The sequence below is a fragment of the Poecilia mexicana genome, unplaced genomic scaffold (genome assembly GCF_051168715.1).
Source record: "Poecilia mexicana isolate PSO_F unplaced genomic scaffold, ASM5116871v1 scaffold_9, whole genome shotgun sequence".
In the NCBI taxonomy this organism is placed as follows: Eukaryota; Metazoa; Chordata; class Actinopteri; order Cyprinodontiformes; family Poeciliidae; genus Poecilia; species Poecilia mexicana.
Window position 1 is genome coordinate 24,716,923 of NW_028263378.1, and position 121,896 is coordinate 24,838,818.

At 39.7% G+C, this 121,896-nt stretch overlaps 4 protein-coding genes across 14 annotated transcripts; 3 read left to right on the top strand and 1 right to left on the bottom strand.

The window, feature by feature from the left end:
- Positions 1–21,825: 21,825 nt before the first annotated feature.
- stx2b (syntaxin 2b) lies at positions 21,826–29,435 on the bottom strand. Of its 2 annotated transcripts, XM_015010549.2 has the most exons (12): positions 28,962–29,435; positions 27,842–28,003; positions 27,691–27,765; positions 27,517–27,616; positions 26,498–26,572; positions 26,344–26,417; positions 26,025–26,133; positions 24,245–24,318; positions 23,936–24,073; positions 23,745–23,855; positions 23,517–23,636; positions 21,826–22,460 (listed from the first exon to the last, which is right to left on the bottom strand). In XM_015010549.2, exons 2-11 carry the CDS (start codon positions 27,869–27,871, stop codon positions 23,541–23,543), a joined length of 882 nt encoding a protein of 293 aa, XP_014866035.1. In that variant the 5' UTR covers positions 27,872–28,003; positions 28,962–29,435; the 3' UTR covers positions 21,826–22,460; positions 23,517–23,540. The 2 variants fall into 2 exon arrangements, with proteins under 2 accessions (XP_014866035.1, XP_014866036.1); XM_015010550.2 differs by lacking the exon at positions 28,962–29,435 and having other exon boundaries at positions 21,826–22,457; positions 27,842–28,466.
- A 1,391-nt stretch (positions 29,436–30,826) lies between these two features.
- adgrd1 (adhesion G protein-coupled receptor D1) lies at positions 30,827–67,196 on the top strand. Of its 3 annotated transcripts, none has more exons than XM_015010546.2 (26): positions 30,827–31,693; positions 31,771–31,807; positions 32,133–32,249; positions 33,354–33,452; positions 33,754–33,876; positions 34,290–34,466; positions 36,524–36,781; positions 37,961–38,028; positions 40,324–40,473; positions 40,582–40,632; positions 41,613–41,736; positions 41,892–41,999; positions 43,193–43,268; positions 44,837–44,978; positions 56,226–56,299; positions 56,900–57,023; positions 59,458–59,561; positions 59,688–59,799; positions 60,372–60,525; positions 62,905–62,971; positions 63,180–63,246; positions 63,355–63,446; positions 63,542–63,668; positions 63,741–63,782; positions 64,325–64,417; positions 64,512–67,196. In XM_015010546.2, exons 1-26 carry the CDS (start codon positions 31,640–31,642, stop codon positions 64,605–64,607), a joined length of 2,736 nt encoding a protein of 911 aa, XP_014866032.2. In that variant the 5' UTR covers positions 30,827–31,639; the 3' UTR covers positions 64,608–67,196. The 3 variants fall into 3 exon arrangements, with proteins under 3 accessions (XP_014866032.2, XP_087865161.1, XP_087865162.1); XM_088009035.1 differs by having other exon boundaries at positions 41,616–41,736; XM_088009036.1 differs by lacking the exon at positions 33,354–33,452.
- An 807-nt stretch (positions 67,197–68,003) lies between these two features.
- ulk1a (unc-51 like autophagy activating kinase 1a) lies at positions 68,004–82,876 on the top strand. Of its 2 annotated transcripts, none has more exons than XM_015010554.2 (26): positions 68,004–68,495; positions 68,585–68,677; positions 68,783–68,824; positions 70,389–70,421; positions 70,557–70,593; positions 71,880–72,053; positions 72,141–72,214; positions 72,292–72,393; positions 74,671–74,729; positions 75,909–75,991; positions 76,080–76,130; positions 76,230–76,318; positions 76,682–76,823; positions 76,926–76,986; positions 77,087–77,176; positions 77,293–77,510; positions 78,626–78,726; positions 79,120–79,244; positions 79,415–79,530; positions 79,653–79,751; positions 79,948–80,102; positions 80,196–80,371; positions 80,998–81,116; positions 81,472–81,629; positions 81,743–81,878; positions 81,979–82,876. In XM_015010554.2, exons 1-26 carry the CDS (start codon positions 68,394–68,396, stop codon positions 82,020–82,022), a joined length of 2,679 nt encoding a protein of 892 aa, XP_014866040.2. In that variant the 5' UTR covers positions 68,004–68,393; the 3' UTR covers positions 82,023–82,876. The 2 variants fall into 2 exon arrangements, with proteins under 2 accessions (XP_014866040.2, XP_087865163.1); XM_088009037.1 differs by having other exon boundaries at positions 80,199–80,371.
- Positions 82,877–83,060: 184 nt separating this feature from the next.
- ep400 (E1A binding protein p400) lies at positions 83,061–114,104 on the top strand. 7 transcript variants are annotated; one of them, XM_015010538.2, is made up of 54 exons: positions 83,061–83,225; positions 85,037–86,388; positions 86,818–86,925; positions 87,040–87,124; positions 87,382–87,501; positions 89,158–89,522; positions 89,734–90,033; positions 90,328–90,513; positions 90,618–90,758; positions 90,841–90,913; positions 91,007–91,026; positions 91,132–91,189; positions 91,277–91,366; positions 92,410–92,523; positions 92,625–92,812; positions 92,891–93,068; positions 93,153–93,289; positions 93,409–93,578; positions 95,255–95,429; positions 95,542–95,678; positions 95,874–96,060; positions 96,267–96,436; positions 96,522–96,709; positions 98,017–98,322; positions 100,796–100,969; positions 101,276–101,428; positions 101,570–101,640; positions 102,077–102,366; positions 102,495–102,697; positions 102,862–103,031; positions 103,330–103,526; positions 103,674–103,785; positions 103,912–104,187; positions 104,291–104,365; positions 104,456–104,596; positions 104,675–104,719; positions 105,574–105,727; positions 105,809–106,038; positions 106,148–106,321; positions 106,397–106,444; positions 106,543–106,679; positions 107,090–107,146; positions 107,274–107,352; positions 107,860–108,027; positions 108,114–108,159; positions 108,243–108,349; positions 108,494–108,695; positions 108,771–108,886; positions 110,498–110,689; positions 111,306–111,459; positions 111,617–111,765; positions 111,957–112,121; positions 112,219–112,296; positions 113,028–114,104. In XM_015010538.2, the coding sequence occupies exons 2-54, from the start codon at positions 85,069–85,071 to the stop codon at positions 113,334–113,336; spliced, it is 9,288 nt and encodes a 3,095-aa protein (XP_014866024.2). In that variant the 5' UTR covers positions 83,061–83,225; positions 85,037–85,068; the 3' UTR covers positions 113,337–114,104. The 7 variants fall into 7 exon arrangements, with proteins under 7 accessions (XP_014866024.2, XP_014866029.2, XP_087865165.1 ...); XM_088009040.1 differs by lacking the exon at positions 87,382–87,501 and having other exon boundaries at positions 83,062–83,225; positions 89,734–89,869; positions 89,957–90,033; XM_015010543.2 differs by lacking the exon at positions 87,382–87,501.
- Positions 114,105–121,896: the final 7,792 nt, after the last annotated feature.

A 121,896-nucleotide genomic window follows, 5' to 3' on the forward strand; every position in this document is an offset into this window, starting at 1 on the left:
AAAGATGTCACCCGTAACATGAAAACAACAGTATGCTAAGTGCTGACGAGACATTGGAAGGAGGGCCAGCAGCCTCCTGGGCACAATTACGCACATAAATACTCAGCTCGTTCTGTTTTGCTGCACTGGAATCTAATTAACAGAGATTACTTAAACTGGCCTACACACAGTGGGAGAAAACAGCAGAATTACCACCAGTCTATGTGGGACTACACATCGCCAAGGAATCCCTGAAATAGTCTAAGCCTGCAAAAGCCCCAGAAAACTCATTTACCATCCGTAAAACTTTCAGCAACATGGCTACTGGATCAGAATAACAACACATGGAATTACGGGAGGCAGACAGAAGCAATTCAATACATTTAGTAATCTATACGCGATGCAAGCAACTTGCTGAAGTTCGAAAAAGAAATCGGATTTACAGAAGTCTGAATGCAGCATAGTTATCGGTGAAAGACTTCAGAAACTGCTGATCTGCAAGGGTTTGCACAAACAACCATTTCTACGGTTTATTGTCAGAAAAAGAGAAAGTGAGGAGCAAAACAAAAAAAAAACTGCTTCATGGTGAGAAGGTCTAAAGTGGGATGGGGAGACGGATGTGAGATGATAGGAAGACAATAGAAGCTTGAATAACCACTTTTAACAAACAAAACATCTGGAAGACCATCGCTGAACATACAAGTCATCAAACTTTTAAGGAGACTGATTAAGGATCGTACTTGATGCCACTCCTTTCATTTAATAAGATAAAACTGAGGCTAAACTGAGCCAAGACTCATCAAAATTAGACAGCAACAGACTGGAAAAACACTGCCTGATCCGATGAATATTAAGATGATGAGACAGAAATATGCATGGATCCTCCTCAGCTTTCATCAGTGAGTAAAGATGGAGGTGGTAGCGTAATGTTGTGGAGGATATTTTATTGAGAAACTCTGAAACTGTGAAACACCACAGCCCACCTAGGCAACGATGTTGATGCCTTTATGGCCACAGTGAACCCATCTTCTTACGGCTAATTCAACTGGATAGTACAACGTCACAAAACTAAAATCATCAAATTGGTTTCTTGAAGAAAAGGTAGTTCTAGAGTAAAAATGGTAGCCAAACCAGTATAAGCCAGTTAAAGTGGTCGATAGGTGTGTGGTAACAAGAAGCAGCTTTATCTATAGTTCACCTTTGAGTACAAAACTGACGATCAGAGCTATCCTGTAAGTAAATTGTATTACTTTATATAGGAAATTAAATCTTTTTAAACATTTTCACTCATCAAAATACCAACAAATCTGCTTCTTTGACCTCAATCAGAACCAGGAAGGATTCAAAGAACATAAACCGAAGAAGGCGCAGCTCATTTTAAAATGAACCCAACTACTGAAGGCAAGATTATTTGTGGTTCACCAGTTAAAGGGAGAGCAAAATAAACGCCAGAAAAAAGCTGAAGGCGAATGCCTCCAGTGGAGACTCCGACTGCCCCTAATAGCCCATGATATAGTGAGCGTCAACAAGCCATCATCTCACTTTCACACACAGCACTCACCAGTAACTCTTGATGGAGCTTTTGGTGGTTCAGGGACTCTTGGTGTAGTTGTGGAGCTCTGCTGTTGTCCTCTAGAGGATGAACGTTGTCCACACAGTGAAGGGGCAAAACATCATTTTTCAGCTGAAAAGATCACAAGGATGAAGTCAGTCACTGCTCGTTGGTTCTGTCATCCAAGGAAAAGAACTGTCCTTGTGTAACACATATATACTTGCAAACAATATCTGAATTACTGATTATTATACTTTAATTTTATTCTGGAACCATCAGTTCACATCAGTCGACGGCGTCAAGGTGTAAAAAAAAATGTTTAACGAGATTCAGTTTCAAAACTGCTGGAATCTTTCGCCGTACTGTTCCTACGGCTTAACGTCACTTTAAAATGACGCTAGTTAAAGTGTTAGCATGACCAGAGGTTTCTCCAGAGCCACACTGACTCTGCTGGGCACTGTTGGTTAGTCTGCTTAAAGGTGGCTGCTACACTTTTCCCTTGCTCACAGAAAATATCAATTTGACTGGAAAATTTGAAGTGAAAAAAAAAAAAGAAAATGCAGACAATTATGGCCTAATAGCTGAAGTAGGACTAATTGTCACTTTTAACATTTCTGTGTTCAAAGCTTGTTGTATTTGTGTTATTATAAAAAGTAGAAGATGATGTGTTTGAGTCTCAGCCTGTACTTTTTTTCCCATGCGTGCCCAGGCTCTCTGCAGGTCCCATGTTAGGCTAATTGGTGTCTGCCCTGAGCTATGAGTGTGTGCGTGCACGGTCTTTTGTCCCATATATCTCGATGCTGCCCCGTGATAGACCGTGTAACCTGAGGTTTACAACCCTAAAATTCGAACTTGTGTCCATTTCACAAAGAAGTTTGTTTATGACACAAAGTCAGTACATGACACTTCCACTCAATGAGAATTTCGTGCTGGCCCCAGCCTTTTCAGCAAAGGCAGTGAAGTGATTTGACACCAAGCAACTTGAGGTGTGCAAACAAAATATGATTTTACCTTAATAGACAGCTTCAGTTAAATAAATGAACCAAAAAAAACCTGTTGATACAGTATTTAATTGTAGATTTCAGGTGATAAAAATCAAATAACAGCACTGTCCCACGAGAACATTGTCTGGTAACGCTTTCAGTGAGTGACATCAGGGCAACTAGATTGTGGCCTCTATCTCGATTGTATTAGCTCTCCTCAGTGCTTAGCACAGCTTTGTTTACCCAACAAACACTGCAAAGCGTACTGCTTAAAAATAACACTGAAGAACTCATTCAAGCAGATACTCACAAACCCACTAAAGTGTAAGATGCCAGCAAGGTAAAAATAACATCCTCTCTCTGTGTTCAACCACTTAGCGACTGAGGTTGATAGCACTACCTAAGTCGCTTGTTATTGCCAAGCTAGTGGTGCTGGCTGGAAATAATAATGCCCACTATTAAATTATTCATGGTTCCAGTCAGGTGGAACCAGATGCTGCTTTTGTGTCATAGAAGGAGAACTGTAACTCGACTCAAGTGTAAAGGGCCATCGCTGCGTGGAGACAAGCACTTCATCCAACAAGCATGGATGCTGCTGAGCTACAAGCAAAACAACACGGATGTCATGACATTCCCTTGGCTGCTTCCATGCCATATTTTTCCTGGGATCTTTCAGAGGACAGTGGTTCAGTAGGGTGGGCTGTAGAGGGACAAAGCCCCAGGATGCAGTTTACTGCCCCAGTCTGTTGTACTCTGTCGGTACCCAACATTAACATTTGTGGCCAAGGCCAGAAGATGACCTTTTTTTTTTTTTTTTTTTAAATCCACGCCGTGTTTTAATGCTGAATACTAATGCTGTGCTGCTTTGTGCCCGCCACTCATGGGAACAAGTGATGCTATTTTTAACCGCTTGTCCCCAGCTGCACATCTCCAACCAGGGGCCAGTGGGCAATTAGTGTTTGTTTCTCATGGCAGAGGCAGCGCTAGATTCTCTCTAACCCAGGAAGACATCTGGAAACGGGGTGTTTTTGTCCTGTACCTTACCCCCGCCGCAAGGCAAGGCTCTCAAAGCAACAACTGTGCCGTTGAACAGCTCCACCTTTTATTGCACGCAGGTTGGTGTGTCGTCTGCAGCTATTTATGTGTTGCAATATCATTTTGCATGTTATTTATTTTTGTTGTTCACTGCCATTAATAACATTTTTTAAATCCTAGAAGAACAAATTACAAATTACAATAGTACAAAGTTAGCAATTTCTGAATTTCTGACAGCTTTTTTTCATAAATACGTTTCAAAACAAACAAAAATTATTCCATTCAAACTCACTGCTGGAAATTTTGCCTTCAGAATATATAAAAGGTAAACAAATCTCCAAGATCTAGATGACGGCTTTAAAGAATAATCAGCTAAACAGATACTTGAATATATATATATATATATATATATATATATATATATATATATATAGTGTTGTGACACTTGGAGACAAGTTTTACTTACAAGAGAAATAAAGTAATAAAGTACAATAAAATACATGAAGGAGGAAGAGGCTACGAACTCTTCACCAATAGTTCTGTCCACATTTTATTCTTGAGTCCCTTTTTTATTTCTTCACTATTCCGCCTTTCCCTTTCTCATGTAAACAGATTCCATCTCCGATAGCTTTTAGTAAGAATTGTGAAGATTATTGTTCTCTTCTCTCCGTTTTGACCAAACGTGTTTTAAAGGTTATCTGTGCACGGTCTTAAGAAAAACATAACCCTTTCTATTTCTCAAACATCCTTAATGTTGGAAAGTGGCTCCCCGACACCTGGTGTGGCTAATAAAACATTTAGTAGAAAAAAAAACAAACAAGGATGTCTAAAAATCTGGGAGACAAAACAAAAAAAAAAAGTTTTAGATCATTAGAGTCAGAAAGTGCAGTAAGAAATATTTCTTCCCCTCTGTAATGGGATCCTTCGTGCTTTTGCATGTTCTGCCCCGCATCTCATATCAGATAATGATTAAAGCTTTGAAGGGCCGTCACGTCGGTCAAACATGATGTTATTTGTTGAAACTCCTGCTAAATTGTTGTGCTTAACTGACGGCAAATGATGCAGTGCATTACGCTATATTTGGATGAGCAGCTGTAATGAGTCTGTTTAGGAGTCTGCATGTCATGATAACCTCTTTAATTTATTTTTGTTAGGGCAAAGCTAATCCAATTCCCCTTATTACAGCTTCTTTATGCAATTATCCTGCGCCCTGCTCATTGATGGGCCAGCATGGAGACAATGGACTGGGCAGCAAGCCTACTGACCTAACCTGAAGAGACCTGTAACATAATGTACCTTATCAGCGAGTCAACAAATACGAATCACTGCACAGCAGAAGCCACTATGTTGTAGAGGCCACAGGACAAAACACATATTTTGTTTTTGCTGTGAAATATTACGTTTCTGGTCTAATAGAATGAAATTTACTTCCACGTAAAAAAAATAAATAAATAAAGAACGGGGAACTCTGCAGCCACTTTACATCCCATTATTTATTCCCAGTATTTGCAGAGGTGTGCAACGACTTCAACTGACTGGCACGGTGTGTCTGTTGCAATGCCTGCCAATAACATTTCATCAAAAGGCAGGCAGTTAACCTCCAATGAGGTGGACAGTACACAAAGCAGAACGTAATTGATTTAAGGACATGAAAACTGAAAGTGGTGTCCAACAAACACGCTACACGTTAGAAGAGTCCTCCTCTGTCGTGTTTGCGAGCGGTGTGAACGGAACAATGCAGAGCCTGCTGACGTGCATGTGAGAGGACGGTAATTCAGCAAGTTAGCAAGATGTTAATTTAAAATCAGTCTGAAGCTGTGTGAAGCACAGCGTGGATACGGGGGCAGACACAATAACCTAAACCTTTAGCATAAGCACAAAGGCAGGCACAGACTCCAAGATTAAACCCATGGAGATAAGCTGTTTTATCACAAAACAAATCCTGACAAATAATCGTCAGTGCCTGTGGATTTTGGCAAGATCCACATAATCATCCCCCGGCCCCCACCTTCATGTGTGATTGGCCCACCTATCTGAGCAAATTCAAACATAGCGTCAAATCGCAAGAACAAACACAGAAACAAACCTGTTGACTCAAAAAGCACTCGACCTTTTCCGCACGCTGTCTTGCAGAGGCATTCGTGCTTCCTAAACCTTTTTCTAATTTTGTCACATTACAGCCACAAATGGCAAAGCATGTCATTGGAATTTTACGTGACAAAAAACAAAGTAGCACAAGGCTGTGAAATAGAAGAAAATCTTTTACTCTCACAAATAAATATCTAAGATGGTCTCCCTGACTCAGGACTAAATAAAACAGCCTTCAGCTAGATTCGACCTACAAGTCTTCTTGGTTAGATCTCCAATAGATTTGCACATCTAAAGTTTGAAATGTTTGCCAATCTTTGCCAAAAAATACCTCAGACAAACAAACACTGAACATCAGTTATCAAATCTACAGTCCATCAATTGAATTTAGGTCTGGACTTTGACTGGGTCATTCTACACATAATGATGCTTTGGCCTAAACGTTTCTGTCGTAGCTCCACCTGTATGCTTGCAGTCATCGACCTGACAGAAGATGAGTATCTGCTCTGGTCTTTTGCAGCCCCTCACACTTTTTCGTCCTGGATGAGCCTGTATTTATCTTGCAACTCTCTTCCAATCAACTCTACCGCCCTTCCCTATCCTTACTGAAGAATAGCATTTCCATAGCATGATGCTGCCATCACCATTTCACACTACACTGGGTATAGTGTAGTTGGAGTGGTGTGTAGGGGGCATTTTCCACACAAACACAGCGTTTTACATGAATAGCTTGGGTTTAATTTTGTTTTCATTTGCCCAGAGAACCTTCTTCTACATGTTTGCTGTGTGGCCTACATTGCTCCGAACAAACTGCATTTTGGACTTTATATGATTTTGCTCCCTTCCTTCTTCTTGCGTCTCTTTCATAAAGACAAGATTTATGGGGTGAATGACTAATAACAGTGGTATTAAAACATTCTTCCACCTTAGCTATAGATATCTGTAAATCTTCCAGAGTTATAAGATTATTTCTCTAATGAACATTCCTCTTGCTGAGGTATTGATAGGTTTTCAGTTGTTTGATAATCTTTCAGACGGTTCATTGTATAAACCCTTTGAAATGTTTAAAGCTTTAGCTGCTGTTTTAAAATCTGTTCTTGCTTTAAACTTCTCCACAACCGAATCCTTGACCTGTATCGTTGCCCTGCACGCTGTCACATAAAACACATTGATGTTTGCTTTTGTGATGCGACAAAATAAGAAAAAACTGCCCGGTATGAATACTTCTGCAAAGCACTGCAGTTAATTTCCATGATTATCTGTAATAGTCTGCTGATTTTTTTCAATACACATCCTCACTATTCTATCATATCGTTGGCATATGTGACTCGCTTAAGTTGTATCTCACTGTGGAACCAGAAAATGGCTCATTCCCACCTGCAGCAATCGATTGTTCACATACACATGCTGTTCATTTCTATAGTTCTGATTTTAATCGTATGCATGAACGATTGCTTTAAACATGCATAAAGTCGTCTGCAGCTGACGCCGATGGGAAAAACGACACGGCAGTGTTTTCCTCATCAGACTTATGAAGGAACTGCGGCTGAAGCGTCTGTTGGATTTGATAGACGGAGGAGAAAAGGGGGGATAAAAAAACTGATTTTGTCCTGTAACTTAAAAGGGGTGACATAAAACGCTCTGAAGCGTCTGTTCCAGGAACTCAGACTAGAGCACAGCCAAAAATCTTAAGTGAAACTGGAAAAAGTAGCTTTTCAAGCAGCTCACAAATCTTATATTAAAAGATTCTTTTATACAGGGAAACATCTCTTCCTCGTAGAAAAGACTGAAACGTAACTCACTCTCCTCCCTGTGTGAAAAACAAACAGGAGGAACATAGAGGCAGCTACATTCGGTCCTTTCGTCGTATGCATGCAGCTCTAATCACACTGGTACCAGACCATGCTGATCTGGATCACACCAACCTGGCACTTAATAAACGTGGGATCTTCTCTGGAACAGAGTCACAGCCAAGAGTGAGGGACAGCGGATAAGACCACCAGCTGTGACAATGACAGCTTACAGGCAACTTCAGCCTGTATTAATTAATTAATTTGTATTATTTAATTTAATTGTATTAATATTCAGAAGCAAATTTACATTTACTTCATATGACGCCATCTCTACAAACAAAGTCCAAATCCTGCCTGGTATTTCACAGTCAATCCATTTCTTTCACTGTAACATGAAGAGGTCCAGCTTGTAGTTCACGTCCCTGGTCATTGTCTCCATCCTGTGAACTTATGCTTTTACGTTCGTCCATGTGTTTAAAGTTGAGATTTCCTGTGAATTTGTTTTTTCTTGAGTACTTTTGAGCTTACCTCCAATACAAATATTGAACGTGCATTTATGTCTTTTTTCCCCAGTCCAACAAATTGTATTTTAAGTTCCAGAAGCAACAGACCAGTAAAGGATCAAAGAAAATCTTTTCAATTTGAAGTGAGAGCCTTCATCTAAATCACAACTAATTTATAGTTCTAGCTCAGCTAAATCAGGAAGAGTTTAGTTTCATTTAGTGCCTCACAGCAAGAAAAAAAAAAAAAAAAAAAAAAAGGAGCACGGGGTATGTAAATATCTGGTTTCGACTGCGTAAACGGTGAAACGTCTCAGTCGAAAGCCGTGTTTCAACCTTAAGTGATGTCAGCAATAGTCACAATTACAAAAAGGCAAGAACAAGTACTCAATAAAATGTGAGTAGACAAGATAAAACCTCGAGGCTTTGAAGCCAAAGAATGTGTATATAAAACTCTGATTAAATAAAACAAAAACACACACACACACACACACCCTGCAGACACATTAAGGGCAAATGCTTAAATTGCCGTGGACAGAACAGACCAGCATTCGGAGCCGGTGATGTGGATGCTGACAATGATAATGCACTTTCACTCCGCGGTCACAGTCTCCTGAAGTCATCTTTACAGAGATTTCCAGTGAAGACGATGTTATGTAACAGCCACTGTGGACCCTGCTGTTCATATCACTAATGCCTCACACTGTGGCAGGGTCACGTGCTCTATCCAGGCCACATCCAGGCGCCAGCAGCAGCACTGTTCCAGCTGTTACTACAGCCCAGCCTCAGTCACTCAGGACCATGCTGAGCCATGCCTTACCCACTCTGCTAACCCTCCACTTAGCGGCCATGTTTGTCTCTGCGGGTGTCCTCGACGCCGGCACCGGAGGGAGCGCTGATTGTGTTCTGATCGTCGGTGAACGCTGTGTCTTGTATTCTGATTTTGTTGCTGTAAAAGAGTGTCCGCGTTTATTTTTTCGTCGCAGACATGACCGCAGACACTGATAACGGTTCTCCATAAGGTTCCTCTCCATTAAAAGCGGGTCGTCCCTTTCCACCGTTGCCACATGCTTGTTTAGGGGAAAGGATTGCTGTGAAGCAATGACTTTATGCAACTAGCTGAGCCATCCTAGATAGACCACTTTTACTGATTGTCATTTGCTATTATGAGCAACGACGTTTCAATTGTAAGCTTATTTTGTTATGCATATGCTATTTGCTGCAATATGTTCTTTAGCAACAGCAGCAAGATGAAAGGAGAAACTTTGTCCAAAAAGCTCGACTACTTAAGAACACTGTCATGCTTTGCTGTCATTTCTGAGCAAAGCACAGAAGTAATATCCAGCTAAGATGCATTAATGTATTTAAAGCTGGAACATGCTGAAGATTTCCTGGACATAAATGACTTGTATGATTATGAGTGCAGAGTCCATCCAAGTACCCAACTATTGTCTATACCAGCTAATCTTTGCTGCTTCCCAGAGTGGGGCCAGGCTCTACCTGGTGTGGAATATATATTATAAAGACATTTACTGAAAAAGCACTACACTAAGAGCAGTAAATAAGCCAAAACTGTACAAAAATGTGTGTATTCTGCATTTAAGATAAAAACACCTTTGTCTGTAAGTATGTTCTACCTAAAATTCCTCAAGTGGGATAGGTTTAACTTCGCCTGGTTCAATAATTATTGATTCGATTTTGGTTTTAAATATCCAAAATGCTGTCAAACTGGCCTTTGACAGTATTCAACACACCATGACTTTTTGTGACTGGTTGTGCTCATGTGAATACCGTTTCCTCCCAACCCGTTTCTGGTGAGAGTCAGTGCATCGCCGACTACAAGTCCGCGGTGGTGAAAATGTACCTTTTGCAGATGCGCCTGATGGACGTCAGGTTTGAGTCTGCCTTGAGATACACACAGGTCTCTAAGGCATGAAATACACCAGAGTTTGTTGGTGGTATTAACTGGGTAGTGAAAGGTTAAGTGGCTAAAGATTTTTCTTTGCCTACATACCCCAGAATGCCGTGTGGCTCTGGATCGGAGTTCAGTGAAATTATCAAAATTCTCGGATGTATTTTTGAAATTGATCAGCTGGTAGATATCATATTGTTTTACTGACCAGCTCTACCATTAAGCACCTTGTGCGATCTAATTATCTAATTATTAGTCGGCTAATCCAGAAATAATCAGCAGATAAGCACTACACTGTATTGATGTTAGGTCGAACAGAAAAGATGGAGCTTTTCACAAGTATTGCTTTAGCTGCAGATGCATCCTTTGCTACAAAAGATCAAGTGCTCACAAAAGGAATGCAACGTTTAGGCAATAAAACATTATATTTTCAAAAAATAATTGAATTATTTGTTTTTGCATTTTTAAAATAATCTAACAATAACAATCGTTAGCTGCAGCCCTAATATATATCTGTCCTACGCGCTGAGTACAAAACAGACTGTATAGCAGTGATTACAACATCATCAATATCAGACAAATTGGATGACAGATTTGGGACAGGCTGCTGGTCAGCAGCGTGTGGTAGCCCCTCAGGTCAGGAAATAAGGAGCAGCTCAGCATGGAACCGAGTCATACAGCTGTTGTATCCTTCCCTCCTGAAAGTCCACCCAAAGCTCTCGAGATTTAATGGTTAAGTAAGCTTGCAACAAAGTTTTATAAATGCTTGACACACTCCCTAGGTGTCAGCCCATCTTGGGGGGACCAGAAGCCTTTCATGTTTGTCCCCAAATGCCAGGTTTTCTTACCGCTCCACAACTTAACCTCATGCATCCCATCAAATTCCATCAAGCTCTGGTAATACAGTTTATCATGTCTATCTGAGATCATCTGTGACTAGCAAACCTCCGACAAATGCCTGACACACTCCACTAGCTGCTCCAATAGCGACGGCACCACCTAACGCCTTCTGCTGAATGACAAAGATTTAAACGTTTATGGATTTACTCACTTATCGCTGGTTTCTGGGTTCATGTTCAGCCACTCGTTTTGTGTCAAAAGTTCTGACTTTGTTCATGTTGAGTTGTTTACGTAGATGTTAAACTATGAAACAAGAGTTTATCATAAATTTATGGCATAATTTTCCTGACGTGCACAGGCTTAAAAATTATGTAATCTAGGAAAACCAAAGGACGGAGTCATAACTTAAAAAATATGTTCAACAGAACTTTCTCTCTAGTTAAATCCCCCGCCCTCAACTCACTGAAGAGACAAGAAATTTGAGCTTGAACGATGACTGCCTGTCTCTTGTGCATAGTGAAGACAAAAGCCACTTGCTAGCACCTCAGGGGTAATGGTTGAAATGATGAATGGCCATGCCTGCTTGTCAAGGTGGGCAGGATGAGCTACAGTATGAATGGGAGGCGAGCGTCGGAGCCCTCTTTCACATCAGGAGGTGTGAGACGGGACCGACAATCCCAATTGTGGTCGCCTTTTAAGTAATTGACCTTGGAATTAAAAAAAAGAAAGAAACTGCTGTTTGTATGTGTAAACGTGCAGAGGCAAACAGGAAATGTTTTTTTTTTTTCCACAAAAAAAAAAAAAAAGAACAGTCCGGCGTCGATCAGCTACTTCCACTCCTTGTTGTGTTCATTCTCATGGCTGCCATCTATAGGACCTAGTATCACTGCAAAGTGAGCTCCGGAGCAATTGGTAAAACACACATGTACACAGACACATTTATTAATCCTAAATGCCCCCCCTTACAACACATGCTATTAAAAACCAAAACAGAGAGGTGCAAGCACACACACTCATACGGCCACTTTTACACACCAGTAACACAGTATCAGCTGTTGGCACAGTGCGATCTTATGAAGCTCAGTTTTGATGGATAACCTTGCATATTTGGTTAATACTCTCTATTCAAGCAACTTGCTCAGTTTTAGTTGAAAGTTCTCTTTAATAGCCTCGTGTATTAAAACTGGCACACATCTTTAGCATCCACAAGATGTAAAAACACTGACATTTTATTTGAGGATTTAAAAAAAAAATCATCAAAAAATATGGTTCATCAGATAAAGCTAAAAAAAAACAACAGCACTTGCTATTATAACTGAAAGCTTCTTTCCATACGCTGCAGCGTTTTGTTGCAGACTTGGAGCGATTTAAAAAAAAAAAAAAAAATAAGGCAATGAGTTATTGCTTGCAAATAATATCCAGTGTCCTCTGGCTTCTCTGTAGACTGTCAAGCCTGCAATTCCTGCACAGCACAGACCAAAACAGCCTCATTCATCTCCCAAGAAATGCATACCAAAGTAGGCTATGAGTGTAAGCAAGGAAGCAGGGTGCATTTCAATTACCTTTGCCACTAAGAAATGTTCTGAGCATCCCTCTCCCTACACCAGCGCCAGCACCGCCAGGAACATGCAGCAGAGTCAGTGCAACAACCCGAGGCTCAGTGAAACGTACACGGCTTGACAGCAGACAGTAGATGGTACATTACCTTTGCAGAAAGTGGCGATGAAATGCCATGTGTTTCCTAATGTACTGGGAGGGCAGAAAAGCAGCGATGGCTATGGCAGCTATGTTGCATAAAATGGTTCATCAGTGCTCGGCAGAAAGAGGCACAGCCAGGCAAGCACAAGGAGAGAGACCGAGAGAGAAAGAGAGAGAGAGACGGCCAGCGAGCATCGTTCAGCTCACACTACCGAGGCTGTGCAGCAGAGAACACACATCAACACGCCCCCTTGCTTTCTCCCTCTCTATCACTTTCTCTCACACACACGCACGCTTAGTCACACAGTCTCGAGCACGCAGGGGTGCAGAGGCAGTGCAATGCGCAGCAGCGCTGAGCAGCACTCCCTCTCCAGGACGCCTTTGGTTTTTCTTAGATCAGAACTGGTCATTCTCCGTCTGATTCTCGGCAGTCACAAACGGTCCAATCAATGAACGCTCCCAGGAACATTCTTCAACGCGCTGCCCCGTCAGCCGCTGCCGATGAGCCGTCAGGATTTAAGCTCGCAAGGTCACATAAGTTCCTCAGGCATCTTCCCCCTGACCCCCCCCCCCAACCCCAGTATGTGCTCCTGATTTTGTTGCAGCACCTTCCCTTCTAGGATTTTAATTTTTTTTTTTTGCAAACTGACACCGGGACAGTGCCTTGCCTCGTCACGGGTCATTATGCCACCGAGACCTCCCTGGAGGCTGAGCCTGTGAAACCCTCACTCACTGCACAGTGGTCCAGACCAATCAGCTATCACAAACAGCAGTAACATCATTACCATCCAATCTCAGATCAGGAAAGTGCAGAAGGGTATTAAAGGGGATTATTTTGACCATCCTGGTGTGTTTTTTTTTTTCTCCCCAACTGCTTAAATATGGAGGAGAGTGGAACATCATGTACAGTGTGGCTGCCCTCTGTGGCTGATGACGGCATTGCATATTTCTCTCAGAAAAGCACAGAGGAAGAGAGCAGGGCCCAAAAAACAAACACACTTTGCTGATTGTGGACGCTTAGCAACCACAGCTGCCCCTTTACGACTCTCCCTTCCCCTCCAGCGGGACAATCTGTACAGTCCCAGTCGAGAGCATGTATTGTGCAGCACCTGTTAAAAGCTCACGAACATACTACACTGGGCGCACAGCTGATGTCAAAGCCTCCCACGCATGTCTTCTAACTGCGGTGTAAACATTTATCAAAAAAAGGTGCTGAGCTCCGAAAATTACCAGAAAGGACACCTGATGTTTCAGCCACAATGACTGCTTTCAGCAACATCTTGGGATATTCAGACCTCTTCTATCGTGTCGTATGACTACATGGGGTTTTCTCACATTTTTTTTAATAATAAATAAACAGAGTTATCTTCAAGAATTAGTTTGCTTTTCACCGTGGAAGACAGTAGTGACGGCATTTAGCGTCACAGCTAGCTATGCTGCTGCTGCTGCTGGACTTGTGTTAGTTCAATGGATTCTTTAAATAGTACTGCAGTGGATGCCTGACTACCTTCGAATGTTAAAAAGGGATCTAAACCTGTGCAGACAGCTGTCAACGGATGTCAGAGGGCAGCGCAGCAGCAGCTCTGGGCCTGCCTCAGCCAAACTGACTTAGACACGTCTGGAGGTGTAAACAACTGCTTTGACATTCCCTTTAGTGAAAGACTCACGCTAACTAAAAGCCGAGTGTGGAAACAAGGAGGAGCTGGGCTCACGTCTGAAGGTGTTCTGAAAATTAATAATACTGAAGCCAAACATGCATCTAAAAAACTGACTAACTTTGAAAGTAAGAGTAGTTTCTTCATCCTCACTTCAGAGGAGAGTAAAACTGTTGATCTTAACTACACCAGACAGGTAGAACAGAAGTCAGTCAATTAAAAAAGTTTGTTCTTTTTTTTCTTCTTCTTACAGTGACCGCTACCCCTTCTCTTGCTGCACATCTGCACGTAGTTAGATTTTCTGAAGAACGGTGATATGACACACTTAGAAAACTCTACGTGAGATCCTATTAGAAGTGCAGTGTTATTATATTATTATAATAACACAGTATAATAATATAATGTGTTATTATTCAACTGAAGTTGTACATAATATCTAGACAAGAATGGGCCATCAAACATGAGCCCAAAGACAAACTGAGCAAACTGTCTGCTGCAGTGGAGAACTTGGCTGTCTTACCATTACTTGGCAAATGTTCATTCCAAAGGTTTTGTACACATAACTTTGTGAAAGAACTCTTATCTGCTCATGGAAACAGGTGTAAGTTTCTCAGACTATGTAAACAACTGTAACAAATAACCTTTGCATGTTTTACACAGTAAACACGGTTATGGGGCAGAAAAGAATCAAGACTTCACTGTTTCACTTCACATTTTAGAAGTTCAAAATGACAGGGATTTAAAGACGTTAGTATATTTTTTGGGCCTCTTTACTCTCCCTTATGTAGCTTACGCTCCAAACACAGCTGCCTGTCTCGTAGTAGCTAATGCTCTTAGGTGCAAAGACTTTCAAGAAGAACAGCAAAGCACCGAAAGGAATATTTTGATTTGGCTGTAATTTGGTGAACATACAGACAGGTAGACAGATTCAGATTCAGTTACATGCTGTACAATTCAGTTGTAATTTTATTATGCAGTCTAATTCAGCTGATCACAAAATGTTAGCTAAGAAAGCCAAAACAACTGCGGCAGCTCAAACCGGCTCTCTTCCTGAATGTCAGCAGTGGGAAGAAAAATCTCCCATTAAGCAGAAGTCGGCCTCCAGCAGAACCGAGCTCAGCCAAACATCCACTTTTTTTTTTTTTTTTTTTCAGGTAGCAGATAGAAAAAACAGCACTCCGTTTTAATGTCTAAGGGAAGGTAAAAGTAAATCCACAGAAGACACGACAGTAGTATCTGTGTTTTTGGTTTCATCTGGGAGAGAAACACAGCTAAACAGAAGAGCTCAGTTCAGCATTAAATTTCTATTGAGCATGACAAATACGTATGTGTTTGGTGGAACCAAGAGGCCCAACTCGTCACTGCTATCGAGAAACAAACCTGTGTTACTCCTCTCACCATAGTGTAGGATTTCATGTAGTATGACTTTAGGGCACCATGCTGCATCAGTGACATAATGGTCCCACACGCCTCACCCTCTCTGAGAAAGGATCTTCTTGGAGTCCAAGTAAATCCACACGAGACACTTCTATGTACCGAGGATGTCATGTGGAGGTTCTTCAGCAGTCAGCCAGGTACCAAGATTTTCCCAATCTTATACGAGGTTGTGAAGAAAGTCTCCTCCCCACATTAAAGATTTCAAATAATGATTCGGTTTCATTCATTTATTGAGGGAAAAAAATCTTTCCTATACAACCTGAACCTGTCTGGAAACGTCATGATGTAACAATTAAATATTCTTGGTTCAATTTCTCTGGTCACACTCAGGATGGATTACTACCTCACCAATTTAAATAGAAATCCCTTAATTATACCATGTGTGACAACATGAAGTAGGTTAGAAGAGCTCACAAACCAACACCTCATGCCTTCATCGAAGGAGTCAAGAGCCGATGAGAAGTAAATAATCTATCAGTCTGGAAAGGATCACAAAGTTATTTCTTTTGTTATCAGAACTTCAGCAAACCAGTTTGAGCCATTATCCTCCAGCTGGGAAAATATGGAAGAGTGGCCAGCCTAACAAAATTACTCCAATGTGCATGAATAACTGACGCACAAAATCTGAAAAGGTAGGAACTTAAAGTTTACTAAGAAAGAGCCTGTACTAATGACTCTCGGTGCAGACTCTGAAATATGATTGTGTTACTTATTTTATAGTAATTGTGTAATTATTTAACGTAGTCCGCCTTTGTGGGAATATTCTTAGCAGCAAACACAAATAGTCTTGGATCCTACAACCTATTATATAATTCTTTTGTCTAAAACTATCAGAGTTATTAAACGTTTCCTAAATTTTTAGAAATGCGGACATGCATTTCACACAACTGTTACTCACGTGACAAATCTGCCCACAGGCAAAGATCTCTCTTTAATAATACATTTCTTTTAATGCACATTACATAATAACATGTTGGGTAATCTTTTTAGTGACAAGGAAAAACACGGGAAAAATGCAATGCAGCTGATGTTTGGTAAGTTATTCAAACGTTAGCAGGAAACCAGATGTGCTGAGAAGTCTGATCTGGGCAAGATTGTCGAAAATGAAGAGCGGTCGCTGAATCCTGATTACGGCTTTGAGCATCAACTGTTGCTGATCCGGGCTGTGCGCAGACCCCGGTTCAGTCAAAGCCTCTCCTCTGAAAGCTTACCAAACGGCACACTGACAAACAGCACACTATATGCCCACCTTATCTGTGCTTCTCATCCGACTGCTCCTCTTTGCTGTGGCTAACCTCTGTTTCTGGCTTTCCACCACTTCCCTGTGAGGTCTCAGGAGTTTCTCCGCCGCGCAAGTCTTCTCACAGCCCATTGTCCCCTGGTACATGACAGCAGATAAGCCACCTATCAGTCACATTATACGTCTCAATGATACTTCCTGTTTGTGAAGAGCAGTAACCCACCATGACAGAACGGTTTGCATGCTTCCCCCAACGCTGGTCATGGTTAGCAGTGCCGGATGATGTCATAACTCCGGCATGCTCAGATTATAAATATCTGTATTCTGCAGAGTTACATAATAATGGATGTTGGATTACTGTAGGCACAAAAAGACACAAAAGATAGCACAGCTGCCACGGGATATGTAAGGATGTCTGCAAGTGCATCCTAAATAATCCGCAATAGAAACAGAGATGCGAAGTATAATGCATGAAATAAAATTCTTATGATCATCGGTTGAAGGGTTTCAGATTTTATTTTAAAGCCTTCTGTGCTGCATGCCAACAAGAGAATAGCGTATTATAGCAAAAAGTTAGAAAAATATAGAAATATACTGCATTTATACATTTTTATTTTGTTTTATGCATGCTTAAATTTATTGTCTAAAAGACTGGGTTCTTTATCGGACCGGATCCTAAAATTAAACCCTCCGCTGTCATTCTGATCCATATTGGATGCAGGGTGTAATCTGACTGAGAACTAATGACACCGTACAGAGCACAGCGGTCAAGTAGTCATCAGTGCAATTCAGTTTCCACTGTGTCTGTGGAAAACGCGGTCTGTGGAAACCGCGTGTTAAATACCCAGGGCAGAATAGATTATTAGCCGGTGAATTTTTATTTTCTCTCAGCTTTGATTTCAGTTGGACTGCAACATTTGAGCCGTGAAAAATATATAGGTTATGACCTGGTTGCGTCAGTTTGCACACCCTTATGTCTGTTTTATGCCACCTTTGATTCAGTTTCAACGTTTTATGTTAGGAAGACACCTAACAAATTATAATTGACTTACTCAATTAACCTGAGATAAACTCCAGCTGTCCTAGCAAAACATTTGCTCAGTTACTTCTTTTAGTAAGAGCCACAATTAGAAGAGATGAAAAGGATCTTATTGCACAAATGTGTCAATTGGGACAAGTGAACAAAAATATTCTGGTATAATCTCCATGGCAAAGTGGAAACATCAAACAATCCATCATCCAAACCTACTAATCCATGCAGGGAAGCGGGGCAGGAGGCGTGGTGCAGTCTGAACGGGTCGCCAGTCCTTGCAACACAAAGAGACTCAAACATACAAGCACTTAACCTGAGAACCCAGAAACAACGTATCCATAAAGGGAACATGTAAACTCCAACTAAAAAGACCTCAGGTCAAAATTTGAACCTGAGTCTTATAGCAGTAAGATTTTGGAAATATTTACCAATCCGGAGGACTCAAGATGCATTACGCTTCATATATTGTAATATGTGTGTGCTCTTTTTTGTGTACTTAGCTGCATCTCTGTATAATAATGTTCTCGTGTATGTTCATTAGATGTTTTCTTACTTCTGCAGGTGCCAAGAGATTTAAACTAGGGCTGAAACGATTCCTCGAATGATTCGAGTACCTCGATTACTAAAATTCCTCGAGGAAAATTTACCTGCCTCGAAGCTTCGTTAATTTATGTTTTATTAGTTAGCGCACCGTGTTCCGGCCGGGACTTCATTTGCGTTGCGCGGAGCTCTCACTTCCGCCTCTGAGTTGTTGACAAAAGCTAAGTCTCAGCGGCATAAAGTCCAATCTTCAAGATTGGCCCGTGGGGATTTTATTGATTGATGATAATGCCCGACTTTTTATCGTTTTTGGGGAACCAATAAGCATCCTTAAAATGACTGGGGGGAATGCCTGGAGTACGGCAGCATTTCTCCTCCAGGGCTGCTGGTTGAAAGCGAACGGCGGGAAGAGCGCTGAGGTGAGCGGATAGCCTGAACAGGGCGGGCGGCTGAGTAGCTGATGCTTACCGTGTAAATGTAGCTTTACCGACGAACCGCACAATAAATTTCATATCCCGGTCTGAAGAAACGGGTGGCGGAGCGCATCGCACATGGCTGGTAGATGAGTTTCTGAGTGTGACCAGTGAAGGTGTCGTAAATATCCCGTATTGCTTCCCCCCGTGTTCGTCCCCCGGTCTAACGGTTCGTCAGTCCGCTGGTCTATTTCCTCCGCTCCACCCCATGTTCGTTCATTCGCCCTCTCCTCCCACTCCAGGCGGCATTTCCCGTATTTTCAAACCCAAAGCGTGACAGGTTAGGTGGCAAGGTGAGTTTAATTAATCTATTAAACTCACTGAAGATGAATACATAAACTAAAAGCTGGATTGTAGACATTTTTTATAAGCATATTTGTGAGCCTGCCTCTTTGTTATTAAATTCAATATAATTTCAGATTTTTCTATAACTTTTCTTCTGGTTAACTTAGAAAGTGAGCTATTATTGTTACAGGTTAGTTTTCTAAACTACAAAAAAGCAACTGTTAGGGATGCTCAAATATGAAAAATTGGACTGATATTGACATCTGATAGTAACACCGGTATTATGCCAGATTTACCAATATTTCATTGTAGAATTTTTTTTTATCCGATTACTCGATTAATCGTAAGAATAATCGATAGATTACTCGATTACTAAAATATTCGTTTACAACAGCCCTAATTTAAACCCTTTAAATTTCTATTTATCTGCATTATTAATCCTATCTGCTTTAATAAAAATGTGATTTACACTGGGACATTAGTTTTTCTTGTGTTTTCGTTAGAGATGTGCCGATCAAGTTTTTTCCTGCTGATACCGATACCGATCACCCATGAGGGCCGATCACCGATACCGATCACCGATACCGATCACATAATTATTATTTATTTATTTTTTATCATAAACCCTACCGGTTACATTATGTAGAAAAAGGAACCATGAATTCACCTTAATTTAGACAAAAACTTGTTTTTAATAACTTTTTCCAAGAAGAAAACTAAACAAAACAGGCATTCTGCAAATTGTACGGCTATTGATAATACTATCTTTAACAGACTGATAACATATGAAGGCTCTGAAGAGGCTAAATAATACAATATCTGATCCTCCGTATGTCTTTTTTACTGCAGTGAGCCTCGATGTAGCCAAACTCCGTCAAGTATGGCATTGTTTTTATGTTGTATTAGCTTCGTTGTGTTGATGCATTTTGACCTGCTTTAATTTTCCGCCGCAACACGCAAACTTCCCCATTCACTCAGTGCGTTATAGTTACACATCGCTTAGGATTTGTTGCTGCGCGTTTGCGCAGAGTGAAGGAAAAAGGAGGCCAGCTGCACAGGCAGGCTGCGAAATGAGAAGCAGGTGATCGGTATCGGCAACAAGAGCCAATGATCGCCGATCACCGATCATGCACTTTTTCACGGAAATCGGCCCGATTATGATCGGTGACCGATCGATCGGCACACCTCTAGTTTTCGTGTGTTTGGGAAACTTCATTGAAAGTAAACTAATGGCAAAGAAAATTAAAGTTTCCCTGTTTTAATTCCAAGGTTGTAAGAATCTTATATAAAATGTCAAAATGATGTAAAGATATGCCAAATTGTTGAAAAACACACAACATATCCCACTTTGTCATTACTTTTTAAACAAATATAAACACAAAATGCACGTACTTTCCGAAACGCTGACATATCATATAAACAATGTATGAAATACTGGAACCTGAAGTCTCTTTTTAACATCGGCCTCAGAAGTCAAACTGCAAGCTACAATATTTTTCAGACTATTTACTGCATTTACAGTGTTGATGCTATACCACAGTGAACTTAATTACAACAGTGATTATTTGGAAAATGTTAAATTGAGACACTTCACATTTATGAGTCCAGAGGGCCCCAGAAGTGCTAGTCCTTGTTTGCTCACAGGCACTTTTTCCATAATACTTGGAATTAAACTCCAGGTTCCTAAGGCTCCACCTTCATCATTTCTCATTACAGATTCACCCTTTATTACAGATATAAAAGTGAGACAGCGATAAAACACCTGACTTTTAAAGAAAAAAAACATATTACAAGTAATTTCACTGAAATTCATAATAACCATCCGGTTCCAATCAAGAAAAATAATTGGAGTTCCTGTGCAGTGATACAGCGATATTCAGGCGGAAGTGAACTAAATAAAGAAACTGTTTACGTTTGGCTCCTTATTGAATACACCGTTTTAAACCAAAAACCCTCAGACATTTAGAGGACCAACCACGAGAATCAATTCATTTAATGTTAAACTTAGTTTCACGCAAATACAAGACGCTGGCATAAATGTTTGGCTGTTGAACTGGACCGTTCAAGGTTGCTATCAAGCTATTAGCAGCTCTACGAAGAATTATATTACAGAGACATGCCCAACATACCTTTATCTTTGCTTTTTTTTTTCTATTCCTCCTCTTTATGTTCTCTATCCCTGAAGAATGAGTTCTTTTCTTGCGGCATTGTTTTGTTTACTTATCTTCCACCTGTGCTTTGAGGCTTGGATGCGCTCATATTAACGGCGAAGCATGACGAGTGGCGCAAAAAGTGGGTATGCGCTGCATGCAATGCATAAGGGTGCAGCATTAGAGGGGGCGCCAAAACGGGAACTATTTTTTCTAGTCGGCATTTTCTGTATTTAACAGCTGTTTGTGCATGTATGAAATGATCAATAACAGAGGAATGGCACTGATTAGGGGCTCTCCGCACTCCCCTCCCACACACTTAGGATCGTTTTTTTTCCTTTTAAATTTGAATCGTCGTATATTGTGCACTTGACAACAGTGAGGTAAAGATGGAGATGTAGGGAAAAAAAGTTATCAGTGGTACAATAAAACAGAAAGCGGAAGAGGGAGGGGGATAAAGATGGAGGGACGAAGAAAAGCTTTTCAAAATGATTGAAAGACACTGACATTTTACACACACACACATATATATATATAATTTTAAGCTGTGCAGTTTTAATCCATATGTTTACTTTAAATCAAATTCAATCAGCATAACAATGAAAAAGAAAAAAAGTAATTCCGCACAAACCTTTTATTCTTAGTATTTTAATCAAATGATTCAATTATTTAGTTTCAGTACAAAATACAAAACAACTCAAATGGGTGCTCCTGAAATAATTTTCCAAGAGTATTGCATTAATGCATCACTTTTTTCACAATTATTTCAGTCATTACACACCATATAAGGTCATATAAAAGTTATGTATTTTTCTATTTAAAAAGTACACCCAAGTCATAATGGCTTCATACTCTATTAAAATGAATGAACATACAGCAGTAAGACATAAAAAGATGGAAAACAAAACAAGTTCACATTAAAACATTAGACATGAAGATTACAACGTTTGAGTCTTTTAAAATTAAATGAGACATTTTCCGCTCACAAAGGGCAGAGAGGCTAGAAGAGGTATTTTGAGTGCAGTTAAACAGAAATCTGAATCTTGTGAAAACTGCACTACATTATACTTACTTCTCTGTGCTAAGGAAATTAATCTTGTAATAGTAATAAATGGAAGATGGTAATCATATGGTGGAAGTAGTCAAAGCATTTTTCCTGACATCTTGTGAACCAAGAAGTACATTAGTCTTAAAACTCCAACCTTTCTGAGTAACAGTAAAAGTAAAAGTAGGATCCTCCAAACAAGGCGAGGTAGAGAAATGCCTGCTGAAATCAGGACAAATGGGGAAATTAGTCACTGTTGCAGAAAAGTAGCACTAGAAAGTAGTACTTAGAAATGCATTAAACTTTTCAAGGAGAGATGAACAGAGAACTTGGTTGTTTAACTTTGTGACTGGCCAGTCTGAAACTCCAAAATCATAAACGCATTTAATCTAAGAATTACTGGCTGCATTAATAACAACACTCCTCAATGTGGAAGCTGTAACTAAAAGAAGACTCAACTTTAGCTATTTTGGTAATAGTGGTGTGTTTAAAAATTGAGTGAGGCAGCAAATTAAAAGCTGTACTTTCTATGTAGGCATAGCACTTGTTCATTTACTTACCAAAATGAAAGAGCTACACTTTGGACAGTGCTGCTCATTTTGCCCCTGTGCTGTTCTGTACCTCTGCAGTTGTTTGACTTTATCAAGTTCAATAGGAGGCACTTGCCACAGGACATCAGTTCACACTTGTCTTTGAACATTTTGTTCAGTTAGCAAAGCAGTGAGCTGACAAGGAGCCAGCTTCACCAGATACCAGGACCATTGATCATATTACAGCAAATATGCTACTTTATTCCTTTGAGTTTACAATACTGGAAATGTTGAAAGCCTTGTAGGAATATTAGAGTTAAGGTGAGGTTGCGCAATCTCTATTGAATACAGACAGAGACTCCAGTTTACTGTTTGTTATGTTAATCATGTTAATCACAAATCTTAGATGGTGAAGACTTAAAATCTCATCTCCAACTGATTTCTGTCTTTGTCTTTCAGAAAAGATGAGAAGGAGCCTGGGAACCTAAAGTATGCAATTTGTAATCTTACAGGGCTGGAAGGCTAGAAAAGTTATTTTGACTGAAGTTAAAGAGAAATGTGAATAAGTAAAATTGAAAATGAACTAAAAACAAAAATCCTACTTCTGAAATCTGATGCAAATCTTTAATTGCTGCATCTTTACTTTTAGCAATATACTACATGTCTTTATTTTTTTTTTAAATGAATGGCTAAATTAATTTTCCGCTCTAAAAAAAACTTAAGTTTGTAGTTGTGGTGTGGCTGTTACCTCATGCAATGATGACAGCAGGCCTCACTGAGGGCGTTTGGTTAGTCCGACAGACAGGCCGACAATTAGTGCGATGACAGCAAAAAGGATCAACAGGGCAAAGGCGAGGATCATGTATTTCTGCCAAGTAAAGTGGTAATGAAAACTTTAAATATTTTGTAATTGGACATAACTTCTTTGAACTTGCATATTTTATGTTTCTGTGTTAGACATAAAAAGAACACTTACCCTACGCGATTTCTTCTGGTATCTCACTGCCTTTTTAGTCTCTTCTTTTGCACGATAAATATACTCAGCTGCATTAGAGACATTATTCTCAATGTTGTTCACCATATCCCCCTGTTAAAAGTTTGCATTAGCCCTAAAATGACAATATTTGACAGGCATTGTGACACAGAAGCGTCCAGCTGAGCTAATACCTGAGTTTCTACCAGCATTGCCATGTCCATGAACATCGCATGAAGCTCTCTGATGCTGGACTCCAGACGCATTATGTCCTGGTGACGGGATTCTATCTCATTTAAGGCTTGACGAGTGATTTGGGAATCAGAAATGATCTGTAGGGAAAACAAAAATATTATGGACTTTCTGAAACACAGCTAAAGGAATTTCCTACCTGTATAAGAAAATGCAGCTGATGTAGACCAACTGACCTCAACAAGGCCAAGTCAGAGGAACAGACTTTAAATCAATCAGAATAAGACGCATGTATGAAGTAACAGACGTACATCGGATGTGAAGATTGATGGATTTCCGCTCTCCAGCATATCCTCCAGTTCTTCATTGGTGGTCACTCTTCCAGCTACAAATGATATAATTGAAGTCTTCTTCAGAAATCACTAATCTCAACTTTCACCAAAATTTTTTTAACAAGGATTTCAGTGATTTCTCATTGCTGACATGATATATTAATGCGAACCCCATGTTGCTGTTTATTTTTTCACTTGAAACTGCAACTACAAATTGCTCTATGATTGCTTTTAGATATTTATAACAACTTCCCCTGTGGTTAATTTTTGCTTCCTTAGTCTATTAATCATTACTATGCATTAGTCTGATTTTAAGTAAGCTGTGATGGACTGTTTTTCACAATGACTGCTGGGGATAAGCACGTGTGGCTGAAGTACATCCCTTGGATAACAGATGTTTATTTAGAGGTACAAGAACACACAAACACACAAGTAAGAGACTGCTGTGTTTTTGTTTTTGATCAACTCCATGGCAACATCTCTAAAATCTAGCTGGATGTAATCTGTGCTGGTAGCCAACATCCTTCTGTCCAGACCATAAATGTCTGCTGTGAAACCTATGTCCTGCAGCTGCAGTGCATCTCTGAAGCAGTAATGAAAGTTGTGGTGACAATGGTCATAAGTGGGTCAGAACAAACAATTATTTACCATGGAGACTAAACAAAGGTCAACAGAGAGACATTGCTGCTTCAGGAATTACAGTGGTTTCTTAAACAAGTGCTGCTTCTGGCTGAATGTCAGGCATTGCTCCACTCCCAAGTGCTATCTGATTACACTAACATCTAAAGAAACACACCACTTTGCTGATATCCTGTGGACAACAGAAACAAAATTTTATTCCATTTACTTGCTACTGGTGTTTTCTAATTAGATTTTATTTGGCACTTGTAATTCTGACGGAACAGAAAGGTTTAATTTCTTTAAAAAAGTCTTGGGTACAAAAAGGACCTTGACATTGCTCACAAAGAAGCTCCAGCTGAAACACTACAGACAGAAAGGTTTGCCTCGTGTTGTGAAACACTCTCCCTAGAGAGCGAGATCGCTGTGCAGGGGCTTATTGTGTCACACCTCTTGCAATGCCTATTCCTCAGGGACACAAACCGAACAAAAAACACAGAGCAAAGAGCCCGACCTGTCATCCAGTACAAACTCTATCCATTCTGGGTGATTTAAATAAACTGTGTAACTCTATGTGAGCAGAGATTGAAGATTGTGTGTGTGTGTTATGTTGCGCAGGTTACTCGGAGTCCTCTGCCCATTTCCCTGGCAACCTAAACACAGGAGACGTCTCCAGTATCAGTATCTTCTGTCTGCGGTGTGGAGTCATGGAGCCTATCATTAAAGCCACAGGGACTGAGGAAACAGCTCTATTATATACTTTTCCTTATTGTTATGCTGTAAATATGGACATCAAACTATAGATTTGTTATCTCTAACAAGGAAATTCAAATATTCAGTATGAAATTCTGGGAGCTGTTTCATGACTTTAAATGTTTGCATGTTATATAGCTCATAGTGTATAAATTATACTGTATAGGAATATATACTATATAAGTCTTCTTAAATATTTTGTTTCTGCTTACGTTTAAAAAAATCAGTTCAAACCTTCAACCTGTATTCACTTAGTTTTCATAAAAACAACACATCTAAAGTTTCCATGCAGTTGCAACAGGAAATGAAGCTGATGCCTTGTTCTGTACTTCATATGTCAATGAAGGATGCACATTCAGGGAATGCACATCTAATACAAGTCCCTTACTTATCTCCAGTTGTCTCTGGATCCTTCCTTTGCTTCGTTCCCGAAAGGACACTTGAGTCTCATTGTACTGAGTCATGACTTCCACAAACTTCCTTGACAGCACAGAGTGCTGATGAGAAGATAAAATATAAAGGCAGACAGTGAGGATTCCCCAAAAGTGGTTCACATTGAGATTTTTAGAATTTAAATTGTTGATTATGCTTTCAGTAATGCTCCGCAAAAAGCTAAATTATGGTATGCCACAGCTCAATGGGTGTGAATGAAGCTACACAGGATTTGTAATTGTTTTTTTCACATATCCATCGACTGGTTGTCTGACCTGTGTTTTCTGGATCCTGAAGTCGACAGAAGCTCTGTTAACGACGTCGTCTTTCGGCATACTTTGTTCCATGACTAGCACAGGGACGATGACAGCATTAACTGACTTCACACGACACATAACAGAAAAGTGCAACAATCACAGCTAAACTCACATTTTAATTTAGTTCGCACCACATCGGCATTTCCTTTGATATCGTTGGTCAGTCCATCTAGCTGACTCTTTGTTCCTTCATATGCAGAAAGGAAATACATCAGGTTATACTTATTGGCAAGAAAAGAAGGTGTCCTACTGAGTAATTGTCTTTATGTACAAATTTAATCTCCTTTCATTTTATCCTGCCATAATAAGATAACATAGCAAGGGTCAAAATGCACAACTTCTAGGTTTTTCCCCAGTTATGAATAAACAAAAGCCGATGATGGGAAGACATTTTAATCTGTCATGGATTTGTCTTGCTGTTCTCCCGTTTATGCAAAAGGAAGACTCTCATGTCTTTTTCATGGTTCCTATCATCTGTTTAAAATCAAAAATTTCCAATTTTTTTTTCAGACAGAAATTTCCAGAAAGTAAATACGGAGGTTTACTGTGGATTTATAACTATTTCCACAGGATGATGGACAAATCAGTGAGTGGCTGAATAAGAACAGATAATAAACGGACTAACGGAGAGTAACACCGCTTATCACTTGATTTAGTTGTTTATTTTGTTTAATAATAAACCATACTTTCCATATGCCTCCATACATAACAGTGTGCTCAGACTTTGAGTGGTCTGTAACAGGATGGGTGAGACCTCAACCTATAATGGCCTCAGATGTTTGGGGCTGTTTTTTGTTCACAGATTTCCGTTCCACAAGCTTTTCATTTCTATCCAGAAGCAAAGTAAATCTACTGACCAAAAACTCCAATTGAGCCCAAATAGTTTTGATTACTTCAGTCTTAAGAACCATCCAAAATACAAATGTCTACTGAACATATGAAGAAACAAACACAGCATTTTTAAATACCTGTGTGTATACACACACAGGCACCTTTGCAAAAACAGCCGATTAAATTGTATCTGTAAAAAAAAAAATATATATATATATATATATATATATATATATATATATATATAGATATATATATATTTATTTATTTGTTTATTTATTTATTTATTTTTTTACTTACTGTGATCTGGATTGGGCGCAGACAGGATGGTGCTGTGCAGCTTCTTCACCTCCTCCACTTGGTAGGAGATTTTATCAATGAGTCCTCTAACTTCCTCCACCTTAATTAGTCAAATAACAGACAAATAACTCATTGTTGTGTTAAATTAACCCCAATCTTAATATGCATACCTACCCTTCTGAAATAACTCTCCATGAAGCCATCACCGCAGTCCTCAGTGACGGCAACCTCCTCTACTTGACTTTTATTCTGTGAAGATTTAAAAACAAGAATGCATTTTTGTACAACTTGTAGTGTCGGCTCAGGCTGAGGTAGTAGCACTTACAGCAGCCAGTTCAGCCAGACGATCCTTCATTACACTCTCCTAGTCCGATCCTTGCATCTCCTGCTCAGGTAATTTCAGCGAAACACACCAAGATCCTTCTTAAAAACCTCCATGTGTGGTCTTACAGCAGGCCCACCATTCTGAGGACAGAAGCTCCGGTGACTGTCGGAAAAGTTCAACTGATAAGATCTCCTCTCCTTTGACAAGACAACCCTCGCAGAGGTGTTGAAGTTGGTATTTAAAGTGGATTAAAGCGGCACCTTTGCAAAAACAGCCGATTAAAATGTATCTGTAATTTTTTAATTCTTCTTATTATTTTTTTGTTTTTGTTTTTGTAGAGTATATTTCCCTCACGACGACGCTTGAAATCCGCCACAGATCTACAATACCGCCCCACCGAGAATACGCTTCCTTTCCCAGCTCGGTTTCACGTACATAGAAACAACACCCCCACCTGCGCACAACACACACCGCTCTGTCTACAGAACAAATAAAAGTCTCCCCTCAAAAACTGCTAAATAGACAAACACGACCATTTTGTTTTGGAGGTCATCAAATACTGGGTAATAAAGTTCTTACAAATTTTATAAATAAAATTCTTACGAATTTTGTTCAAGCAAGCAAGTTTACTAATGTAATTTTCTAGCGGTTAAATTATATTTTAGTAACAAATTATGCTTAAACGATGTGGTGCCGTTTGTAAAATTACACAATAAAAAATTAACAACTCTAAGCTGATAAATATATATATATATATATATATATATATATATATATATATATATATATATATATATATATTTTTTTTAAGGTTATATTTTCACCATGTTATTCATACATTTAGCAGAACTTCGACTAAATATTTAATTCACAAGCTAACGGTTTAGTTTACAACCTAAATATTTAGCCCGAAAGTAAATATTTTGCCAATTAAGCGTTTAATTTTCAAACTAAATGTGCTTGATAACTAAATATTTAGGATGCTAGCCAAATATTATTTGGACCTAAATGTTTAGCTCGAAACTAAATATAGATACAAGCTAAATATTTAGCTAATATGCAAATTAGCTTGCAGATAAGCGGAAGTGGGATATCAAAATAAATGCTGAGTTTTTCTCACCTCTGGATGAACCCTGCTGCTGGTGAAGCTAAATTGCTTGGGTCTTTGCTTAAGTAATGTGTTGTTGTTGGTTTTTTATATTTATATATATAATCGATGTTTTTCTTATTGACACGTCCGACGCGATAGTTGAAAACACAGGACTTGCCGATTTCTATAGCAACAGTATCTGAATCAACTTCCGCCAATGGAATCCAGCCAGAACATTTCCGGTTCATGTTCGATTCACCGTTTAGATGTTGGATAACGTCAACATAAACGCGTTGCAACGATTAACGCAGTGAGAACAGTAAGAACTGTCAGCATAGTCTTCCATCCATCCTGGGCTGGTGCCTTTCTCCAGTAGTTTTGTGGTTGAAAATGTCTCTGTCTTGAACCAGAAATTTAAGATTTAAGTTTCACGCAGCTTTTAATAAGTATCAGCTGTGATAAAACAAGTCTGAACCGGAAGTGATCCGCGCCATCTTAGTAGGTAAGCGCATGTGCTATTCATTGCAGACCTACGGTCGAGACCAACAAAAAGATAATATGTGGACATTCTTGACCATTATGCAAGGATAAGATACACGAACAAAATCGCTGCTGTCAGGAACGACCCATTAGACGCAGAAGGAAAATATTTCATACAAGCTGCCTCCGGTCTCTTTCTGAACTTGAAGAGTGAGTGCACCATGTGACATCACACTAATGACTAATATTGAAAGACTATTTTAAGCTTATAGATTTTAAATGTAGAATAAGGAAGACGGCAATGAATGAATGTCAAACACACGCTATGCATGTATTATTGAGCTACTGATTATGCAGTTGTTTGTATTTCCATTAAATAAAATGTAAATGATAAATCTGGCTTCATTTAATTTACCTACCATTTAAATAACGTAAATAAATTTAAAGGGTTTTTTTAGGCTTTTCTAATTGTAATTAATCAATCATCAAAATATTTCTAAAAATGTATGCAAATTGTTGCAGCAGTGTCAGTGGTTAAATTTTAGCAGTGCACAAAGAGGAAAATCTAATAGGTCTGATAGGCCTAACAATGTGAATCCAACCGTTTTTTCCTAAAGCTCAGCTGCAAGGACACCAGTCGAGTTACATGAGAAGGTTTTGTTAATAAATAATAAATGTGCAAGACTGGATTGAATTAAACGGCCAGAGTATTATTTACCTGACCACAAGGTGGCACTGTTTACCTTGATTTGGTCTCAAGATTGCATAGGGAAACGGAGCAGGTGTCGATTGTGAATATAAAAAAAAAAAACTTATAAGTTTCAAAAATCTAAAGTAATAGTCAAATATAGGTATTTATTTTATACATAAAAGTCATGGTGTCATATTTTGTTGTTTGTTTTTCTTTTTCCTTTTAGTCCTTTTTAATTGTATTTTTTATATGTTCATTTATTGGTGCTGTTTCTTTCCGTCATTTCATACTTTTAACATTTTGATAATTTTCTACCCCGCTTTTTCTTGCTTCTACTTGCAAGAGTTTGCTTCTACAAGCAGCTGGAGGCTGCTCAGAGGTTTTATGGTGGGTCCTAATGGGCTCCGTCAGTGAGACACTGTCGATTCATATCTCCACTTATTTACCATTTCGTCCCATCCTCTTGCTGTTTCGTACCTATCGAACCATCTCGTACTTATGCACTGAAACCATTGCTTATGAGTCGGGTTTTTTTTTGCTGCAGCACTTCGTCGAGGTAAACGACACCAATAATCTCTCACAGACATTATTAGAATATAACAAAAATACGGTTAAGTAATACTTGACAACTGAGCATTTTCACGATTATATAAAATTTTATATAAAACAATCAGAAATACCGAACTATACAGACAAATAAAACCACTTATGGTTTGGCAGATTAGGAGGAAATTAAGTTATTTGCGGGTAGTAAACGGCAGCAGTATTGAAGATGTGGCAACACGTGGCTACAAAATGACAGTGAAAATATGCAAATTCACTCGGATTTGAAACGTCAGATGTACTTTGCGAAATTTATGGATGGATAAATATTTTGTTAAGCGTTAATTTCGACAGCTTTGCCCTTTTTATGTAGAGGCTGCGAAAATATTACATAATTTGTTGTACTCGCACAGGAAATAAATCCAATATGTTTTTTTTTTGTTGTTTTTTTTTGTTTTTTTTACGCACTCGTGTGTCTAAAATTTGGACCTACACTCTTTCATTTGCCACGCAATCTTCAATTACGCACAAATCCCTCCATTTGCGCACAACTTGAACGCCCCTCCTCGTAGGGTCCAACAATGACATCACATTTGCAATTCCCACGTAGAGTCCAGCCAGCCAGTGCGCTCCAGCTGTGCTCCACTACACCTCGCTGTTTCCAGATGCAAGGCGCAGAAACTTAAAGAAGCAGCTGAATGTGTGGATGACGAATTGTGACTTTCTGCGTGGGACTTTTGGCTTCAGAACTTGCTATTATGACACAATAATTTGTGAAGTGGGGTTCTTTTTTCCCCCTCAAGTTATCTAATCTGGGCCCCTTTTTAAAAAAAAAAAACATTACTGTTAGAACTTTTATTGTAGCATCTATCGGATTGGACACATGGACTATTTTATCCTCATCCTGGGACAATGACTAACTGCTCTTGGAGTTATCTTTGTGAAGGGAATTAGGCTGTTTCAGAAAGATAACATTGTACAGTTCTCAAGAGCAATGGAATTTTGTTTGCATATTCGACTTCTTACTGCTTTTGTCTTATGCTTTAAGGTAAGATAACAACTTCAAGCTTTCAGCTCATTTTCTGCATGTCAGACTTTATTAAACATCAGATTCATCTTTTGCAGGTCTGTGCTCAGGTGGCGCCAAATGAGAATCATGCAGGTAGTGGCAAGTTTTCCATACGGACATTGTGCTGCGCTTTTGTTTGCTATCAGATCAACATATCAAATGACCACATCCTGGTTGGAATATATACAATAACTTGAGGAAACAATGTGCTCCAGTGTCTGTTTCTATGGAGGGATGTTATTTGTTTATGGCTTGTTAATCAGAATGGTCTGCCACATAAACAGCTTTTGCAGCTGTTTTGATTCATCATCATCAATCTCTTTATCCCACCGACGTCTGAAACTGGACGCTGGCGTAATAATAAACTCTGAGCAGTGTCCTTTAGGGACGCTTGTTTACCTGTGATCTTCTTGTCCAGGCCTGCAGGTGTTGGCCACGGCTTCACATTATTGGCCTCTTGATGTGGTGGACGGGATACATGAGCTGCTGGACCAGATTGGAAGCAGTCCGCGTTATGTCAGCGGCAGCAAAATAAGTACGAGCATACATGGCCGCCGTGTTTGCATCCGGGTCCTTCCTAGAAAGCCCTTTTTTGTTCACTGTTCGCACTCCTGCCACGGTTATCCTGCCTGTTCAATCACATTCAGTGTCTTGCAGAAAGTATTCACGCCCCTTAAACTTTGCCACATTCTGTCACTTTGCAATCAGAAGTTTCGTTCCCTGAGATTTGATGTGATAGGCCGCCAAAAAGTTGCGTATGATTATTGTTTTTAGTTACTTTATAGAAATAAAACTGTGAACATTTGTATTCAGTCCGTAGCACCCTGCGGTTATTGCGATAGGTCTTTCGGGGTGTGTCTGTATGAACTTTACACACCTGTTATCTGAAATGTTTGCCTTTTTTTTTCTTGCGCAAAATTGCTCAAGGTCAGTCAAGTCGATGGATCATCTTAAAGAGAAAATTTGAACTTTTATTACAGACTACTCATTGGATTTAGATCAGACCTTTGACTTAACCACTCGAATAAGAAAAGTATACTTTTATCTGAAATATTGTATTGTATATCTAAGACTATGTGTAGATTTGTACGGATAGCTACTTAGACTCAAATTTTCTGCAACCTCTAAAAGATTTACTTCTAGTATCATCCTTATGTAGTCATATTTAATAAAGCTGGGCAGTATTGAGAAGTTAATTTATTTTAATAACTCCATTCACTAAGTGAAACACATTATATTGATTAGCTACACAGTAAATGATGCTTTCAGTTAAGCACGGTGATTTTCTCCTTGCACCTAATGAAAACACAATATTTAAGTTTAGAGTATTGCTTCAGACCAATAAAAACATTGAGGTCTACAGTTGTCATGTGACCAAATTTGAGAAGCCTAAAGGGTGTGAATACGTTTCCAAGCCACTCCATGACTTTAGTTGTACTGAGTTGTACTGAGTGAAACGCCATAAATGTTTAAGAGGGATCGGGTATGGATGCGAGCATGTTGTGTGGCATCACTCTGTGTTTACCTTCACCAGCATCACTCTGTTTCATACCTGTGCAGCACGTCCCTCCCGTTGTTCTCCTGTCACTGTTCTCCGGGTGGAAATTACGGTTTTTGTCTTCTTGTCTTTTTTGTCCAGCTGTCAGAATCCACAACCACACTGTGCTCCCTTCTTCCCATAACTCTTCCTATGTGTATACCAATGACTCTGCCTACACTAACATTTCCGCAATAGTAGGTGAGAATCCATCACTTTCCGCTCACACAGTCATTTGTGCATCACACACTGCAGCAAATCATTGCACACCTTTTGGTTCTTTGCTTGTTTGTCCTTGCAGCACAAGAGCGTAGCTTAACTGTATGATATAAATCCTGTAGCTTTGTCAATTGGTGTTGGTAGGAAGTCACTCATATTGGTTTAAAATTAAAAGTACACAGAAAAACATAGAAAACCATAATATGTACATCAAACTCTTTACTTATCTCACAATTTTAAATCATGAAGCAAATGTGTTTCTGTAATTTATGTTTTGCTACAGACATTGTTGAAGGAGTACACAATAAGGGTATCTTTCTGGACTGTGATAACAGCGGCCTCTTTCTTTACTTTGGAAACTACCAGAACTCCTGCGTCAGTGATCTGAACCTCTGTGCTCTGGATGGTAGGTGCAGCGCATTTCATACGTTATGCTTTCAGTTCTGTCTGGAGGAATGGGCCAAAATTCTAGCAAACCTTAGTGAGAAGCGTATGAGAGGATGCCCAAAACATTTTCAAGTAAGACAATTTTACCGTGACGATGGAAAAGCATGATTAAAAACATTGTCTCTAATAGTTTTAGCAAATAATAACAATTTTGGTAATCCAAAAAGAACCAAAACTGAATAAGTTTTGTCTTCTTGTTAGAAAGTGTGTGTGTGTGTGTGTGTATATATATATATATATATATATATGTATATACATACACATACATATATAAAAAAGTGTGTCTTTTTGAGCTGAATATAGCTCTCTGTGTTATACACCATTGTAGGTTTTTGGAAAAATCTTTAATCTATTAAAACAATCTTTTTCTAGGTGTGACCTTCTCCTTTTTTTGGAAAAACCAAAAGCCAGATTCCAACTTTGCTGTGGCGTCTGGTGCAAAAGTCATCTCCAACAGCTTCACAGTCTTTGCAGACTCTCACAAGGGATGCGTGGAGCTTTACACGCAAGACGACAAACACAGATGGAGAGCAGAGATTCCCATTTCAGGTACAGCAAAAACAAATTTATAACATAATACTACTTGAGAAAACGATTCGTACACATCCATGTGAATTGTGTTCAATTTGATCAAATCTTTCACTACACAGATTTATTGTTCTCCTGGTTTTAACTGACACCATATGCTCTCACTGTTGACTTGGCAAGTCTGTTTGCCGTAGCAAAACAAAAGTGCATCTTATTCAATATGCAGCCATTTCATGTGTAAAGTGAAATAATGCCTGCCTCATGTGTGAAAATGCAAAATAACTTGACATGTTAGCAAAAATTTTAATTTGGCATAGTTCAACCAGATTATTTTGCCAATATAGTAGTCAAGATTGACTAAATCCTAACAACATAAGTTTGATTAGAATTCATCTGAAAGTGTTGGGTCAGTCATACTCATTGAAAGCTCCAAGGCTTTATGGAAATGATTTTTATGGGTTATATTAAGAGTAAACATACAGCATAAACTTGGTGTTAGTTAATATTGCCGTAAGACTTTTGCCTGAGATCATTTTTGAGTTGGAGCAGAAACATAGCTGAGCTTTTTACCTCCCTTACGTCAAAACCTTTATCCAGGCAACTAGAATTAACTCTGATTTTATGGCTGTGAGGAACTCCTGGCATTTTCCATCCGTGCTAACTCGATGGTAATAGGAGGGTTAGACCTGCGAAGTGTTGTCAATCAACAGAACATCTTAGCTGCGGTAACCAGGGAGAAAGGTTTACGTGCGATCTTGTTAGGACAGATTTAAAAACTGTAATTCTATCGCAGTAACATTTTGTGCCTTAACCATAAATGTTTTTGCTCTGGCTGCTCAACGTTTCGTGAAGTGGCAAACTCAATCTGGGCTTGAATTCGCTGTTCCAGAAGATCAAAAGCTGCCTGATTCTCACAGAGTGTCATGCCAGATCTGTAGCACAGAATGTCCTAATCTGTCAGCTGTCCCTCTTCCACTTCACAAGTGTGAGGAAAACATTAAAATGGTGATTTAATGAACCCCCGGGCGGCATGTGAGCAACTTTCTTAATTAAAATTGAAAATGGAGCGGTATACTCGGAGGGAATTCTGAATGAGTTGAGAAGTGGTGGAGGTCTTGGCACATATGGTTTATATTGTAAGCAAAAAAGAAATGCATTGTGGTCTCCAGGCAGATGTGTTTTCACACAGTGAATGTATTGTCCTGTGGGACCTTCTTGTTGTTCATTTACTTCCTTGCACTTTGTAATAGCAAATGTTTTGGGAAACACTAAGACACATATGTTGATGAACTGCGTAAACGATTTCAATCGCAGATGTTTCATCGACAAGAAAAACATGTTGACTGAGCTCAGTAAGGAGTGTGTACTAATATTTTCGCCTAAGCATTTTGCCAAAAAAAAAAAAAATCCAGTCTATTATGAAAATGTTCAGTTTTTAATGTTCAGCTTTAGCTCTGTGCCTATTAAAATGGACGCCACACAGAGAAAAGGACTGCTGATAACTTTTTGAAAGTAACCACAGTAATGGTTTTTGATGAAATCAAGTTTTGTAAAGATGGATGGAGAACCTGCGACCAGCAGCTGACATCACATAGACCAGCCTTTTTGTAATAAGTATCACCTGAGTAAATCTTGGTTTTTAAGCAACAGCATCTTTATAAAATGACTTTGTAAGATAAAAGGACAAAAGCGCTTTTTCAGATCGTTGTGTTATGATATACATTTTTGAAGGGTGAAGTTGTTTCATGCATTATATTTTAACCTAAGGGCAAAAATTTACAAAAATCAAGTTTGAGAAATGATTAGAACGGTTCCCAAAACTCTGGAAAGTCTGAGGTTTTTCCACTTCTAAATCTAATTTAGAAGTGGAAATCTTTTCTGATACTTTGAATCTGAATTAATCAGTCGCACATTGCTGTAAGACTTCCTTTAAACCCCTCACTTCAGAAATTAGCTGTTCTGTGTTGAAAATTAGATCAACATTTTCCCAAAAAAGTATTTTTATCTATGAGAGCATTCACTGAATGCTGTTTAATTGTAATCTTTCAGTAAATATATATATTTGTTTCCCTTTTCAGGCCCATATTGGACACACGTTCTGTTCACCTGGACCAAGAAGGACGGTCTAAAGGTTTTCATCAATGGGACTCTGTGTGGCAGTGATCCCTCCGGCTCTACCTCAGAGAGCTCTGCAGACTTCGGTTCTGATGTTTTCCTCAAAACCGAGAACAACAGGGCACATCGTCATTATGTAACGCGGGCTTTCGATGAATTTGCCATCTGGAAAAGGGCCCTTTCTCCCCATCAGATCAAACTCTATTACAGAGCAGCTGTAGGTAGGACAACGTGCTCTCTTGGAAAGTATTTCCTGTCTTTCTAGCACATGCAGTCTTTGTCTATTAAATTGTTTCCTCCCTTTTGACTCTGAGCAAACAGGGGTTAACGTTAAATTACCTTCTGTCTTTGTGCCGAATCTCGTCAGTGACGGAAAACAACAACAATATAAACTGTGCACAAACACACGCCCCTCGGCTCGCACACAATTTTAAGTCCGCAGCTGAAATAGTTCTGCCTTTTAAGTATCTAACCAAGTGTAGAGGCATGTTGAGTCGCAGAAGGCAGATCGTTTTAATTTAATGTGACAAGCTACAACATGCAAGGAGCTAACCTCCACACTCCTGAATGTTTCTGTTCTGTTTACCTCCTCCGGTCAGCCGAGGGCCATAAATGGAGATGGAGGCGATTTTTAAAAATAACAACTTTCTATCGAGTGTTAATCCAAATTAGAAAATCCTAGCGCCGCCTTAGAAATTCTCAGCGCAATACGATATGCGCGTTAAGCTGAATCTAATTCATTTGTGTTTCACATTAATTCCTCAGGGTGATTGGTAGCTGCATATGCGAAGTGTTACTGCCGTGCTGTGATGCACGAAGCATTTCAAAAATGCTCTGAGCTTTCTCCTCTTCTCTGATAATATTTCCATAAGTGATATAATTCACAGGTCATTTCTGGACACCGAATAGCCTGGCTGCTCTTGCTAACAATATCTATCTTTAGCTCTTAGTGACTCGCCTACTTTTTCTTTCAATCAAAGAAGAGCAGAAATGATTCAGACTCACATCCCTAAAGCGCACCCAAACATGGTCATCTTATAGTAGCTTGTAAGAGCTGGCTTCATTAAACAAGTGTAAAGACTTTTAAAGAAATTATCTAAATCCTGTGCAGTCTGTGTAGTGGCAACATGTGTGTTTTGATCATTCATGTCTAATAGAGGTTGCAAATCTCTGGATCTGGCGTTTGTTCTTTTATGACTGCCGAGTGGAATCAAAATGTAAGCTTTATGCTGACAAAATCCAGAACTACAGCCAGATCTGGCTATGCTCCCAAAGCACCAAAAAGAACAAAATATCAAAAGAAAAAAGGAACAAATACAAAAAAAGACAACCAGATATGCAGGTCAACAGTCTGGTGAGTATTCTGTACTTCAAAAGAGGCTTTTTCTTTTTCTTTTTAGGTCAGGATGAGGTTTCTGCTACAACGCATGGAAATGCTTTGGATGTCTCTACTACTGCAGCAACAAGTGTAAGTGTCTTGGAAGTGTTTCTACCCCTTTCCCAATTCTTACCCCAATTAATACCAACACATTGCCACACTGAAAAATTCTACATTTAATTCAAGTGGGGAAAAAGGCCATGTTAATAATTATTAGTGCTCACAAAACCACAGTGACAGAGTTATTGGTACTCCTGCTGTCAGTACTTTACCTTATTTTTCCAGTGCGATGACGCTTAGTCGTTTAACAACATTTGACTCTTCCTCTTTGAACAGTCTTTACATCATCCAGATTCCTGGTGCTGCGCTTTTCCTTAATTGAACCCAGGTTTTCTATATGTCAGGGCAGTGGGAGGTCCAGAAGGTAGATTTTGTGCTTGGTGAACCATTTCTGTACTGATTTGGCCCATGTATTTTGGAGCATTGTTCTATTAATAGTACCTATGACCATTTTTTCACGTTTACTAGTTGAATCCAGCAGTTCTTTATTTAAAACATCCTTGAAAGCAGTTTAGGGTGGTTTGTGATCTAATCAGGTTTTCATGGCATTTGGAGGGGAAAGTCCTCCACTATTCTTGAGCAAGTTGCCGTCTTGCACATATTCATGTTACTTGGTTTGGTTATTGCCGGAAAGCTCAGTGTACATTTTATCTGAACAAAGCACGCTGCGAGTTGAGGTCCCAGTGGAGTTTGTGTTTGTGATCGTAGTACAGATAAGGCTTTTCCTGCAATCACTCCCAAGCAGCCGGTTGGCTTGTAGATGAACCTTTGGTGACCCCCCAAGATGACACACTTTGTTGCAGGTCTCTAAAGCTTTGGAGGGTTATTTACCCCCATTGTCATCCTGCTTACTGTGCATGGTGGCAAGGTAAATACGTGTCCAGCCTTGAAGCTTAGGGGCCTGTGTGTTAAGGTGTGTTTAAACTCCATGGAAACAGAAAATGATCCGTTGCTAATTAAACATACAATCCAAGATAGTCAGGAAATTTGTGTTTGGTTGAGTCATTTGTTTTAACAAGGCTTTTTACAGATAAAATTCGATCCGATAAAAAAGCCAGTTCATTTGCCTTCAAAAGGAGCCGCAGTTGTAAGAAAGATGCGTTTGTGAGTTGAGCACCAACGATAAGATTGGTTCAGCCCTACCAATGCTGAACAGCCTATTCTGCTACAAACGAAGATTGACTGATTGACTGATTTCACTAACTTGACAAACAGGGGGCATCAGTAGGAGAACAACAAGCTGGCACCTCCTCCTCATGCTTACCACCATTTGGTCAGACACTGCTGTGGGACACTGCCCATTCTTTAGCTGGCATTTGTTGCAAGTCAGTCAGACAAAACGCTTCTGCTGATCACTTTGACACAAATAGAACGGGAAAGCTTCTCTGGGTTGACATCTTGAATAACAAAGTTTGCCTCTGGTTGCATGATCTAAGCTTTGGCCGAGAGGATTTGACACATTTTTCATTTTAGAATTTATTTTATGTTTCCACACATCTGTACCAAATGCCAGTAAACTCGCCTGACAACTTTTTTATGTTGTTTATTTCTGCTGTTGGCCAAGTATTTAGATCAATTGCAAGTACAAATCATAGAGGCATTATTAAATGTCTTTTTAGGTATCTTTTTTTCAATGTTTAATATCACTGTCCTTTTCAGGGCCAGCAGCAATTATAAAATTTGACAAATTATGACCTCTAATCAAACCAAAGCGGCTCTGAATGACCTCCAGCTGGTGGAAAATATTTATTTTGGTCCAACAACCACATTGCCTTGCATTAGACTATGAGCAGATTGTGAAAAATCACTCTTTAGTCATCGGTTGTCATCATCAGTTTGAAACAACCAAAAATTGCAGAAATACAGTAAAGCCTTAATACAGCTTAACATCAACATTTTCTGAGTTTTAAAAGGAAATGCAGCAGCTACAGAGAAAAAGGTATGGGTGTGGGGGGGTCACCAAAATACACACAAGAGTGGGAAATGGGGGTCTTTTGCTTCAAAATGCACAAACAATTCATTACTCACCGAGGCACTGTTTTCGTTTTGTCAACAGATAAAAAGAAAGATATTGAGAACACATGTGAAGAGTCCTGTTTATGACAGGTTTGGGGGTAGAAAGCGTACTCAGAAACTCAAAACAGGGCAAAAATGGCTGCGTCTCGTCACATGAGAGTAGCTTCTTCTAACGCACTGTATAGAGAAACGGCGATACATTTACTCAGAGTATTCCCCTGAAATCAATCACTTCACGTTCTGTGTATGTTGGAACTCCGTGTTCATTCATAAACTTCCCTCCAAATGATTTTTGCGCCGTCTCCCCAGAGAGCTTTTGAAACGAGCCCTCCTGTGATCAGCGGTCACCAGGAGGTGGTCCAGAGCTCCCAGGGGCCGAGCACCAAGCCCGTGCTGGACTTCCTCAGCGCGCTGCCCAACAGGACAATTCCTCACTACGCTGCCGACAACCTCACACAGGTCCTGGGACACAGCACGGAAGAAAAAACTTATCACTACGCTTTCAAAACAAGATCACACAGTGGCCACCCATGTGCAGATGACGATGTCCTCTCTCTTCTCTTCCAGGCTTTTCTCAAAAGTGTGGAAGAAGTTCTGACTTCTCCAGGATTGCCAGAGGTAAGTAAGGCCACTCCGTTGTTGTGTAAGGTCCAAACACGACAAAATGTAGCAGAAGCAATCTGACCGCTGCTTGGAGCTGAGACACGAAAGCGGGCCATTGACTCAGAGTTTTTAATGCTGCATATTTTTGGCATGAGAGGCACTCGAAACTCTTGACAGTAAAAGACATTAAGACTGCTTTCGCTTAAACAGAGTGCCTTAAAGGAGGTTATTTCACAGAAACAAAAACAAAGGTGTTACTAACACATTTAAAGGACATACGATGGTTCCTTTGATCAACAATTATCCTGGTCAAATCTCACTGCTCTGATATTCGAGAAATTCAAGTGAGAATCTGTGGAAAGATATTAGCAAACCACATCGGCTGTGCTAAAGTTACTTAGATTAGTCTCTACACTCAGAAAAGAGAATAATTGGTCCAATTTAAATAAATCGCTTCAGTTTGTGACAAGTAATTCAATTAAGTCCATCCAGACTAGTTTATCATGTTTATTAAACTTTCAAGTTGACCCAATTTAATAAATAAACTTAATTGAACTAATTGTAATCACTTGAAGCAATTTATTGAAGTTGGAGCTATATTCCCTTTTTTTTCTTAATGTAAATATGCAAAGCTGACATATATACTAAAAACTTGCAGCAGGTGGGAACCCAGTTTTTATTTGTTGGAAATTTTCAGAATCATGTACCATTTTCCTTTAACTTCATATTTATCAAATGCTATCACTTTCTGATAAAGTTACTTAGATTAGTCTCTACACTCAGAAAAGAGAATACCGATTGCCTCTTAAATTAATTATTTGCATGTTAGACTCAAACAAGATTGCCTTCCTGTACAGCTGACATGTCTGTAATGCGAACTACAAAATACAAATTCAACCTAATTTATAGAAGAAACGCACATAAATCTGATAAACTGAAGCAACACATTGAAAGGCAGCAAAATGTGACCTTTTCCTGTGATAATCATTGGTCAGCAGGCCGACCCGGTGGTCAGCAGCTTGATTGAGACAGTGGACATCGTGATGGGACACATGGTGACCAAGCTGGAGTTCAGCTCTGGCTCTCCCTTTTCCCTGGGCGGAACGTCTTTGGTTGCAGGTCAGAAAGATGTCGGCTCTCCCTCTGCTGTATGGACCAACTTTCACTCCCCAAACCTCTTCACAAATCACATTGGTTTTATTTGTTTGCTCCTGGGTTTATTATTCTTTTCTCTTTTTTTTTTCTAAACTCTGATCCTTGCATCTCCCCCACAGATTACTCCCTGATGAAGCTGCCACAGAACTTCAATCTGCCACATTACCGCTTTCCCACACAGGGGAAGAATTACATCTCAGTGCCTGGGGAGGCATTTGCAATACACAGTAAGTGTAAATAATTCAACATGCTCATGTTTTAATGTCATTTTTATTTTTTTCAATTGGCAGGGTAGACTCTACCATTTGAAACGGACCACTAAACATCAAATGTGCAATCCAGAAATATCAATCTAGGAAGTTCTTGTTACAATAAGCTGAGATGTAAGACTACTAGCTGCATGCGGTCTAAGACGGGATCGGGGTGAAAGCTTTTGTTAGGATTCATAATGCCCTGCAGAAACCCACCTATGATTTTACTGTAGGTAGTTACCCTTTCATTTAAAACAGAACAAATAAAAGTTGTTCCTCTTATTTTTTTTCCACTTCACTTCGTCATTAAAAAAAGAACGGGCCCTGCAGTGGACTGAGGGAGAGGAGTAATTACACTGGGCATTAAAGCGTTGTTTGTTCGACTTTGCATTCAGGTCATATTCCCCCGGCTCCATCTGTGTTCCTCCATGCCGTGTTCTGGCACGCAAACACAAAAAATAAACAGCTTAAATAATTCATTTACAAACTTGTATTGAAGAGGAATGAGCGTTATGGCCTGACACACGAGAGCCGGGGCCAAATTAAGTCATAGGCCTGAATACCTGGCAGCGTAAAATGCTCAAAGGGCAACTTTTATATCCTAATAGAGCACGGAGAATGCAATGCATTGGAGTTGTCCAGACGGTGTTTTCTTTGTTCATTCTTTGCTTTTGGAGAACCGAACAAGGAAACCGACCAAGACGTGGTCCTCTGTGAAACTTGCTGGGAGGCATTCGGTTGGAATAATATTCCTATGAACTTTTCACGCACATTTGCTTGACACACTCGAGCCCTTGTTGTCATTCTCAGCGGGCTTCAACCTTTGAACAGAGGAACAGGGTCATTAGGAATTTCCTCCGATTTCACTTTTTATGAAGTCGCATGGAGGTGGGAACGAGCTGAAGGAAAGGTCAGGGGAGGGGCACCGGACCTCCTGGTCTGCCACTGAAGTTGTGAAAATATTTCATAAGTATTCACCGAAACCATGTGGCGTTCTCCCTTTCACCCTTGTGAGACTATACTCCTCTCCCATTAGCCGGCTGGTGCCGGCGTGCGGTGGCATTGTGCCGTTAATTAACTTCCCTTCTTTGTGAGCATTTTAGCGTTCCTGTCGTACATTCCCGTTCCTCCTCTCACTCCGCCTCCGTGTGTCCACTTCTTGTCTTCAGCTCAGACCACCATTGTTGGCCTCTTCTACCACAACATGCACAAGTACTACAAAGAAATCAGCCCGGTCAAGACGAGGTAAGAGGAAGGGGTGACCTTTTGTGCTCCAGTTTGCGGGAATTGTTTTTTTTAAGTTCAAGCCGTTTGAAAGAAAACTGAACCAAGCCCCTCTCTTTGTGCTAACCGTGTGGGAAATCGTGTCCAAGGGCCTCAAACTTCCTGAACCTCAGAGCAGCTGAAGCCTGGAGCCAGGAGCTTATCTGTGCTTTCTGCCTATCTCTCATCTCACCACTCAGCTTCCACTGACTGATACACCCTGCTATTAACACGCCATATCGGAACCCACCACCCACGCACCCACCACCCACTCACTCACCCACCCACTCACTCAGTCATTGTCACATCACTGGATCGTCTCGAGACATGTACTGTTGCAGTTATAACCCACATGGTGAACATAAACACAGCAATCTGGCGACTTTAGTCTTCAGCAAAACCAACGTGACAGTGACTTGCAGAAGTATTTATAAGCCACTAACGTTTTGAGATTTTGGGGGCAGATTTACTGTTGTCAGTTTGATCGTTTTAATTGTGAAGCGGAAAAAAGCACACGCGATTACCTTTTTTTTTTTTTTTTTTTTTTTTAAACAAACCTCTTTGCAAAATCTTGTACCCAACTAACTTAAGAAAAGGGTTGGAGTCTTGCACGCACATCACCATGAACATACCACCTCCGTGGCAGCATTACGGTATCAGGATGTTTTTTCTTCAGCAGTACCGTTGGTCAGAGTTGTTTGGGAAAATGAACGGTGCTAAAATACAGGACAAAGGTGGAAGAAGTTGAGGTTATAGGAGACTTTGCAGAGACTCACCTTCCAGCAGGAGAGCGACCCGGAGCGTACAGCCGGAGCTGTGCCTGAATGGCTAAGATTGGTGCACATGAAAAATTACCGAGTGGCCAAAGTATAAGTCAAAGTATAGACCCAAACTGTGGTAATACTTAAAAATGTATGCTCTCCATTCAGGTCAACTGAGTTTGATCTATTTTGGCAGGAAGATTGGGCAAAACCTTCAGTCTCTAGCTACGCAAGCTGCTGTGCAAAAATACTGATAGAGCTAATGGAGTTTATACAGTTTTCGGATTTTTAATAGTAAAATTTTTTAAAATCATGTATATATTTTTCATAACACTTAACTAGTTATAGCCACCCCCCCAAAAAAAATCTCAATAAAATACAAATGATTTATAGCTGTAAAAAAATGTAAAAAAAAAAAAAAGTCTAAAGGGTCTGAACACTCACCAGATAGCAGCAAATTTCCAGATGTTTGTGACCTCTGGGACTTTTATGTGGATGAAAATATTCCCTTCTATCTTGATGCTTGTATGATCATAATGTCACATATCAGATGATGCTGGAAAAACTGGAGGCTGTCAGTTTAATTCATTAAAAAGACCGATGGCCAAAATCCCATCTCAATGCTACTGCTCTGTTTCTCCGGCCTTGTGTGTGACACTCATGTGTCAGTAAGCAACTTTTAGTATGCTAGTTTAAAATGGAAAATGCTCTTCAGTGTTGAGCTATCAATCTTGAAATGTATCCTTATTTCTACTGGATTGTTTTTTTTTTTTTGTTCTTCTTCTCCAGGATTACCGAAGCAGCTGACTACAAGGATCACAAGATCCACATAGCAAGCTCCCTGATTTCTCTGAAAGTGGAGCCTTTACCGCCACTGTTGGTCAACCATTCTGGAGCGCCGCTCATCAAAATTGTCCTCACCCACGTTCTGGTAAGAATAACCCAGTTAAGTTCCCAGACTCTTCTTGTTCGACTCCCACTCAGTCACACTTTCTCCAAACGAGCAATGCTGTCGGTCAAGAGACACACCTTATCAGACGCTTCATAGTTTGCTTATTGCAACAGCAGTTGGATGCTCTCACATGAAATCTATCAGCTCTATTTCTGGCGCTCTCTTATGTAAGAAGATGAGTGTCCACAACTGGATGAGGCTCATGGAAGCAGGACCCTATTTTGGTTTTTCTCAGCCTGCTTGAATTTATTTATTTTTTTCCCCCTCGCAGCGCATGTGGCGTCCAGAAAGCAAACTGATTATAGATATTTTCAATTGCAAGCTTGGGGCGCTTTGAAGCAACAATGCCTCTCTTTTATGAATAACATATTTTTTTCAGGTCCTTTGCAAAGGAAGTCATGCCAGTTTAGCATAGCAAATGTTATTGAAACACATGATTTCTATATTTAAAAAAAAAAAAGTGTGTTGTATTAACTTTGTTTCCCGTGGTGGCATGCTGTTTTTTTTTTTTTTGGTTTTAGAAATTTTCAGGCCATGCTTTTTGCCCTAATGATGTGCACTCATAAGCGTAGGCCAGTCAAACGATGATACTGATAAAGAAGTTATCAAACCCAGCTGGGCAAAGCCCTCACCGTTGTGATGTTGTAACTCATTTAAAAGTCCCACAAGAATTACTCAGTTTCTATTGAAGTACATTACCAATACCCTCCTTCCTCTCTCATAAAAGCGGGAAAGAAGCTCATGCTGTGTCATAAAACCGTACTAATGTTGCTTTGTTTGCCTTCCCCCTTGCCCCCCTCTTGGTGAAATAAATATTGATGCTGTAATTATTTGGCCTGGCTCCTGTTCCAGTGATTCCTCTGTTTGTTTTAGCAGACACCACAGGGGTGTGAGCGACGCTCACCAGTTCAGCTGTCATTCCAGTTAAGGCGTTTCCATTTTCGTTGGACTACCTCTGTTGTGGATATAAATCTGCTTTGTTGAATTTCTCTCGCGCTGATTGAAACGTTCGGTGCCAGCTCATTCCGGCCTGATCTTATAGCTGAGATCACTCGTCCAAGTGGAGACGTTCTAGAGGTTCTGTCGTGATTACGCGTGCAACCCTTGTGGCCAGGATTATGTCCAAAAAAATGAGCTAGTATGCTATAACTGGTTTGCTGCTCATAGCTGTGGTCAGACTTGGTCAAAGAGAGACTATTTTTGGAGCTTTTATGTTTTCTGGCTGCTACAGGATGCTTATCACCTTCCTCGCTTGGAGGCTGGGAGGAATCTTAGACAGTACAGTCACACCAGTTTCCAAGGAAGGTTTGAATGTTTGACTCATCCAGCAAAAAATTTAAATACATAATTTTTCAGTCTGTTCTTTTGATCTTTTTACAGACACGGTCATTACGGCTTTGTCTACTTGGATCTTTTTTTCAGGTTTTCTGGGCAGAAAACGTCAAAGAAACCGACAACACTGAGTGATTTTTATAGCCGTTTACATGAAGACCTGCAACAGTGATAATAGATACTCTTATAGGAATATTGGGAAAATCTAAGAAACTAATTTGGAACATCTTCTGCTGTGAAGTATTTAAAATACTTATACTTTACTATTATGACCGATATACTTACATCAAATCAATCGATTACCCTAAAGGATTTGGTATGTTTTCCTGATAGGAGCAGTTTTAAAAAAATACCTTGTTTCTGCTGCAGCTTTGAAAGAGATAGTGGGAACAGTGCGGTACTTCAGCTCCTCTCACCATTTTTTGCAGGATCGCCTTGTCTGCCATATCACATGAGATGTAAACAGACTTTACACCACAGTCCCACTTCAGCTGCTTTTCTCACATGGAAAAGTTTCAAATCACCAAAAAAAGCACACACAAAAATAACAAAGATGATTAGAGTCAATTAATAACATAACATCATTCATTATCTCTGGATTCTAATATCTGGTTTTGCCGCTGCTGGTAGCAATATCTGCCATCAGCCATTTGTGTAAACTGGCAATGAGTCAATGACCTTTTTGTTTTAAAGATTTTTTTTTTGTCACGTTATGGGGGTGTTGAGCATGTGGCCATGCCACAGATTCCTGATTGGGTTCAGTTTGAACTTTGGCTAGACCATTCCAAAACATTCAATTGGCTGTTTTTAACCACTTGTTGATGGACATGCTAGTGTGCTTCAGATCGCCGTCAGTCCAAGTGTAGGCCTAAGATCACAAACTGGTGACCGGACTTCGTCCTTCAGAATATGCTGGCAGAGAGCAGAATCCATTGTTCTCCTTATTATGGGAAGTCGTCTGGATCCCGAAGCAACAAACCATCCCCAGATCACCATACTACCCACTCCGTGTTTGAGTGTTGCTCTTTTTTTTCTGAAATGTTTCACAAAATGTCCTCTTTTTTTATTAGTCAGTCTAAAAATTATTTTCTCAAAGGTCTTTGAGATTTTTGATTTTTTTTTTTTTTTTTTTTTGTCAAATTGAAGCCTGGTTGGCTTTTGTGTTCATTTTGATCAGCAGTGGTCTTCGCCTTGAAATTCCCCAATGGATGCCGTTTTTTTGTCCAAGTTTATTTTTGTAATCCATGAATCATAGACATTAGTTTTAACTGAGATAAGTGATATTTGCCCTGCTTTAGATGTTCTGTGTTTCTTTTTGTGATCTCCTGGATGAGTCACCGGTGCAGTGTTTGAGTAATCTTGTTTGGTTAGCCACTCTTGGTTAGGTTCATCACCTTTTCGTGTTTTGTGGATAATGAGTGTCTGCGTCGTTTTGTTACTGTCCCCATAGGGAACATTTTCTGCCACCAGATGAAAAACATACACAAATGCAGACGCAGATATGGCTCTCATTAATGCTTTGCTGGAGTCCCAAAAGCCTCAGAAATGGTGTTGCAACCCATTCCAGACTTATAGATGGCAGTGACTTTGTTTTTCATGTTTTTGAATTTATTTAGATTGATGCGTGATGTTTTCCTTTTGGAGATCTTTAGACACGTACTGCTTCTGTGACTGCAGTTCATGATTTAACGGGTGTTGATTGTCAGAAACAAACAAATAGGACAAAACAAGAACGGTAGAAATTTGTAGGAGAACAAACACTTTTCACAGCACTGTAAATTGTACACTCACTGCACCCAATCGTCCTCTGTATCCAGAAATGTACACTGGAGCTGTGTGACACAGTGGACTGCCATTTATCTCTGAACTCTGTGCAAAAATACATCCGACTTCTTAGAGCATGAGCTCATCTTGTATAAATAGTTGTACAGTGGACACATGCTCTTTGGTTGGATCACCCTACAATTCAGTTTTCTTTAAGTAAACACAATCGGTCTTCATCAAATGAAGGATGAAGTTGCAAAACCTGTCAGCAGAGATGATACTGGGCTGCATCGGTATCCACGGCCCTCGCTGACCTGTAAAGGTTTTCCTCAGACATATGTTGGAATTTAAAAGAGAGAGTTTCTGTCATCAAGATGATAGCTTCTCCTGGGAGCCTGGAGGGGTTTTTTTTTCCATTAGGACAACTCCATATTTCAACTGTAAGACTTATAAGAGCATAACTTCAAAGATCGATGTGCTGCAGTCCAGATCTAAAAACTGTATGCCGACCATGAAACTGAAAGGTTAAACAGTGACAGAATTGCCCGGCAGAAACGTTACCTTGCAAAGAGGATGCATGTGTCCAGATCTACACCAGTAAGATCCTGTTTTTAAACTAAAATATAAAAATAAAATGTGCATTTAGGAGTAAAAGCAATGTAATATGATAAAAATGTATTTCTCACAAGTATAATTGTGTTTCTGCCCCACTCTGGATAATGTGCCTCCAAACACTTGAATATAACACATAAAATATGCTTTTCTACTGAAGATTGAGTCTTTATGGTCTGCAATATCTAGCTTAACTTCAAATTTGTCCTGCCATGACACAGTTTCCCCGGCTAAGTTTTGTATTTTAGCCAACGTGCTTCTGCGGAGGAGTACTCAGCAAGTCTATTTAAACATTGTGGCAGTCTGAAGCAGAAATGTGCAAACTCCCTTATTAGTCTTTCCATGCTGCCATAGCTACAGGTCTTGTGTGCCGTCTGCAGTATAAACAGTCCAGATCTCTCTGTCTTTTATCTGACACTTGCTTTGATAGAAGGAAAAAAAAAAAAAAAACCCAGAAACTAGATTGATGGGATCGGCAACCTGTAAATAACTTTGCGTCATGGCAGGTGCTCTGTCAAGCTAAGGTCAAAGCCATGTGGTTGACGTTGGATCGACCCCGCTCACTTTGATTAATGCCCTTTTGATTCAAGGAGCAGCTCAGCGGAGCAAATCGGCAGCCGACTCGGTCGGAATTAAGTTACCGTTGCCTCTAATATGGCGCGGAGCAGATTCGACACACTGACAAGGCGTTAGCAAGGCCGCTGGATTCCCACGTGCTTCTCTCACTGCATTAATCTGTGGAGTTGATTGGAGTCTGTCACCATCGCTGATTTATTCCTGCCGTCTGTGGTTGTGGTTCCGTTTGGGAAACCTTGAGCAGGGAACAGAATTAAGGATTGTGAGGCATTGGCGTCTGCGGGTAAACATTAATAGACTCGTACAGAGACACACAGCGCTGTTTGGCCCTCTTCCTCCATCCTTCTATCGCTGGTGTTGCGTAAACTAGCTGAAAGGCTTATCATACCACAGGGTACGGTGAAATGAAAGATGATTCGATCAACATATTTTGATAAGGGTAGTTACATTTTTGCTTTGTATCCTAACGGTTGCCTCACTGTGTCTTCAGTCAGCTCAGCCAGCACAATTCTGAACTTGAATCAAAAGATGCTTCAGCTAAGAGATGTGCACACTTATGCAACAGGGTTATTGCACCATTTTTTTTCTCCCTTCAAACTGATTTTTTTGATTGTTTTTCAGCTAATCTGTTCAGGATGTACAAAAACCTGGTGCAATAAAACATGTTTCAACAACACACAAAAAGAACTTTGTGTGCTGATGTCGCTCGCTTACCTGGAACTTCATGCTTAACTAATGATGACATTCAGAATATGACAAGGCTATAGCTCTTCCGTTTGCTCTGTCACTCGCTTTTAATCTATAATAAAAAGCTTTGTGAAAGAGATTTGGCAGGAGGTAACCATAAATGTAGCTTCAGAACAGGAAAATGCACGCTCTGTGCTCGTAAAAATGTCTGCTTCCTTGAAATCTAGAAGGTAAAACAACTGTTTGGTCACTAAAATAAGCGCAGAAAGATCGCTCAGCCTATCTGATACCCATGGCTAATTTTTGTACTCAAGCTGCTGGTATCAGCTCTCTCAGTCAAAATAATGCTCGCGCCTTTCTTTGTCAGTCTTTTTATAGCTTCCAGAACACGCCTAAACTTAAACCTTGTGGGCAAAATACTCTCCTCCGCCTCCCTCTCCCTCAGCCACCCACGCCCATCCATACACCAACACCCACAGAGAAACACAAGCCGTGTGAGCCAACACACTGATCAATCGCAGATGGAGCTCTGGTCATTGCCATTCCTCACTTGCCAGAAGTATTTAAAGACTTTCATTATAGTCCCTTTCTCAACACCCCCGGTATATATCATAACTCAAATGTCACAAATGCTGTCTCTGAAAAAATCTACAGCCTAAGACATTAGGTTTTCCGAGTGAGACGTAATTTACTACTATTATGATAATATTTGAAACGCGTCTTTGTCGAGCTCTGGTAAGTTTGTGGATGCAACATTTAATTTTCTTAAAAGGTCGGAGGAAAACGTCTCACGCTGTCATGATCCGTGTTTTCCGTGTATTTATATTAAGGGGTTTCTGTCCTGAGTCTCTGTTGTTCCGTCTTCCCCGTTGATTGCTTCCCAGGTGTGTCTCATTCCTTGATTACCCTCCCTGTGTATTTAGTCCCACCTGTTGTCTTTGTCTCTTGTCGGATCCTCGTCGTACATCATATCTCGTCTGCTCCTCGTCCGTTGTAGTTTTCAGTTCAGTGTCTCAGTAGAGCTGTTAGTCCTGAGTTTCTGATTATTTTGTCATCACAGTAGAACTGCTTAAGTCCTGCGTTGGCTCTGTTGCTCAGTCTATTGCTACCAGTGTTGGCTTTATTTTCCGCTCACTGTGCTGCCTACATGTTTTGACTATTCGAGCTGCTTCCTTCATTAAATTCATCATCATTATCATCTTCATCTGGGTCCCCACGTTCTATCTCACCACCACCAACCACGCCTCCTGACGCATGCAAAATAATATGGCTCTCCACACAGGACAGAATTACCCTGGGGACATCATTACCGCAAAAAAAAAAAAAAAAGATGCAATTTGTAATTTCCGCCCCAAACAAGTTTTCTTTTGCTTTCTCTCATGTCCAGTCAAAGAGACCTCAAGTATCTGTTTAATGGCTCTAAAGGTAGTCTGATCCATTTGTTCAAAGCTGCTTTAAAATTCAAAATAGGTACTTATGTAGTGGAGTCATCTATGAAATTCATTGTGGGAAGTAGGCTACTTCTGAACTTCTGTTTTTTTCCAGAATGACGTTCATCAGGGAAGTAGGTTATTTGTGGGGACAAACAGGATGAAGAATGAGGGACCATCATTAAAGATCGTCTCTGCTCTTATTGGACAACTTTAATACCAATTTGAGGAATTTATTAGCATCATTTCTTTGTTTAATGTCGCCACATTCAATATGCAAGCCAGTATGCAAATGTACGGCACATACGGAGCTTTTAAGCTGGAGATAATAAGGTATTTACCTTATTTACCCCACTTAAAGAAGTTAATTCCCTGTTACTGAACTTGATGCTGAAGGTCTTAAACTCCCAAAATTTTATTCCTGGGAAGGAGTCCAAAGTAAAAAAAAAAAAAAAGAAAGAAACATGTGGGAATTAAACACACAAACTGATGCATCCAGACCACCACTTATAACTTTTGTTTTATTTTTTTAGCTGTCTCTACAGCAATAGCTGTTTTCTTTTGTCTGAACACCCACCACCCACCCTGTATGAATTACTCCTGGACTTGTTTAATTGTCCCCAGTTTCCCTCGCACCGTGTGCGACTCGACACGTCTTCTTGTTTTCAGTGTCCACCACAGAGAGCGAGCAGAGCCCACAGCTGCATGTCTTTTCACACGTCCCCTGATGCCATGATCTCATTCGAGCGGCCGCAGTGTTTTTCTGGATGGATTCGGGTTGTTGCTCCGCTCTGCCGTGTGCGGACCGGCTTAAGGGCCACCGCTGCCGAAAGCTCTGTGCTCAGTCAGCCACGGAGCCGGGTGATGTTGGGGCGTAAGACGGCTCAGTGAGCGCCTTGTGTTTGAACTTGACACTTTTCTGTCCTCTCCAGATGTACTGCTATACGGTCTTTACTTGCCTTACTCAATTTAAGAACTGCAAAAACACAAAATCCTACCAGTGTCTTGGGTCTAATTTTTACGGCAAATATCTTCGTACACTTGAAATAAGACAAAATTAAGTTACAAGTAACTTTTGAGCATGAAATATGAGCTTGTTTTAAGTCAATATTGATTATAAAAACTACTTGTTCCACTGTCACATTATTTCATTTAGATCTAGTACTTTTTTCATAAATATTAAGGTACTATTCACTTAAGCAAGCTCTTACATCTTGCTGAAAAGTTATTCGTAAGTTAATTTTGTCTTTTGTCTTGTCAAGTGCACTAAGATATTTCCACTAGAAGACTATAAGTACTTTGAAAGATTTTCTATTTTGGCAGTGTACAGACTTTCTGTTATGAAACCCTGAGTGAATTAAAGTCTTCTCATTCGTGGGAATGTGTATGTCGAATGTTGCCTGAATTCAAATCTATACCAAACGGAATGAGCGGAAATTACAAATTGGCTCACTTTGCCCTGAAGTAGAGTTTGAAGTAAAAGGAAACAGTTTCTCCTTTTCACTTCACCCATCATGCTGTTGTATGTTTATTCAAGTTTTTTTTTTTTTTCCTCTTTTTAAACTTAGCAAAACCCAAGTCTTATTTCAGACCTCTCTGGTGTTAGATTATGTCTGTCTCCTCCTGTGGCTTGTTATAGTTGTGCCAGCGCTGCGTGGAAACAGAGAGAAAACTTTGTCATCAAACCAACAGATGTCCTTTTGAAGCAAAGAGCAGGATGGAAACTTGTGTTATTGTGTTCTTAATAGAGATATTGTTTACATTTATTGCTCAATAATGAATACCAGCAACTATGTTACGCTAAATCTGGGGCACTTTGCATGTGGTACAATGTATTTTGACTCCTTAACTTGAGTTCTGTTTAGCATTTGTCACATTTTAGTGCAAAAATGATCAAAATAAAAACAACCAAATTATGGAAACTATGTCTAGATAAGTTTTATAACGTTGTGGAAATGGCAGATAGAATTTATATCTATTTAGGTTCGGGATAAACTGTTTCAGAGTTGGAGATCTGCTCTGTCGCTCCAGAACCTCCGGACTCGGTGGGTCAGAAGACAGATTTCTGAGCTGAGCTGCTGGATGACGTGTTTTCTTTACTGATTTGCTTGTTGAATAATGGGACACATACCTGCAGTGGATGTCAAAGCAAAAAGCTTTGACAGGAGCAGATGTTTAACCAGGCGCCGTCAGTGCCTGTTGCTCCACCCGACTCAAAGAGATGACAGTGGCTCCGGCGGAGTTGCGTCATGGTTTACTGTATTTGGACCGCAGAGCAGCTGTTTCAGCTGGCAGCTGACGCTCGATTGTCTTTGCAGTCATTTGTTCCCCATTTAGGTCTTCGCCCGCTGGACTGAATTCGTAGCTGGTATTTTGATTGGTGACATAGTTTTAAGATTAAAGTCTCATCAAAGTGAAGCATTGTAGAAGGTTATCCCCCAAACTTTTAACTTTTTCAGGGTGGCGGGGTTTGCTTGCTTTTCTTTTAACATATCTACTTGTTGCCTGTAACTGTGACGTCTCTCAAAATAAACTGGATTTTATGGTAGCAAGAATAATTTGGAGTGCAGGAAATATAGTTGCTGTAGGACTTTTAAAGGGAATCTTGTTCTTCTGACTGCTTGGCATCTTTTCAACCACAAACTTGAGTAAACATTTTTGTGATTAACTAACATAACATAATGCATATTTGTGATAAAAGATTACATCAGTACTTTCTAGAATCACCACTCACTTCACTTACACTTAAAATCCTCTCCTCTCCGACATAATTGGAGCTTGGTAACATTATTATTATTATTATTTTCAAATCTTTTGCTGGATTTACATGTTGGCTTTGACTAGGCCATTCCAACATGGGACTACGCTCTGATCTGAACTCTGTTTGGGGTCAAAGGTGGTTCAAGTCTCTTAATAGGATTCCATCAGAGGTCACTTTGTTTTCAGCTGCACGCAGCCTCCCAACAGCTTCCCTGTCTCTAATCAAGAAACTATTTCATCTTCATCTGGTTTGTAAAAATCCTCCATCTTTTTTCTTTTCACTTAACAAATGGCATAGTGCTTTGTGTTGACCTACCAGATAAAGTCAAAATGAAATACCTTGAATTATGTGATTATAATGAGACAAAATGTGAAGAAGGGTTATTCATACACCTACGAGGCACAAGGCGCTCACGGGAGGCCTTTCGAGATCACAGTGGCTCTCGGTTAAATTGAAAATGAGATTTTTCCCCTGATTTTCACCCGCTGCTGTGGAAAATACAGGGTCGGTCAGTAAAAAAAAAAGCCCAGCCAGCCACTGAAGCTCAGTTTCACGGCCTGCCAAATACCACACCACAACACAGGAGCGGTGGAGATACTCTGACAATGATTTATCATCCTCTGTCCCTCAGATTGTTCTCCTTTATCAGCCTGTCACTCTGCTGTTGCCGGTTCTCGCTCTCTCTTTATCCTCCCTGTCCCGCTCCTCTTACGAGGCTCCGGTTGATTTCCTGGGCGGGTGTTTGTTGCCCTTCTGTTCTTAATAAAGAGCTGGAGCTCCAGCTACAGTCTCGACCGGTACATCCTGAGGCCGTAGGAGTCGAGCGCGTTATCTTAAATGGAGGCGATTTGAGCCCAGACGCTCAAAAGTGACAATCGGGTCGTTGAACTCCGCCCTGATTTCAACTGGAAAGGAAAGAGCAAGCCGGGTTTACCATGTGCACTTGTTAGAGAGGAAGCGTGTGATGGTCCGTTTGTTGACCGGCATGTCAGATGGTGGGCTTTACGTATTGTGGAGTGGCAATGATCTTTTTTGTATAATCGAAAGAAATGTCTTTGCTTTTGCTGCAAAGAGACATCAAAGGTTTTAGTAAGAGCAAACGCGACACCATGATGAAATACTTAGTCTTCCAGCTGCATTTTGTCTCTCCTTAATGTTTTTTTTTTTGCTTGTTCGTTTCTTTTTTTTTTACATATCGCAAATTCCTTGAAATTAGTCAGCCACTGGTGATTATGGGAAGGGGGTGACGGGGGTCCTGACGGCTCCAGAGCTGCATTAATGAGCTGAATGTCTACTGCGTTCTTCTCAAGTGTGACGACTAAAAGAGTCGCATGCGCAAAACCGACATAATTGGAGTGGCGGTTTGATTACAGAAGGGAGATCAAGGTATTGTGGTGCAGCAAGGCTCAGAGGCCGGGAACCAGGCGACCCAGCTTGTCAGCCACACTCTCAGTGTTTTCCAGTAGGAAACGGTGCAGATGCATGGTCCATCTCATGCAGATTTTTTTGGAAAGCCGGAGCGTTCGGAATAGGGAGACGTGTGCATTTTCGCTGTATGCACTTTTCCAGTCGGTGTAAGTGTTGTTTTCTTTCTCAGATTACAGATTGAGAAGGGTAGTGGTCTGAACCTGAAACCAGGGCCAAGCCCCAATTACCGCATTCCTGCACTGCAGCCATTAGCTCACTGTCCCAGGAGATTCTAAATCTCATAACAAGGAATGACATGGAAAAAGTGATTTAAAATCAAAAAAGATTCTTGAGGAACGGAGGAGAGATTTTTTATTTTTTTTATACACTGCTCAAGTGTTTGAATTTTTACATGGCACCTCTCCTCTTGCTGTAGTTCTACTCGAGCAGAGAAACTCTGCTTCTCATTTGGTTTTTGTATCAAAGGCAACATCCTGGATTATTTTTTGTAGTTTTTTTTAAGTAATTATCTTTAACTCTCCCCTTTGCACACTTGATATTTTGACATTTAAAATCTTTGTTTTTGTTTTTTCTTTGTTTGTTTTTCTGATTTTGAACACATAAAACGGCTCACTCCATTTCACCGTTCTCTTTCAGACAAAAGAACAGCAAGACCAAATGCTAAATCAGAGCAATAAAGTCTTCCTCTACTGCGCCTTTTTGGACTACAGGTGGGTCTGTGTCTGCTGTCCCGATGCTAAATCTCTCTCTTTTAGTCGTAGCACAAACCAGATCTCATCTCTCAAGTCCTTTTCTTTTTGTTTTATGTTGTCTGGTTCAGCCTGCAGGGCTAAAAAACTTATATGGAGAAGAAAAAAAACAAAAAAAAAAACACGCAGGTTTGGAAAAGGTCTATTTCCTTTTTACTTATCCGAACCGAAAATATCCAGTGATAAATGTGCTTCCGTTCCGGTTTTATATTAAGCAACGGTCCTCCGCGGAGACATTGCCTTCCAAAACCTGGATCCAAAAAGCTGTTTGGAGGGCATAACTCATTGTAAAATGAAGTCTGATTGAGTTGGATTCAAAGACTTCTTCCTCTCGCTCCCCTTTGCCCTGAAGCTCATGAAAAATGTGAATTATTAAATTATCCCGACAGAGTCAGCAAACAGAAGTGCGTGTGCCTCCCATGCAGGATTAGATTGAGTGAACGCTGCCAGCAGTGCTCAGATAAACTCGGCCTTGTCTGCTTATTTATCCATCAGTTTTTAATCTTCCTGCAGAATGCATTTGCTATGTAAATAATCCCTGCATTTTGTCTTTTGTCTTAGCACTAATGAGGGAGTGTGGTCCAATGAAGGCTGCGTTCGCTCAGATGGAAACGCGTCGTATTCTGTGTGCATGTGCAACCATCTTACCAATTTCGCCATCCTCATGCAAGTTGTGCACTTGGAGGTATCAATTTTTTTTTATTGACCTTTAAAGTTGTTTTTTTTTTAGCTATCCACACTTACATACTAATAATCAAGTACTTTCTGGCCTGAAAGTGTTGTTTTAATCAAAACATTTTAAACTGGTTTTGATCCGTAGAAGATTATGATGCTTTAGCGTCTCATTGTGCATTTGCAAAAACGTCAAAACTAAATAAGAATAGCAAACCCTCTATTTATTACAAGGAGCAATTTATTCAAATTCTGGTCCAGACGTGTTGACTGCAATTCATCAGCTAACACACGTGAATCAGGTTGAATTCTGGACTTTAACTTTACCTCCACATCAGCCTTTTCCATTTAACCTTCTGCAATTCTGCCTTAGATGTCGTTTGAATCTTATTGTCTTGTTTGTGACCACATTTCAGCCGTCAGATGGTTTCTAAAACCACAGCCACACCAACGAGTTCTGATTTGACTCAATTGCTACAAGACACCCCTGGTCTTGTGGTCGTAACACAAGCCCAACTCATTACCCTTCCAACACCGTGCTTGACATTTGATATTATTATTATTCTTATGGGCGCTGATGTGATGGTTTTGGTTTTTTGCCCAATCAGACATCTGTGCTTTGGTTATGTTTCCCCCTACCCCATAAACACACACACACACGCACACGCACACACACACACACACACACACACACACACACACACACACACTCTGCACCCGTTCTTCTCAAAAGTGGCTCAGATGGAACTTTGCAAACCTCAGTCTCACCGTGTGTTCTTGTGTGGCAGCTGTTACCGTCAAGTCTTACAAATCAATTCATTTTCCTGGAACTGCCAGGCTTTGTAATATGTTAGAACCTTTAGAGCCTGAGACGTAATCCATGCGTTGCAGTTTCTGTCGGAGCATTTGATAGAGAACACCTGCCCGCTGCTCAACCTCCGCATTCCAACAGAAACAGCAAGAATAACAATCATGTAAAAGATTTTTTTCACCTCGAGTCAAATGACTTTAATAACACGCTCATCTGAGCCTCAACTCTTTGTAGAAGCACGCCGCATGTGTTTTGCATGTGTTTTAGTGGCCGACAAGACTGAAACGGCACTGCTTTCCTGCAGTCCGAGAAGATGTTTTGAAGTAAACGCAGTCTTTTATTAAATTTTTCACTCCATACAGTATATCCATGAGCGTACAGATGGCATCATGCATGTGTCTTTCTGCGCAGTTTTGGAAAAACAAACAAACAAAAAAAAAAAAGCAGTTAGGAAGGGAAATGTTTGTTCTTAATCACCAGCTGTCCACTCTTATTCAACAGAACACCACATCCTCTGGATTCCTGAAAAAATAAGTCTGTTTTTAAGAATATAATTGGACTGGCCTTTGTGGTTTACTCACTGGTTTACCACACAGTAATCAGCCCCACAGGGAGACCCCGACTACACTTTATTGTCCACAATAGGCCACAGCGACTTGCGAAACATTAAATTTTTCAACATATTGTCATGTTACAACCGCAGACCACAGTGTATTTTATTGGGATTGTATGTAATTGATTAAGACAATAAAGTGGATAATTGTTAAAAAAAAAAAAAAAAATCTGCAATGTGAATCCGCTTCTTTTTTCTTGTTCTTTAGCATCCACAATAAGCTTTTTTTCTTGTTATTCTTCTTCTTCTTCTTCTTCTTCTTCTTAAAGAGGAAAGTGGATTTCTTATTGCAGCGAAGTGAGCCAGTTTTCTATTTAGGCAGCAGAAGTCTATTTGATGCTATACTTTCTTAGAGTAGGTCTCTAATTAGTGGGATGCTTCTTCCCTCAGCTGCAAGGCATCATCCCACGTTTCCTTTCGCCTGAAGCTTGAGAGTCCTCTGCTCTCATAATAACAAGGCACATGCGTAAACAGTTCATAGAGAATCAAAACCAAACTCTCAAAATAGCCTGAGCACCAAAACAGGATTAGAGCACTTAGCCCAAACTCTGTGTGTGTGTGTGTGTGTGTGTGTGTGTGTGTGTGTATGTGTATGTGTGTGTGTATATATATATCAAATCAATCAAATTTTATTTGTATAGCACATTTCAGCAGCAAGGCATTTCAAAGTGCTTTACATAATTAAAATAAAAACAGCATGTGAGAAAGAGTTTAAAAAAAACATCATTAAAACTCAGAGAAATAAAAAGCTGTCTCCAACCCTTTTGACTTTAGTCAAACGCCGTTTGACAAGGACTTTATATATAGATCATAGAGATTAAACCCATCTTCATGCAGATATCAGTCAGTTTTAGGAGCATTATTTCAAACTTTTTTGACTTCCTTTAAATGTAAGGTGTAGCAAACCTAATTGAAGCCCTTCCAATTAACTTTTATTTTTTGTGTGTGAGTGTAAGGGATGCACTCGTTAAGCTAATTTGCAAGTCTTGTCCGGTGCTGACAGTGATCTGTCTCTCTATACAGCTCACTCCTGGCCACAAGATGGCACTATCAACCATTGGGTATGTTGGCTGTTCAATATCCATCTTCTGCCTGGCCATCACTCTGGTTACATTTGCAGTGCTTTCGTGAGTATTATCAATAGTTACTGTGATCTAATTTTTTTTTTAGCATCTTTGTTTTTTTTGCGCTAATTTATTACATGACTATGAGCGTGTAACATTGACTTTTCTGCATCCGTGTCCATGTTGCAGATCTGTTAGTACCATCCGTAATGAGCGCTACCACATCCACGCCAACCTGTCTTTCGCCATCCTGGTGGCAGAGATCTTACTGCTCATCAGCGCTCGCTTTGAGCCAGGCACGGTCAGTGCATTCTGCAGCACCTCTAACTTTACACATGATGCTCCTGATGCCATATGTAGAGTTATGCAAATACCATTGTTTCTGCAATTTTCCCCCTTCAAAGTTCTATCTTTATATTTTCTAATTTATCAATTTTCAGGTAGTGTTAGGGTCAGCATATTTTGACATGACCGTACGAATGTTTTTTGTTGTTTTTTCTACAGTGTTTGATTTTTGGTGTCATGGTTTTTTTTTTATGTTCTGGAAAATGAAACACAAAAGAATCACGGAAAACAAAAATATGTGTTTTCCACACTCAGCTGTATTTTTCTGCCCTTGTTTAGACTTAAAAAGTTCAAAAAAGAAAAACCTTTTGAGAGTACTTAATGACTTATATATGAGGGATGATGATCAAAATATTAACAGAATCAATAAGTTGTGACGAACAGTGACGTTTTGCTGAGGTCCAGTTAAACTGCTGCTATGCAAAATATCTCGGTGTTACTTGGTAACGCTTTTCCTTTTATTGTCACAAACAGGTAAATCAGAGGAGGGTCTAGCTATTAACTTTCTGATTTTCTTCCACTTCGCAGCTGCCCTGTAAGGTCATGGCCGTCCTGCTTCACTTCTTCTTTCTGAGCGCGTTCGCCTGGATGCTGGTGGAGGGTCTGCATCTCTACAGCATGGTGGTGAAGGTGTTTGGCTCAGAAGGCAGCAAACACTTTTATTACTACGGCATTGGATGGGGTGGGTCTTTTGTTTTCCTTTGTTTGACTGACTTTAGTTCCCACGTCATTATATTTAACAATGTTTTATTTGTATGTAATGAAATAAATTACCATTATTCAGTCTATGATTTAACCTACTTTTAATAAAGATATTAGGTTCTTTAAATGAGCTGTAAATTTGCAATCAGACAGGGACATTTGTGCTATAAAGCTACACTCTTTGATTGGTGATTATGTGTAAATTATCGTTTTGTTTTGTTTTGTTTTGTTTTTATCATATTGGACCTCTTAGTATGACATAATCCTGTTTTATGTTTTCCTACTGGCCAAAGCAGTTTGTCCTTTTTTGTGACTAAATGAAAATTATAATTATGAGACTTGTCTGGCAGCTAGAAGTAAAGCTGTAATGGAAACAAAAGAAATATGTTCATTAAAAAAAAAAAAGGGAACTAAATCTGCTGTTGGCTGCAATTAAAATAAATCTTTTCTACTTTGTGTCTTAATACCTCCCTCATGGCTGGTTCCTTTTTTTGCACAAAAAGAATCCATTATTTTCTAGGAAAATTACCTAATTAAACCGTTGTAGACTCAGCGCTGACGGACACGTAGCAGCCCTACCGGGGTGAGGTTTTGTAGATTTAAGAGTACGTAAAGTGATTAAAGTCTTCCTGTGGAGTCAAAGCTACGAAGAAAGACAAACAGCACAAAGCAAAGTTAGGCATAAAGGCAGCAGGCTTTATGCCAGAGATGTGCAACCTGTGGCTCTTTTAATCTTCAACAATAACTCTTAACATTGGCTAAAAATGATAAAGGTTCAGTTTTCAAATATAGATATAAGGATGACTGCAGTTTTAGTGGTTTTTCAATGCTTAGTTGCATTGAATTTCCACAACAAAATGTACCATTACCACATCTATTTTTTGTTGTCATTACATTGGAAATGTCTACGTTTTTGTCACATAATGTCCCACAATTATCAACATTCTATAGAATAAAAAAAATTACATATCCTGTTTATAACCTCAAAATTTCTTTAGGAGACATATGTAAAAAAAATATATCTAAGTTGTCTCTTATTAAAAAGTCATGGAAAATTAGCAGAGTGGATGTAGGGCAAAAATGTCTCTTTGGATTAAAAACGCTACATATATAATATTGAGGTTTTGTTGTATAATAAGTTAGATAATAAAAAGCCCAGTGATCTACTATTACTTTTAATTATTGGTCATGTTTTGCTGTTGTGCAAAATGTTCTGCCTGCTTCTCTCTATTTGCTCATTTTCGCTGGCAGATACGTCACAAAGTCCTTCCCAAATAGAGGACTGCATCTGGTTGTGCTTAATGCATATCTCAGATTTGGGGTGTGTTTCTAGAAAATGGTATTTTCAAAATAATAGAATGAAGTTACAGTCAAAGATTGTTATCAGAAAGGTTGCTGTGTTGTTAAGCTGTTGAAGAAGGGATGACTTTATGTTCTGCTTCAAAATACAACAGGGGTAAATAATCAGAGGAAAACGTGTTTTCTTTTTCAAAATATCATAAATCTAAATTGCGCTAAAAATACAATTCACAATCTTTTAAACAAAGACAAATTAGTGGGCTTTATGTGAGTTTCATTTGTAAATCAAATGCATTTCTACTCATTTGCATCCCATGTAAAAATGCATAAAGGCCATAAAATATATTTTTTTACTGCTGCATGATCCTTCTCTGCTTATTGTTATTTTGAGTACATTTATTCAGTGGAGAAAAAAATGTTAAATGTTTAACACAGCACTTAGTCTTCTTCTCTAACATTTAAGACAGCTGCAGCATACAGTTAAAGGAGAAGCAAGTACTGTATATACGATCAAATGCTTTATTTGCTTTATATCAAAGTCTCATTTCAGTTACTTATAATACCACACTTATGTATATATTTTTTATAAATTATATATCGCTTATGGTTCTATTTGTATTTGCTAATATTCAACACTTTGGATGGAGCAGCATGTCAACAAATTAGCAAAAAAATAGCTAAACTGTCTTAAAAATGAAAAAGTACAACAAAAAGTGCTTTAGTTGAAACATTTATTTTAAGGATTGATACAGATGGGAATAAAGCACCACATTTGCAACATTTTAAAATTTGCTAGATATTTGCGCAATTAATGTTTTGTTGTTTTCCTTAGACAGTGCTTTAACTTAAACTAACCATTACTACAAATAGACTGCCATAGTGTGTTATATTATACGTTGCAATTTTACAATACTTGCTTTCACAGTTTGATACATATGCTTTAGATAGAAAATGATGGGCGTAAATTTGGCCACCTAAACCTATTAATCCCCCCCATCGTGTTTCAGCTCACGTCAGCCACACCTAATGCTGAATGTGTTGTTGTTTTCTTTTGTCCCAGGTTCTCCACTGCTGATCTGTGTTGTGTCTGCAACATCGGCCCTCAAAAGCTACGGAGAGACTGTCAAGTAAGTACGACCCTCCGCATGTGAGGACTCTAATTTGTTCCATGGCCGCCGTTGCGCAAGAATGACATCACCTGTGAGAGAAAGTGGAAACAACAGCTTTTAATGCTATGTAGAAAGGTCTAGATTAGCAGCATAATGCCTAAATTTGCATTAAAACAGTGCAAGCTTTTTTCATGGAAAGCTTTGTAACTTTCCCTTGTTGTCTCAGCTGCTGGCTGTCGCTGGAGATGGGAGCCATCTGGGCGTTTGTGGCGCCTGCTCTTTTTGTCATTGTGGTGAGAAACTTCTTTAAAAATATGTTGTTGTTTTTTTAGCACAGTTTTGCCTCATTTCCTGTGTATTTTGCATTCTTATTTTTATTTTCTCAAATCTTTGATCCCCAGGTTAACATAGGCATCCTGATATCTGTGACAAGAATCATATCAAGAATCAGTGGGGAGAATTACAAGGTTCACGGAGATGCTAATGCGGTCAAGTGAGTTTGTTTGCACGATCAGAATCTTTCACTTACACAACATATTTATCTTACTTAAAAGCTGTAATCGCGTTTATCTTTCGGTTTGCTTGAAGGCTGACAGCCAAAGCGGTGGCAGTGCTCCTGCCCATACTCGGCATTTCCTGGATCTTTGGAGTTCTTGCCTTCAACACACACACGACTCCGTTTTTATATGTTTTTGCTATATTTAACTCATTACAAGTAAGTTTTCCGCTTTTCAATCTTGTTTTCATAGTAAAGGCATGTTTTATTAATTATCTGCTTTCTTCTTAGGGTTTCTTTGTTTTCCTGTTCCACTGTCTTCTCAACTCTGAGGTATGGGGTAAAACACTTGGCATATATATTATATTAAAACAATTCATAACATTTTAACTCCTTCATATTTTGTCTTATAATAATCACGTGGATTTTCTGTGATAGACAAATACAAAGTAGTCCGTAATTGTAAAAAGACAGCGAAACTTATACACACTTTTCAGTTATTTATACATGACAATGTAAAAAAAAGAGAAAAAAGAATGACATGCATTAATGAAAAAAGCTCATCAGGAATTTTGTTGAACACAACCAGTTATTAGGTTTAAGGGAAATTTTATTTTACTTTTTGACACAGGTGCACATTTAACTAGTAAAACTAAAATAAAATTGGTGAGACGATCTGAAACATTCAGCAGTGGCAGGAAAAGGAAAAACATAAGATATTTGTAGAAGGGAATAGTTTTGACATCTTTATCATAGAAGGTTTTAATTAGTAAGAAGCAGCAATGTCTCTCTTTTACAACATTATTCAGTTTGATTTCTTTTTTCTTCTAGTACTTTTGATTCTTGGACTTCATGGTTTCTGATTCTGTCTGCAGGTAAGAGCTGCATTCAAGCACAAAACCAAGGTTTGGTCTCTCACCAGCAGCTCCATAAGAAACGCCAATGTGAAACCATTCAACTCTGACATTGTAAGTGTCAACATTGATGCATTAATGTGCCAACAAAACTGGACCGTTTTGCTCCTAAAAGCCTAATGTTCCCTTTTCCTGTCTTGCAAAACAGATGAATGGAAACAAGGAGGGTGTAACTCCCACTAAGATGAACACATGGGACAAAAGCACCAACTCGGCCAACCGTTTTGACCTCTCCGCTGTGTGACAGGAGAGCAATGTGTGGCTCACTTGGGTGGAAAGGCAAACACTGGCCAGAGTACTCTTCCACTCTGTCATTACATGCAGTCAATTTGAAGTTGCATAATATGTTCACGCTTGAGGACAAACAGACTTGTTGGACTGTGCTTGATATTCTCCCACACAGAATGTTCTCTGTTGCTCTCAAAGTACAGAAAAGAAAATCTGATTTTTCAGGAGAGGTCCACAGGATTAATGAGAGTAACCCAAATGCTCAAATAAACAGCATGGCGCATGCAGGAAACACAGCAGTAGATAGCGGAGAGTTTGGCAGATGAGCTGAATCTGCAAATTTCTGAAGCAAGACCAGAATGAGCTACTAGGCCAACGTTTGTGACATCGTTGTCTTAGTTTCTGCTAAATGAATAGATTGTAGAAAATCTGCTGCAATATTCCCTAACCCATCTTTCATCTTGCAATGAATGTTTAAATTCACAATAATGGCCTAAATTCTACACTCCTTTCTTACATATACACACACACACACAGACACACACATATATATATAAGTCTAAACAGACTGTGAAGCAGTTTCCCAGACTCTGCATAAATGGGACAATCAAGCCCCCCTTCATTCAATGGTTAACCCTTATTATCTTTGCTAAGTAGCGTAGAAACAAGACAGTCAGTTCAGGTAGAACATGTTTCTGGCTACATTTTGAAGAATAACATTTCATAACATTTTTTTAAAAGTACAGAAGACAAACAATCAGAATCAGCCTTTAGTTATCAGTGTACTGAAATGAGATTTGCTTCAGTATAGCCCATCCAAAGAACCAAAGAAAAGACAAACGGACAACGTAAGGCATGTGCAGACAGGTGCCTGAGGCTGCTGCCCCCGTGGGAGGCGCTGCCCTTCCCTTAGTAGGCACATGATGTACATCATCTAAAGACATTTGTGTCTTTAGATGTGGAGCAATTGTATCAGTTTCTTCGGTTTCTAAAGTGTTAGAACTGATCTCACCAACTGTAAAAGGATTGAGAAACACACAAAAAAAATGAGTCTTTCAGAGCACCTAAGAATCGGAAGAAGTCCAGAAATGAGCATAAACCCTGAAGAAACATCTAAAAGAAAAACTCCTTCTCTCCTTTACATGTATTTTTGGTGCCAGTGTGACGTTTTGCAGCTCTCTTATGCACATCCTCCAGACAAAAATGAATACCCGACACCAAAACACACCGCCGCCGATGTCCGACCTTACATCCGCACAGGCCAAAAAGACTGTGAAATGGTTTCCTGCTACATTTGAACAATAACATTTAATTACATTTTTAAAAACAAAACAAAAAAAACACAGAAGACATATAGAATCAGAATCAGGATTGAGATTCTGGGATGCTGTCTAAATCTCACCAAAGAAGACTGAATGGTGAGATTTAATCAAAACAATCAGAGTACACTTGGGCAACCAGACTGATGCCATTTTTCTTAATCATATAAATCAAATTGACAGTGGAAGAAAACTTTGAAAAGTTTTTTCTCAATTTCACAAAAAATGACCATTTTGATGGGATGAAACTCTACCGCGTGTATTATTGGAATAACGAGAAAATGAGGCATTTACTTTGAGCAAGATGGAACCTAAAAGAACCATATTTATGGATATGATGAGCTATATAATCAGGTGACTAGTTATCTAGATCAAGTATTTCCTTCTCTTAATTGTTTGACTATAATAAAAGTAGATTTCTTTCAATGACAAGACAGGATTAGCATTGATCTTTTCATCAAAATGATTTTGGTTTGTACAGTAAACGGTGTTACGATGACACACGCTGTTATTTGCAGGCAGGAATTAAGCACACTTTATTGTGTTTAGAAACAAACTTTCAGAATGTCCTCAGAACTGTTTGCATAATCGTGGACGAAAGGACCAAGAACACACAGTGTTAGTTTTAAACATAGTGTTATTTTATACTTTTAGAACAACGCAACACCAGCTGTTAATCTATTTTACATCACAAAGAAAAAAGTGCTGACTTTATCTAAGTAATTATGTAGCTGACACAGTATTAATATAGTTTCGGGGACAGCACAAAATAATATTACAGAGGAGTCTATGACAGTGAATCTAAAAGTCTGTAATTATTTATGCTGTGATTCTGAGTATTGTGTTGTGTAGCCTTCGAACTTTGTTACAGCTGCAAAATTACTTTTGTTCACAGTTTTTATTATTATTATTATTATTATTATTATTATTGTTGTTGTTATTGTTATTTTTCTTGAAAAATACTTGCTGGAATATTATTATTATTATTATTGCAAATGCTTTTTAAAGAACAGTGAATACTTTTAATGTGTCCTACAAAATTCTGTGAAATATTTGTTTTTTTAATGTATTTCTGCTACATTTTGCTAGATTTTCATGGTACAAAAAGTATGAATTGTGTTTTACTGCAGAGGGTTGAGATTGATTAGGGTTGGTGTTTTTGTTCCTTGATACTTTGTTAAAAAATTTCCTTTATTGTACACTGTGCCAAAATTTACTTTCTTATTTACTGTAAGTGGATCAGCACTCACTTTTTTAATATCAGAATAAAAATTAATATTTTAGCATTTGTGTGATTTTGGGTAGTTTTTTCCTGTAATGATACTTAATTTGTATATCCAGTTCTATTTTATTTAAAAAAATATTTATGTCAAGAATTTGTCATTTTTCTTGTATTCAGAATTTTTACAATGATTTTCAAAAGTTTAATATTATCCCTTGCGTTTTGCAAAGCTGTAAGTATAAATTTCTTTCTTTTAGGATTATAACTGTTATTTCCAAACACAATAGCTCATAGTTTTGTAGTGAAAGAAAAAGAAGCAAATAGATTTGACACATTGTTACTTTAAAGTGAAGACATTTATAAAACAATAACCCAAAGCCCCTTTCGTCACTGATTGGCTGTGCAAAAGCAGAAAAGTTCCTACAAAATACTGACTCAGGTAAACTGAACACAAAGGCATGACGCACTTTTCAGATTTTCATTTGTTAGAAATGTATGCTTTTAAAAACATAAATCCTTTCCCTCCCAGTTCACATCTTTCTACTACTTTTATCATATAAAATCCAAAATGTCAAAAAGTTGGAGGGGTACTGTACGTATAAAAGTGAATCCGGGGTGACTCAACAACAAATAACCTGACGGTTTCTTATAATCAAATAGTAGAAATTAGTACTTTTCATCTATACATTTTCAAAACGCATATTAAACCTTAAGTAAGGAGCCTGTTCTCATTTGACATACAGGTTAAAGCGCATGTAAACTAAATTACAGCTAAATGTAGCTTCTGTAAATGGTTGAATTTACGAGATGGCCATGAAAGCACCACCAACAAAAACATCTTCGGCTGTTTGCGCATGCTCAACATGAGGCAAGAATAACTTGCGGATGGTTGGAGAGGTGAGAGGCACAACAATGTGTGAGCTCAGTGTTTAAATTCAAACGACCATACAAACAGGCTTCATTAAGACGGCTTTTTATCGAGAGACGGTTTTAAAGAAGCGGCTGGGACTTAGCTGGTGGACCGCTTGCATTTTACCCGCATGCGCTGTTGCTTACTACTTCACGTTGTTACTACTTTTTGTGTTGACAGCGATACTTCGTCATGTTGTCGACAATTCCCACCAATATGAGGCTTATGAAACGTGAAGGCGGCATTTTTCATCCTTGACATGGAGCTCCCCGGTGTTTCGGCGAGTGTCTGCTTCAGTTGCAAAGTCATTCTCTCCCAGCTTCTCTGACATACTGTACTGTACATAGTTTTATGTTTATATCCATGGAGTCTGTTGGGAAGTTTGAGTTCAACAGGAAAGACTTGGTTGGTCACGGTGCCTTTGCTGTTGTGTTCAAAGGCAGACACAAAGAGGTACATTTCCCCATCTGTGGCAAATTCAGATCAGCCTTGAAAGTAGTTATTACTCTCTTTATTAATATTTTGTTTTGTTGTTTTCTAAGAAACGTGACTGGGAAGTTGCTGTAAAGTGCATCAACAAGAAAAACTTTTCCAAATCGCAGGCTTTGCTTGGAAAAGAAATCAAAATCTTAAAGGTAATGTATTTTTCTCTGATGTTATGTATTTATTTATGTATTTATTTTTGTGACTGTCTTCTATAGCACCTTTAACAACAGCAGTGTATTTTTAACCTCTTCCAGGAGCTCAAACATGAGAACATTGTCAGACTACTTGATTATCAGGTAAGGATGGCTTTTCTTATCACTGCTCAGTCTCACATGTATCTCCATGTTAGAGACTTGACTCCCAGATGATGAAACTTGCTGCAACATTTCATGTGAGATGCTAGAGTCAGCCCAGCACCAGACGGGCCTCTAAGCAGAATTTGATTTGGTAACTTTCCTACTATGATCACCCAACACAACTCAACGTCACTTTTTTTTTCCATCTCATCTTTGCGTGAACTTTTAAGCATGGTGTCTGGAAAGAGACAAAAGAAGAAAATAATATTGGTTGACTGTACAACCAAACCTGCATTGCTTAAATCTTACAAGTCACGTGACTCACAGTACCTGGAATTGCATGTTTAGACATGTGTTTTTATAAACAAATTCTGATTGATGTTATTACTAAATAGTGTAGGAAAGCTATGACATAATATTTTTTCTTTTATGTAACACAGGTTTCTTTATTGTACATTCATAAACCTGGCTTTTTTTTGTATTTTGTTGCTCTTGGGGGGGCCCTCTGTTGGTGTGTGGGAGCTCTTTGTAGGTACTTTGTTTGCTTATGCCTTTGGCCAGTTCTGCAAGTCACTTATTTTGTGCAACCACCATGCTGCATTATAATCTTAATCATCTAAGTGACATCTAAAAGTACAAAGCTATCTTATATTGATTGATTGTTCGTCTGTTATGGCTATTACACAGCTAATCTCATGTTTTTTGGGGGTTTTCTTTAACTGGACAGGTTGCACATATTACACAGCACAAACCATGTGTTGGATGTGAGTTCACCCTCTGCGTTCCTCTTATCACCTTACTGACACCTGCCAGACAGTAGGCACGGCTAAGCTGATCTCCTACAATGTCTGACAGATGGCAGGGTACAGCAGGTCAAACAATGGATTAGAAAACACAATCTGAGTGTATCTATGGAGCAGAGACACACTAGCGCACAAGCTTTTTTTATTTCACCATGGTGGCCATAAGGTGTTTTCAACCTTTTTTCAAGTGGTAAACATATGTTAAAGTGGGACTCCAGGCAAAGTAGCTTTAACTGGATTGTGTAACTTGCTTTTCTACTTGTTGCTTTCCCCTCTAGTCATGTTGTACTGACACCCTAAACTTCTCGCACTTTCTGCCTCACTTGATATTGCCTCACTGGTCTGCTGCTGGTGGATTTATTTATTTATTTTTCCTTGTAATGGCAATAAAGAGGGGTGCTGAATCGGGAGATAGTCCTGGATGATTCGAGGGCTCGGTGCTGAACGCTGGGCTTTAGCTGGATCTAGTTTCAGGCTCCCGAGTTCTCCGTTACGGCCGTCGAGAATTTTAAGAAGTTGCTATAATGCAGGCCAAAAAAACCCCAGTGGGGTCCATCTAATACATGAGGTGTCGTCACTTGTTGTTTTACCTGTCAGTGTGCTTTCTAAGACACTGACGGACTGTTGCATAACTTTCCATCTCAGTCCATGAATCAAACATGGATTCTGTCTGTTTGTTCAATCATCTGATCGGGTTTTAGTTGCTCCAGCTGTATTTAATAAAACATTCAGCTGATTATTTGTGTTTTCCATGTCAACAGGAGATGGGTGGATGTATTTATCTCATAATGGAGGTGAGTGGAGATTGAAACGGTGCAGACTGATTTATCTTTATGTTGAAAAGCAAATCAAATATATATATATATTTACATTCACCATGCAAATGTTACCTAGGCTTCTGTTAAGACTTGTCTGTGACTTGATTTCAGTACTGCAATGGAGGCGATCTGGCCGAGTATCTCCAAAGTAAGTACACCCCAACACAGAGCTCAACGCTCAAGCACACATACCTTTTCTCCCCCTTTGTCTTCCTTCATACTACGATGCAAAGCAACAAAAGGAGGATTTTAACTCCATACTCTGAAGGGTTTTACTAATAGGTTGGAGAAGTGTCACATGTTTCTTAGATTTTTGAGAATCTCATTGTTGTAAATATGTTGCAATATTTCTTTTTCTTTTACCTTTTAATTGAATGTTAGGATTTTAATTCAGGGACCCCATTAATGTTTTAGCTTCAGATGATTACAGGGAAAATTTACCAGACTTCTTTTTTTTGTTTTTGTTTTTTTTTTTTTTTTTTTAAAGAAATACCTAGCCTTGATAAATTAAGCCTCTTAACTAGGCATTTCTTGAGTTTTGACTTATTTTTTTTCTGGAGATGCATCGAGAAATTAGTTGTTGACCAGAATTAGACACTTTTTCTTTTTTCCTTGACCTTATTGGATGATTATCCAACAAGATAGAAACTCAAAATTTTTTTGTCACTGGTCATGTTTCATTCAGGCTGAAATGGTGAGGCGTCACCTCTGCTAATATTTAAAGAATTTACTAATGGCATGCCTGAGGACGGCTTGAGTAAAAACCATCTTGAATGCTGTTAGTTAGGGTTCTTAAACAGAAATCAGAATTGGTGGAAGTCTTATTGAGGCCGGTCAAAGCCTTTAAAATAAAAAAGCTGAGCTTTTAAATTGGCCACCAAATTCTTTTTTTTTTGGCATCTCGACTACCTTTTGCTAATTATTTGACAATCAACACAAAATTTGTGGCTGTATACAGAAATCAGGTTGTTATTTCCCTGTTAGTCATAAGGTTGGGACTTTTGAGTTTTTACTTTCTCAACACTGGCCTTTAAACATGATTTGACCATGGAGGAGGTTAGATTTCCCTGCTCAGCGTTAATGTGCATCTATATATACTGATGTGCGACCTTGAACTAATTCTGCTCCCCCTCTTTATTCTGTAAACCTCCTAAGTTCATGCCAAGAAAAGGCACATATAGCTATTTACAGCACAGCACTTCAGGAAAGGTTGAGGGAGCACCCATATGACCTCACCCATCTGCCGCTCACGTATCGCATGAGCCTCAGTGGAACAACATAGATGGGGGATGAGCTCAAGAATAAGCTACCTTAGTTTTTTTATTATAAGTAATTATAGCTCTGCTATAAAATACTGTGAAGTACATAAAATAAATAAAATTCTGCATGTTCCACATTTGAGCCGATCTAGCGTGTTTTCTCTCCTTTTAACAGCCAAAGGAACACTGAGTGAGGATACCATCCGGGTATTCCTGCAGCAGATCGCTAAGGCCATGAAAGTCCTGCAGAGCAAAGGCATCCTCCATAGAGACCTGAAGCCCCAGAATATTTTGCTCTGCCACCCAGAGGGCCGCAAGTCCAGCTCCATAAATACCAGCATTAAGATCGGTAACGGCTTTAGTCCATACTGTCGCGTTGACAATGTCTTTCCAAAAATGGGCTGCAGACTCATGCTGACTCTGCATGTCCTTCCAGCTGATTTTGGATTTGCGCGGCACCTGCAGCTAAACACTATGGCCGCTACACTGTGCGGCTCGCCCATGTACATGGTAAGTTCTCGCTCTGTCTTCCTGTGCCAGCAAGTTGTAATGCCCTTAAGATGTAAGCGGCGTTTGTGTGAAAACAGGCTCCCGAGGTCATCATGTCCCAGAACTATGATGCCAAGGCCGATCTGTGGAGCATAGGCACCATCGTATACCAGTGTCTAACGGGAAAGGCCCCCTTTCATGTGAGTGAAACCTCCAGATGCATAAGCACAAGAGAAATAACAGCTTTTTAAATGTCCTTTCCTTTACTTAATGTGTATGGTGACTAACCCTTGCTCAGGTCCCCGTCATTGTTTTGTTTTAGGTCTTAGAGAGGGCGTACTAACTACTGTCATAACTTGCTGTCTCCCTTTCATAACACAAACAAGATGACCCATAACACAGCCGTGGCAAACAACACGTCTATGGGATGAGTGTTGTAAGATGGAAAATGCTGGTGGAGTAATGAAGTACTGCTTCCAAGTAATGAGCCGTCTTTATGGAGGGGGGCATGCGGAAATGGCCGCGGGCCACTTCTCTAAACCCAGAATAAACAGCGTTTCACAACCCCACCTATTACTTTCTTCTATTCACGTGGCTGCTGTAGTCAAACTGTTATTTACAGACTGACTCAGATGTAACTTTAAACACAGGCACAGGTTTGACCTCAGTTTTGTTTTATTTCTGTAGGCCTGTATCATCCCATTCTTAATGCGTGGCGCTGTAATGGGCTGTTTGCTTTGCTTTAGCACCCAAGCCTATTTTTGTTGCACTTTCTGAGGTCGATAGGGAAGTTTATACCCTATGGCTGCCTCTGAGGTCATTGGGTTGTGTTAAGTCCAAGGGTTAGTCTGCAGCTCGCTGCTGCTTCTGATATTTTTATGGCTCCCTCGGTTGGGAGACCTTCCAATTTGTCATGTCTGTGTTTGGAAGTATCTTTTACACAGTAGTTATTGGAAATGACAATAAATAAACAAAGCTATGTTGGGGATATTGGGTTAGAAATGTTTTATGTTGAATTCTGAATGTGGTACGATGATATATTCATTTAGTACTACACAAATAATAAGCTACTGACCAATATGGGTATTTTCAGTAAGAACTCAAGGTTGTAAACGGTTCTGTCATGTTTAACAATTAACAGATTTACTTTAGCGTAACTGATGGTACAGAATCATTGTAATGCCTAACATATATCCTTAGAAATATACTTTTATTAGAATTATTACAGGTACAGTAGTGGATTATTTATGTAATTCAAACTGTGTTATCTGACTCTAAATCCAACACAAATTAATCTGAGAGGACAATAATAAAAAAAAAATAGTGTGTTGAATTTTATTGCATCATATTCTGTTCTACTGTAATGTATTATTTCTAGGGTTTCTACATACTCTTTAAATGCTTGGATACATGTGGAAAAAAGAAAACTGAGTTTTGTCGTGGAAAAAATTACTTTAGCAAGAGTAGATGAGAAGAAATAAGAAATGTATTAAAACCTTGCAAGGTGAGAACAGAAATACAGAGTGAAAGGAGTCTGTCAAGTCTGCTCTGACCAACAGTGGATCTGGCTTCCTTTTGTTCTGGTCAGAGAAGAGAGACTTGATTAGACAATAGGTATGAATCCCTGATTGTTATGTACCAAGGATTCTGTGGAGCCCAACACCGACGGTCTTGCCATTTGTCTATTGTTAAGGAAAGGGGGTTGTTATTTCACGCTAAAGAAGGCAGATAGGTTCTGGGTTGGGCAAGTTAACACTTAGATAGTCTCCAGGATTAAGGAGCTCTCCCCTGCTGTTGTGACACTGCAGAGCTCTCTTGACTTAACTTGTCTTAGTTTTGCCGTATTCCTGAACGAGTTTACGTTAACCAAATGAAAGCACAGAGCTAAAAGCCCACTGAAGAATCCAGAAAGGCATTTCCTCTGCATGTTTAGGTTCAGGACGAGTTGACCGTTTAGAAACTAGATCTGGTTCAGATCCCGCTAAACAAAGCATTCAAACAGTCTTTTTTTTTTTTTTTTTTATAAATTTTTCAGAAATAAAATGTATTGAACATCACAAATTGTGCTTTAAAGAACCTGCGTTTAGACTCATTTTTTTGTTAGGTAGATCTGAGTTAGTCTAAATGTCCACAAAGCAGTGGAGTGGCCCGTCATCATTCTGCCGAGTTAGGAGCCAACTGGAGCTTTGTACTTTTCCTTGATTTATGAAGCATAGATGATACAATCTAACTGTAAAAATGTTAACAAATTGCCAAGGTACGCGTTTCAAGCTCAAATGTTCATAATGTTGGAAAAACTGAGACAATTTTAAAATGGAAGAAATTCCAATCTCATCAAACTGCATCGAATCCGGACGTCTTATTGAAACACATAGAAGCAGAATGTGCTGCGCTGGAGGTTCCCTGTGATTCCAAACACATATTTTTCAGTGGCAGTTCATTCTTTGTTTTAATTCAAACTTTTCTTGTTTGTTCAGGCCAGTTCGCCACAAGAGCTCCGTCTGTTCTATGAAAGCAACGAAACTCTGCTACCCAGGTGACTGCGTGGCTTCCTGACCTTTCCCCCTACGCAGTCCAACGTTCACGCACGCACGCACACACACACACACACACACACACACACAATGCGTGGAAAACACGATAGGAGCCGACATCGCTGAGAACCCTGGTCATGTCCACACTAGATTTGCTAATATATAACAGACATCTGTGCATATGTGACTGAGGTGTAAATGCATTCAAGTCGGCAGATACATGCTACCACGGTTATATTTAGACGTCAGTAAATAAGTCCTCCACCAGCACTAAAAATAGTCCTGACGTGGAAGAAACCGATACAGACACCTGATAGGATCCATCAGTTATTTTCCATGATCTATTAAATTCCGCAGATGTACAATGATACATCTTGTGTCCTTTTAATCTAGAAATCATTAATTTGACGAACTATTTTCAGGAACTCAAGAACCACAAACATATTTTTTTGACACTGAACCTCTGATTTGAAGAACTCCAACCTGGGAAAGCATCCAGCTGGATTTATGGGCTGTTTGCCTACTTTGTTCACGCTGTTTTTTTTACTGGCTGGTCTATGGCCCACAGCCACGCTTATCTTATGCAATGAAACAGCTGGGTGATAAGACGGGTTGTGTTTTTGTATGAGGAGGCATAGTTTGTTTTCTTCTCTTTCTATATATAACCTGCCCTGAGATGCCAGCTAATGGTCTGTGCAGCTATCTTTTTCCACACAGCTTACATAGCTCGGCGCACACATAAATACACGCACACACGCACACACACTCAGTCTGACAGTGCACACCATGTCGCCAAGAGCTGTGGCACTGAAGACGCTAATTAGATTAAGAATTTCCATATTTGTGCAAGATTTACACACTGAAGCAGCATTTTTCTAAATATTTATATATTTATCACAGTGTAGGCAACATGCACAAATGGAACAGGAGAAAATTGCTCAACGTATCCATATTTATGATTTATACTTAGGAGGGCATTTGAATTAATGAGGAAAGCGGCAAAGGCACACATCAGTTTAGCATGAGAGTTTGAGTGCACATATTCAGAACACACAGTTACAAAAGAAAGGCTTAAATTACTTTAGATGAAGCCTTTGTGATGGCTTGGCTTTACAATTCTTGTTTTGTTATTGGTGTATTGTGAAATGAAATAAGCAAATGTGACTTTCAACTTCTTCTAGCATCCCAAAGGAGACTTCAGCTAACCTAAGACACCTGCTCCTGGGGCTTCTGCAGAGAAACCACAAGGAGCGGATGAGTTTTGGTAAGTCCGTTCCTTTTAATCTCCCAGATTTGTTTTTTTTTTTAAAGTGTGACTTATGCGAACAGCATGTCAATCTTTTCACTTGCAGAAGAGTTTTTCCACCATCCTTTCTTGGAGTCAAGTTCGCCGGCAAAAACATGTGCGTACTGTGCCTTGTGAGTCGTTGCCCCTTGTTGTCGTGCTGGTAAAGCTGCTGTACTTCAGCTCCTAACACAAGCAGGTGTGTGTTTTTCAACAGGTTCGCCTTCTTCTGTAATCTCCTACGCCAACACTGGATCAGGCAGCTCTTCCTGCAGCTCCTCCACATCTCAGCCCGCCTCGCCACAAGTATGTTCTCCAATGAAGAGAGAGTTCTCTGTAAAATAGAGGAATGGGTGTGATTTGTTAGTTTTTCTGTGGAAGTGGAGGAAAAGTTGACATGCCGTATAGAAAATGGCTTTATTTCTAGAGGCTACTAACTACGTTTGTGCTTTCTCTGATTTGTAAACATCCCACTGATGCAGAAAATAATCTTCCCCAAGTAACAACTTCCACACTGAAGATTGTCGGCATGGGTTTAGGAGTGGTGTCTTCACTGACTGGAAAAAAGATCAGATTTTTTTAGGTTTCTGACCTGCCAGCTGTTTATCAAACCTGATAAAGCAAAAATGTTGGCAAATATTTCTGTGTATCTCTAATCATTTGACCCAGCATTCCGACGGAGAGCTGCACCTGCCAACACAGGACACCGCCGGCTTGCAGAGCAAAGCAAAAGCCACTAAAGGCAGTAGAAGCCCACCATCATGTGCTGAAGATTACGTCATGGTGCCAGCTGAGCTGTCCAATGTGACATGTGAGCATTCCTGACAGATATCTTGGTTATTTAATTTCTCGTTTTTACTTTTTTCACCCTCTGCTCGTCTGATTTTTATGTGTTGCTTTTTTTTTTTTTTAGGTGAGTACACAAGTGAGCTGGAAGATGGGTCTCCCACTGAAATTTTCCTAGCAATCAATAAGTGAGTTTATTGTACAGTTATCTGATTTAAGATTAAGTTTATCACTGTCAAAAATTACTACAAAAGCTTTTTTCTAAGCCAGTCTTACCAATCTTTTAAGGAGGTATCCACTGACCAGGAGAGGTTCTGAACCCTTGAGAAGGACACCAGTACATCCTTCTCTTCTGCACTCTCCCAACAAGCCCGTTAGGTAAAAGGAAACTATGAAGATCTAGATTTATATTGTTTTTCTTTTAGTTTGTTTTGTTTCTTAGTTATCTCACCCTAAATCACTCCTAGCCATTCATTTCTTCATGTCACACACAGCAATCCAGCTGCATTAAATGGCTGCAAATGCAGCCCGTCTGTACCGATTCCTGTCCCAACTCAAATTCACAACTACCAGCGCATGGCGCGGAATCTGCAGCCGGTCAATGTAAACCCGCTGCAGTGTGGACGGCGTCGAGCTTCGTGTCCAGGTGTTGTTGCCAACTTCCCAAAACTGGCAAAAGGAGGAGCGCAACCAGAACAGTCTTCCCCACCAGGTAGCAAACAAGATTTTTGCAAACATGGTATATACTAAATAATATTGTTAGCTACATAAAGCCCCAACAGTGACACATGTCAGGTTTATTAGTATAGCACATTTCAGCAACAAGGTGGTTGAAAGTGCTTTGCACTGTTAAAAACACAATACAGTGCAATTTTGTCAAATCCCTTCATCAAAGTCATCGAGCAAATACGCATTGAATATGTTGATCAATGTTCCAGTTACTAGAAATTAAAAGCAACTCTAAACAGGTGACTTTTTTTCAGCCTTGATTTAAAGTTACTCTGTGTTTCAGCAGTTTTGCAGTTTTCTGCAAGTTTGCTCCAGATTTGTGGTGCATAGAAGCTGAATGCTGCTAATTTGCATCCAGCTCCGGTTCTGGGAGCAGACTATATTCAGAAGACCTGAGTGGTCTGGAACGTTGATACAACAACAGCAGATCTTTAATGTGCTTTGGTTCTAAGCCATTCAGTGATTTATAGACTAACAGAAGCATTTGAAATGAACAGAACCACACAGCCATTAGAAATGCGTAGAAACAAAACAGGACACACAGAACTTTTCAGGAAACCTTTGGAAAGCAGAGCAGAAGGAATATAATTATTCCTATCTCTTAATTGTTTTTATATAGAAATTCTGAATAAGAAATATTTCTTTTGTTGTGCTGTTTTTATTGTTTTTTGTTTTTTTTTGGATGAATGTAAAAAATGCAGCAACTGGTTGTCAGATTATTTGTGTAGTTGGAAGCGTAACCACAGCTGGTTAGTTGCAAAGACAATGACGCAATAACTGATTAATTTCCATAATTGAAAAGGAATTTTGTTAGATGTGTTGAGGATCATCTTTATCAGAAATGAAAACTTGGTTCACACATTTTGGGCGGTAACAAATGTGTCTGACACACAGAGACAGATCTAATTTATGACGCTAAGTGGACTTTTAGGTTTATTTAGTGATAAAATCTTCCCTTCTCCATGTGTTCAGTCTGACGCATTCAATTCTCGCAGCACTTGCCTCGCAGCTCGTCATGTCTGAGGTATATGAGGAAAAACACTCGTCATCCGATAAACAGAATGATAATGATGAGTTATGTGATACTCTCTGCTTCAGCTGGGATGACCCCAAAGACCTCTGAGCAGATTTTCCCGCTCGGCACAAGAACTGGACTGCTGACTGGTTCTCCCGATGCAGAGGTCACTCCAAGCCACAAGGTCAGCTGTGATGTGTTTCTAGACATGTACTTATCAGGATTCCCATGCAGTTGTTTTAGATCTCAAATGTCCATTCTAAATGTTGGTTTTTTTGGAGATTATAACACATAAAATGGGGGGTGGGGGAGGGAGGATATGCGGCTGCTTCAATAGAGGCAGTAGTTTTGAATAAAGCAGAAAATTAAGAACTTACAAGTGCATCCCCATTTATGCAACCAAGCCTATGTATCTAACATCCACCTCATGTTTATTAAAAACAAAAAAAAAGTATATCAGTAGGTATCCAGTTGGTTAGTGAAAGTTCTTTGTTTTATATCTAATTCATAGTCTAAAATCTGGCTGGTTTTAAAACTTAGGATGTTTTTTTGTTTGTTTGTTTGTTTTTTCTAACAGCATGTTCAACCCAGAAAGCCAAACCGAACCAGGACAGTGTCAAACCTGCAATGCCTCGATCAATCTCCTGCTTTCCAAAACAACATCAGCACGAAGCCGGCAAATAAAAAGGGTCCCTTTAAAAGGTATCTTTTTTTATTTAAAAAAAAAAAACTTTTAAATGAAAACTTAATAGCATTGTGCCAAATTAAATACCCATTTAATAGTCGATATGTGAATGAAGTCTGTCTTTTATCTGAAAACACGGTGTCTGGTGTGTTGCACTACAATGTGTCTGTCTGCTTCCAACGTTCAGATCCCTCAGCACCGGCAGGCTTACCGACATGCTGCTGAAAGCGGCCTTTGGAGCTAATTTGTTTGAAGAAGGATGCGATCAGGGCTTCAGCTGGGAGAACAGCACTGACACAGCAGGTAAAAAGTACCACCAGTTTATGTACTTATAATCAAATTCACTAAGTTATAGTCTGTTCAATGTCCTGGTTTTCTTCCTAAGGGTTTCTGTCATTCTTCTTTTTTTTTTTTTGCCTCTACAGCTCCACCTACTGGATGTTATAAAGTTTTTCAGTTTTCAGACAGCCCGCCTCCTGCAGTTTTTGCCATGGGTTCTCCACCACAGGGAAACCTGCTCTCATGTAGGGGCTTTTTTTTTTTTTTTTACCTCCCTAATAACTGGAATAACTGTATTTATTTTTGAGTTTTCCTTTGGGGAGTTTGTGAATGAAGCAGGTGTTGTAATGTGTTGGAACTGTCAATATGTATTTCAGATTTCTTGCCAGCCATGTTCATGGCAGTAACACTGTTGAAACTTGCATTTTGCCTGACTTGCAGGCTCTCCCACCTACTTTAACTCCGGTTGGACACTGAACGCCTGCCCTCTCCAGCGGGGAAGCCGACGAAAAAGTGAGACTGAAGCAATGGATGCCATCCCAGAGAGCGGTCTGATTTTCCAACCTCCAGAGCTGCCTGAAGATACACTGATGGAGGTAAAGATGAATAAATTCTGTCTACAAAAATGACAAATTCCATATCTGAGGTTTAGCTATTCGTGGAATTTCATACGCGCTGTCTTTTCTCAGCAGGTTCATACAGACGCTCTGAGTGATTTACGCTTCACTTTGGCTTTTGTCAGCTGTGTTATGGAGTTGGCTTCCTCAAAAGCCCCAGCGCCGGAGGACTTTGGCAGTCCTGATATTTCCTTTTTAGAGCACAGCATTGTGACAGATCAGATCAGCCTTCTGAGCAGAGAGTGGAGGTAAGAAGCATGTCAAATTAATAAATGTGAGTCAATGCCTGAGTTGTGTGAGGCCATTCCCTGCTTGTACAAAGTCAGAATGACGGGTCAGTCATCTTTTAAGTAGGTTATAGGAAACCGTTCAACAGAAATCGTTACGATAGAAAATAGTATTCAGAAGCTTTGGATTTTTAAGTTTTATTGCATAAAACCACATTTATTTGTGGTTTTCTATGACATAAAGCCACACATAAATGGATCATTTCAATCTAGATTTTTATTGATTCCATCTGCAAACAGTAAAGTTTCAAGACCAGATTTGTAGGCAAACATCTTGGTAATATGATGAGTTGCTTAAAACTTGGGGCATGTTCTGCTTAGACTTGGAAATTAGTTTTTCCAAATTGCAACTAAGATGCGTCAGCTTCAGGTGTGACGTCACTGCCGTATCTCAGCCTTGACTTGCACCATTGCAAGTCAAGGCTGAGAAATGCAACATTAGCCGTATAGCTTCACATTTTGTTTCATTAAAACGTGAGATAAGTGTCAGGCTCTGACTTACTTAAAAAATTATGTTCTCTCAGCATGTGCAGGGGTTTTATGCTTGTAAGCCTTCTCTTTACAAAGTATTTCTTGTCTGCTTCCAGCTATGCAGAGCAGTTGGTGTTGTACATGAAAGCTGAAGAGTTTCTGTCCTCTGCACTGCATACTGCAAAGGAAAACATAAAACAAGGCCAACTCCAGACCTCTTTGTCAGTCAAACAAGGTGATATTATTGACATGGAATAGAAATTTTAACTTGAGTGTGATTGATTAAGGCCATCAGGAAGAATCTGAGTGTTTGGGTGGTATTGTCTTATTCAGAAGTGTAGGTAAGGGAAAAGCAAACAGAATTGTCTAAAACAGAATATTTAAGATTTTTGGCAAATTTGGTTTTAAACTTTGTTGGTGTTACACCTGTAGCATGCAACAATCAATTATGCATACATATAGACTGTCTCTGGTTGTATTTTGTATCTTTATATTTTGCACACCAATTGATCAAACACATTTGATTTTATGTTTTTAAACAATGCATAAGATGTCAACATTGAAAAAAACTTTCTTTTTCTATTTTTCAGTGATCAGGAAGCTCAACAACTTGTACAAGAACTGTGTGACCTATTGTCGCTCCCTGAACGATCGGCTTCAGACCTTCTTGCTTGACAAACAGAAGCTCATGGACCGCTTCAATAGCCTCACAGCAGAGAAGCTCATCTATGGCCACACTGTGCATATGGTGAGCTCATCTTATAGTGCCAAAGCTTATATCTCATCAGATTCTATCATTTCTACATCATCAAGGGATGCTTATGTCGGTCCTTAAAATGTGTATGTACTTAAAATATTCAGATTCAATCTGCTGCTTTGGATGAGATGTTCCACCTCGGTGCAGCGTCGGTGCAGCGCTACAATAAAGCTCTTCTGCTGATGGAGGGTCTATCCCGAATCCTCACAGAGCAAAAGGACATTGACAGCATTGAAAAATGTGGGTAGACACCAACAAACCAATATTTATCACATTGCTAAATTAGATTTGAGATGAGTACATTTCATATGTGATCATCATTTGTTTTACATCTTTTCAGGTAAGAAGTGCATTGAGCGACGCCTTTCAGCTTTGCAGACATAATGGTATCCATCTCCCCTCAACGTAAACGGTTCATTCAACACAGAAGGACTTTGATCCCATGTCGGAGAAGCGACCACAAGAGTGTCTAATGTTATCCTACCATCCCATCTAACTGCAGCATCACACCAAATGAGCCAATTTTTCAGCTTTATGTTCTTAAACGTATATTGTGTGAAAGATTTTAGGCCATTTGTTATTTTTATTGTGCTTCTGTTTTTGTAGATCAGATGAGGAATTTCTTCTGTAGAGTGGGCCTTTTTCTGAAATCTTTCTTAACATCCACGTGAGTGGGTGTATATTTTTGGATGAAATGACCAAATATTGCGAGTGTGTAGCAATATTAGGAAAATGTGCCTATATGTATATAGTGGGCAACATGAATGTAACTGAAACTAAAAAGTGCTTTGTTTTATTACTGTCAGTCCGTAAGACTAATTTTTGCATTGTATTCTGAAATGCACTACACGTCTTTTAAAATGAGTTTTGTTGGAACAGAACAAATCTCCTGTTTACTCAGGTAGCAACGCAGTCATTTACGTCGTTTTTGCATGTAAAATTGCTCATGTTTGTGTGCACATTATTTTATGTTTGCTGATGTTGCTTTTTGATGTTTGTTTGGATGAATACAAATTTTGACTGGTTAATTGAAGTAGTTTTTGTCTTTTAAAGGACATAAGATTTTAACAATTTAGTATTTTGTGACGATATTTTAGCAGAGGAGTGGTAGAATTTATCCAATTACCTTTTCTATTTTTAAGAGTGTTTGATAAATTTGCAAAAAATTAGTTGTAACACTGTGTGATGAAAACAAATGTCATTTATTATCTATGATAATAAAGGCCATTTCTTCTTAATCATTTTGCGCTTTATGTATTCTTTTCAATAAACATCTTAATTTCGGTTAAAGTAGCATCTCCTTAATTCCTGACGGATTTAAAAGTGAACCATAACCTCTCAAACTGAAGAAATTGTGATTATTTTGCTACTTACTTTTCGTTGACGTCAGAATGCTATCACATCCGGGTCGCAGAAGGTCGCCGCCGCCGCCATATTGCTGAATGAAATTATCCTAGCTTCAAAACATTATAAAGCGGCTAGCGTGAGCATTTGTGAATATTTCATGGAATAGTTCTCGTTTAAGATTTTGACCTACTGCAAACATGACTTAGACCTCATGAAACTAACACAGAAGGCCCACACGGTGTAAGTAGCAGAGTTTAAATGATTTATGTATTAATTCAACGGCTTCTGGCCTGCTAACGAAAACAAGCTAACCGCTAGCACGCGCTCCGTAGAAACGGTCGTTTAAATGCTGTATGACGGCTTATGTTATTGTAAATATCAAACCATAACAGCTAGTTGTATTTTAATTTAAGTACTTAATTATGTTCTAACTAAAATATTTTTGTGTGCAGTTTTATTTTAGAGTAGACTGTTGTATTTCTTATTTTAGCGCTGCAAGATAGCGATACGCCCCAGAGCAGATAGTGATGTCTGCGTTACGGGTGTATAAAGCAATCAAAAAATATTTGTTGGCTAAAGTTGACCGTTTGCCCAGCTATAAAATAAACTTGCCTGATAATTGTGCATTCTTTTATTTTGTATGTTTATAAAAAATTGTATTGAAGGCGCATATGTTATAACGGTAATTAAACCCAATGTACAAATATAGTCAAATCATTATCGGTAGTATCATATGCGTTAATGTGCATCGTCTTTGTTTGCATGTTTGTTTTTTCGTATTTGAATAATAGGATGCTGTTGTTTTCTACCGTTCTTTCACTGTACAAACGTATCAAGATGGGTTATAACTCAAACATATAATACTAATATTCTTGTTAGACAATTACTTTATAAAGGTTTCCGGAAACCTAAAGAGATACAGTTTATATTTTTATAATTTGTATCACATCTTGATTAATGTCCTTATTTTTGTGTTTATTATTTATGTGTGATTTTTGGCAGCCTCTTCTTGACTGCAACTTGGTCATGAATATTCTCTATAACCCCCTTTAACTAGGACACTTAATTTCTTAAAATGATTATTCCTTCAGCATTAAGAGTTGTGTTTAGCACTTGGAGGTATAATTGAGTCACATGAGTCAATGGTATTAAATACATTAGTAAAATTTTCCAAAGATTTGATTGTTAATTTCAAAGATCATTAAAAGGTTTCTCAAATTATTCCAAGCTCATGTATATCTGTAGCATTTTTATTAATTTATAATTTTGGTATAATTTGTCTCACAGTCCTATCTCTTGCCACAAAAAAAATGACATATTTTCTCTTGTTATAGATGTTGGAGTAATATATATTGCCTGACATTGTGAAGAATACCTTAACAAAGTAAGGCAAAATATTTGAGAAGGAAAAAATAATTGAACAAAGAAAAAAAAAAGAAAACTTTATCATCACTACTCTAGTAGTGATGATAAAATAGATAAAATAGTAGGTACTTTAAATGTGATCTTGTTCATGGGTTAATGTGGCAGACATGTTTAAATCAAAAGGTTAAAGTTTATATATTTACTTATTTTGTTGAAAAGCTATTCATACATTTGATTTTAATAGCACTCGAGAATAGGCTCTTGAGATGACAACACTCTGCATACAGTAATTGAAAATTCAGTGACTGGAACTAATTAAAAAATAATTTCTGGGGGGGATACATTGAGATATTAGAAAAAAATGCATTTGCAGTACTGTATTGATAAAAGTCAAGATGACAATATTGTATTTAACTGACATTTTCCTTACTCTGTAGAGTGTCTGCCACTAAATTAGTCTCAAACGCTAATATTGCTTCCAAGCAAATCATATATTGGACAATTAAATTGTAACTTATTGTGTTTAATTTTGCCAAATTAAGAAGTCAATTTAATTCTAATTGTGTAGTGCAGTGCACTCTGAAACAAGTCAATACTTGGTTGGCAAACCAGAACAAGACGTCTGGGGGTCCTTGTTTTCAGTTCCTTAGGTGAGAATAATTTTTGTTGTTGTCTCTTTTCCATAGATTGTGTTCAGGCATAGCAACAGTGTCACGCAATGCACCATGGAAGTGGATCACAGAATATTCAACGACAGCTCCAAAAATCCAAGTCTGTCTCTGGGTCAGAAGCCGAGGAGCAGCAGCAGCAGCAGCCGTCTATGGCAGCTACACAACAACAAGCTACAGTTAGCCACCCTCAGTCTCCTGTGACCACTTTTTCCTCTGCTGCCAGCCCTTCAGCCCCTCAGTCACCCAATTATCAGCTCATCATGAGTCGGAGCCCAGTCACAGGACAGAACGTGAACATCACATTGCAAAACGTGGGACTGGCTGCTAATCAGCAGATCACTCTAACTCCACTCCCCATCCAGAATCCAGCATCGCCTGGGTTCCAGCACAGTGCATCTCAGTGGAGGTTTGAACATGCTCCATCCTCCTACATTCAAGTCACCTCACCCGTGCCCCAGCCCATTCAGCCCCAAAGTCCTACACAGCATAGCCCCGTCTCTTTACAAGGTGTCACAAGGCCAGGGGCCCCTCCTACGGCATTGGGAGTCCGTGGACAAAGCCCCACACGGTTTGTTGAAGCTAGCATGATAGTGCGACAGATCAGTTTAGGCAGCCAGTCGGGAGGAAGCCACTTTGTTTATCAGGACGGGACGACACTCGCCCAGCTTGCCCCCCCACCCGGCCAGGTCCAACTTGCCTCTACAGGAGCTCCAGGCTCAGTGAGGGAACGGAGGCTCTCTCAGACTCATTCTCAGACCGGTGGCACCATCCACCACCTTGGCTCTCAAAGTCCCGTTGCCGCCGGTACGACACTCCCCACCCTGGGCAGCCCTGGACACATCACCACTTCCAGTCTACCGCCACAGATTAGCAACATCATCCAAGGGAAGCTGGGGCGCCCTATCGTCTTCGAGAAGACTGCACAAGGTGTGGTTACCGGAGTGGGAACCCCAGCTACAGCGACGTTCAGCATACCTTCCTCCATTCCACCCTCTAGTCCTTCCCTCACGAGTCCACCGCCTGGGATCAGCAGCAATCCTCTCACGCCCACCAGTATGACCGCTGCTTCCATTAAGAAGCAGGCTCCCAAGAAGCTAGAGGAGATTGCTCCTGCTACTCCTGAGATTGCCCAGCTGAGAAAGCAGTGCTTGGAGCACCACACCAAGAAGATGGAGAGCCTGAAGGAAGTGTTTAAAGAGTACATGGTTGAACTGTTCTTTCTGCAGCATCTTCAGGGGAATATCATGGACTATCACGCCTTTAAGAAGAAACATTGTCACCCCTTAAATACTTACCTGAGACAGAACGATTTGGATCTTGATGACGAGGACGACGAAGAAGAACAGTCGGAGGTTATTAATGACGAGGTACCGTAATGTGTTGTTTATAATTTTAGATTGCGTTCAACAGAGATTCACCAATCAGGTGGCCAGAGAGCAGAATAAGCCAATTTGTCTTTACCCCCCTCTGTGATCAGCAAGTCAAATATTGAGGGATATGGTTTGTTTTTGTGTTAATCTAAGAAATCCCACCATGTTGGTGTGCAAACCCAGAAGCCAACAGCATCTATGTTCATGCACTTTCTCAGTGAGAAAGTACATGAAAATCACAGGCAACTCTGTGGGATTTTTTTTTAATCACTTTGCAATGGGGTTTCACGAGTTTTTCCCCATTGTAGTTTATTAAAAGTCAGATAAACATCTGGAATATTTCTTATCTTATAAATATTTTACTTTCCTTTGGATTTCAAAGAACAGGTTCCCAAAACACACTTTTTACTGCTTTTCCTTCTTAAGGTGAAGGTTGTTACAGGAAAGGATGGTCAAGCAGTGACACCGGTTGCTATAGCAACACAGCTCCCTCCCAATGTTTCTGCTGCTTTCTCTACCCAGCAGCAGTTTCAGGTGATACAGGAAATATTTATTTTCAAAACTAGTTGCATAGATTTTCTATAACTTTGTTAAAATTCACATACATCAGATATAAACAACCTAATTGCTAAAGATGTTATTTTTCAGGTACATCAAGGGGGAGCTTCAGGCGCCATTTCAAACCCTGGAGACATGGATGCCTATAAGAGGCAACAGGCTATGGTGCAAACAGGTAGGGCAAGAGTTGCAGCCTCCCGTCTTTCTGATGTTGCTTTGTTTCCCCCCACCCCCGTTTGCTTTGTTTTGTTTGTTTTCTTTTCTCCTTCTAATTGCTTCTGCTTTTAGATATTTGGCATCTTCTACTAGCGCTTCTGTGTTGAAGGCTTAAACGGAGGAAGGAGAGGTGACCTGTAAGGTCTTCGGAAGGTCACTGCTCTGTGCCGAGTGCCTTTTTTGCGTTATGAGGGTATTGTGTGTTTTAAATCCCAGATCAGGCTAAGAGGCCCCGGATTGACGTTGGTCGCCATGGGCTGATTTTCCAACATCCTGGTGTAGCTCCTTTAGGATCACCTGGCGTTCCACTTCAGCAGCTAATGCCGACCGCGCAAGGTAGGAATGCCACCACCAGGCCGTTGTGTGTTCTGTTCGATGCTGCTGGACCTAAGCCCTTCCTCAGACTTAAAAAAAAGTGAATCCCAACATTTATCTTCAACAAACCAAACTCCAGGCAGCATCATCAAATTGATCTTCATCCATCTGCTGGATTTCTCAGCAGTCTACAGGAAGTTCAGGCTTAGCTGTACCAGCACCAGCTGTCTCTGTCAGGATAAATGGGGAAGAAGACAGTCCATTTCTGAAGAAGAGTAGCCACTCAGTGGGAAGATGCCATGTCTTAAGATTTTTTTCCCCCCCTTGTTTCTTTGGGTTTCCTTGTTGATCACCTGATCGTAAATCATCTCTTCTTTTCCAAAGTTTGTTCCTGTTTGTCATTTTTGTTTGGACAGACCTTCCCATGCTGATGGATTTCCCTCTAATTTGGAGGTGGATCACAGAAAGTGGCAACCCTGTGGGATTTTTTTTTAACTTTTTTATCACTTTGCAATGGGGTTTCGCAAGTTTTTCCCCATTGTAAGAATCCACCCGACACTTTTTGGTTTCCCATTGCCATGTCGTCACAAACCCGTCTCCCATTGTCCATCTCTGTGCCGGATTCCGAATCATCTTTCATCAGCCTTCAGGAGTGTCTTTATCTCATCTTAGTCTTTTGTTGGTTTCCTTCCTTATTATCCTCATGACATTTTGTTCTGACTTGGCTTCTTTCCCCTCAGCCTAAGTAAGAGGGGAATCATTTCGGAGGAGTTTTGTTCACGGCGCAGGTTTTTGCGATTGTGGTGATGTGGGTGTGTCAGGGCCAGGTGTTGATGGCGTCTAGGCAAGGTGATGTGACGTACAGGGAGGTAAGGCAGGTGCTGCTTTAGTGTGCACAGCTCTGCTCAGGCCTGCTGTCTGCAAACCCCATGTGTGTCCTTTTTGCTCACCTTTGTGCTTTGTCTTTGTGTGAGGCATCCAGATGCCTTGGTTTCTGCACTTACATCGCTTCATGCATGCTAAACATATGCTGTCCTTGTGAGTGTCTGCTCTCCTTATTTTCTTTCCCCTCTCCTTTTGCTGTCTTTATATTTTAGAAGTTCTTTTCATGTTTATTTTGAAGTTTGTTTTGTCTCGAAAAACCTCTTATTGCATGTACAGTTTTATTTCTGTTTTTTAACCACATTCTCTCCGCATTTGAAATGCAGTGTTTTGGTTTTGCATTAATCAAAGTAGTGTTTCATTTGAGAGACATGTAGATTTTCATATTGGTTTCATTCTTCTGTAATCATTTTGCTGTATGAGTTTCATTAGTTCTGCTCTGATCATCAGGCAGTAGTTACTCTACTGTTAATGAATACGTTTAGTTCATTAAGCAGAGGTTTAAAGAGCTCTGAATTCTAAAGTGCACACAGCCGTTTAAAAGGTAAAAGTGTAATTGCACCAGGTGTCACTAGATTCAAATTATTTAACTTTGATTTAAGGGTCTCTCAAACAATTCTAAAGGGAAAACTATTTAAAAACTTTATTTTAGTTTTTTTTTTTCTTACTTTCAGGAAGAAACAAAATGCAAAAAACTAAAATACATTTCCTTTATGGCTTATTTTAAACGTTTTTTCCTTTGTTTTGCTCTCTTTACTACTCTTTTGTTCTATACTTTGGTTGCCATGTATCCAGGCGGTATGCCACCTACTCCTCAAGCAGTCCAGCTCGCAGGACAGAAGCAGAACCAGCAGCAGTACGACCCATCCAAAGGACCGCCCGTCCAGAACGCAGCCAGCCTGCACACCCCTCCTCCTCAGCTACCAAGCAGGCTGCCGCAAGGCACCCTACCAATGGCAAGCATACCCCTGGCTCAGTTAGTGGAGAATTCGACTCATCCTGGTGTGCAAGTCCACGTGCAGGCGGGCGGGCCTGTGCTGGCTGCCATGAACCCCCACACACAGCTTCAGTCCCAGCTGCAGCAGATGCAACCAGGTGTTCATATTCAGCTGCAGGCCCAGCAACAACAATCCCAGACAAATCTGCAACCAGGACAAGCGGTCAGTATGTGTGGAGGATAAAATCTGATGTGGATGATTCCGGATCGATTAACAAACATCAAACCTTGCATGGTTTACATTTGTGTCATAATTTACTTTATTTACTTACATTTTGTTTGACAATAAATTCAGTTGTAATAAGACCAAAGGATTACTTCCAGCAAGTTTTTCTAGATAATATTTGGAAATTTTCATATTCTTATTTCCGTAGACGGTGACACTTGCTCGTCCCGGTACCGATCCGAACCAGCCTGCTCAGAGGATTATGACTAACTCGGTATCAATAACATCCGTGGTTCCCGCTGCCGTGTCTGCTGCCAATTCGAATCCAGCTCCACACACAGCAGGTTCTCTTCGTCCTCTCGGCTCTAACGTCAACCCAGGAACCCCGTCTAAACTGACGGGAACCAACGGAATTTCTTCTGTCAAAATAGGCGGCTTCAGCCAAAACACGACCACTCAGACCCCACAAGAAGGCTCCCAGGATAGGCAGGTTGAGCAGGCCAAACTGGTGAGTTACAGAAAGTTGTAGCGTCATGAAGGCTTTCATATTGTTTGAACCTCTAGTTTCATTACAACCCGTTTTTTATGTCAATTTTTTAAGCAGTCTTAGTGGGAGAATTTTTTATATTTTTAAGAATATTGAGTAAGTAGTTGTAAAGCAGGACGGTGTGTTGGAAAACTTCTATTTCATTTCTTTCTCGAAACAAATTAAACAGCTGTTTAGCAGTCATCCTCCTGTCATTTTTGGACTGGATGAAATAGTTCTGATCCTGACTTTTAATCTGCGCTTTTTGTATGTCAGGAGAGTCAGGTACACCAGCGCATTTCCGAGCTAAGGAAGGAGGGTCAGTGGTCAGCCAGCAGGCTTCCTAAACTTATGGAAGCTTCACGTCCAAAGTCCCACTGGGATTACCTCCTGGAGGAGATGCAGTGGATGGCAGCGGACTTTGCTCAGGAGAGAAGGTGGAAGGAAGCCGCTGCAAAGAAGGTTTGATACAGAGCAAAATGTGAAACTAAGAATTTGCACTATAAATGACAGATTCAACTACAGGAAATTCCTCTTTGAACTTGTCTTTGGTGGCTCTGTTCTAGCTTGTTCGTACATGTGCTCGTTACCATCAAGAACAGAAGAAAAATGAAGAAAGATCACAGAAACAAAGGGAAGTTCATCTTCGCCATATTGCCAGTACGATTGCCCGAGAAGTGGAGTTCTTCTGGTCAAACATTGAGCAGGTTGGTGTTTGTTTACTTATGTATTGCACTTATTTGTGAATACTTTTGATACCAGTCTAAATAAAAGATTTTCCTTTTTAAGGTTGTGGAAATTAAACTGCAGTTTCAAATCAATGAAAAGAGGCTTAAAGCACTTGGCCCACAAAAAGCAACAGGTACAAGCCACTTAGACACGGATAGTAAAATAATTTTATTGTGTACTTTAATATATTCACTGCGTTTCTCCTTTTCTCCTGGTCAATCAACAGCAGAAAAAGTCGATAAAACGGTAGGTGCTGTCCTGACGTTTACATCATTGCAGGTCTTATCTTAGATAAACTTTGTGATATAAGAAAATCTGTATGAATTTATGGTTTCCTTTTCCATTTTGTAGGAGGCGGCCAACACTGGCAGAAAGAGAAAATCGAGTTTTTCATTGGTGGATGAAGAGGGTTAGTTTTCAGTGTTATCTAGAAAATAAAATAAAATAAAAGCAGAACCACCATAAATAATTCACAATTTGTATGGGTTTCTTTTAGCCACTGATGAAGAGAACACCATAGAGGAACAGGAAGTCATGGAAGGAGAAACAGACCACAAAGCAGAATTGATCAACCTTGCAAAAGATGGTACGTGATTATAATGTCTCATTAAACATATTTAGTTGTGCTGTTTGAGTCAATGTATGTTTTTATTTTTCCTAAAATTGCAGTCAATTGTAAAGTTAGACACATGTAGACCCATCGTTGCACACTAAATATTGAGGATAATATTTTTAAGCCTTTTGGCAGAATCGGGATTAACATGTAGAGCATTTATGTTTTATTTTCCCCTATATTAACCTTTTAAGTTGAAAACCAAACTTTGTCTGTTGTTTTTATGTTTCCTAATTACCAGGTTTACAAAATAATTAAAACATTTTCAACAAATTTTTCCAAAATAAATTTTACGTCTATCTAATCCCATTTACTAATGTATTTTTCCTCCTCTTAATGAGTATAAAATACTCTTGATAAAGTGTTATAAATACTAATAATTCTATTTTTGCTTTGTTAAATATGGGTTCACTGAAATCTCATCACTAATCGTCAAATAAACATGACTTTTAAAAAATCCTTATTTAAATGTAAATTAAACATAAGCAAAGTTTTAAATCAGTTTTCAGATTTTAGACTTGCTGCATATTTGCTTTAATAATCCATCAATACCAAATTAATATTAAATAATCAAAGAAAATATTATTTTGTTTTACCAGTGGTATCTATGTGTCTGAGCCACACGGGTGTTTCAGATGTATTTATCAGATTCCTTTCTTTCTCAAGGGGCGTCTCAGAATTTAGATTTCTCCTAGAAACACAACTTCCTCCTTGTTTTTCCCTCCCTCCTGTTTTTGTCTGTTCAGTTTCTTTTTTATTCCAGGCTAACAGTAATATTACTTAATATAATAATATATATTTAACAGTAGGCTATAAGCGATTCTTGTTTGTGCTGTAGTCCAGTTAGGCTGAAGGTAACAGACCTATTAAGCAACATTTTAATGCCTACATGCTAATGATAAAAAGTGAACAACACTTACACTGTATTGTCCACTTTTAATATTTTTCATGCCAAACATATGTTAGCCAGTTGTTGTTGTTTGTTAATTTTATTCTTTCTTCTTTTTTTTTTAAAGCTGAGATGTCTTTGGATGCTTTAAAGAAACAGTATGCCGGTGCCTATGCTGATGACTTTGAGTGGCCTCAGCCTAGTTCTTGCTCCGATGAGGATGATGTGGAGGAGACTGAAGGTGCCTTTTTTGTATTTAAATTGGGGTTTTCAGTCATTTTCTTTCATCCTTACTGCTGGGTGGTGTCCATTTTTACCATTCTGTATCCATTCTTTTTACAGAAATGGAATGTGTTCCAAGCAGTCCACCGGAAGCAGTGGTAATCGACTCTCTGCTGAGCATGGACCAACAACGCAGTGCAGATAAATCTACGTCTAACTCAAACGGGAAGGCTGGTAGAGACATCACTGAAGTGGCAGCTGCTACGGAGCTCCTCCTGCCCAAGGGCAGCCTCAGAATCACTTCATCTGTAAGAAAAAGGAAATTCTTCACTCAAAATAATAAAAAAAAAGTTTCTTAAACTGATGTTACTATTCCATCTCACTAGACCCGCAGTCCAGCGCCTGTTCTGTTGCATGGGTTGTTGAGAGAATATCAGCAGATTGGAGTGGACTGGCTGGTAAACCTTCATAAGAAACGACTCAATGGCATCTTGGCTGATGAGACGGGCCTTGGCAAGACTGTCCAGACGGTGGCATACTTGGCACACCTAGCTGGTCAAGAGGGTATGTGGCACTTCAAAGTTCAGTTTGAATTTGCTGTAGTTCTTCTTTGTTATTTTGCATTTTAAACTCTACTTTTCTCCACAGGCATTTGGGGACCCCATCTGATTGTAGTGAGAACTTGCAAGTTGTTGAGTTGGGAGCTGGAGTTCAAGCGCTGGTGTCCTGGTCTTAAGATTCTCCTCTACCTGGGTAACAGAAGGGAGCGCAGATACAAACGAATGGTGAGACTTTTTGTTTTTGATGCCCTCATAGTTGACATTGTTCATTATTTAAAAAAAAAAAAAGTTTCACCTTCACCAGTGGCTGTTCATATAGTAACATGTCATTTGATTAATTGCAGTTATGGGAGGACTCCAACAGCTTTCACGTGTGTGTGACGTCATACAAGCTGCTGATGAAAGATCAGAGACATTTTCTGAAGAAAAGATGGAGACATCTGGTTCTCGACGAGGTGCAACTCATCAAAAACATGACAGAAAAGCACTGGGAAACTATCTTTGCTCTCAGAAGGTACTAGATGTGTACAAATTGTCTCTGAATTACAGGTCCTTCTCAAAAAATTAGCATATTGTGATAAAGTTCATTATTTTCCATAATGTAATGATAAAAATTAAAGTGTCGTATATTTTAGACTCATTGGACACCAACTGAAATATTTCAGGTCTTTTATCGTTTTAATACTGATGATTTTGGCAAACAGCTCATGAAAACCCAAAATCCTATCTCAAAAAATTATCATATCATGAAAAGGTTCTCTGAACGAGCAATGAACCTAATCATCTGAATCAACAAAGTAACTCTAAACACCTGCAAAAGATTCCTGAGGCTTTTTAAACTCCCAGCCTGGTTCATTACTCAAAACCGCAATCATGGGTAAGACTGCCGACCTGACTGCTGTCCAGAAGGCCATCATTGACACCCTCAAGCAAGAGGGTGAGAAACAGAAAGAAATTTCTGAACGAATAGGCTGTTCCCAGAGTGCTGTATCAGGGCACCTCAGTGGGAAGTCTGTGGGAAGGAAAAAGTGTGGCAGAAAACGCTGCACAACGAGAAGAGGTGACCGGACCCTGAGGAAGATTGTGGTGAAGGGCCGATTACAGACCTTGGGGGACCTGCGGAAGCAGTGGACTGAGTCTGGAGTAGAAACATCCATAGCCACCGTGCACAGGCGTGTGCAGGAAATGGGCTGCAGGTGCAGCATTCCTCAGGTCAAGCCACTTTTGAACCAGAAACGGCGGCAGAAGCGCCTGACCTGGGCTACAGAGAAGCAGCACTGGACTGTTGCTCAGTGGTCCAAAGTACTTTTTTTGGATGAAAGCAAATTTTGTTTGTCATTCGAAAATCAAGGTACCAGAGTCTGGAGGAAGACTGGGGAGAAGGAAATGCCAAAATGCCAGAAATCCACTGTCAAGTACCCACAGTCAGTGATGGTCTGGGGAGCCATGTCAGCTGCTGGTGTTGGTCCACTGGGTTTTATCAAGGGCAGGATCAATGCAGCAGCTATCAGGAGATTCTGGAGCACTTCATGCTTCCATCCGCTGAAAAGCTTTATGGAGATGAAGATTTCATTTTTCAGCACGACCTGGCACCTGCTCACAGTGCCAAAACCACTGGTAAATGGTTTACTGACCATGGTACTACTGTGCTCAACTGGCCTGCCAACTCTCCTTACCTGAACCCCCTAGAGAATCTGTGGGATATTGTGAAGAGAAAATTGAGAGACGCAAGACCCAACACTCTGGATGAGCTTAAGGCCGCAATCGAAGCACCTCAGCAGTGCCACAGGCTGATTGCCTCCATGCCACGTTGCATTGAAGCAGTCATTTCTGCAAAAGGATTCCCGACCAAGTATTGAGTGCATAACTGAACATAATTATTTGAAGGTTGACTTTTTTGGTATTAAAACACATTTCTTTTATTGGTCGGATGAAATATGCTAATTTTTTGATAGGAATTTTGGCTTTTCATGAGCTGTATGCCAAAATCATCATTATTAATTCGATAAAAGACCTGAAATCCTTCAGTTGGTGAGCAATTAATCTAAAATATATGACAGTTTAATGTTTATCTTTACATTATGGAAAATAATGAACTTTATCACAATATGCAAATTTTTTGAGAAGGACCTGTATATTTGCAGGATATTTTCACATAATATCACTGACATATTTCTGTGACTCTCCCAGTGAGCAAAGGATTCTTCTTATCCACACTCCACTTCAAAATACGTTGAAGGAGTTTTGGACCATGATCCACTTCCTGTTGCCAGGAATTACCAGGCCGTACTCGGACTTTCCTATCAAGGCTGACTCAGACGAGAACCAGGACTATTGCCACAAATTGGTTATCCGTCTGCATAGGGTGTGTGCTGTCCCTGCATATTCGTCTGATTGTAAAACTGTCAAATGGGATTTTGATCTATATTCCATAAGTATGTATTACTAATGACAATCTCTCTTGTGTTGCTCTGCAGATGATCCAGCCGTTCATCTTGAGGCGCTCTAAAAGGGATGTCGAGAAACAGCTTCCCAAGAAGTACGAGCACATCCTGAAGTGCCGTCTCTCAAATAGACAGAAGACTCTCTACGAGGACATCCTTACACAGCCTGGGTGAGATATCTGACTGTCAGCTCCTGCAGAATAGTGGCAGCACCAGTTAGCAAACACATAGTAGAACTGGCACATTGTGTCTGGAAAATACATAATTCCCTCCCCTTAATGATTGAAAATATCCAGCTCTACGTCTTGTGAATTTTGATTTCTGGAGAGGTTTTTTTTCTAGCCTTGTGTTGTGTATTCCTCCAGGACGCAAGAGGCACTGAAGTCGGGTCATTTTGTCAGTGTGCTTCAAGTTTTGATGCAGTTGCAGCGAGTGTGTAACCACCCTGAGTTGGTGGTGCCCAGAGAAAGCAGCAGCTCCTACTTCTCCTCTTCTCTTCAGTACAACGTGCCATCACTGGTTCTTGGAGCTATTGAGAAAGACTCAAGCCAGGTATGCCCTGGTGTTGCTTTTGATCCTCAAAAAATGCTTCTTTGACAATTATAAAAGTTATTTATTATCAAATTGTAAAAATGTCTCATTCAGTGTAAACACATTAGGCTTTCTAATGGTTGAGTTTTACTCAGTAAAAATAATTTTTAATCAGTTCAACATGTTAACCTCTCACGTCTCAATCTGCCTTGTCACTTTCATCCTAGACTGCAAACCTGTCCTTGTTCAATCTGATCAACAACGAGAACAGACTGACTCGTTACCAGACAGAGGAAGCGGTACCTAAGCTAAAGGTCACTCAGCAGCTCATAGAGGAAATCTACTCCGCTCCTGAGCCCCCACCGAGACCCAAACCATGTCCCATAAAACCCATGAGGTCCAAAACTTTTCTACATTGACATGTTGGTATCATAAAATGTGGTAATCTTGTTGCTATATAGTTGTTGGTTTGCACTTTTCAGGTTGTTCCAACCAGTGCAGTATGGTACAAAGCCAGAAGGTCGATTAGCTGCCATTGGGAATGCAGCGGGTCAGCGCCCCCCAACAAGCTCTCCGCCTACAGGCACCTTAGTTTCCACCATCAGCCAGTCTGGCCAGGCTAGAGGCAAGTCCCCTGTTTCTGCTCCGACAGCTACGCCCACACCTCATGGTAAGATTATTTTTTTGGGAAGCGTTTGTCAAATGACAGAAAGTCCACCGGCTTGAGGACCCCTGGTTATCAGTACATGTTTTAACTGGAATACATCTCACTCCTTATGGTTGTTTGGTCGTTGCTTTTATCCCCATTTGCTAATAAAACTTTCTCTGCTTGTGATGTGTGCATTATGCAGTGTTATGCTGCATGATTGACATGCTGTTTTAAATTCAAATTACTCTGATTACTGTGTCATGCATTAAAACTTACACCGTGCAGATATTGTCATACATGATTGTTAGAATGTGTACCCAATGGTATGCATTTACATACTTTGCTGCATGTTTGAAAGATCAAGGCTTACTGTTGGTTGATGTGGATTATAAGTTATTAAGGGATAGTTCAGAGTTTTTAAGCAAGGTTTTGGTAGAAGGAATAAGCAGTTCATGTCCTTCCTGCTATAGATAATTCTCTTGAATCCTCATTAAGATTAAATTCAGATTAGTGGGTCCTTGAGGCTCAAGCAAAAGCTAATTCGGGAGTGGCCAAGACCAATGTTGGCTTACACCATCTAAAAAAAAAAAAAAAAAAGTATATATGTCAACAGTTTATGTTGACACAATTTTGTGAACTTTAAAAAACAAACAAAAACAAAATAATGATTTCCTACATAGGAATAATTGTGGGTAACATGTAAAGCATTTTCTGGTACAAGTCCCCTTAACTTCAGCGTTTGGGCCCAACCAGTCTGGATCTTTAAATGAAGATGCCCAGAGAGTTATCTGCTGCAGGTAAATTATTAACTGCTTCTGTCCTTTTCACAGAGCCTCACTGTGTTTAAACCTTAACTTTCTTGGAGCAGTGGTGGGTGGACAATATACATAAATATATTTTTTTCCTGATGCCTCCAAAGTCTTTTTGGCCTTTATTTAGTTTGCAAAACTAACTGAAAAATTGACAGATTTGATCTGCATGCATGTCCTAAAACAGAAAAAGACTTTTTTTAAAAATTAATATCATAATATAGGATATAATTTATTGTCCCACTGGGGAAATTTGTTTTGAAACTGCTTCACTCAACAGATGGACAAATGAATAAGCACAGAGTGTGTCCGTTGTACGCAGCATCATAATGCTATAGAATAAATGTATGTCAATATATTCCGCTGCCCGTCAGAAACATCTTTTGTACTACTTCCTGTGTTGGCCCACCACTGCTGTATGTGTAGATAAGAACAAAACACTTTGATCTCAGTGATTTGACTAAATATCGGGTTAGCCCTAACATGGACTCCCACACCCCACTGCCTTGTATTTCGCAGCCGTTGGAACAGCTACTCAGAGACCCCAGGCAACTCCTACTGTCAGCAGCAGCAACAACAACAACACTGCATCTTCCTCCATTGCCTCCTCTGGGAACAGTGGCAACAGGCAGCATGTTTTGGGAGCTACTCCGTTGGCCTTGGGTCAGACCTTAGCTGGAACAGTCGTAGGCTCGATGACTTCCATCAGCCAGGCTGGAGTGACCCAGGTTCCAAGGCCAGGTTTAGCCCCCAGCCATGCCATCCAGCCCAGTCTTTTGTCCCAGAGGTTGGTTCTTACATCTCAGGCCCAGGCACGGTTGCCTAGTAAGTGGCCTGCCCTCCCCTATCATCTCTGCATTCCCCCACCCCCCTCCCACCTCCAGCACAAACGTTTTGGCTGCTGTACACCAAGGCCTTTACTTGAGGGACTGCTGATATATGTTGAGTCCAGAGAATGTGGCTCTGTGTAGGCATGGCGGCAGCAGCGCCGCTGTTGCAGAAATTGCTCTCAGATGTCGTACATCAGCAGGCCGATGGAAGAGACGCGTCTCTGTAGACCTGCAGCCATATCAGCAGCATCTCATTGTCTTGGCATACCCAGTTTCTTATCTTCACACCTGCATGTATGCTGCATACGACCCTCTTGCTGTATGTCACACCTGGTGTCACTATGCTACTTGATTTTAAAAGATAATGTTAGGATTTTATATTTTTTTCTTAAATTGTTGACAGGCACAAGAATCTTTGCATTTGGACTCCTACTGAGAAAGAACACTGACTGGGGGAAAAATGGGGAAAATTTTGACACTGGGCATAATTAGAGATGAAGTTCCGAAATTGCCTTGTATGCCTGGTATGATGCCTTTATGTTGGATTATTAAGGTTATGAAAATGTTTAGTAAAGTTTTGTGTAAAGAAAGATCAAAATTCAAGACTTGCAAAGTGAGGCTTTTGCAGAAATACACAATATATTGTAATTAATATTCCAAAGGACTGATTGAAAAGAGTAGATGCCCAAACCTGACACAAATGAAAGATTATAATGGATAATGATGATCACTGAAGAAAATACATTTATGGCAACAAATGTCATTATTGCAATATTTAACAATGACATCACCATCATTTAATTTTCTAATGTCAAGCTGCCCCAATGGAGATCAGACTTGGAATATAGAGAGAGAAATTTACTTAAGACAAAAATTAAACAATAAAATCTCAAAACAAATTGTTTTATCTTGAACAATTCTCTAAACTCTTGCAAAATTAAGTACAGATGGACAGCAAATTAATTTTTTAAATAACTGTCTGAAAGTCTTTGAAGTTGTTTTTTGTTTGTTTTTCCTATATACAGTTTTCTGTTCAGTGTTGTCATTGTGTTCTTACTCAGTATGAGTCCAGCTGTATTTGTGAACCCACCCATCATCATTTTACATCCCGATAACAGGAAACAAAAATATATGACTCAAGTAGAAAAGTCCAGGAAACACTTCATTCCTTTTATGTTCTCCTTTCCTTTTTAATATTTTATACCCCGGTTTATTTACTAATATATCTTTGTGTATTGCATCAACCAAGCTATTAGGAAATGACCCAAAGCTATCTCTTATTTTTTTCCCCTCTTCTTTTGTCTAATTTTGAATGTCACAGCAAAGCATGTGTAAGCGTCTCTGCAGATTATCCAACGCTTTACGCTTTAAATTGTCAACTTTTTCAGTGACACACAGTATTTGTACATGTGATAACTGTTTGATTGCTGTGAATATAATCTTCAGGTTTTCAATTATTTTTGCTTCCGAGTCAAAGTATAATTTCGCCACAGAATGGGTCAGAAACATTTTAAGGTAAAATGCAAGTTCATTGTGTAATGTAAATATAATATTTGGACCTAAAATGCACTTAAAGTACAAAATATGTTGCAGCAGTGACCAAGTGTCCTTAACCTGCCTGCATTGTTCAGTTTTTCTGTTGGCAGCAAGTCAGAATTTGAGCACTCTACTGTAGTTATTTTGCTGGGTAGTGAATATATTTTCCCGGAGAACAGAATATGATTTTCATCTTTGTTTGTAATGAATGTCTTTCACATCTGATGTCAGACGGTAACTCATGTTTATCTGACATCTTTATTTGAAATTCCAAACAACAAAACATTTCAGTGTATTTTTACTCCAGAGTCCCTTTTAAGACAGATTCTATTTAACTCTACGGTGAAGAATTTACAAAACACACACAGGTTTGTTTTTTTTTTTTTTTCTTTTGTTTTGCAAAACACAGAATAGCTTAAAAATGACATGTATGGAATGGGAAGGTTTTATCTGGTTTTAAGATATATTCAAAATAGATTTTACAGATTTTTATCGAACTATTCAACTTCTGAGTTTTTGTTTTTTTTGTTTATTCTTGTTATAACTACACAATTATACACTTAAATGTGGTAACATTTAATTAGTAGTGAAAATATCCATATACATCATATTCAATAGTTAGTGAGATATTTTCTTTTACTGTAGTTTGTGCTGAGGTGTGTGTTGTCTTGAAAAAGTGTTTTGTGTGTCATATTTCAGACTTTTCCCTCTGTCTTTTTTTTTATTACAAGCTGCTTTGTTGAGAGGAGATGTGCTTTTTCCATCTGATTAATTCACCTTGGTTCTGCATGTCTTGTCTCCTTTTCACCTTGCAACTAACTGAATACATTTTTATATTTATGACCGTAGATGTGAAATATTATTATTATTTTTATTATTACTATAATCTTTTTTTTTTTTTTTTACTGTTTATTCTTTTCTTTCCAATGAAGGTGGAGATGTGGTGAAAATTGCCCAGCTGGCCAACATGGCAGGAAGTCAGAACCGCATCACGCAGCCAGAGACTCCGGTCACCCTGCAGTTTCAGGGGAACAAGTTCACTCTGTCCCACAGCCAGCTCCGCCAACTCACCACTGGACAGCCCTTGCAGCTCCAAGGTACACTCGGTAATGTACATCCCATTGTCATATTTTATCTTTCCATCATATTCTTTGCTTTCTCCTTTTAAAAGTCTGTGTTTACCATTTCCATTTATTGTCTGTTTTTTTTTTTTTTTTTTACCACACAAGTTTTATTATCCATTTAGATCTTAGTAATTAACCTTAACAATTATCTTAAATGCTGTTAAACTGATGCTTCAGTATTTCTGTTTTGTATTCAGTTAGCTGAGGCTAAAAATGTAGCTGAAAGTTTTTCTCTCCTGTTGGTTTGAGGGCACTTTTTAATTGCCTCCATGTTTGTGGTTGTTTTAGGCAACATCCTGCAGATTGTGTCCGCTCCAGGGCAGCCGATTATACGACCCCAGGGCCCCATGGTGATGCAAACGGTGTCTCAAACCGTTCCCGCCTCTAGCGCTGCAGCGACACCAGGAACGCCTCATCCTGCCCTCTCAACAGCTCAGCAAGGTGACTTTTCTCTTCTAATTGTTTTGACATTCCTGCGGAATAAAAAGTGCTACTTTTCCCCAAACTTTTTGTTTATTAATACTGAATGCGTGACACTGGTGTTTCTGTGAAATTACGACGTTATTTTCTTTCTTTCGTTAGCATTGGGTGCGACTACAAATGCCACATCATTTCCAGCCAAGCTTACGACTGCAGGTCATGGTGCTTCACTGGTGAGTATGTTGAAGTAATGTCACACATAACAGAAAAGAGCTGAAGCTCAGATAAATAATGCAATCACACTGTGGAAGTGGATTTTGTTAAAAATGAAATTCAGTTTGTTTCAATAAAATAAACACTGACAGCAGTATTTAAATGCTTCTGTTTCTTTCCTGCAGTTTGGAAACATGTTTAATGTAATCACAATTATTTGTTCCTTCTTGTACATCAAGAAATACTTTGTCTGTTCTTGTATATGAAGTAGAACATGGCTCTAGATAATACTCTGTTTGCTTGCAAAAGACCAAAAATGTGTTCAATAGTTTCCCCTAACATGTTGAGTTAGTTTATTTATAAGATTAGCTTGCTTATTTATAAGTAAGCTGTTGTCAGAAAACAAAAACTATTTCTTAAGATGGCCTTAATGTTTTTTTTTAAATACATTTTTAGGAGGCATCAGAGGAAAAGACTCAGCAGCTGAAGGAGCGCTTGAGCCGCTTGTTTGAAGCAAATGAGCAGCGCTGTAACCGCAGAGTGCTGTATGGGTCCGATCTGCTGCAGGCATGCACTTTGAGTCCAGAACCTGCTCACACCGCCCTGACCGCTGGGGGCTGGAGGTGGGTGGGGAGAGAAAGCTGTTCTAGAGCTCAGAGGACCTGTGTGGGCACCACGTCTGTGCTGCAGTCTGCTTTGCTCACCGTGGAGAACCATCATGAAGCTGCCGGAAGCCTGATCAAGAGGTATTTCCACTTTTGCTAAAACTTGTTCCTAATTTTTCTCTGTTGCTGATTACATTTATTGATTTTTTTTTCTTTATTTTTTCAGTTCTGAGTATTATTATTTCTATTTCATGCTTGTTATTTTGTAGGTTGACATGTGTGGTGCCCACAGCTGTAGCTCCACCTCCTCATCTGTATGCAGCCGATCCTTCAGTTCCCTACAGGCTTAAGCAGAAATCCTTTCAGCAGCGGCTGCTGGAGGCCTCTGAGCCTCACAGTGCAGACATCCACCGTTTAGCCTCCAGACATTTCTTGGGCCATCCTGATTTACAGTTAATGCAGATGGACTCGGGTAAGTCTGCTCACACATCTCTTTGCTCATCTGTCCAAACACGCAGGGTCGCTTTTGAATTACAAAAGCGTTTTAAAGTTGCTTAGAGAGTGTAGTCGTATTTAACCATGCACTAGGCAACTGAAATAAGAAGAGCATTAATTAATTTGTTTTTCTTTGCAAAGGTAAACTGGAAGCTCTTGCCATTCTGCTGCAGAAGCTTAGGTCAGAGAGTCGGCGTGTCCTCATCTTTACTCAGATGTTTAAAATGCTGGACATCTTGGAGGCCTTCCTGGATTACAGGCAGCTCAAATATGTGCGCATTGATGAAAGCCTCACATTTGAAGAAACGCAGGTAAACCATTTCAAGTGATTCAGCTGAATAAAAGAATGCATTTATTTTTCCACTAGTTTTTTTTTCTAACGCACTTAAGTGTGATGAATATCTTTTTGGATACGTGTTCTCAGATCTGAGAACATGTATTTCTTTTGTTTTATTATCAGTTACAGATTTCTCTCTACAGGTTATGTTTTATAAAAAAATTATTTAAAAAAAACATGTACATTTCTGACCTTTCAAAATGAAAAAGTTGTGTTGCTGGTAGCTTTTTCTCAGCCAGTTACCTTTGTTGTTTGTGTGTGTGTTTCCACAGGAAAATATGAGGAAGTTTAACACCAACAAGCAGGTGTTCTGCAGCATCCTGACCAACTGCTGCTGCTCTGAAGTTGGAACCATCGTTGACGCAGACACAATCATTTTCTACGACACGGATCTCAACCCAAGCATGGACGCCCGCACTCAAGAATGGTGTGAAAAAGTGGGGCGTTCCAAGGACATTCACATATACAGGTGATTTTTCAAATACATCATCCGTTTGTGATGCTTTTCTATTTGCTGAAGTAAAGAGTTACTCACCGGCCACCTGAAATATGCAGCATTTAAGGACTCTGTTGTTTTTGTAATGGCTGTTTTTATTTTCTGCTTTGTTTTGGTCAGGTTGGAGAGTGGCAACTCAATTGAAGAGAAGCTGTTAAAAAATGGGACCAAGGAGCTTATAAGAGAAGTAGTTGCACAGGGTACCGACTACAGTTTGGCTTTCCTCACACAGGTAAGGCAAACCTTCAGCTTCAAATTTTATAGTCTGTTGTTAAGAGATGAATGTAAAATGCCATTGAGAAGCAATTGTGATTAATAGCGTTCAGGTTAAAAAACTGACCTGATTCTGTGTCTGTAGTCGACAATCCAAGACCTGCTGGAAGTAGAGGCAACTTCAGGGGTGAAGGTGGAGGAGTTTGTGGTGCTTCATCAGGAGCCATCGGCCTCTGAATCCATTTCTCCCAAAGTAGCAAGACCCTACATCCAGGCTCTGCACAGTATAAGTCTGGATGGCCAATCAGAGGAGGGAGAGCCCCAAGAGGAGGAGTTGGGAGGCAGATCGTCTTCAGAGTCAGAGATCCAAACTAAAGAAGAACCTGGCCTGCTAGAGGAGTTGAATGCGGTCATGGAACAGGTAGTTTTGAAGTCTTCAAAGTTTCTTTGGGAACTCGATTCAGCTATGTGAAATAAAATAAAATAAAATTGCCTTTCTCACATTTTTTAAAAAATTCTGTCAGCTTACTCCTATTGAGAGATATGCCCTGCATTACTTGGAGTACCTCCACATTGGTGACGATGAAGCTGCTCTTAAGGTATGAGACATGTTTTGTTGATTTAGTTCACATTTGTGTTCACTTGGTACAGACATCTTAACTATGTTTGACGTTGCTTATGTTCTCCAGGAGAGGTTGGAGTGTGCAAAGAGAGGCTGGGAGCTGCAGCAACTGCAGAAACTGAAAGAGGAGGAGGAGGAGCAGAAGTGCCAGCTGATGGAGGGAGAGGAAGACCTTTTCACTTATACCAGAGAAGATGCATACAACATGGTGGGTGGATGCTGTTATCAGATAAACAGGAAGTGGTGCGCTACATGGAGACTCTAATCTTTTCTGTGTGTTTAACAGGAATATGTGTTTGATGCGGAGGATGGTCATACAGAAATCATGCCGGTAAGAGACTAGATGTTCTGGAATATAAGTCACTGTTGCTTTGTCAAAACAGGATTTCCACACATTCTGGAAATATGTAAAATAAGAATTGGGGAAAAAAATAAAGCAACAAAATGATTGTTGGAAAACTATTTGTTGTTTTAGACTTAATTCAATATTCTGTTGGCCAAAACTTAGAAAGTTTTGGCCAACTTTTCTAAGTTGGCCAAAACTTAGAAAGTTTTGGCCAACAGAAAGTTGAAAGTTCAGTTTTTAGTGTTTGTTTTTAACCTCTACAGAAACAATAGCAGTAAATCCTTACTGAACTTCCGTATTTGCACTCCAGACAGAAAACTCGGCCGCGCTAACTCTTAAATAATAAAGTTTTCACATGACACCCTATGAGAATTGCATCATATGCAGATATTGCACAAAATTCTGATTATTTTTGCATTCATAGAGTAGAAACTGCCTCCAATGTCCCGCAAAGGGGAAATTGTAACAGCAGTATCAGGTATAGGTTCACACAAAGTAGTTATTAAAGTACTAAAAACAACATGTAAAGAACAACATTAACAATACCAACAATAATAGGAATAATAACAATGTACTGTACAAGACTGTTTCAGAAAATACTGTGCAGTTATTATAAATAAAAATAGCAAACTCGATAGCCAAGGGCTGTGCAACACATTCGGATAACTTTTTCAAAAATGGACAAAATGTGCATTTACACTGAACATTAAATAAGACTGACTATTTACAATGCAGCTCATCGGTGCAGAAAAAATCCCTCACTCCATTTATTTTACAAGTATTGTAGCACAAAATGACCTTCTGCCTTGCTATTCCCTCTCTGTTATTCTTCGACATAGGTTTGGACTCCACCCACGCCGCCACAGGATGACAATGACATTTACATCGATTCGGTCATGATGCTGATGTATGACACCACACCCATGCCAGAGTCCAAGCTGCCTCCTATCTACATTCGCAAGGAGCACAAGAGACTCAAGATGGATCCCTCAGGTAAAATAGATGTCAGAGAGGATGCTGGTGGTAGGTGGAATCGTTCCACTTTATCTCAGCTGTACCCGTTTTGTCTTGCAGCAGCCAGAAAGAAGAAGAAGGGCCATGGGGAGACGGTCATTCCTCCACGCTCCCTCTTCGAGAAGGCCAGCATGCTCAAAGTTCGGCGTGAAGGCAAAGACCAGAAAAAGAACTTTTCCATCAAACAGCCTCCGTTTGCCAAACCGCTGCCGTCACTGGCTAAACCTGCCATGGAGGCTGGTCAGGATAACCCAGAGTGGCTCATCAGTGAGGACTGGGCTCTGCTTCAGGTAACGTCTGCGCTCAATCCTCTCCTTTATCGGCTTCTCCTTTAAAAAAAAAAAAAAGATAAGTTAACTTTTTATAACGCTGATGAAACCTCTTGCTATTGTTCTTCAGGCTGTGAAGCAGCTGCTGGAGCTGCCTTTGAATCTGACAATCGTGTCGCCTGCCCACACACCTAACTGGGATCTGGTGAGCGACGTGGTGAACTCCTGCAGCCGCATCTACCGCTCACCCAAACAGTGTCGCAACCGCTACGAGAACGTCATCATTCCTAGAGAGGAGGGCAAGGTAATGACCGCACAGTCACCCTACTTTAAAACTAGACTGCCCACATCGTGCTGATCGCTTTCTCTAATTTTCCAGTTGGTGTACGAGCCCAACCCCAAGAAGAAATCCAAGAGCATATATAAGGTATCCTTTCTTTTGAATTTTGGGTGAATAAACATTTATTTACTGTCGAGGTCATTGTTTCACTTGAGTAAATATTTGTCCTTTTCACATGCGTTCAGTCTAAGAACAGCCGTCCTTTGCGGACCTGCCAGATCTACACACAGGATGACAACAGCTCACAGATTCAGCTGTACAGCAGTCGCTTTGAACTCATGAAAATAATCGCCAGTAAGAGGAGCCCACCTATCAAACCACTGTAAGTGTTCAGTCATTAGGCTGTTTCCTGCTGTTATTCTATCACTTGGCATAAGAATCTTAACTGTATTTTATGAAATATAGGGTCCAGTTCACATGTATGGAATTAATTTTAAATCTGTATATACGATTGGAATGATTTATTTATTTTTGTGTGTGAATTGGACCTTTTTGTTTTGTAAATACCTTAAAGATTAGTTAGTATTGAGTAATATTTAAAGAAATTAATTTGAGGGAAATTAAAGATTTCATCCCCAAATTGATTAAAAGGCACTTATATTCAGTACACTGTAGTCTTGTAAAGTTGAATTAATTATTGTTGTGTTGTGGCACTTTGTACAGTGTAACTCTGATCATTTTTTAGATCTTCATATTGAAATGTATTTATACTTGTATTCATATTATTCAAAGGCTTGGAATGAATCCCTTCCAGAAGAATCCCAAACATGCTTCGGTCTTAGCAGAGAGGTATGTTTAATATTCCTGCTTTTAGATTATTTTTAAATGAATATACAAAAGTTCCAATCCACATTCTTTTTAATTTATCGATTGTTTTTTTTTTTGTTTGTTTTGTTTTGTTTTTGTTTTTTTTCAGTGGGATTAGCTACGATAAGCCCCTACCTCCCATTCAGGTGGCCTCTCAGCGGGCTGAAAGGATTGCCAAAGAGAAAAAGGTGAATATCAGCAGAATGATTTATTTCCAGGCATTTTCATTTTGGGACACATCAAGGTCAGGAATGTCCTCTAGGGACTGGTTATGGCTAAATGTGTTGTTCAAACCAATTAAATTGTTTTTATATATATATATATATATATATATATATATATATATATATATATATATATATACATATATATATACATATATATATATATAAATTCACATAGATGTAATTTGGCATAAAAACTGCTTTGATTTGACTGTTAAAATAAATCTTTTCTAATTTCTGTTTTTCATATTATTTATAGCTAGAATCAGCTACTGCTCATCTATAGTCTTGGATTTGGCTATTGCTCACTTCATTAGTAACAAATAGGAGAAAGGATTGGTTTACATTTGTTTACCAATTTTCTTGACCTCCACGCTGCTCTCATATGAGTATTATATCATCTAGCTTCCATGTTTTTTAGATGTTTGCAGTTGGTTTAGTGTTTTTTTTGTTGTTGTTGTTTGTCTGCAGGCCCTTGCAGAGCAGCAGAAAGCTCAGCAGTTGGCCCAGCAACAGGCTGGGGCTCCCCAGGCTCAGACTGCGACCGGTCAGGCCCAGACTCCTGCTGTTGGCCAAGCTCAGGTTCCACAGGCTGCTGGGGTGACTGGAGCTGCTGCTGTGCCCAATGCAGCTGTACTGGTGAGAAATGTGTTTTGTCAACATTATTCTACAAATGATCCGATTCCTAGCCAAAGTTTAACACAATTATGTTTCCCATTCTCTAGGCCGGGGCGATTAAAAACGCCACTGTGGGCACCACCATTCAGGCCGGTATGTTGACACACACATGCTTCTTATTACAGTGCAGTTGTTGTTGTTTCTGAAGTTAATTAATTTCTCTGTGTTTCTCCAAGCAACTGTAGGAGGGAATGTGATTGTGAACACAGGAGCTGGGATTCCCCAGAGTCCCTTCCAGGCCAATAAACGCCTGGCATCTCCAGTCATACCAGGCACCCTGTCTGTGAGTTATGTTCACTTATTGCCGCTGCGCCAGAATTAATTTACTGTAACACAAACAGCCTTTATTCTGGCAGAAACCAACCTTTGTCAATAGACGGGGGGGCCCTTGCGAGCTTTCTTCACTGTGTTGTCATTATCGATCCAGCCTGCAGGCACGGCTGGAGCCCAGGTGGTCCACGCGCAGCAGAGGGCCGTCGCTGCTACCGCTGCCCCAACTGAAGTGGTCGCCATAGCTACAGGTGGAGGTGTGCGAGCCGTGACCCCAGTGACAGCTTCTGCTGTAGTTTCTACTACTTTGAGCCCTGTACAGTCACAGACCCGCCCACTGGTCCCCCAGGTCACACCAGGTGTGGAAATAGATTTGTGCTCAAGTTTTCGTAATCACATTTTTGTTTTTTCGCTGAATTTACCCATCTTTCCAGCACCAGGTATTCCGATGGCAGCGAAGTCCCTTACTCCAGCCCAGCTGCAGATGTTACGACAGCAGCAGCAGCACCTGGGAGCTCCTTCTCAGATCAAAGGTGTAGGCAAACCCCAGGTACGCTAGCCTCATTATGCTATGGGTTATTCTGAGCTTTTTATGTGTGTTATTGTATGCTACTTCTTTTACTTTTTTTCCCCATGTAGAGCAAAGCTTCATATGGACAAGTGTTGAAATTTACAGGGTGTCTGCTTAACCGTAAAGACTTAAATATGTGTAACTGAAATTACAAAATATCTTAAATTTGTTAGCAAAAAATTAAGTTGGCCTCAAATTTGTTAATCACAACTTTTAAATTTTGACGTTGGAGGTCTATTTAGTCTCATTTGAGTCGCTTGCAGTCATTGTGATTTTGTTCTTTGACTTGAGGTGTTTGACGCCAACTGTTGACTAGCTACCTGGTTTTTTTGCGTCGTGGATAAGTGAAAATTTATGTTGACTGGACAATGTTTGTTTTTGCCACCAGGCTCAGTGCATCCTGTGCAAAAAAAAAAAAAAAAAAAAGCTTTTAAGCTTGTCACTATGGGGGTTAAAGCTGTAAAGACTCATGGGATGTAATACACAAGATGAAATCATTGTGTTTGTATGCTACTGCCTACTTATTGTGTATTTTTCTTTTTCGTATTAGTTTATTATTATTATTTATTTCACTATTACATCAAAGCAATCTTTTACCATGTGCACATGTTTACTAGCAATGGAAATAAAGTGATTCTGATTGTGTTGTCCATATTAAAGAACTAAATTCAGTATTTAATTTTTAGCAGAATCTTGTTGCAACAGTACCTTGGAAAGGTCTTCACTCCTCTAAACCTTTTCACATTATTTTGTGGCACAGTCATAAACTTTAATGTGTTTAATTTGGGGTTTAATGATGCGACTGTGGAAACTTGGAAAGCAGAGACTAGTTTCTAAAGCATTTAACATCTCAGGGAGCAGTTCTCAACCGGTCATCTAAAAAAATTGACAGAATTGAACAGAGCTACCAAGATGTTGCCTTCCACCTTAAATGAACCAGAGACACAACCAAGAAAGTCATTTTTAATGTTTGCCACAAGTCATGGAAGGCATACAGAGCATATTGCACTGGCCAGGCAAGATTTTTAACCTACCTGCCAAGAAGTATTTATTATGGAAAATGAACACTGTACAGTCCCTTTAACACACTATCTTAGCAGTAAGTCATGATGTAAGCATCCATTTTTTAATGGCAGGCGTCCCCAAGTTCAGAAAGAACGCCTGCTAAAGGCCAGAGTACTTGAGATCGTGATGGAAGTTCACATTTTAGTGAGACAAAGATACTAAACATACCGGTGGAGCTAAAATTAAATAGTTTGAATCGATTTTGCAAAGAAAAGTGAGCAAAGCTTTCAGTCTCTAGCTGTGAGATGCACCTTGAAAGACGTGAAGCTGTAATGAAGCACATATACCGACTGTTTCTTCCTTCCATTTCACATTTATGGTCCATTACCCACACTCCCAAGAAAACACATTGAAATATGTAGTAAAAATAAAAAAAAAGTGGTAAGAATGTGATTAAATGAGATAAACATGAGGCTGCACTGTAAGCGGTGCAACAGATTTCTTTGTGAAAACTAATTTTCAGTGTAAAATAAAACAAATGCATCCTTTACCTTTTCCTAAGTCTGTTTCTGTTTGTGCTTACAGGAGTTATTAAAAATGCAGAAGCATAAGGGGGCAGGGCAGCAGGTGGTGGCAGTGACGCAAGCTGCGGTGGCCCAGCAGCCCAGCCAGGTGCAGCCCGCTCAGGCTGGCCAAGCCAGTCCTCAGCTAGCTACCGTGACTGCAGCCAGACCCGGAGCCGTTCTCGCTGCAAACACACTGCAAGTGACCAGACTGGTAAGATTACTTAAAAAAAAGAGAGAGGAAGATGGAATAAAACCGCTTGAGAACACAATGCAGATCAGCCGTCATCACAGTGTTTATTTTTGATATGGCCAGTATTTTGGGCATATAAGGAACAGATATGCATCAGGGGAACTTTGAAATATTCCTGCTCCATTGTCACTTTGCTGCTAGCAGTGTGTTTCTGTACAGTCATTAAATTCCTCTGGTTTGTTGTTGGCTCTTGGAAATTACTTTCAAATACTGAAAAAAGCACAACCTGGGGGGCGTACAGAAAAATGTATTTTGCATTGTCGTATTTTACTTTCCCTTTGCCTATATCATAACAAAAATAAACGGTTCATAATTCAGTTAGTGCTGGATGTTTACGCCAAAAAGTTTTAGTGGCTGCAACAAATATCAGGGAGAAGAACTGCATGTTCTTTAGTTTCTGCCTGAGTACTTACATCCAGATAATTAATCCAAACACGTTCTTATGCAGCATCTCACTTAAAAAAAAAAACTTCACACAATCCGTACTCGTTTGAGGAATGTTATTTCCTCAAATGAAAACGCCAAGCTGGTAGAGTAATGGTGACATTTTACATCTATATCCGTTGTGCTTGTGCAGACTCGAGTCCCTCAGGGGCAGATTCAGGCCCAGGTAGGACAGACGGCTCAGGTGACCCTCACCAAGCCTCCGGTGGTGTCTGTGCCAGCAGTAGTCTCTGCAGTGACGACCATGTCAGGACTAAGTGTGGCTATTAACCAATCACAGAAAACTGGTGAGTTTCAATGCTTCATTTTTTCTCTCTCCCCAGGAAAGCACTTTTTATTCTCAATTTAAATATGCTGAAATGATTTGTTATGATCAATTCCTTTTGTGTGTGTTTTTTTTTGTTTGTTTTGTTTTTTTATTTTTTTTTTTGTATCTTGTCTTAGGGGCCCCAGTGCTGACGACCACCTTCCCCCAGATGCAAGTCCAGCAGCTGATTCCGATGAAGAAACAGCAGCATCCAGCAGCCATTCAGGCCGCAGCTCAGCAGAAAGCAGGGCAGCCTCAGCAAGGACAGGCCGCTGTTCAGCAGAAGGTAAACACACCACAACTACAAACTAGCAGATTCTCAGTCATCAGCGCTGTCAGGGTCTTGTTTATTTCATCAAGTCAGATTATTCAGAAGTGTGATGCGTAAGACAAATCTTCATCTAGAATAGTTAATTTAACATAAACTCTGTGTATTTTATTGACTGTAACTTTTTTTTTTTTTTTTTTTTTTGGTAGATCGGTACCCAGCAGGTAACGATGCAGGCGGCCCAGTCAGCGCAGCAGCAACAGAAGGTGACCTACGCAACAACGCAGCAACTCCAGCCTGGAATCAAAACCCAGTTCTTCACCACTACATCCATCCCCCAGACCCAAAAACCAGCCGGAGCCCAACAAATCCAGGTAGAGTGGTGCTGTGTGATGATTAAACACAGAACACAAGGTTTGCAGGTATGCAGTCGGTGTGTGTGCTGATGTAAGAGTTTGTTTTTTATTATAGGTGGCTAAGCTCCCACAGATAGTGCAGCAGCAACCGGCTGTGGCCAACATTCAGCAGATTGTGTCGTCTGCCCAGCAGGTGAGGGTGTACTGACTGTTAATTAAAGCTGCTAACTCTCCCCAAACCTTGAAGTGTTCTGTTAAGAGCAGCGTAGTACTGACTAGAGTGTAGGTCCAACCTAAAGAATCCAATCCAGCCCATAGGCGCTGACCCGACTAATTAACTTTAATTATTGGCCTGAGCCCGCAGTATACCTGACGTATTTTAGTTACGATTTTACTGCTTTCATTTTTAGACCACCGTTGTGTAAACAGGGTAAGTTCTCCCATTTTTAGCTTTTGTTTAACGTTTGTATTTGTTGCTGCCTCTTGTCCAGGACTCCTTTGAAAAGAGCTTTTTAGTCTTAATGGATTTTTATCCTAGTAGAAGGTTAAAAAAATAAAATGGAAATAAACTCTTCCAGCTCCACTGTGTCGCTTGTAACCACAGGGTGAGTCAAGTGCAAATCGTCTGGGATGTGTGAGTGAAAGGATTGGTTTTATTTACTCTTTTATTTCCTCAACAGGTTCAGCTATCTGCTCCTCCATGTAGACTATAAGTTGATGAACACAACTTTATGTTGTGCGTTCTCGTTTGGATTTCTCAATGCCTTGTGTATTGCAGGCTTATGAAATGCAGCACAGAAGCCAGAGCCCGACCCAACCATCAAGAAAATAATTCTGGGCCAACCCGGCCCATAAATCTAAATTCCACTACGAACCACATCACCATGGTGATAACCTGCTCTTTTGTTTGTCTCATGACCCCAGGGTCAGCCTCAGACGGTGACTCTGGCCCAGGCTGCTACGTCGACGTCCGGTCAAGTTCAGATGATTCCCACGGGGACGCCCACAGCTCAGGTGGTTCAGCAGAAGATCATCCCACAGCAGGTGGTGACGCCCGCCACGCAGATCCAGCCGCAGAATCCGCACAGCCCCGCCCATCCGCCCGCTGCCCCCTCTGCCGCAGAGTCCCCCGGACAGCTGCCCGGTCAGGCCCAGCAGTCCACCAAGAATCAGGCTCGCCAAGGGGGTGTGAGGGCCAAAACGCCCGCCAAGCCCAGTGGGGGGAGCAGCTAGGCATGCCGTGTAATGAAACCACTTCTCAAAGTGTTTTTGTTTGTTTTTTCTTTGTTTTTTTCCTCTGCAGGTCACATGAGGTTGTTACAGATCCCACAACATCTAAGTCCTGAAAACCAGCCACTGTCTTAATCACAACAAACCCTTTGTTTACCCTCCTGTTTAATTCTAATCAATATTTAGGGTTTGTTTCAGAGCTAATAGCTGATCAGCACTGGAAGATCAGTGACAAAACAGTGATCCCTTCTTATATTGATTTAAATGTATATTATTTCTTATCAGCAACGTCAATATGAACCCTACGATCAGCAGCTCAGCCCACCAAATGTCACTCGTCTTGTTTTTAATGAATATATGACCTAACAAGATGGCTGGGGCTGAGGATCGAGTCATTCTGCGTTTCGGAATGAGCTCAACTTTAGTGTAAGTGTAGTCATTATTAGTCCCCTGTACGTCCGACTCTGTTGTTACCTAGATGATCGAGTGGACAACAATGGTCGCTCCTTTAATCTTTTTTTTTTTTTTTTTTTTAATGTCCGTAAATACACTGTAAACATGTACTTTAGTGTTTTTGTGTTTTCTCACTTCTTTTTTTTAATTGATGTCAAAAGGAAAAAAAAAAGACCCTGTAAATATCAACAAAAAAACATTTGTACTTGTAAAGTAGTTGTGTTTTCATTGGATTTTTCAGCCTAATTGTAATAAAGTGTTTTGTTTTTATACACAAATTCATCTTTTCTTTTCATTAAAGTGTTGAAAGTATGTAAACATCTTGTGAGTCCTCAAACTCTATGACAGCACATTGGTTTTATCTTGTATGGCACATCTCAGTTCAGTGCTTTACACTATAAAACATTATGAAATGGCAACAAACATTACATTTTGTCAAATGCTATCAAACATCAAATATATTCATCAGTGTTCCAGCTATTATCAATCCAAGGTTGCTCATAAAAACTCATTTTTAGCCTTTAACTTCTCAGGAAAAGAAAACGAGTTTAAATTAAATGCAGAGCAGCAATGTCCTACTCATGTCCTCGTAATATGACATACCTGTGCTTATTTATGGCTGTTTAAAATGGAAATGGATGTGGGGGTGTCTCAATTTATTCTTCACCAAATATAGCCCTTTCTTTAATTATATGTCACAAAATATATTTTTAAAGAATAGCGTCGTTTTATTCTTGAAATCATTTTAATTTTAAAACTTATCAAATATTTTTAAAAGAAGCACAGGAAGACTACTTTTTCCACTTGATGTTTATTTCATTGTGATATAAACAAAAATCACCAATTTTTCACTTCTATGTAACATGTTTTGTATCTTATTTGTTATTCTGCCTAAGGGTTGGAGATTCTTCACTGAAAGGGAGCCACCTTGCAAAGTTTTGAGTTATTTTAAAGCCCTGCTGTAGCTGATGTTGACAAAAGATCACGCTGTTCTATATTTGGCCACATGGGGTCACTGTTTCACCGCTTTTCAGCTTTCTGAAGAAGCCCTTGCTACCCTTGATTTTCCAGCTCACTGAAATTTCCAATCTGTTCCTTAGAGCACACCCTGAGTTCTCTCTCTCCGCTGACGCGCTGTGGCCGCTCCATCATCACAACTAAACGAGTCAGACAAGGGAGGTGAGGTGGAAGAGAGGGCTCAGAGATGAGCAGATGGGCAAAGCTGGTTCCTTTGGCCAGGATGTCACTCCGCCCATTAACTTCAACAGATTAGTCAGATACAGAAAAATTGGGTTTTTTTGTTTGTATGTTTTTTAGAATGGCATTGAAGTTTTAAATACAAAAAAAGCAATAATTGTGCGTTTAAAATCTATGGTGAGATTTGAGATTTTTATTAAATTTTTAGTTTTGATCAATAAGTGGTTCTGTATACAGTGGCTTCCAAAAGTATGGAGTAACTTTTTCTCATGTTGTTACACCAATGCCACAAACTGCAACGTATTTTATTTGTCTAAAAAGTTTTCTGTCTCTTTGTATTCAATCCCAATTTGTACATTGCAGGAACCATCTCTGCAGCTGCAACTACAGCTGAAAGTTGTTTGGGCTACAGTGATACTGAATAAATTAAAGAGTTATTGAAAAGTTTATTTACTTTAGTAACTCAGTTCACTAAACACATTATGTCCACAGACTGCTGTATTCAAGCCTTTATTTCTGTTCATTAGGATGCATTTCTGCTAACAGATAATGAAAACATGACATTTAGGACTAACATTACATAAGGCTAAATAAAAAAAAACATTTATAAAACAAATCTAGGCTTAAATTAAAGCATGTTTAAGATTGTTTTAATCTGACAAACCAGCCTCATCAGAACCCATATTCTAATTTTACTGAATATGACTTTCTGTCTGTACCAGGTTTGGATAGACACTAAACATTTTGCAGATTCTTTCTTACTAATTAGCTAAAGCTCTGTCAAATTAGATGGACAGTATCTGAACAGCACTTTTTATGCTCTGCAATCATTTTACAACTTCTGGAATTTGACTTTGTTACTCGTCCACATTTTGCTGAGTTAACTGCCCTCCTTGTGGTAAATTACAAATGGAAATTCTCGTGTATTTATTTCATTCTTTATTTTCCATACAGACCTGTTTTAATGCGGTGCACATGTACTACTTGCCCTGTCGACAGATTCTCCCACCTGAGTGATGAATTTCTCCAGGTCTGCAAGTATTTCCATGGGCCTCATGACTGCTTTTCTGATTAATGCTCTCCTCGCCTGGCCTATCAATTTAGGAGGATAGCCATATCCTGATAGGTCTCTAATTGTGCCATGCTTTTCATTTCAAGATGAACAGTCTTGAGTTCAAAATTCTCCAAAACTTTCTCGTTTCACGGACTCCTTGATGCTGCTTGTCCATTAATGCTCTCTAACAAACATCTGAGGCCAATAAAACACATTGGGGTCTGTGGCTGCATTGTGACTGAATGTGGGAAGAGTTCAAGTGTTGTGAATAATACATTTGCAAAGCGCTGTAAAGCAAAACGGTTACCCGTTGAGTGCAGAGTCAGAGTGGAGGTTTAGCTGTGCACAAAAACACCACCGCAGTCTGCACTGGTAGCTTCACAGATCTTCTGAGAGAGCAACTGCAGTTGCTAGAAAGAGCTATCGAAAGCTGTCTCAGCTCTTTTACTCACTTTTTAGTCAGCTAACGACAGACAATGTTGGAGGTAACTGCTTCTTTCACACACACACACACACACACACACACACACACACACACACACACACACACACGCACACACACACACACACACACACACACACACACACACACACTCGACAAAAACAGACGCACCGTGTGTTTACTTTGATCTTAAACCAAAGGAACTGAGTGACACTTTTAAAGCTGTGTGTGTCTGTGTGTTTTAGCATTTCTCACCTTGTCAGGCCTGTTTTTCCCAACAAATACTACATTGTGAGGGCCCTCTGCTCCTCGTGGTGTCCAAAGCCTGGGCCCCCAAAGATGAGGTGCTGGTTTTGGGTTGGGATTAGGAATAAAGTGTGAGTTAAGTTTAGGTATTGGCCTAAGGGTTAGTGTCAGGCTATAGAAATGAATGAAAATGATACTTGTTTAGCTATTCTTCTTAGGACTATTTCTGGCATATTTACTAACTTTCTGAAGACCAATAGACCTTATGGGAACCAAATCTCAGTCCTAATATGGGAGGACCCCTTTGTTTAGGGTCAGGGGTCAAGTTTAGAGGTAAGGTGTGAATTAGGTTTTGGCTAAGGTCTGGGTTAGTAACGGTTAAGATTAGGAATAAATGCCATTACTAAAATTAGGGGTGTCCCCATAGAACCTTTTCACTTCCGATACCGATACTGCCGCCTTGAGGCTGATACTGATTTTCATCCGATCGGAAATCGAATTTTGCATACTTTAATTACTTGGAATGTTAGCTGATATTATTCAAACAGAGAACAGTAGTCAGGAACAATAGGTATGAGAAAAACTGACTTATTTATTACTAACCAGTGGATCTGCATGCAGGACACAAGCAGTGCTCACTAAAAATGCTGAGACAGACTAAATGCTGGAGCGGACTGCTTCTATCGACGTGCTTCTATCGGAGACTTTAGTTGCAGGCCGATATAGCTAGTCCAGTACTGATTTCCGATATCAGTATCAGATTGGGACATCCCTAACCAAAATGAATGAAAGTCAATGCAAAGTCCTAATATGGGCAGAAATACAAACTTGTGTTTGTGTCTGCGTTTGTGCAGAAAGCACCGGCAGCAGTACCTCTTCTTGCACAGAGAGGTATTCAGGGTGACACAAACCTTCCACCGTGCATGTGTTTACCCCGACAGGGTCTTCACAGCCAAAAGGGGCCAAATGTGTGTTCTCCTTTTTATTTGCCAAGAGTCACAAAGAGGAGCCGTTTCATCAACAGCCTCTGGCAACGCGGATGATGCAATTATTACGTGTGTTTGTCTTCATGTACCGTTAAAAATTGCATTAATGTTTAATTCATCACAGTTTTTATCTGTTGTTTTCTTTTTAAATTCTAACATAAAATCAACATAAAAATACAATTTTAGGAAAAAGAACAAGATTTTACTAAAACTTGTTTGCCTATTAATAACAAAGCATCTTTGTTGGAATTAAATAGAATATGGAGAAATGTCATGGCGGTGAGAGATTTTTGGATAAAGACTGATGATTAAATATTGGATCTAGTGTGATTTTTTTTTTCCCAATTCAATTGAAAAAAAAAAACACCTTATTTCTCAAAAGCCAAGAGTTTACCTAGCAATTGGTGTTACTTAAAAAACAAAGAACCAACACAAAAATAGCAACCAAAATCATTACTGATTGTGTGAAGTCAACACATACTTCAGGCAACCTGGATTCTGCACCTCTCTTCTCCTGCTTCAGTCTCTGGGACTTTGATTTTTAAATGAAATACTAACTTTAATTTAAAAGAAGATTTGGAACTACTGAGTAATGACCTCAGGTAAGAAATATCCCTGATGTTGGAGTTAGGGATATGAACTTGCAGCAAGAATTATATGCTATGAAGCAATGCTTCATAGCATATAATACTTCTTTCCTGGTATTCGGGCTGGGCTCTTTTTTAGCACTTGGAATTCATTCAATTTTTATCAGGTTGTTGAGCCCTTTTTAGGTCCCTCCCTCATAAAAGTGAAACAGGGCAGTTGTTCATTATGTTAATATTTAATTTCAGGTTAACACATAAAACATGTGTTTGTTGTGTTTAATTAATTACTTCTAGTAAAGGTAACATGATTTTGTCACATGTTAACCCAACGAAATAATTTTGTTTTGTGTGAACACAACAAAATTTAGTTAAGTGAATTATCACAGCACACCAATACCTCTCTTGGCCATAAGGGGTCAGTGGTGCAACAATAAAACTGCACGAAAAGAAAAACCAGTTTAAACCGGATTAGTCTGGATATTCACCTGAACGCTACAGTCGGGAGCCCGCCACTTTCCGAGTTTGAAGTCCCTTTCGCCGTGAATTTACGATGGCAATCCCAATTTTCTCAAAGTTTTATCAGTTAAGGATTATATTTTTCTACCAGTTTGCTGTTATTGTGGTTATTGGTAACGTACTTGAAGTATACGGGGGCAATTTTAACGGCTCAAATTAAACAGGCTGCCTGTTCAACCTGGTAGGTTAGAAGAAGTAGTCTACTCTGGGCACATTGGTGTGCAAAGCTGAGAATAGACGGAGAAGTTTGACGGTCAAAATTACATCAGTGGAGATTGTCTAGGTTTACGTGTTTTGCGGGGCGAAATGGGGCGACCGTTGGCCGTACTCAGACGCCCTGGTTTGTTCCAAGTTAAAAAAAAAAAAAAAAGGTTCTACTTTATATTTCTTTATTTCTATCTGGGCGCAGATTGCCTGCAGAACCTTTCAATGGTCTATCTGCAGCGCCCACTTTCGAACTATATTTGCGGTCAGACACGAACATTGGGGTTCTGTAGATCTGTGAATGGTTGACGTACGGTACATTGGACCTGAATCCAGCGTCCTACAACGACTCAACATGAACGTACAACTCCAGCATTAATTTGGTTTTACAGAAGCTAAATAAATTATTTATCAGGAGATCTAAGCTCATAGAAATAACATGGGTTAGTTCGTTGCTAGCGATAGGATCGTTATCATAGACTAATTACTTTAAAATAGCACAATTCACTACTCACCTGGTAGAAATCCATTTAATTTCATCCATTTAATGCTTCTTTTGATCCTAAATGCTTGAGACCCAACTTGAAACTAAATGATTGTATTCTCCAGGCTTTTGAAAACTTTCTTCTGGCTCGTGACATAATATGAACTCTGCAGCTCCAGATAGTTATGTAGATCGCCTCGACACCGAGTAAATTCTCAAAGTTATACGAGAAGTCTTTTTAACGAGATAATACAGATCGTATGATCTGTATTATCTCTATTATATTTCTATTATATTGAAAAGATACAATATACGTGTATCTTTTCGAGATGCCTCGTCTGTTACAGCGTATTTAGGGCATTATCATACTCATTGTGATCAATTTTGCTTTGTTTTAGAACCAGAGTGTCATGATCTGTGTTTCTGTGTGTTTATTTTTGAGTTTTTCTGTGTAGTTCTGTTCCATGTGAGTCTGTCTCTGTGTCTTCCCCGTTGATTGTTTCCCAGGTGTGTCTTATTCCCTTAATTACCCCGTTTGTATTTAAACCCACCTGTTGTCTGTGTTCCTCGTCGGGTCCGTTTCTTACGTCAAACGTATGTCTAGTGGTTTGTCTATGTAGTCCGCACTCTCCAGTAGAATTGCCAAGTCCTGGTTTGTTCTTGCTCTCGTTTTATCCTTATTGTCAGTTGCTACCGGCATTTAGCTGTGTGCTTGGTTCCTGCCGTGCTGCCTGTTTTTGGACTGTTCTGAGCTTTATTATTAAATTCATCATCATCACCGTAACCTGGGTCTCTGCGTCTATCCTCACCACCACCCACAACCACTCCCTGACACAGAGAAATCCCCTTCTGGACCTCTATCTGAATTTCGAACATCATCCGGGTCACGTGTCGGAAACCCAGCAATACAGTGGATGAGGAAGGGGAGAAACAGCCACCTAAGCCTAAGAAGAAGAAGATGATACCTCTTCAGGCCCGGTTGGAGGTACATGGCCCCCTTCATGGGAAGGTTTCTGACAAATATAGTGAACAGCAAGATGCTTCGATGACCGAGCATCTTGCTCATCGATCAAGATGACCGAAAAAGGTGGCAGTGGAAACTGTCTCAGAGCTGGAAACACTTAATAATGAAAAGGTTTCTGGAGAAAAGGCTGAACAACAAGAAGGTTCAATCCTGGATCTAGTCAAAGACGCCTTCGAAAAAGACATTTGAAGGTCTTCTTCGACCTTCGAAACAGTGACCACTAAACCACGGCAGGTGACGGAAGAAGTAATAGTGTCTGAAACACAACAAAATGACCATCGGCAAGTGGAGAAAGAGCCCTCTAAAAAAATCTAAATCAAAAGAGGAAAATGTGACGATGAAAGCTGTTTCTGAGATGGAAACCCTCAGTAATCAAGAGGTTTCTGAAGAAAACTGTGAACAAGAAGTTTCAATAACAGAAATAGCTGAGATCCAAACAGCCACCGTCAAAAATGAGATTTACCCAAATGAAACTGTGATCTCTACACCTCAAGTTACTGAAGAAGAGAAGGTCTCTGGAACACAACAAAATGGGGAGCAGCAAGTGGAGAAAAAGTTACCTAAGAAAACTAGGTATAAGAAAAGGAGAAAGGCAGCAAAGAAAGCTACAACCAAAGAGAAATCCAGCCAGGAAGGGGAAGAATTACAGTCTGAAGAATCTCTAAGTAGGAAGTCGCAAATGGAAAATCTCTCTGAGCCTCGCATATTGTTAACAATGTACAACTTTCTGGAGACGTAGATTAAATAAAAACGGTCTCCCCTCAGGAATCAGAAACACAAGGAGTTGTTGTCCTGGATGAGCGGGACAATGTCTCTGACGAAGAGAATAACTCAGTAGAAAAGATTTCACTGTGGAGGCGTTTTAAAAAAGCCATCACTGGATCATATCTGCGCCAGTATAAAGACAGAAGAGAAAAGCAGCCACAGTACACTACAACATGGGTCTCTGATATCTTAGATTTATCAGACAGTTGGGGGCCAGTGAGGGAAATCTGGGCCTCCATAGTTAGTCCTGGGTTTGTCATTATAGTTTAGCTTTATTTAGTAGTGACTTTTTGTTTGTCCAGTTCAGGTAGTTTTGATTAGTTTCTAGAGTGTATTTGTTCATTTTGGTTAGTTATTATTAGTTGAATATTGCTTAGTTTTAATAGTAGTAGTAGTACTAGTTCTTATACACTTCTTTCTAAATAAGCAAGGGCTGCGGTGGCACAGTTTCTCCGTGTATGCATGGGTCCCCCACTCAGTCCAACATCCATGTTTACCTGTTACAGTCTTTATCTCGCAGACCTGCACAGAAAGGTCCTAAGGATGAGTCAGGAGCTACTTGGTCCCACTGACTTACAAACTAAATATTTAGCTTAATAACTAAA

Excerpts from the sequence above, each read along its gene's own strand:
- stx2b (XM_015010549.2), bottom strand. The coding sequence starts at position 27,871 with ATGAAGGATCGTCTGGCTGAACTGGCTGCT. Across the intron at positions 27,766-27,841 it reads GTCTGGCTGAACTGGCTGCT|AATAAAAGTCAAGTAGAGGA; the intron begins GTAAGTGCTACT and ends AAATCTTCACAG. Across the intron at positions 24,319-26,024 it reads CCAGAGACAACTGGAGATAA|CTGGAAGAGTGACCACCAAT; the intron begins GTAAGGGACTTG and ends TATCATTTGTAG.
- adgrd1 (XM_015010546.2), top strand. The coding sequence starts at position 31,640 with ATGGAATTTTGTTTGCATATTCGACTTCTTACTGCTTTTGTCTTATGC. Across the intron at positions 32,250-33,353 it reads TGTCAGCGGCAGCAAAATAA|CTGTCAGAATCCACAACCAC; the intron begins GTACGAGCATAC and ends TTTTTTGTCCAG. Across the intron at positions 42,000-43,192 it reads GGAGGCATTTGCAATACACA|CTCAGACCACCATTGTTGGC; the intron begins GTAAGTGTAAAT and ends TCTTGTCTTCAG.
- ulk1a (XM_015010554.2), top strand. The coding sequence starts at position 68,394 with ATGTTTATATCCATGGAGTCTGTTGGGAAGTTTGAGTTCAACAGGAAA. Across the intron at positions 70,422-70,556 it reads GTATTTATCTCATAATGGAG|TACTGCAATGGAGGCGATCT; the intron begins GTGAGTGGAGAT and ends ACTTGATTTCAG. Across the intron at positions 80,103-80,195 it reads CTGAAGATACACTGATGGAG|CAGGTTCATACAGACGCTCT; the intron begins GTAAAGATGAAT and ends GTCTTTTCTCAG.
- ep400 (XM_015010538.2), top strand. The coding sequence starts at position 85,069 with ATGCACCATGGAAGTGGATCACAGAATATTCAACGACAGCTCCAAAAA. Across the intron at positions 104,188-104,290 it reads TGAATGCGGTCATGGAACAG|CTTACTCCTATTGAGAGATA; the intron begins GTAGTTTTGAAG and ends AAATTCTGTCAG. Across the intron at positions 111,460-111,616 it reads TAACCAATCACAGAAAACTG|GGGCCCCAGTGCTGACGACC; the intron begins GTGAGTTTCAAT and ends ATCTTGTCTTAG.